The sequence below is a fragment of the Saccoglossus kowalevskii genome, chromosome 5, assembly GCF_978046115.1.
Source record: "Saccoglossus kowalevskii chromosome 5, keSacKowa6.1, whole genome shotgun sequence".
Lineage (NCBI taxonomy): Eukaryota > Metazoa > Hemichordata > Enteropneusta > Harrimaniidae > Saccoglossus > Saccoglossus kowalevskii.
This window is the reverse complement of record NC_140645.1, coordinates 32,232,997-32,377,175: the sequence shown is the minus strand read 5'-3', so window position 1 is coordinate 32,377,175 and position 144,179 is coordinate 32,232,997. Positions and strand designations below refer to the sequence as shown.

Below are 144,179 nucleotides of genomic sequence, written 5' to 3'. Positions count from 1 at the left end.
CAAAAGTTTAACATTGATAATATTTATTTAAAATTGATCAAATTCAACTGTTGAGGAACGGTGGCTTGACCAAAGGCGGTGAAATGTATTTTAAACCATATTTGCCCCAATTATATTATCAATGTTACTTTATTTTAATGGCCGATCTTTCGATATAGTGTATATATTTATGATATTTCACACTAGAAAATTACGTGTTCAGAACAACATATATTACGTTATTTGATATACAAGAATCTGCATTGTTGCAGATGATAAACACTTTTTCAGTACATACTTCCGGTGGAAACTCTTTTCAAAATGTGTGTCTCGTGAAATCACTTTTCAAGGAGTTGTTATAGTAAACATTTCATTAAAACTTGTCTTCGGTTGAAACATTTTTCTACGTGTCGTGATCATAAACACTTTACAAAATGTGTGTAAAGTAATACCACTTTTACAAGTGTTGTGATAGTAATCACTTGTCAATACATATACCCGTTGGAAACACTTTTCAAAATTTTTGTCTAGTAAAAGCACTTTTAAAAGTGTTGTGATAATAAGCACTGTTTTATACATGTGCCTGGTGGAAACATTTTTTTTAAATGTGTGTCTATTAAAAACACTTTTAAAAGTGTTGTGATAATGAGCACTTTTTATACATGTACCTGGTGGAAACACTTTTCAAAACGTGTTTTTAATGGAAGCACTTGCCATTGCTTACACTGGTGAACAGTGTAAAAAGCGCAGACAATTTGGTGACACGTTTAGTATAATAGAAAATAACGACAATAGACAGAGTAGGGGTCAAGACAGAATATACGTGATGTTGGCGTTTTTGCCAAAGCATTCGACACGGTATTATGGAGAGTAGGGCTATTCTATAAGCTATTACAAAGTTATTAAAATAACATTAATGACACGATTTACAAAATAATAAAAGAATATGTTTTCAAATATAAATTAATTAATTAATATAAATATTTATATAACCAAAGAATTTGCTATTATTAGAGGAGTAAAACAGGGTTTTATAATTAGCCCAACTCTTTTCAACATGTTTATTAATGATTTAAAAGATACTTTGTATAATACTAATATTGAATCACCACTCCTGAATAATAACACTATTAACTGTATTTTACACCTCTCACTTTCACTGCCCAGGCTGGTCTACAGACATCATTAAATAAACTAAATGAGTATTGCAATAAATGGAAATTGAGTGTGAACCTTTCAAAAACTCAAGTTGTTATCTTTGGTCCATCAACATTGAGAAAAAAAATATCAATTCAGTTTTGAAAATGGTGACATTCAAACAACAGTTATACAGTTTTGTTGATGCCATGTTAAAGCAGGTAATGTTGGTAAATCAATTTACAACATGAACAAAGTACTTTTAGGAACATAAAACTAAAAATGAAACTATTTAACATTCACATAAAACCAATGTTGCTGTATTGCTTAGAATTATGGGTCCTAGACATACAGGACATTCAGGACAATGCTAAATGGAATATATTCAATATTAAATTCTGCAAACAAATCTTACAAATAAGTAAAAAATCTTGTAACTTAGCCTCGGGCGCAGAGGTGGGTCATTATCCACTACTGCTCAGTGCAAAATTCCAAGCTATTAATTACTGGTTGCATATAAAGGATCTCCCAGATGATAATCTCACAAAACAGGCATACCTAGAACAAACGCAACACAATACTACATACAATACAAATGACTAAATGCAATACATACAATATTGAACGACAATTCACTAAACTTCATGAAACAAAAAAATCAAATTAATCAAACTTCCCTTGAAAATAGCAAACTGAGAACATATGGAAAATTAAAAACAGAATACATCTTTGAACCATATTTGAATGAACTTGACACTTATATAAAGAAAATGTTAACAAAATTTAGATTTAGTAACCATAACTTCGTAATAGAGGAAGGCAGATATTCAATTCCTAAGAAACTTATAAATAAAAGAATACGCAATAACTGTGACACAAATTCAATTTGAACATTTTCTATTGAATTGGTCAAAATATAACACACACAGGAAAAACTTCATCCAAAAAAAATGTTGATACCTCTTTCAATCAAAAATAAAAATCCCAATTCACATAGAGGCGCGCCAGGCCCCTCTTCAGCCCGCAAAAAAAAACTAAAAATGACAAATCTATTGACAAACCCAGCCCACCGGAGGCCACGCCAATAGGAGCGCAATCCCCCTTACCGAATTTTTATATTTTTACATATATTTTGTTATTACAACTCTTTTTTGCCGTACTTATCTTTTTACATGGAGGCAATAAAGTTATTATTATTAATAATAAATACTTTCTATTAATACTTGCACTTCAAAATATTATTCATGAGATGTGTCTACATCATAATCTCGTTAAAGTTAATTGCATATTGTGTACGCGATGCGCATGCTACTGGCCCTTTTTTCCGTATTCCACAACGCATGCGTCATCAATAACATATTTTCCGCTTCGTGCGAAATCTCGCGAGATTGTTAAATTGGCCGAGAAGCCGGTTGCTAGTCACTTCCTCCGTAAATTCGGCGTTTCATCGTCCAACTACAAAAAGAACATTCTTGTAAGGATGTGCAAGATTTGGAACTCGAGGAAAACCCTGATTTGTTACGCTCTGTTCAGACAACTAATAATTATTAATTATTATTAATTTATTAGCTGTCTGAGCGCTATGGTCCTAAAAACGACTTAACAAACTTAGTTGCAATTTCACCGATCCTTTAAAGTAACCTGGTTGAAATAACCTCTAGTGATTTCAGTAATGCTCCAGAATTCGGCTTGTTCGATGTTTTCAATTATTCTGTGTTAGCACTCTTCATTAGCAACGTTAGCATATGCCTCAGACTACTAATACTATTAATACTTTTATTGTAATATTATTCTGAGCATGTGGGGTTATGATTCGTGACTGGGTTATATCCAAAATAAATGAGAAATGCCAGGCTATGCAAACTAATCAATCACAAGAAACGAATACGTAAGTAATATCCAAGTAAAGTAGTTTATTACGTCAATACAGTACATCCACTGATATACCGGAAAATTTACCATAAAGTAATATGTAAGCAAACGTTAAAGTTAACACAACAACGAGGTAAAGACTGGCGCTAAAATAATTGCGCGTCCTATTTATAGGCTCGGTAAGATACCGAACTCTAGCCGGGAATGTCCCTCATTGATCGAAAGTTAACATTATAGGAATACGTAATAAAGTGGTGTTTTCTATCACGTTCGCACTTGTGTCAACAACATGTCTATATAAAGCAAAACATTTTACCCAAAACAGTATTTAAGAAAACTTCGATAATACAATAATAAGTGTTTTCGAATGATAACACGACAGAGCATATACTAACTGAAATTTGAAGTGGCTAATTTATATATTTATTATATTACAATATCATATAATTATATAACATGATGTAAGGAAATAATATCCACAAACTATAAAGCTAAATATATATGTAATGATAATGTATATTTTTGTTCATGCTTAATAAATTTAAGTATTACAATTGATATGTGGCTGACGCCAACTTGTGGCAAATACTAGTAACATATCATGCTAATCGCCACAGTTGCTATTGAGTGTCATGACCCAGTGCTAAAAGTGTTATTTAATGTGTCATCGATTCCACTACAACCGAAAAAATCTCAGGTAATAGAGGGACTGTGCTCAGGGCATACAAATCGTTCGAAGATTTCAAATTGTGTTGTCAAGGGACATCACAGAGAGCCCAGGAACTATACTACTATGGAACGCCGTCACTGTCTTATGTGTTTGTCATTAAGTATATGGCGACATTGCTGCACTATATAACGAGTTGCTTTTAATATATGATGACAAAACGTTTATATATGGTGTCGTTTGACCAATATATGGCGACATTGCTTCTATATATGATGGTGTGTTTTTAATATATGATGACAAAACGTTTATATATGGTGTCGTTTGACCAATATATGGCGACATTGCTTCTATATATATATGATGGTGTTTTTTTAATATATGATGACAAAACGTTTATATATGGTGTCGTTTGACCAATATATGACGACATTGCTTCTATATATGATGGTGTGTTTTTAATATATGGTTGCGCTCTTTTCTTATACAATGACGTTAGTTTTATATACAGTGCGCATGCTTCAACATATGTTCATGAGACGTCAATATACGAAGGTGAAACGTCAATATATGATGGTGTGCGCACTTCAATATATGAAGGATATCCCGGAATGCAGCGCCCCTGCTTCGCGCATGCGTGTGCTATTAACAGTGGACCATGATGGAGGGAGTACTAGAGAAACTTGGTTTGGAAAATTTATCTCAACGGTTTTCCGACGAAAGAATAGAACCTTCTACTGTATTAGCCATAACGGATGGTGAACTTGTTCGTCTAGGCATAACTACGATTGGGGATAGGATACGTATTCGAGAGATGTGCAAGCCGAATCATGAAAGTGGAAATGACAGTGCCGATACCGGTGAGTCAAGTACGCCGCACATGAGTTTGGCAAGACGTGTTTCACATGAAAGAAACATGTTGTTTAGGCTTGGTACCAGTAGCAGGACATCGAATTCAGGTCGTAGGACATCTCGAAAAAGAAATCATCCAGCTGAAACTACCTGTCCGAGAACATGGACGGCTAACTTGTTTTGCTTAGCGAATAGAAATACATGTACAACGACTGTTCCTTCACAAAGTGAACGAGCCGAACTTCATAAAGCAGGTCTTGGCGCCTAGAAAATTCAGTTTTTTGTCTGCTGTTCTTGTATTGTTTTTTACGTTCACTTGTATCATTATAAATAATTTGGAACTGAGATTGGTTCCTGTCTTTTGAGCCAGAATATTCCAACAGTGAAGTCTCACTACCAGCAGCTTCAAACTAATGAAATACTTATGACCAGAGCTGCTTGTATGCTAATTAACTCATTAACCTAACGGTACATGGCATATTGCTTCTTCGACACCTAGTACAGGCAATAGCATACAAATCAACACTCACTGTTTTTAAACAACTTAAACTTTATTTCATTCTGGGCTAATCGTTGTTGGTTAACACATAGAGAGTTCAAGTTTTCCTGCAGGGGATTCCCCCTTGTCTCTTTGTCATATACATGTACTTTACACACGGCACAGCCCAACTGCAAATTTGTTTATGACTTTCAACAACAAAATATGGATATTTATCACAGTAAACAATATCAAATAAAGATGCATAACAGCTATAATTTTGAAAATCCATCAAAACTCATTTCCGGAATTAACACAATATATATTTTACTATCATGCATTTTGTACAAAGCATCTGATCTTGTGTGAAATGATTTTCGCAAACTATGTAATTTTGGCTGTAAGATTTTGGTTTGTACCAATATTAGAAATTCAATTCTTATGCAGACTTTGTTTTTTTTTTACTTTAGACAAGGTAACATTAAAAAAAAAACATTCCCAAATCCAGATCACAATTATTTTTGCAACCGTAATAATTACAGACAGTATAATTCCAAAAGTTTTGCATGAATTGTGACTCTGATTACTTTTATATCCGTGCAGATGTGTGTCCGGACCTGTATCTTACACATGGCTAGACCGATTACGTTCAAACTTCACACATACATCATACATAATATTATGCATATGCACATCAATTTGTTTCACGATCTGATTCAAGATGGCCGAATGGCGTTCATTTTTGTGCTGAAAAATCATCAAAATCAAGAATTTATGGATGGATTTTGTTCAAACTTGGTACATATGTTGAACATTATGGGACCTCGATGCATGTCATTTTATTTTTGAATTTGGATTCAAAATGGCTGGCTGAATGCAGTTCTGGAGCCGTAATTCTGACATGATTTGACTGATTATGTTAAAATTTTATATATTTACTATACATCATGTTATAGATATATAGATGTATTCAAAATGGCAGACCAGTGGCTATTTTGTGTTAATTAATGCTGTTTATGTTTATGTTCCAACTATATTACTATAAACAAAACTATATATCTTAAGTTGATAACTGACGGGGACTGTGTCATGGCTTGTTAATTATGACCCCATATTAAAGTTGAGTGTAAATTAACCTAATGTTGTCACAAAGTACCGATGCCCAAAATGCTTTGTTTCTATTCTATGTTTAACCAGTAGTGGCCACTTGAACATAGCCAACATGCGCGTGACCATGAATATTTATTGAAATTATCATAACTATAAATTTTAATTTTTTTTAATTGAATAATAAGAGTACATTAATGTTGCTATGTAACCCGCAATTTAGCCATGTTTACCTACACTCTAACTTACTGGATGTCAGAATTGTTGATCACTAGTTTTTTTTTTCTGTATTAGTCTTTTGTGTTTACCCTGTCTGTGTGCATCTTTTCTACCGATGTCTCAAGAACCGCTGGTTTGATTTCAATGAAACTTGCTACATAGCTGCTCTGGGACAATGCACCTGATTAATTTTGGGTAAAAATCATGTGCATATTAATTTCCTTTTTTCCATAATAATTAGTAAATTTTTGACTTTGTCACTCATACATTGTATCTCAAGTACTAATCATCACATTTTAATGAAACTTGGTGCATAGATGCTCTGTGACATTACAAAGACGTTATTAGTTTCACATTAGAATCTGTGCATAGTAATTGCCTCATTTGCAGTCAATCTATATTGTTTGGGGTTTATATGTATATGTATTCATAATAATTATCTAATTTGCGTAATTACTTTCCACATATTTTTTTAAGAATTATTCATCACATTATAATGAAATGTTGTACATTTGTGCCTCTGAACAATACACAGACCTAATAAGTTTTGGCTTGAAATCTATGCACAATAATTGCTTAATTTGCATAATAATTACCCAATTTTTCGACCTACATCTCAAAATCAATTGTTGTATTTTAATAAGACTTGGTTTTCAATGACTTTACTCATTCATTACTCACTAGTTATGATTATTTTCAGTCTGATGAAGAAACTAAACCTCCATCCAACTCTGTGGATATAGCAGTAAATGTTACCTTTGACTAATGCGAAAAAAACAATATTTCAGACCCAGTAGAAATATTGAAATATTTTCAAAGTCAAATGGTGACTGGAAGGAAATTGGACATTGATGATTCAAGTGAAGTCTTAGAAGGCCAAACCAATTTCATAATGGTTGACAGATTTAAATTTTTAAGTACTGGAATGGATGAAATTGCCTTACTCAACGACCTGAGATTGACATTAGAAGTAGAATTCTATGGTGAGGTAGGTTCTGGTGACAACAGCATCTCATCTCAAGTGTATAAAAAGCCTTTGCTGAGTTGTATATAACTATATATAACTGAACTGGTTTATTGCTTCTTAAAATTCACTATTGTAACCTATAGCTAGAATGTTATCAGTTACTATATCTACAATTACAGGAAGCCCATGATTTTGGTGATCCAAGGAAAGAATTCTTTACAGAAGTATTGAGGGAAATAAATGATAAATATTTTGAAAATGATTTAAAGCTTCACCTTCCAGATGACTATGAGGTTGTTGGTATCATAATGGGTAAGTTCATTGGATTTACATTAACTTGTGAATGAAAATACATGGCATGATTCAGTTATACTAGCCATCTCTGAGTAGATGCATATTAAAAATTGTCTTACATTTTCCTCAAAAAATAGGTTGATGGTGTCAGAAATAAATTATTAAACTTCTATGGTTCTTTATATTGATACCAATTTTTATACATAATACTAATATACTTTTATACTAATTTTAATAAAATAATTACCATATATCATTCCTCATTTGTGCAATTGACCAATATTTTGCCTTTCTTTTTACAGGACTTAGTACATTGCAAAATGGTAGAATACCACAGTTCATGAAAGAAGAGGTTCGACAAGAACTTTTTGAAAGTACCATGCCATCACTTTGTATTAAAAAGTTCAGAATTGGGCATTGTTGTAAGAATGCAGATTTTAAATCTCAAATCACTAAAAACAACGTTTTAGCTTAAACTTTTTCATGGGTTACGCCCAGTTACAGCATTTTACCAGCGAACAACTTGCTTGTTTTGGAGTAGTTACAAGCCGTGATTATTATTACTCAGTTATGAAATGCAAGTTAAACTCAACTTAGTTTCATCGTAAGCGAATGTTGTAGATTGCACGCTGAGAACTGATATCCGATTCGACCTGAAACTGTGTCTTTTGACTTCAAAGGCCAAGCCATTTATCAACTAGTGACCTGACGACCAAAATAGGTCCACTGTGTTTGGTGTCTTCAGCAAAACAAGGTTGATAGTGTTTGATATGATGGGATATAGTTATTTTTATTATATTATTGACATATCACAATCAAGATATTTTACACAGTTGTTGCTATGGCAAGTGCAATTTTTCCAGGTTACAAATCTTGCTTACCAAGTATCAGTGCTGTTAATATAAAGAAGTCAAAAATAGCATTTTTTCACCTGAAATCACAAAGATATTCACTTAAAATAGAGAAGTGATCATATTGTCACAAAATGAACAAATCAAATAGAGGTCAACATACCGCTTGTCAAAGCATTTAAGCTGGTAGTTTAAAAAAAATAGCCATTTAAAAAAAATAGTTGATGGATACAGAATGACAGAATTAGTTACATGATTTATTTTTCCCACTCAAAGCGTGGTTTAATTCTGCTTTCTAAACATTTCATTCATGTATTCCTGTAATTGATTATTAATGACTGATTATGCAAACATGTGATACGCTTTGTCTCATCAACGTCAATGATGTCTGCCATTAATTTAGAGGTGATGGTGAATTTATTGAATTTCTTCTCAATTTTATTCAAGCAGTCTCTTTTGAACGGTCAATTTTGACTTCAACAATTTCAGAAAAAATCTAGGTTTTGTGCATTGTCATGTTTTTTTGCTTTCAACTTTTAAATGCAACACAAACAAAGTTCTCTCAATAAGCTAGCCAGTGTTAGCACGTTTGTTTAGTTTAATGCATTAACATCAGAAATAATAAATGTCTTTAACAGGTTGACAATAAAAGTCAAGTTTAGATCAGTTGAGATGGAATATCTACATACACCGGTAGTTACAGACAACCTGTCAGTTGTCAGAGTTGTACCTTCTACTCAGAAACGCTTTGTGGAGAACACTGGGTGTTCAGCAAATTGTACATATTTACATATTACATGTTGAATAACTTTTTTTCAGAAATGTCAGTTATTTTATTTTTTAAATTTTCCTTCTTAGATTTTATTGTAGCTTTGTAAGAAGCTGCCACAGTTTATGTATTTGTTTGTACCAAATGAAAATAGCATTTTGACCTTTCGGAAACTAAAGTTTCTCTTAAAGCCTGACTTCAGTCCTGAGGGATCAAACAGCCGCAAGTATGAAAATGAAGTTTATGCAGTCTTCATTGCATACCTGAGAGAAGTAGCAGGCAAGTAGATTGAATTTTTATAAATCTTTGCATACATGTTCCAGTATGTCAAATGATGATTGCATATTAAGAAATATAATATTCAGATTGTGTAAATCATATTAAAATAGACTGATAGCTTAGTTGTTTTACAAACAAATGCAGTTCCAGGTAACTGACGTGGGCCTGAACTTAATGGATTGGTTTGGCTTTTGCTTGCCAAAAACTGTTTCAATTGTTGAGCCGTTTTTTGACTCCCGTGTGCGAAGCACAAAAAGGGAGTCTTTGCAGTGAGTGTGTGTGTCTGTGTGTGTGTGTGTGTGTGTATGTGTATGTGTGGGGTGTGTGTGTGTGTGTGTCAGTTTTTGATGAAACTTGATGCATAGATGCTCTGGGCAAATGCGCAGATTTGATTAGGTTTTGGTAAAAATCCATGCATATTAATTACCTAATTTGCATGATAATTGGCTGATTTTTAGTTGTTCCATGACTGTTCCATTGATATCTAAAGAACCACTAATTGGATTTTGATGAAACTTGGCACACAGATGCTCCAAACTAATGCGCAGATTTGATTAGTTTTGGGTAAACATCTGCAATATTAATTACCTAATTTGCATAATGATTAATCAATTTTCGGCTTTTACACTGATATCTCAAGTACTAATCATCACATTTCAATAAAACTTGGTACATAGATGTCATAGGACACTGCACAAACCTGATAGTTTTTGGGGTAATATCAGTATATATTAATTAGCTAATTTGCATAATTAATTAATTTTCAGCTTTTGATATTTCAAGTAGTAATCATCACATTTCAATGACACTTGGTACATAGATGTCATAGGACACTGCACAGACCTGATAGTTTTTAGGGTAATATCAGTATATATTAATTAGCTAATTTGCATAATTAATTAATTTTCAGCTTTTCATATTTCAAGTAGTAATTATCACATTTCAATAAACTTGGTACATAGATGTCATAGGACACTGCACAGACCTGATAGTTTTCAGGGTAATATGAGTACATATTAATTACCTAATTTGTATAATTAATTAATTTTCAGCTTTTGATATTTCAAGTAGTAATCATCACATTTCAATAAAACTTGGTACATAGATGTCATAGGACACTGCACAGACCTGATAGTTTTCAGGGTAATATGAGTACATATTAATTACCTAATTTGTATAATTAATTAATTTTCATTTTTTGATATATCAAGTAGTAATCATCATATTTCAATGAGACTTGCTACATAGATCTTCTAGGATTATGCAGACACCTGATTAGTTTTAATTGGATATTAATTACCTAATTTGCATAATGTTCCGCTGATATATAAAGAACCACAAATTGGATTTTAATGAAACTTAAAGAGAACTATGCAGAAACCCAATTAGTTTTGGTAAATATTTATGCTTATTAATCACCTAATTAACATAATTAACACTGATATCTCAATTACTGATCATCACATTTGAATAAAATTTGGTACATAAATGCTCTAGGACAATAGACAGGCCTGATTAATTTTGATTAATATCAATTCTCTAATTAGCATAATAATTCATAATTTTTTTGTTCTGTTCTGTTCATATTAGTTACCTGATTTACATAATTAGTTTTCAGCTTTTCCATCAATATCTCATGTACAAGTTATTTTGAATTAATTTTTAATGTGTCTTCAATACTCTCAGCACACGGGAGTTCTTTCTAAGCTTTCTTTGATTTAATTTTGTGACAATACTCTAATTTTGATGATATTTTTGTGCTTTTATGTAAAAAAATACTATTTCTGACTCAATTGCTGTAGTATTTTATATGTAGGCATAAAAAAGGAACATTTCTGATTTTATTAGTCTCTGTTTGAACGAAGTCTGAAAAGGGGGACTTATAATTCAGTCTCCGTCCGTCCGTAGTCATATTTCAGAATCCTTTGGACCGATTTCGTTCGTTCTTAGCATGTGTCTAGTACTTTATGTGGGACATGCAGTGGTTTAGCGAACTGATTCGAAATGGCCGACTGGCAGCCATCTTTTTGAAAATGTTGTATTTTGGACATGCTTTGTCAGTTTTCATTCAAATTTGGTACATAGATTATACATGTTAGGATACATGTCCATGACAATTTCTTTTGCAATTGGATCAAAGATGGCCGACTGGTAGGCCTCTTGTTTTGTTTTTTAAATGTGGTATCTTGGACATGCTATGTCAGTTTTCATTCAAATTTGTTTCAAAATCGGATCAAGGATGGCCAATTGACAGCCATCTGACTTTTTGGCCTTACTACTATATTTCCAAGATTTATGTGCTATTTTTTTTCGTATTTGGCACATACATCATACATGTCACTTTGTTTAATAATCAGATCAAAGATGACCGAATAACGGCTGTTTTTATTTGAATCCATATTACTATATCTCTGTCACCCATGTATCATTTTCATTGATATTTAGCATGTCATAAATGGATACATGTATACATGCTCAAAAAACTGCATAATATAATTTTGTTTTCTTTTCTTGTGAAACTGTTTACAGTGGTTTTGACTCCCGTGAAGCACACAATGGAAGTCTTTGCGGTTAGTCTGTATGTATGTGTATGTGTGTGTGTGTGTCCGTCCGTTCCACTGATATCTCAAGAACTGTATGTTGGTTTTCAATGAAACTTGGTACATAGATGCTCTGGGCTAATGCGCAGATCTGAATAGGTTTTGGTTGAACCATACATATTAATTACCTGATTTGCCATTCTCCATCGCAGAGACTATGGGTCTTTTATCGCTAAGCTAGGAAGTCGCCAATGAATGTCCCACTAGTCTCTGCCACAAGCTAATTTAAATACTAATGACCGGACCTACTTTTTGCTTTGCCATGAGTGCATTTGCGTCTCTCCCTGGGGGTGCCCAAGCGACGTGACAGGGAGTAGATGTATTTGCTGTTGCTATGTGAGCGAAACTCATATAAAATGTATAAAATTTATTTTGAAATCACGCCCACTAGCATTTTATGTTTGAGAAAATTATCTAAACACCTTTTTACCTATCGATTTCGTAGTTTGTTATCTTTTTCCCAAAGTTGCCCAGTTGTCACGTCACATAGCAGTCGAACGAAAACTGGGCAGGTGCGAGGCGCCCGCGTCACCCAAGGCAACAACGCGAACGCACCTACGATTTGAACTGACGATTCACATCTGCGTCTCCTACCGCATGATCTACTTTTTGATTATTTTAACATTTTGAAAAAAATTAATCACTGAATGTAAAAATATTTGATGTATTTATTTAAAATAACACACATTTTTTTCAACAGAAGCTTAGGATATAAGAAACAAGTTTTAAAAAAAAACGCGAAATACCAACAATTTTGGTTTAGTTGCGGCTCTCTGTGGCTCCCTAGGTCACTAAGACTCTGCAAGGGAGAGTGCTGATTTGCATGATAATTAGCTAATTTTTTAACTGTTCTTTGACTGTTCCACTGATATCTAAAAGGCCATTCATTGGATTTTGATGAAACTTGGCACATAGATGCTCTGGACTAATGTGCAGATTCGATTAGTTTTTGGTAAAAATTCATGCATATAATTCTCCTAATTTGCATAATGATTAGTAAATTTTCGGCTCTTCCTCTGATGTCTCTGGTACTAATCATCAAATTTCAATGGAACTTAGAACAATGCACAGACAGATATGTGAAATATTAGTTACCTAATTTTGCATAATTAATCAATTTTCGGCTTTTGATATTTCAAGTACTATTACTTCATTTCTTTTCAATGAAACTTGGTACATAGATGATCTAGAACATCGCAGAGACCTGATTAATTTTGATAAAACTGCATATTAATCAACTAATTTGCATAATTAGTTAGTTTTCTGCTTTTACACTGATACTGCAAGTACTAATTGTCCCGTTTCAATGATTCTTGGTACATAGATATTCTAGGACAGATCATATTAACCTAATTTGCGTAATAATTCATATTTGTTGGTTATAATCACATTTCAATGAAACTTCATACATAGTTGGTTCGTGACAGTACTCATCTTAATTCAATGAATGATCTAATTAGTTTTAGGTTTATACACATCAATAATAATTACCTAATTTGCATAATCATTTACTTTTCAGCTTTCTGCTAATTCAGTCAGGATTACTCATCACATTATAATTAAATTTTGTACATGTGAGCAGTGTTCGAAATTAACGCCGGTCCGTCGGCCTCACGCCGACAGTGGGTGTAAAGGGCCTAGAGCTGTGAAAAACCATCAGTCCTTGTGACCGACCATAAATTTATATTTAAAAAAAAAAACGTTCCATTATTTAGTATGATTGTAAGACCAAATACATAATAAATATCGATAGTAATACCAGAATTGTTTCAAAATTGCGTTTTCTTGCACGTTTGTTCAACAAATGGCATCACTCATCGACCTGGGCATAGAGTCATAATTCAAGCTTGCCGAATGATCGCGAAATGCGCCGAACGTGGGAACTGTAACAAACGATCTGATTGGTTGTAGGCCGATCAAGCCTCAGATTCAAACCAATAAAATTCGCGCTTACATTTTATGTTCCGCCATCTTTGATTTGCATCAAACACGCTGAAAACTACACAAGAAAGGCGTGACAAACAGCAAGAATACGAAGGGTCTAGGCGTAAACCACGCACATTCCAAATGAGCTGGCAGGCGGAGTTCAAAGACTGGTTACTTTTTGATAACAACAACAAGGTGATGTATTGCAGGCCTTGTCGAGGATCGTGCAGCAGAATTGATCCTTATATAAGCTGAGGCTGACGCCAATGATTGTGAACACGATGGAAAATGCATGTCAGATTCAGAGTCGGCCAGTGATCATGACAGTGTTTTTTCTGAAAATTTTGATGAGTTTAGTGACGATGAAAGAAATGATGATGACCTCTTTGAGGCTGCAGATAATATATCTGATTAATTAGTAAATAAAGGTTTTGCAATTGCAAGCTTGTATTATCTGTTTAGTCTTTGTTAAATGTCAGGGCCTACAGTTAGCTAGAATGACCTACAGTTTCAATTTGACATAGGTCCTTCGGGCCTTTTATGATTTTCATCTAATTTCGAACACTGCATGTGAGTTCTGAAACTATATACAAACCTAAATCTATATTGATTATCTATTAACCCATTTCTGATATCTAAAAAACTCAGATTTAAATTGAAATCGTCAAGAGGTGCTCTGGAAATAATTAGACTAAAAACCATGGATGAAAATTTTGATAATGTGAATTACAATGTTTTCATGTCGTGCATCTCAAATAGCAGACAAATCTTAGTTGCCACACTTCTGGTTTGAAAAGCAAATTTTGAATTAATTTGTAATGTGTCTCCAATACCCTCAGCACACGGGAGTTCTTTCTAAGCTTCCTTTGATTGTGTTATGGCATATGTATAATGATTGTTACTATGTTTAAATAGTGGTATTCAATGTTTACTTTGTTGCAATGAATAAGTAACAATGGTTACTGTATTTAGATAGAGATGTTCTATGACTACTATTCAAAAAATATTGTGACATTTATTACAACGGTTACTGTGTTATGATGAATATGTAACAATAGTTACTATGTTTAGATAAAGATGTTTAATTGTGACATATATTACATTGGTTACTGTGTTATGATGAATATGTAACAATAGTTACTATGTTTAGATAAAGATGTTTAATTGTGACATATATTACACTGGTTACTGTGTTATGATGAATATGTAACAATAGTTACTATGTTTAGATAAAGATGTTTAATTGTGACATATATTACACTGGTTACTGTGTTATGATGAATATGTAACAATAATAACTATGTTTAGATAAAGATGTTTAATGATTCAGTTACTTTATGTATCTTTAACAAAACAATATTTCTTGAACTTAGTAATTAAAAAGGACTGCAATTACTTGGCTACAGTACCATGAATAAAAAATGCATTGAGAATTCCCACTCTGTATTTAGTATGTCTATCACTAGCACTGCAGTGATTCATAATTAATGGGCTGCTTGTGGGTATACCTCTTTGAGAAACAGCTCTGTACACGCCCAAATGGATATTTAACACTTTTGCATCAATATTGACTGATTGTCCATATTAAATCACATCTCAAAACAACTTTGGTGCTAATCCATCTCTTGGTGTACTGCTTGAATGAAATGCCCATCTCCAAGAAATAGCTATGGACACATTTGTAGTTTAAGGATTTTGAACAAAATGGCAGTAAATTCGTCAAATTTGATTGAAATAACAAAACTCACTGTATTATGTGTGAGTATTGTGTGCAAATTTTTCAACTGAATCTGACAATATTTATGTGATAAATCGGAATAGTCATGAATGAAATCAAAATGACTACCAGTCATCAGTTTTTGTTCAAATCTGAAAAAAAATTGACATGCACCTGTAACCCAATTTACATAATCAGTGTGAATGAAATTATTCAATCTCTGAGAAACTGCTTATAAATGTCAGAATTTAGCATATTTTAGGTCCAAAATGGCCGCCAGTTGATCATATTATATCAAACTGTAATGAAAATTGACGTGCATATGCATGTCCCAATACATCAAGTTTGAACGAGATCAGTCGAAGCATGTCAAAGAAATGGCCCCAGGCAGATGAAGTTCTAATTAATAGTTCTCGATTTCAGACTTTGTTCAGGGACTAACAATACAAATTATTGTAATCACTATTCCTGTAATTATTTTTAATGCATTTAATTATATGTCTATATCGTAGTTGACAAAAGACAGTGTACAAGGGAGCCTGTTTGATTTGCATATTTTCTATTTATGTTTTTGAGGAGGCACTGTCAATCACACAAGCTATTTTTGTTTACTGTACTAATAATCATGATTACGAGTAAAGACATTTCAGGAAGCACATATCAGAGAAACACTATAATAGTGTATTTATTGACTGTGTGGCACATCAACATGCATATGGTTATTAATTATGTCTCTTGCTTTTACATACAAATCAATCCCATAACAATCAGAAGTTGATGTCTGAGGTACATGTGTGGTCAACTCCTGTAAGCAATGCTCACTAAATTCATGTGATAGAGAGTCCACTACTGGTCTTGTATCACCTTCAGAGGCTCCATCAACCATTCCTTCAACACCATACTCCTCTATTAAACTACCAGATAGCTCAATCCCCATCGGGTTGTGTAACTGCCCTCCTATCCAGAGGCGTAGAGGTGAGGATCTTGTGGTCCGCATTCTGTGTTGTGACCGAGCATTTTTCCAGGTATTCAATTTCTCATTGATTCTTGGCTTGAAGATATAGTGAAGAGCAATTATATGAAATTTGCTCAAGGGATCTAGGAGACCTTGATCTTCCATAAAATAGAACAGTTGGTGATACAAACTCAATACGCCATCGAACACATCTCTTCAAAGTCTTTCAATACGCTGATTTTGGACACTTTTGCCAGTGATCATGCTTCCACGTTCTGGTCCTCTTTGTGCAATCATATAGTCTGGACTTTAATGCTGTATTTTTTGACAAGCATATGTTTTAACATATTCTCTCCACAATATGGGATACTCTGTTGTTAATTCTTTGACATTGATATCAAGGTGGTCATCGGAGATCTCGGTAAAATCCATCTTTGATAGTTTGAATTGACTCATCCTACGGTAAATTGTACTTTCAGATACACTTAAAAGTGAAGCTATTTCTTGAATAAGGAAACCCTCATCTAAGAGATTCTTTAGTACAGTTTTAGGGATGTCAAATTGTGGAGCTCCACAAGATTGCACTTTACGCGGTGCTTCACTTCCAAAGATACTGCACACAGATCGCAGAGACATCATGTTAGTACGATTACTCACAGCAAGAAATTCCATTTCATGTACAGAGAGCTTGGGAACTAGATTTGGCGTTATTTTCTCATTTTCAAATCTGCCGATCAAGTTGTTCAAATTCAGCCGGTTTAAAACATCTGCCATCGATTCCATGATGAACCTATCTTCTAAAAATTCAATATGGATGCCAATTAAACGAGCATGCGCAAATGTTATTATGGGAAAATTGAACGAAAATTCGTAGTTGTGGTACACATACAATAAAATATGCATCAGATAAACCATCATATATAGAAGCAATGTCACCATATATTGGTCAAACGACACCATATATAAACGTATTGTCATCATATATTGTAAACACACCATCATATATAGAAGCAATGTCACCATATATTGGTCAAACGACAACATATATAAACGTATTGTCATCATATATTGAAAACACACCATCATATATAGAAGGAATGTCACCATATATTGTCAAACGACACCATATATAAACGTAATGTCATCATATATTGAAAACACACCATCATATATAGAAGCAATGTCACCATATATTGGTCAAACGACACCATATATAAACGTTTTGTCATCATATATTGTAAACACACCATCATATATAGAAGCAATGTCACCATATATTGGTCAAACGACACCATATATAAACGTATTGTCATATATTGAAAACACACCATCATATATAGAAGCAATGTCGCCATATATTGGTCAAACGACACCATATATAAACGTGTTATCATCATATATTAAAAGCAAGTCGTTATATAGTGCAGCAATGTCGCCATATACTTAATGACAAACACATAAGACAGTGACGGCGTTCCATAGGCTCGGCCTATTTAGAATGTGTCAACAACTAATCATAAGACTGGTTACGAACCACATCGAGTTTGCGACTCGGTTAGCCTCGCCCAACTGGTTCGTAACCAGTCTTAGGATTGAAATTTAATATAATAAATATGAAATTCAAACTTACCCAACACAACAAGTGTTCCAACTTCTCCATCAGGATTGTTATCCAGACTGAAATAACAATCATATTCACCATCACTTCCATCTAAAGTGACCTCATATACAATCAAATCATATCTATTTGATGTTGACGTATCAAGACCATATCCTGGTGATGCATTGACAGTACCAGTTGGATATATATTGGCAACTATGGTTTCTTCATATACCCATGTAGCGTGGTCATTTGAATCGCCTAAGTTGTAAATAGTACAGTCGAGTGTGGCGTCCTCCCCAGGCATAGCATACACTGTACTACTTGGTCCTATCAATGTAGCTTCACCGTTAACTGTTGAGAAATTGGTCGTGATAAAATAAAGTATACAATTTTAACACTGAATGAAAATATAAAGTATATGTGTTATTTTAATTTTCCAAAAAACGTTGCACTTGAAAATGTAAGAAAGTCATCGTCAATGATATTTTTAGTTCCTGTCTGTATTTTGGTATATTTTCATTTGAGGGCACAAAGGGGAAATGAATAAACGCCAAGGAAATGCAACTAAAGCGAAAACAAATTGTCTTGTAGATGCTGACTTGTCACATGACAACATTATGTCTTGTCGTTGTGTTAAGCGATATTGTTTAAAGCGCGGTGGTCGTCGCGTAGCGCGTGTTCGAATTTCATGTAAATAAACAATGTATTTTACACGCGTTGTATACGACGCTATGAGTATATCGAACAGGACGCCGCACGACGACTGTCGCCCTTTAAATATATCGTATAAAGAGATAAAGAATTGAAAATAAAAACAAAATTGGTCAAATATTGGATGAATTTTGGGTTGGTGAGTGTTGTATTAAACATAATTTCAGATGCAACAAGGTACTTGAAAAGCTAATGCAAAATAATTCTGTTGATATGCGTAGATGCCATCGAATGATATTCCGAAGTTCCTTAATAGTGGTTACACCAGTGCGTAACGCTTACAACAACAAAATTTCGTTCAGCAATAACACCAACATGTATAAGTACTGGCAGCAAAATGCAGTCAGCAAATGTATCGACGACGAAACAAAATCATGAGCACTAATTGGTCGGTTGGGTTTAAATAATTAACATAGTGAAATTCGGGGTATAACAAGCATGCTTCTTCGTCGCATTTTACGTTAGTGATATAAACAACGATTTTGTAGATTATATACTGCGCGAGCATGTTATAATAGGGTTATAAATGGTACACTCGTGTACTTGGTAGCGGATATAATATCTCTCTGAATAAAATTAGCATATTCGCGCACCACAGCTATCTACCAACTCATGGTCGTCAACAAAACACATAACAATACTCGTCGATATAATGATTAACAGACGAAGGTTTGTAATGGTGAATGTAACCAATGTGTGACTGGATACAGTGTATGGGGTATCAATGTACCGGTATAGTTGTTATGGTGGCAGAATAATTGCATGGTACCAACTAGCCCCAAACGGGGTGAATAATGATGTTTTACTATTAAGTAAGTTTCCTGAAATTAGCGTTGTATTTGAAAAATAGAGCTATATACGTGCGTATACACTGTCATTTCGCAATCCAGTCACCAAATTTATTAACACATATTCATGGTCAATTTCCCACTGACGTCTGTCTTTGTATATACCGGTCCGGAAATACGCTACTAAAAGACGTCACGTTGCCACAAGAACTGAATACATAATGTTTCAGCAGTATTTGAACAGAGAATCAGTTCGAATCAGTGGCTTTGAAGTATGTTACAACTTATTACATAATTAATTGCTACTTCGTAAATAACTAACTTCGTAGACAACATAAATGAATCATTCTATATGGCCTTGTTCATAGGATACTGACATTAAGTGCATTTGCCAAGCACACATACTTACTGTATACCGTGTGCGCAGTATTTGACCAATCATGATCTAATACCACACTATGCTACACATTGTCAGGGAATCGGGATATTGAAAATAAATATGTGACATACCTGGTTGCAATAAATTGAACATAACGATAAAGTATGCATAGATATTATTCGATGACATGTTAACTGCATTCGTTGTCTGCAAATATAGTGTTATTCACTTGAATCTAATCAGATGGTACATTCGCGCTGGTATTTTGACTTCCTTGTCGTGACGTCATTTTCACCCATAATTCAGCGCAGTTATTGGACTTTGGTTTCAGACTACATTCTCATTATTCGTGTCTTCGTCTAGGGAGGTCGCTATCGCAAGAAGCGAAGCCCCGGCAAAGGCTTATTAATATTTTGGGGGAGAAATCGCAAGAGAATTTGTTCGCTGCTGGATGTCACGGTGCAGCCAACCACTCCGCAATGCTGGGAGGACACGATTTTTCAGTACATATACAACTTGGCAAACGACATGTATGTCTGTCGTTCAGTTCCTATTGATGGGTCTTATACTTGTTGCATTTGTTTATGTTTATGAAAATTAGTGAATCTGACACCTTAGGCTTAATACAAATAATTGTCAGCATGACAGAGACAATTTGCATGAATGTGTAGAAATAGGAAGTCATCGAGAACAAATATTTGTCTCTACCTGAATCCTAGTTTGTTGTCTCGCTGTTCTCGGCGATAATACAAAAATGACTACATCCTTGAGATTGTAAGATGGTGTAAAGTACGAACACAATGATTCACTTCAATTAATTGTACATTTAATAAAGCGTGCCTTGAAACTGACAATTGTAGTGACAATGGGTGTCAATTGCCATATTGGCGAGAATTAAATAACGTGAAATGGTTTATTCAGGTCAGAGATGTGTGAACTAGAATAATTTAAAAAATGAAATAGACAGGACTCTACAAGTTCCACTATCAAACTGAGAGAACCGAAATACTAGTACCTACAGTCTCACAAACTTTCTCAGTGTCTGTGAGTTTGCTGGCATATGATTGAACCATACAATAATTACTACAGAGAACAGCTCTAAATATCAATAAACCTGATCATTTTTCAAATTTACCAGTAATGTGAGTTCCAGTTAGTTGCACATATAATATTTTCAATGTTTTTAAAAATTATGGTTATATTCTTAGTTTTGCCATGGGCCAAAGTTTGTTGATTCGATACATTTCTTTTTGTACGCAAGAAAACACTGAAGGAGACGTCTTCAATTGCATTTAACGAGAAAAAAAAACGCGGAGATACTCTCGTCTTTACTCCCAACCATAGTACGTACGACAGTGCATATTTGTGATTACAACCAAAGTGTTTTACTTTTCTAATGTGATACTTTTAAATTACAATACGTGACGTATTCGCTGCGCATTTACGCCTGAACTTCGCCATAAAACTAAACAACACCAAATCGAAGTTAAAATAGAATATAATTTATATTTCAGTTGGACATTATACACTTGTTCAACAATTCTAAATTTTGACAGCTGAGCTACACGTAATCAATAAATTATACATTTAGTTGTTGATTTTACATGAAATGGTGTTTTCAACATTCCCAGTACTGCTTAATGACATGTTTGTATTTCAATATATAAAAAAAACATTGCCTTGTGTGCCAGTGGTAAAACTGCAATACGTTTTTGAAAAAAGTGTGTAAGATGTGACCCGAATCCATTGCATATCAGAATATGTTTATTGACCAGTATATATACCTTGCCATATATACCCATGGGCCTAACAATAAAAAGAAGGTATACATGATGTGTCACCCAAATAAGTTACTTTTTGCGGGAAAAATTCTCAAATATAGGGCAGATTTCAAAGAAATAATAATTTACACCTTTGTCCCAAAAAATCGTTTTTGTTCTTGTCTTTTCAAAAAGCGCTTTGTCGTTTTTTCGGCGTCTGAACCTCAGGTGCGGCGAATTGTCACGGTGTTTAGTACTCTCAGGGCATGTGCACTGGTATGTAATTTTTAATACTGTCTTATGCGTAATAAACTGGTAAATATGAACTTTCGCAATTAATAATAATAATTTGTATTACACCATAGTGAATAAAACAATGTTAACTTCATCTTAGGCACAAAAAATATGAAACACTTCAAACAAAAGTAAGAACACAAAACTAAATGAAAAGTCCTGCGTTAGGCAAGTGTGAGTTTCAGAAATGTGATAATATGTCTGAGTAAATGATTAAAGTAGTATTCATGATTGTAACAAATGTGTTTGTAATATCAGTACTATTAAAATCAGACAATTTATTAGATTTTTTCCCTATAAATATACAAGAGGTTAGAAAGTAAATTTCATCTTCTAGAAAGTTTTTAGCAGTCTATCTTCAATCTGAGTTTTCGTCTACCCTAATTGTGATCAAAGATAATATACAAATATAATTCAATGCCAAGACAGAAACAAACTGACGTTCTCTGCAAATTATGTGCTTTCCGGTGGTATTTGTCGCATAATGCCGAAGCTGCAACTTAGAATGCACGGTTTTTCGGCCAACAGAAACGAGTACGTGCTCTGAGAGGGATTTTTACCCGCAGTATCTTGCTATAAGTTCACAGCTGGTAATCATTGTCTTCATAATGTGTGAATTATCTCAGTGATCCTGAAATGTGCGAAGTGAGCCCTGGGAGTCATTTTAACACTTGATTAAATTATCGCCGTTCACACGTTAAGTAAATAAGACTCTAATTCGATCAACGTATGACGACATTGGGCACTTGTACATAACCAGAATGGTCGGAATCGAGTGGTGCTGAAGGTTATTTGGGTTGTTTATATATACCCGGGCATATACAGTTGTGCGGTTGAAGGTACATATCGATAAATCATATATTTACATATTTGAAGTTTTTTGGTTATTAGTTAACAAATGTGTGTATAGCCGTATCCATGCCGGTGGTATCCTGGATAACTAATTTTGACCTAAAAACGCGATTGATAGATTTGTGTCCACAGTTGGAAATATTCAACTGTCTGTGTAGAAAGTTGGTTCTTGAAGATCGTTAATATCTAAATGAGTGTTGTTCATGTTTGTATCAGCAGTCAGATTGCATTCAAATCTTTTTCTGTTCAGATAAGGAATAGATTTGTTTTTTACTTATTTGTTATTTGTTTTGATATGATGAGCTTAACATATATGCATTTCGATTTATTTTAAAATGGCGGTGGTCTTCGCGGCTCGTCCTGTTCGGCACGGGTGACGTATACAACGCATGTAAAATACATTGTTTATTTAAATGAATTTCGAACACGCGCTACGCGATGACCACTGCTACATTTTCAGGTAGATAATAGGGCGGTGTTTACATGCTCGCGCCCCTTAGTGGCCTCATTCATTACAATCAATGTCGTCCTTCTAATTAGTCATTTAATTATCATGAGTTTACTGTCATCAAAAGTCAGAGCCATAAGTTTCAAAATCCGTGTCCCTGTGTTGGGTCGTAACACTATTTATTCAAAATTATTTAAACTTGTTAAGCGTCTCCGTGTGGACAGCCATTGTCTGTATGCATAATATGCGCCTAACTGAATTGCAGAAGGTGTAAACGCCAATAAGAATATGAAAGGAAAAAAAACACAATGGGCCGACGCTCACACTTCACTCTCCACTGACTTAGTGGGGTCGTTTAACAAACGTGCGACCAATTTTAACCGAACCGTATGAACTTTATTTATAAGTTCATAGAAAATTCAATGGAGCTGTTCATATTTAATATTAAACTGTCTTGGTTTTGCCGGCGAGTGTGTTTTATTCAAATTTGACCGCGAGTAAATGGAAGGTAACCCTAAAAATGCTGTATTCAGGGAGCGGTTCAACCACCCGGAAGCGCAAAGCATTCTGGGTAAAACGGACATCACAGCGAGGAAGCCGAGTCGTTGTGGCGGCAGTTAATATACGTAGCGCTCCTACTTGAACGTATTTTTTTTCAGATCGACTTGAAATATCGAACTATATTTAACCGTAGTTACAAGTTCCGGGAGTTGTTTACAAGAAACAGTAGAGAAACATGATTATGAGGAACCTTATTCTGTGCTGTGTTGTTGTTCTGATCACCTGGTCGTCAGCAGGTAAGTTTTCAGGGTGTGTTGATATAATGGCTGACAGCCAAACGACAAAACTATATGACAAAAACACCGTTCTATAAATTAAACCAAAATATATAAAACCCTGCAACTGAAATGTTGATCTGTTTTACTATTTTAAAATTATTTAATCCCACTCGTGTTTTTATAATTGATTGGTTCTGCTAATTCTAGTATATTTTATTCAAACTTATCTACATCTACATGCAATAATACATTGTATTGTATTGACTATGTGTATGCTGTTTTTATTATTATTTTTTATTTCTTGATGAATTCTCCTCATTCAATGTTTCATTTTCTGAAAGATGCCTAAGTGTCGTAATTATTACTGTTTTTATGTAATCATGACTAATTTGTCAACAGTTGACGGTGCAGCTACTTCGATAGGACCAAGTAGTACAGTGTATGCTATGCCTGGGGAGGACGCTACACTCGACTGTACTATTTACAACTTAGGAGATTCAAATGACCACGCTACATGGGTATATGAAGAATCCTCAACCATAGTTGCCAATATATATCCAACTGGTACTGGCAATGCAGCACCAGGATATGGCGTGGATACGTCAACATCAGATAGATATGATTTGATTGTATATGACGTTACTTTAGATGGAAGTGATGGGGATTATGATTGTTATTTCAGTCAAGATAACAATCCTGATGGAGAAGTAGGTACACTTGTTGTGTTGGGTAAGTTTGAATTTCATATTCAGTTAACTAGCTGTCCCACAAGAGAAATAATTGGTTAGCCACAATGTAATCGTCATTGACTGGGCTTAAAAAGTAGACTTATAGACAGTCAAGCTAAAATAAATAATCAATGCATGCATCTAAATGTAGTTTTGAGTAATACAGCCATCCGCAAGTTAGTGAAATTATATTGGCCATAGTTGAGCTGTAGTAATGTTTATTTTTTTTAAATTATGGCTCATCAAAAAGTTGTAGTAATAGTACTATTTAGATTAATTGTTTTGTTTTTCTCACTAGACAGCGATTACAGCTATACTTATCGAGTTCCTATCTCCGCCAGAGGGCCCTGGTGAGTTGTCTCTCATCTCAGTGTCTCCTCGAGATTGGGCTGAATTGCAGAAACACGATCCTGTTATATCGCGACTGATCCATTGGAGGCGAATCGGAACACGCCGCTGGTATTATCAGCTTTGCGCGAGATGGATAAACTATGTTTTAGGGACAACGTTTTATACCGAACTAGATATGATAGTTGGGATTAGAAATGTTTTCAGTTGGTTTTGCCCTCCAGTCATCGTGAGATCGCCATGGCTGGAGCGCATGACCAAATGGGACACTTTGCATGTGGTCGTACTCTTGAAAGGTTGCGATCTCGGTTCTACTGGCCACATATGGAAAGCGATGTGCGGAATTATGTGCGAACTTGTAAACGTTGCACTCGGAGGAAAGACCCGACAGGCTTTAAGACCCGAGCTGATATGATACCTACTACGACCACACAACCATTAGAACTGGTTGCCATCGAGAGATCGCATAGGGGTGCAGCAGTAAGTGTTTATGACAATGAGCTTGCACCATCCTCTACTGAGGCGGGGGTAAGGTACTTTAAAGCCCCAGATCCGTTTAGGCGTGAGACTTTCTCCCAAGGTATTTCGGACACACCTTCACCAGCCAGTGCTGAAAATATCGATAGACATCGACATGATGTTGGTCGTTTGTCTGATACCGTTCACGAGGTTAATGCGCAAATAGAAAACGAAAGTGCCATGTACGATGCATCTGACGAGGATGAATCAGCAGTTAGTATTCCGGCACAGTCGGATAATGATCCAACGGAGATGACTTGCATGTCATCTGATGTTCAGTTACCACGGCAATCGAAGCGCGTACGTCATGCACCTAGGACTTGGAAGTTTTCTCCGTGTGAGTCGGCAAGCGTCTCTGACACGCATAGAAAAAGTACGGCGACGACTATTGGTGTCGCAACGTCTGGTGTCGACCCGATACGTAGTTCTAGGAGGGTAGCCATCCGCCGAATAGATGGGGATTTTCCTCCTGTGTTAAGGTAACCAAAGCAAAGGGAGTTTGGTACGTTTAGTGGGTGTGCATTGTGACACATTTACTAAAGCTTACTAAGGCGGCATTGCGTTGTGGTACCTGCGTCGTTTTGATATGGCCACGTCATGCGGTTATTGTTGACGTTTTCCCCGCATTTAGATACCGTCACCCAGTGTGTATCAGTGTATCAGCTAGAGGGTGTCGGTTTGATCAGCCGTCGTCTTGTTTGAGATTGCAGCGCGGTGTGCATTGTCGTCATAGTTTGCAGTATTACTATCACTTTGGCAGCGTATACTTGCAACATTAATTGGTTGATCTGCTTTACTGAACTGTCATGAACTAGTTTTCACAGTCTGTTGACTGTTGATATTGGATGCCAGTGGCGAGGCGTGCCTATATATTCAAACACCAGATGCGATATGAAATTTCACGGCCCGACACAGTGGGATCTCCACGGAACATTACGTTGTAGGCTTACGTTCCAGGGCAGCAGTGGATGAGCTATTTGTATATAGTGTTTTGGGACTTCTTTTTGTGAAGAGCTTAATTTCGACAGATTGGCGGAGCGTGTGTTCTTAGTCAGTAGTGGTAGTGGTTGATTTACTGGCAGGATTTGTAGCGACAAATCTGAAACCTACGTATAGGTTGTATTACCCTGCGCGGGCATGGTTTTCTTAGCAATCTGGAAGGCTATGTGGTGCGTCGCGATGTTGTTTGCGGAGCCACCAACAGGTGGGTTGTCCGTGGGCATATCGAGGGGTGGGACTCGCATGATTGCGACAGACACTGCCCTAGGGAGACATCAGCACTGTATTCCCTATATCCTCTAGTTCTGGCTAAGGCCAACAGGTACTTGTGAGGAGTTTGAATGAGTGTGCGTATTGTCTAGTGTGTGAACTCTGGAAAGCATCAAGTCGGCGTACGAAAAGCTAGGAAAGAACTGAGTTTAGGGTGTTGCAGCCCACGGACGAGTTTGTTATTCCCGTACCGTGAAGAAATCAAAGTGGCTGCCAAACTTGCGTTGCACCAACTTTGTTGACGTCCGGCGTTGGACTGTGTCTACGATGATCGAATTGATGTGACCCAGGGTCTGATCGATAAGCGGTGAGTGATCTTTTGCAACGTAGGGCTCAAGGAACTTGACATACATCAGATCGTGGAGCCAGTCCTGGCGTTTTTCAACCCTTGGGATATTTTATTATAATAGGGCGTGTCTACATCGCGCGTTAAAATTTGCATATAACATTAGCGCGTAACAAAGTTGTGATAAAAGAAAGAGTGGTATAAACAAGGATCAGTGATTACTTGAAATCGATACCAGGGAGGGGGGGGGGAAGAAAAGTTATATAACAATTTATTTTTTAATAATTTATTAAAATACATAAGTTTGTCCAACTCCCTGTGCACAGACTCGGCTTTCCTCTTGTATATAATTTCTGTGAAGCACATATTTTGTAATGTTCAGGAATTGCCGTTGTACTTAGACGTGTTGTTGCTATGGCGTTTCTATATTGAGTGAATTACTAGTTTAAATATTAAATCTGTTTACTTTAAATTTGTATTTTATTTATTTTTTAATTGACAAGTTAGTTGTTCGTTAACCCCAGGCGGTGTAAATGCCTGTACGCTTCTCACCACACCAAATTAGTTAGCTCGAGATTCGTATACGATTAGATTATTTTTTATGAAATCGGGAGATTCGCACTGGAGCCCAAATTCGGTTATCCACGTCCTCCGTTGTGCGTAAAAAGAAATATCTCGCGGTTGACTTGGTTCTAGAAATACCCCGAGTTTCATAGACATTTAGATAAGACGAAGAATCACTTGTTAAATCTCGTATCCAATCCAATCCAAGTAATATGGCAGAAAAATGTACAGTCTTCTGGCTAAATATATGTGCTTGTGACGTTTCATAATTAATGTTTTCTAGTAATAATTGCATCTAAATATAATATTTACAAGATGTGTCTACTTCGTAACATCATAAAAGTTATTAGAATATTGAATACGTAGTGCGCATGCCTTGGGTCGTTCGTATGTATTCCACAACGAATGCGTGACCTTGCTAAAGTGCAGTTGATATAAAGTGTCGTTTCCCCATGTTGTTCACATTCACAACTTTATGGATCTACATCTACAAACACTTCCACTTAGTGTGAGCATGGAGCTAAAATAATTAACCTCCATGATTGTTATGGCTTGTTATGTTCCCAGTGTGTTCACATAGTGATCTAACTCCAACTTGTTATGTTCAGAGTGTGTTCACATAGTGATCTAACTCCAACTTGTTATGTTCAGAGTGTGTTCACATAGTGATCTAACTCCAACTTGTTATGTTCAGAGTGTGTTTACATAGTGATCTAACTCCGGCTTGTTATGTTTCCAGTGTGTTCACATAGTGATCTAACTCCGACTTGTTATGTTCAGAGTGTGTTTACATAGTGATCTAACTCCGACTTGTTATGTTGCGAGTGTGTTTACATAGTGATTTAACTCCGACTTGTTATGTTCCGAGTGCGTTTACATACTGACCACTGACTTGTTATGTTCCGAGTGTGTTTACACAGTGATCTAACTGACTTGTTATGTTCTGAGTGTGTTTACATAGTGATCTAACTGACTTGTTATGTTCCGAGTGTGTTTACATAGTGATCTAACTGACTTGTTATGTTCAGAGTGTGTGCACATAGTGATCTAACTCCGACTTGTTATGTTCCGAGTGTGTTTACATGGTGATCTAACTGACTTGTTATGTTCCCAGTGTGTTTACATAGTGATCTAACTCCGAATGGTTGTTGTGGTTCTCTAACGTGTCCAGCTGTTCAAACATAACAGACAGTAGATGACTACCTGCGTAACATGCGGTGAATAAAGAAATGTAGAGAATAGCACTCTAGTGAAGCAAATTTTCAAGCTTAGTTTGATACTGGCTTTCTTACTATTTCACCAAAATATTAATGCAATTTATTACCGATAACTCATACGATACGTCTTTGCCAAGATATACATATTGCACCTTGAATGAAGCATGTATATGTTCAATAAGATTCAAGTGATATTTCGCTCCGTAGATTTGCTTGTCATATTGGGTTATAAAGCGCCCTCTATAGATCAGTTATGATATACAATTTGTTGACGTTGGGTAACTTTAGATGCAATATAGATACAGCTTCGCACACTGACAGATATTATACGTTAATACTAAAGCCATGTTTATTGCATACACTAGAAACATATTTTATAATTTCTGACTGCAATTTAGTATAAAACTGTGAACATTATAATTCAGTTTGGACATGGACAGAGTGCAAATAAATATTTAATCAAAAATAGACAGTGTTATTACTATCAAATACCGTGGTTTGAACATGATGGAGCAATATATTTTGTTTGTCGAAAATCGTTAAATCGTATGTCGATGCGCCACAACGTGTTTAATGTGTGTCCAATGTGACATATATAGCGAATGCTATTTATACATATTGTAATGCTTACAGTGCCAGGCATCATGAAAAGATGCCAGACATTATGAAATTTGTTTTCATGGATTTTTGATGAGTTTAATGTGAAATATAGGAAAAAAAGTATATTCGCTGGATTTTATTTTCACGAAATCGTCCCTTCAGCGAAATGATGATGTACTAGATCTACTAGTATATATTTTATTTATTTGTTTATCTCCATTATCTTCCTAGCCTATTATATCTGGTATTATTACCTTCATAACTATTATAGACAAATAAACTCCCAAGAACATCCACAGAAATTGACATGGCCTCAGATTACGTACGAGTCATCAGTTATAAATTTGATGCTATGGTGCCTGTCTAACGAAAATATTTATATTCATTTCTGTGTTAATATCATCTTGCATTTTAAGCTATATTGTTCCTGCTTAATGCTTGCAAATATCACCTTGAAGTACCATCTAAGAAAGTTATGTGTTTTAGTTACAGTTGAAATAACAAAATGATCAGGCAATCAATTCTGATTGCCTGATCATCAATTGATTTAGTCACAGCGACACACAAATTATATTTCAAATTCCGTTTATGCTAGAGCGATGGTTGTTGAACAAATGTGTCGGAGGTTCAACTCCGTTTGTTTTATAGATAGGCAACTTAGTTGTCGCAACAGTTTAAGATATTACTTAATAATTACTAAATGATACAACCAGTGTCAATTTTTTCAACGAGCTTTTCTTCATACAAATGTTATCACATAAATGACATGATGATCTATATAAACACAACAACTTCCTTAATGTGACCACTAATTCAGGAGTTAGGCTTGTTTGTTATGAAAGAAAATCTTTTCAGCTATATGTTAGCATCAAATACTGTGAAGTGAAAATAGTTACAGTAGAAGTAAGTACAATAAGTAAATGAAAGAAATGTACATGTATAAATGAATAAACAAGTGGCTAAACAAATAAATAAACGAACACAAGTCGAAATGCATATGTATAATATGGCTGGGAAACAGAAATAGCTATAGCGAAGCTAGTCGAGTCTGCTTCTCAGAGTTCGAAATACTTGATAATAAATGTTTTGTAAAATTGACTAGAACCAAACAAAAAAACAATGAATATAGATGTGTTAAATGTGCAGTAACACTCGTTTACTTGGGTACAATGGTCAAACAGTTCAGATCGCTCTATATAGGGGTGAACAACCTCCTTTGTATTCACATGCAAATGAATTGAAAATGACACTGCATGGAATTCAATAGTATCAGCGTTGTCAGTAAATCAGTAAAAATGCCATAGTATTACGCATTTTGTTAAAATTACAAATTCGACACTTGCAAATAAGATACATATAGTAATGTATATGAAGACAGTGTCAATTTATTCACTGGGAAAATATGACATACATTCAATTGTTGTTGTAATAAATTATTGATGATTTGTCAGTCAGAAAATAGTCTCAACATATCATCCCAGTTATATCTAATAAAACTTTTTGTAGCTGTCGTCGCCACGCATTTTAAGATTTCTACTATGTATATATTTGTTTTTATAATTTTTACATTCTTTCTATATTCCTTTGAAAAGTACACCGTTTTGCTTGTAACTATTAACTGAATAACTAAGTTGTCAAACATGCTGTTATTTTTAAAACGTTATAGATTGATTAAGGTAATTCACAGAAGTGCAGATGTATATATAACTTACTCTGAATAAATTGGTTATTAAATGTCACTACTCGAAAAAGAAATATATTAAAAGCATGAATACGCTAATTAATCAACTTATTTTAAAATATTGGATGGTCTGAGATGAGTTTGGCAAAAAATCATAATGATGCCAGTATTATATTCATCTCAAAGAAATATGAATGGTTTATATTCTGAAGCTATCGGATTGAAAAATAAACATTTGAATGTATTTCCGAGATATGCAATACTTAATTAGTACAGCAGTCAGTCTTCATCTCATTCTGGTGTTCTGAGTCAAAAACGAAAGTACAATAATATGAACACAATGCTATAGTTATTTTAGCAGTCGTGTATTTCAATTAGTTTCGTTAACTGTTCACATGAGTGAAATATTTATATATTATAATCATCGTTTCATTGCATACAAATATTACAACATGAACAGTCAACAGGAAATTTTCTTTGTGAATAAAGTAGGAAACAAATGTCATATTAATCGATGTAATCTGTGAAAAGGCATTAGGTTGCTCTGTATTTACCTTTGTCGTGTTTATTACCTCATATGTAGATTTTGTGTTTCTTGTTTCCGGTGAAAGGGAGGTATAATTACTGTCTTCAGCGTTCTGCAATTAAATATAATGTACTACAATGTCTAATCACCTTCATGATTCATTTGGTTTATTAGTCAGTTCAAAAGCATTTGTAGTTTTCTATAAACTAAACAAATACAATTATAAACGATTATATTTGAATAATGTGTTTACTCTGTTACTCTATGCGATTGTTAAGTCTTTAATATGTTCTCTTACCTCATCTGCTTTTAATGTAGGTCTTTCATATACATGCACTGCATATTTAGTCATTGTAGAAAGTGTTGTATAATTATCACCTGAATCCGATATAGACTTTAACTTTAAAACAAATTACAGAATATCAACATAAAACACATAATTTTTCAAACAAACAAAATTATTTTAAACAAATACATGGATACATGTTTTTACCGCTTATACGTAAATGAAGTTGCAGATAACAATACCAACCTATGTGTCAATATCCACGCTAAGTACCACACAGAAAATCATAGAAAACACAATTATTAACTCGTCATTATTTAACATAGAACATACCTGTTTAGAGAAACTTCGTTTAAGACGTATAAAAAATGCGACGATATTGCCAGTCACTGAGCAACAAAGTAGAACTGTAAATAATGCCGCCATACCGACACTCACGGTGCAGGAATTCTGATCAGTTGCTAGAAGAATATACAAATTATGATTTAAATACCCAAACACAGCACGTATGATTTCAATAAATAAAATATAACGTCACAGGTTGTGAATGGATATTCAATCTCTATACATGTTTTTATATTATATGTTTTAATATATATATATATATATGTATGATAAACTGGATATGGTCGGTGTGTTTGCATTTTTGTGAATAGATATTCAATCTCTATACATGTTCTTATAGTACATGTTGCTATAAATATACAGGAGCGTATAATTAACTGCCGCAAACCTGGCCCTGATCCCGCTGCCTGGACTTCGATATCCGCGTATGATTCTCCAAATTGACAGCGATAAGTTTTAACACCTTGTGCATCAAATACAGTTAACGTCGTGGTCTGTTCAACACCTTCCACTGGTTCAATATCATAGCCTTCATAAGAAGGATCTAATTGTGTGTAATTTGACCTATCTTGTAGAAACCGATCCCAAATCTCGTTATCGGGAGATGGTGGTACAGCATCTGTGCCACATTCTAACACGGCGTCAGACCCTGCTACGATTTTGAGGGGACTCTCTGTGATAGCGTTAACTTTGGGTTCGTCTACAAACAAACAGGATAAATAGTTTATGTAAAACCTAACATTTGATTGTTCAGGAAAGTGCCACAATATATGAAAGGAACATTAATTTGAATTAAATATATACATAGAGACGTAAGACTGATCAGCCACAAATCACACCATTCATTTGACGGGAAGTAGCTCAAATCAATATAGGTAGAATTTAAATGAAAGACATTGTAACCAAATGTCTCTGCAAGTATACTATATTAGTACGTACACGTCATACTTTAAACTTTGTCATTGTACACCATGCTATACATACGTATACATATATTATATAGTATATATTTGCATGGTTTGTAGACTATTTAGTCATATGGTCTACTGGATCCCATAGTGTTTGTAGCTGTACATATTGCCTCTGATGTCACTATAATGTGAACACATTGTATACTTACATGGTTTGTAGACTATTTGGGTATATGGTGTACTAGATCCCATAGTGTTTGTAGATGTACATGTAATCTGTTCTTGGTTATCATTTCCAGTATCTATAAGTTCCCATGTGTTCTCATATGTAGTACCAGTCTGTCCACCCTCAGCTTCCCATTCATATTGATATGAGTCTGGATTGGCTGCTGTGTCTACACATGCCACATTTATCACACCACCATCACTCCAAGAAATAATCTCAATTTCGGAGATTATTAGAGGGTTTAGAATATTGATGAATCAACCCAGAAAGTAATGGTTACTGGCATGTTTTTGCACTGGTTTTTTACTTTCGACAACGCAGCGATTATATTCTATCCGGAAAATAGCTGAATGAATTTTGACCTACGTAATTGACGTGTAATCTGTTCATAACATTATACATGCTAAGAATACTCACATAACACATTCATGTAAACACGTGCACTTGTTCTTGTTAATCGTTCATGTTGAAATGCTTGACATTTCAAAGCCTCTCCATTATCTGATGCATTGAATGTATAATTTAACACACTCATACTGTTATGTAGTTTGTCATTATTATCGCTGACTTGTGTTGTATATGTACTGTATTCTGTGATATCTTTACCACCTATTGTCCATGTTAACTCAGCTGCTGGGTTACCATCAGATGCTGTACAAGTGAATTGCGTTGTTTCTCCTGCTATTATATCTACTTTCTGGTCATCATAGTAGTCAACAATATCAACTGAATCAACATTATCTAATGAAAGAAAATAAATTAATATACAATTCTCTATTAATATTATAACACACCTCTCAAATAATAAAAAAATGACAGTCAGTATATCACAACTTAATAAGTAAAAATATTATAATTACATTAGTATTCATCTACAAATTATAAGAAATGTTATACTTACCCAGGACAACAAGTGTTCCAACAGGATTGATATCTAGACTGAAATAACAATGATAATCACCATCACTTCCATCTAAAGTGACGTCATATACAAGCAAATCATACCTATTCGATGATGAAGTATCCACACCATATCCGTCTGCTGCACTGGTATCCCCAGTAGGATATATATTGGCAACAACGTCCCCAGTGGTTGCATATACCCAGGAGGCGTGATCAGTTGAGTCGCCCAAGTTGTAAATAGTACAGTTGAGTGTAGCGTCCTCCCCAGGCATAGCATACACTGTACTACTTGGTCCTATCAATGTAGCTTCACCGCCAACTATAAATAATCGATCTATACAATAAGTTTTTATTCCTGGGCATTTAATTGTTATCTATTTAGCGTCATTCAATCTCCATACACATTTAAACAGTTCCTAATGCGTTTCTCATTGTCAATTAGCGGATTCTTCGAAAAATTAAAATTGTTTGGCAAATTTAAAAAGTCACTACCGAGAGCATGAACTTAAAGAAATCTACTTGTTTAATGAGAATAATAATGTTTTAATATGTTACTGTTATGTTCCGAGTGTTTACATAGTGTTCTACCTCCGACTTGCTATGTTCTGAGTGTGTTTACATAGTGATCTAACTCCGATTTGTTAAGCTTCGACTGTGTTTACATAGTGATCTAACTCCGACTTTTTTATATTCCGAGTGTGTTTACATGGTGATCTAACTCCAACTTGATATGTTCCGAGTCTGTTTACATAGTGATCTAACTCCGACTTGTTATGATCCGAGTGTAATGTGTTAACATAGTGTTCTAACTCCGACTTGCTATGTTCTCAGTGTGTTTACATAGTGATGTAACTCTGATTTGTTATTTTTCGACTGTGTTTACATAGTGATCTAACTCCGACTTTTTATGTTCCGAGTGTGTTTACATGGTGATCTAACTCCAACTTGATATGTTCCGAGTGTGTTTACATACTGATCAAACTCCAACTTGATATGTTCCGAGTGTGTTTACATAGTCATCTAACTCCGACTTGTTATGTTTCGTGTGTGTTTACATAGTCCGACATGTTATGTTCCGAGTGTGTTTACATAGTGATCTAATTCTGTCTTGTTATGTCTCGTGTGTGTTTACATAGAGATCTAACTCAGACTTGTTATGTTCCGTGTGTGGTTACATAGTGATCTAACTCAGACTTTTGTTATATTCCGAGTGTGTTTACATGGTGATCTAACTCCAACTTGATATGTTCCGAGTCTGTTTACATAGTGATCTAACTCCGACTTGTTATGATCCGAGTGTAATGTGTTAACATAGTGTTCTAACTCCGACTTGCTATGTTCTGAGTGTGTTTACATAGTGATGTAACTTCGATTTGTTATGCTTCGACTGTGTTTACATAGTGATCTAACTCCGACTTTTTATGTTCCGAGTGTGTTTACATGGTGATCTAACTCCAACTTGATATGTTCCGAGTGTGTTTACATACTGATCTAACTCCAACTTGATATGTTCCGAGTGTGTTTACATAGTGATCTAACTCCTACTTGTTATGTTTCGTGTGTGTTTACATAGTTCGACATGTTATGTTCCGAGTGTGTTTACATAGCGATCTAATTCTGTCTTGTTATGTCTCGTGTGTGTTTACATAGTGATCTAACTCAGACTTGTTATGTTCCGTGTGTGTTTACAAAGTGATCTAACTCCGACTTTTTTATATTCCGAGTGTGTTTACATGGTGATCTAACTCCAACTTGATATGTTCCGAGTCTGTTTACATAGTGATCTAACTCCGACTTGTTATGATCCGAGTGTAATGTGTTAACATTGTGTTCTAACTCCGACTTGCTATGTTCTGAGTGTGTTTACATAGTGATCTAACTTCGATTTGTTATGCTTCGACTGTGTTTACATAGTGATCTAACTCCGACTTTTTATGTTCCGAGTGTGTTTACATGGTGATCTAACTCCAACTTGATATGTTCCGAGTGTGTTTACATACTGATCTAACTCCAACTTGATATGTTCCGAGTGTGTTTACATAGTGATCTAACTCCGACTTGTTATGTTTCGTGTGTGTTTACATAGTCCGACATGTTATGTTCCGAGTGTGTTTACATAGTGATCTAATTCTGTCTTGTTATGTCTCGTGTGTGTTTACATAGTGATTTAACTCCGACTTGTTATGTTCCGTGTGTGTTTACATAGTGATCTAACTCCGACTTGTTATGTTCCGAGTGTGTTTACATACTGATCTAACTCCAACTTGATATGTTCCGAGTGTGTTTACATAGTGATCTAACTCCGACTTGTTATGTTTCGTGTGTGTTTACATAGTCCGACATGTTATGTTCCGAGTGTGTTTACATAGTGATCTAATTCTGTCTTGTTATGTCTCGTGTGTGTTTACATAGTGATTTAACTCCGACTTGTTATGTTCCGTGTGTGTTTACATAGTGATCTAACTCCGACTTGTTATGTTCCGAGTGTGTTTACATAGTAGTCTAACTCCGACTTGTTATGTGCCGTGAGTATTTACATAGTAATCTAACTCCTACTTGTTATGTTCTGAGCGTGTTTATATTGTGATCGACTTCCGAATCGTTGTTGGGGTCGTCAAACGTGTCCAGCTGTTCAAACATAACAAAGAGTAAACAACTACCTGCGTAACATGCGGTGAATAAAAAAAATATGAAGATTAGTGCTCTTGTTAAGCAAATTTTGAAATTAAGTTTGATACTGGCTTTCTTACTAATGTATTTGGACACCGAAATATTAGTGCAATTTATTGCCGATAAACTATACCATATGTCTATACCTAGATATACATATTGCATCTTTAATAAAGCCTATACATGTTTAGATTCAAGTGATATTTCACTCGTAGATTTGTTTGCCATATTGAATTATAAAGCGCCCTCTATAGGTCAGTTATCATATTCAATTTGTTGACGTTGGGTAACTTTAGATGCACTAGATACAATTCACACACTGACAGATATTACACCATAATACAAAAGCTATGTTTATTGCATACACTAGAAACATATTTTATAATTTTAAAATTTCTGGCTAAAATTTTGTATAAAGCTGTGAAAATTATAATTCTTTTTGGACATACACAGAATGTAAATCAATATTAAATCAAAAATAGACAGTGTTCTTACTATCAAATACCGTTGTCTGGACATGATGAGCAATTTATTTTGTTTATCCAAAATCGTTAAATCGTGTGACATAGCTAATTTTAAATTGAGGGGGGGGGGATTTTCTGAATATATAAACAAATTATCCAAATAATAGTGTAAATTACATAAAGAAATTATGTTTAAAAGTTGAAGAAATACGATAAATAAACAGGATACTTCCGTATTTGAAAGTGAAGCATCGCATTTCACAATCTACAGTAATAACCACCAACTGCAGCTTGTATTCAAAATACTGAGCATGATGCTCATTTTAGCACTAATCTTAGTACTCATCAAACAATCTTAATTGTTGTTGCAAAACCATGGCAACTTGTGAAACAATGAGGAAGGTATTTGATCATGTCGATGATTATCTTGTAAATGTATGTTATGAATAATTACGCGATAACATTCTACTGATTTACTCATACTCTTGAAATTTCTTGATCACATACAGAAAAAAAGGAGTTAAAAACCTTAAATAAATTGTTAACTCGTGTAAAGCGTTATGCATGTTTTAATTGCAGTAAAACACACTGCAAATATTTATTTTTTTCAATCACTTCAGATCTCATACGTTGACTATGGTAATTAGCGCCCCCAACGTTCGAATAGAGATATAATGTACTGTTACATTTGTTATCGGTATTTCACATTCGTAAATTTTGTGTGTGATCAGAAAATTCATTGTTAATAAACTATTAACAATAGTGTATTTATATGATATACTCCAAGTGTTAATATATGTTTTTACCTTCCTGGTGTGGTGTACTACATACTCTAAAACTTCCAGTTACTGAGCAATTAAGGAAGATTGCAAATTATGCACCAACATACATTTATTTTGCCCGGTTTCTGTAATAATATATAAAACATTATTTAAAGCTCAAATACGACGGTGTGTTCTATGCAATCATATTGCCTGCACTTCAATATCCGCGTATGATTATATAAGTTAACGAATAGTTGCTTAACGAAACTAATAGACGCGACAACTGTCAATTAACTGGATATTGGCATGTATTAGTGTGAATGTGGAAGTATGAAATGCAGATTTTATAGAATAAGTAGTGATAGATGTGTGTTAACCATGTTATATAATCTGAATTGTAAAACTATTGGTCTTTAAAACACGTATTTCAAATATATCAAATGTTAGGCCTATGGGTATGTTGTCTTGTGCGCCATTTTGTATTCCATGAGATGAAAGGTCACATAACAAAATGATGGCAACATTGTTTTTCATATCCTGCATTTGATAACAAACACTAATATCAATGCTGTATACTTATAGCGTGAATTACACATGATACCACCATTTACCTACATAACTAAAGCACTATTGCCCCAATAGCATTTTGTGCCCATCCACATAATATGTGTAAATGACGTGTGTTTATAATAATTGGCAATTCGCAGGTAACATGTAGTTTAATTTTAAATTTAATTAAGTTTTATGAATAAAAGTGTCATATTTCGATATGTGACACCACGGAGCTCGATATAAAAGTTATTAAATGACGTAATTTCATTTTTGAATTGAAAAAATTGAAAAAAAATTAAAAATACCCCAGAAATTATTAATCAAATCAATAATATGATTTCAGATATTTGATAATATTTTGTAATTAGATATTTGTATTGGCAAAATATATGTCTGCCTTGATAAATGATTGTATTACTTATTCCACTACATGAAAATACTTCTCCTAGAAGAAGTCATTGTACGCAGCATTGTTCATTATGTACCACTATACATAACATGATAATCTGTATAAATGCTACAACTTCCTTGACATCAGCTTCAATCCCTATAGGAGTTAAGTTTGTTTCTTATGAAAGAAAATATTTTCAGCTATATTCTAGCATCAAATTCTTCATTTGTTTTGTAAAATTGACTAGAACCAAACAAAAAAATCAATGTACATAGATGTGCAAAATGTGCAGTAACGCTGGTTTACTTGGGTACAAAGGTCAAACCGTTCAGACCACTCAGTGTTCAATATAGGGGTGAACAACCTCCTTTATATTCACATGCAAATGAATTGAAAATGCCACTACTGCATCGACATGTATAGTATCAGCGTTGTCGGTAAAATAATAAGACACGAGACAATAGTGCAATGTTTATTCAGTAAAAAGACTACTGTGTCAAACATTTTGTTCAAATTGCAAACACTTGTATTAAATAAATTATGCAAACAAGATACATATAGTACTGTATATGACGTCAGTGTCAATTTATTCACTAGGTATTACTACGACATACATTCAAAATGATTGTAATAAATTGTCAATAATTTGTAAGTGAGAAAATAGTCTCAATATATAATCACAGTTATATCTAATAAATCATTTCATAGCTGCAGTCACCACGCATTTAAGATCTCTACTATGTATATATTTGTTCCTGTAATTTTTATATTCTTTCTATATTCTATGAAAAGTACCCCGTTTGTAACTATTAAATGGATAACTAAGTTATCAAACTTGTTATAATTTCTAAAATCCAATAGATCAATTAAGGTAATTCAGAGAAGTGCAGATAAATATAATTTACACTGATTAAATTGGTCGTTCAATTTCATACTTGCAAAAGTAATGTATTAAAAAGCATTAATATTCTATTTTGTACTTATTTAACAATATTTTATTTGCTCATATGATTTTGTTAATAATTGGTCAAAACCAGAATGAGACCAGTATTATATTGAACTGGTACAATATTACAACGTAAATGTGCTTTTTTCTCTAAAGTTACTATCAAATTGAAAAGAAAATACTTCAATTTACTTCCGAGATATGCGATAATTTAATTGTCAGATACAATTGCAAAAGTGGCACATAAGAGTCGAATCCACAATAGTTATCACGTAATTTAAATATATTCGGATCAACTGTTTAAATTTCATCAGTCACCAATCTGTGGACGTCAACATTTGTATAGCAATCCGTCTTCATCTTGTATGTGTTTCTCTTTCAGATGTTCTGGGTGAAAACAAAAGAAAGTACAATGTTATGAGCACAATGCTTATTAGTTATTTTAGCAGTCGTGTATTTTAATTGGTCCTAATAATCGTTCGTAAGAGTAAAATGTTATGTATGTTATAATGATCGTTTCATTGCATATATATACTATAACATGAACAGCCACAGAATACATTGTCTTTGTGAATAAAGTAGAAAAAAATATCATATAAATCGATGTAATCTGTAAATAAAAAGGCATTAGGCTCTGTATTTACCTTTGTCGTGTTTATTACCTCATATGTAGATTGTGTGTTTCTTGTTTCTGGTGAAAGGGAAGTATAATTACTGTCTTCAACGCTCTACAATCAAATATAATGTATTACAATATCAAATCAGTGACACCATCATAATTCATTTGGGCTATTAGTCATTTATTTGTATTAAATACTTCAATAATGTTTTACTTTGTTACTGTATGCGATTAATAACTGTTCTCTTACCTCATCTGTTTTCAATGTAGGTATTTTATATACATGTACTGCATCGTTAGTCATTGCAGAAAGTGTTGTATAATTATCACCTGAATCCGACATAGACTTTAAAGCAAAATACAGAATATCAACATAAAACCCTTAATTTAAACAATCACAACCACTTAAACAAATACACTCATACGTATTTCTACCGTTTATACGTAAATGTTGTTGCTGGTAACTCTATCAAGTTTATCTGACAGGATTTTTTTTTATTATTTATTAATATTTTGATCTAATTGTAATAGGAAATCTAAATAATTCCATGTGAATGGGTTATTGTATTCAAATAAATTGTCAATATCCACGATATGCACCACATAGAAAACATAGTTATTTACTCGTCATTATTTAACATAGAGCAAACCTGTTCAAGAGCAAAACTTCGCTTAAAACGTCTATGTATAATAAATGCGACAATATTGCCAGTCACTGAGCAACAAAGAAGAACTGTAAGTAATGCCGCCACGCTGACACATATGATACAAGGATATTGGTCAGTTTCTGTAAAAAAAATACGATGTGAATTGATCGAATAGTACGTCATAGTTTTTTACCATAATGACGATTGTTATCGTCATCTACATTACATATGTCAGATGCTTATGCATATACAGATCGCCATATGTATGACAAATTGGATAATAACGGCGAGTTTGCATTTTTGCGTATTAAGTCAACAACAATGACTTCAATATCTACACATGTTCGAATATTACATGCTGCTACTAAAAAAAAAATAGATAATCTTTTAATATATCATTAACATATACAGAGAGGTAGAATTAACTGCCGCGAAGCTGACCTGATCCTGTTGCCTGGACTTCAATATCCGCGTATGATTCTCCAAGTTGACAGCGATAATTATGAACACACTGTGCATCAAATACAGTCAACGTTGTTTTCTGTTCATCACCTTCCACTGCATCAATGTCATATTTATCAGATGAATCTATTTGTATGTAATTTGACCCAATCTGTAGAAACCATTCCCAAGACTCGTTATCGGGAAATGGTGGTACAGCATCTGTGCCGCACTCTAACACGGCGTCAGAGCGTGCTTCGATTTTGAGGGGACTCTCTGTGATAACAATAACTGTGGGTTCGTCTACAAACAAACAGGATAAATAGTTTGTGGTAACACTAAATAATCAATTATCGGCAGAGTGTCACACTGTCTGAATGAAACAATAATCTGAATTTAATACATGCATAAGTAGGAAATGCCGTTCAACTGGTCATTCACATATAGAATGGTATACGCATTTTGTCACTGATAGTGAGCTTATTTAACGTTTATATAACAGCAGGACCTTGTGAACGGCCTTCCGTTCAAAAATTTACATCACAGAATCTAATTTAAATCTGATGTATTGTATTTTATTTTTACTATATGTTTTTATTATTTCGTAATTGTGTTTACTATTACTACGTACATGATATTTTTTATTACTCTCGCTATATACATGTTTACTACACATACATAACAATGTTTCAACAAGCCCACAACCTTTCTGGTTTAGTCAATCAATCGTAGACCCATACTACAGCGCACCTGGTGACGTCACTGATTAGAAACAGGTCACAGACAATTCAAATAAAATGACGGATTCTACCGATATTAACGATCGAGAGCCACACAATTTGTCTTGTTAAATGAAGCGAACATAATTTGTAATCATATTACGTCTTAAAGGGTTTCAGTTTAAATGATTATTTTGCAAGGTTACTCCGTCAGTGAAGATCAAATAGGACATCATAGATTTATACACACTGATCAGCTATAAATCACACCTTTCCAATGAACACATTTTATACTCACATGGTTTGTAAACTATTTGTGTATATAGTGTACTAGACCCCATAGTGTTTGTAGCTGTACATATTCCCTCTGATGTCACTATAATGTGAACACATTGCATACAGGCATGGTTTGTACACTATTTGTGTATATAGTGTTCTAGATCCCATAGTGTTTGTAGCTGTACATATTGCCTCTGATGTCACTATAATGTGAACACATTGTATACTCACATGGTTTGTATACTATTTGTGTATATAGTGTACTAGACCCCATAGTGTTTGTAGCTGTACATATTGCCTCCGATGTCACTATAATGTGAACACATTGCATACAGGCATGGTTTGTAAACTATTTGTGTATATAGTGTACTAAATCCCATAGTGTTTGTAGCTGTACATATTGCCTCTGATGTCACTATAAGGTGAACACATTGTATACTTATATGGTTTGTAAACTATTTGTGTATATAGTGTACTAGACCCCATAGTGTTTGTAGCTGTACATATTGCCTCCGATGTCACTATAATGTGAACACATTGCATACAGGCATGGTTTGTAAACTATTTGTGTATATAGTGTACTAAATCCCATAGTGTTTGTAGCTGTACATATTGCCTCTGATGTCACTATAAGGTGAACACATTGTATACTTATATGGTTTGTAAACTATTTGTGTATATAGTGTACTAAATCCCATAGTGTTTGTAGCTGTACATATTGCCTCTGATGTAACTATAATGTGAACACATTGCATACAGGCATGGTTTGTAAACTATTTGTGTATATAGTGTACTAAATCCCATAGTGTTTGTAGCTGTACATATTGCCTCTGATGTCACTATAATGTGAACACATTGTATACTCACATGGTTTGTATACTATTTGTGTATATAGTGTACTAAATCCCATAGTGTTTGTAGCTGTACATATTGCCTCTGATGTCACTATAATGTGAACACATTGTATACTCACATGGTTTGTATACTATTTGTGTATATAGTGTACTAGATCCCATAGTGTTTGTAGCTGTACATATTGCCTCTGATGTCACTATAATGTGAACACAGTGTATACTCACATGGTTTGTATACTATTTGTGTATATAGTGTACTAGATCCCATAGTGTTTGTATCTGTACGTATTGCCTCCGATGTCACTATAATGTGAACACATTGCATACAGACATGGTTTGTAAATTATTTGTGTATATAGTGTACTAGATCCCATAGTGTTTGTAGATGTACATATTGCCTCTGATGTCACTATAATGTGAACACATTGTATACTCACATGGTTTGTAAACTATTTGTGTATATAGTGTACTAGATCCCATAGTGTGTGTAGCTGTACATATTGCCTCTGATGTCACTATAATGTGAACACATTGTATACTCATATGGTTTGTAGACTATTTGTGTATATAGTGTACTAGATCCCATAGTGTTTGTAGCTTTACATATTGCCTCTGATGTCTCTATCATGTGAACACATTGTATACTCACATGGTTTGTAGACTATGTGTGTATTTAGTGTACTAGATCCCATAGTGTTTGTAGCTGTACATATTGCCTCTGATGTCTCTATGATGTGAACACATTGTATACTTACATGGTTTGTAGACTATTTTGGTATATTGTGTACTAGATCCCATAGTGTGTGTAGCTGTACATATTGCCTCTGATGTCTCTATGATGTGAACACATTGTATACTTACATGGTTTGTAGACTATTTAGATATATGGTGTACTAGATCCCATAGTGTTTGTAGCTGTACATATTGCCTCTGATGTCACTATAATGTGAACACATTGTATACTCACATGGTTTGTAGACTATTTGAGTATATAGTGTACTAGATCCCATAGTGTTTGTAGCTGTACATATTGCCTCTGATGTCACTATAATGTGAACACATTGTATACTCACATGGTTTGTAAACTATTTGTGTATATTGTGTACTAGATCCCATAGTGTTTGTAGCTGTACATATTGCCTCTGTTGTCACTATAATGTGAACACATTGTATACTCACATGGTTTGTAAACTATTTGTGTATATAGTGTACAAGATCCCATAGTGTTTGTAGCTGTACATATTGCCTCTGTTGTCACTATAATGTGAACACATTGTATACTCACATGGTTTGTAGACTGTTTGTGTATATAGTGTACTAGATCCCATAGTGTTTGTAGCTGTACATATTGCCTCTGATGTCACTATAATGTGAACACATTGTATACTCACATGTTTGTAGACTATTTGTGTATATAGTGTACTAGATCCCATAGTGTTTGTAGCTGTACATATTGCTTCTGATGTCACTATGATGTGAACATATTGTATACTTACATGGTTTGTAGACTATTTGGATATATGGTGTACTAGATCCCATAGTGTTTGTAGCTGTACGTATTGCCTCTGATGTCACTATCATGTGAACATATTGTATACTTACATGGTTTGTGGACTATTTGGATATATGGTTCACTAGATCCCATAGTGTTTGTAGCTGTACATGTAATCTCTTCTTGAGCATCATATCCAGTATCGTTAAGTTCCCATGTGTTCACATTTGTAGTACCAGTCTGTCCATTCTCAGCTTCCCATTCATAATGATCTGACTCTGGATTGGCTGTATCTACACATGCCACATTTATCACACCATCACTCCAGGAAATAACCTCAATTTCTGAGATTATTGGAATAACTGAGGAACATCATGAACAAACCATTAGAAAACACTTGATGATCATCACAGAATTACAATTTTTTTCTATTTTCATACTATGCTCCTAATTCACAAGAACATTGAATAAATCTCCTAACGCACCAATTTGGTGCCCGTTAAAATATATGTTCTATACAATTTCTATCAGTGTAAGGCATATTTAAAAAAAATCTCTTGAGAGGACTCTCTGTGATAGCGTTAACTGTGGGTTCGTCTACAAACAAACAGAATAAATAGTTTGTGGTAACACTAAATAATCAATTATCGGCAGAGTGTCACACGGTCTGAATGAAACATGAATCTAAATTTAATACATGCATAAGTAGGAAATGCCGTTCAACTGGTCATTCACATATAGAATGGTATACGCATTTTGTCACTGATAGTGAGCTTATTTAACGTTTATATAACAGCAGGACCTTGTGAACGGCCTTCCGTTCAAAAATTTACATCACAGAATCTAATTTAAATCTGATGTATTGTACTGCGTGAATTTATTTTTTTATTTCATTTTTACTATCTGTTTTTATTATTTCGTAATTGTGTTTACTATTATTACGTACGTGATATTTTGTATTACTCTCGCTATATACATGTTTACCTACACATACATAACAATGTTTCAACAGGCCCACCCCCTTTCTGGTTTAGTCAATCAATCGTAGACCCATACTATAGCGCACCTGGTGACGTCACTGGTTAGAAACAGGTCACAGACAACTCAAATATAATGACGGATTCTACCGATATTAACGATCGAGAGGCACACAATTTGTCTTGTTAAATGAAGCGATCATAATTTGTAATCATATTGCCTCTTAAAGTGTTTCAGTTTAAATGATTATTTTGCAAGGTTACTCCCTCAGTGACGATCAAATATGACACCATAGATGTATACACACTGATCAGCTATAAATCACACCTTTCCAATGAACACATTGTATACTCACATGGTTTGTAAACTATTTGTGTATATAGTGTACTAGATCGTATAGTATTTGTAGCTGTACATATTGCCTTTAATGTCACTATAGTGTGAACACATTGTATACTTACATGGTTTGTAGACTATTTGTGTATATAGTGTACTAGATCCCATAGTGTTTGTAGCTGTACATATTGCCTCTGATGTCACTATGATGTGAACACATTGTATACTCACATGGTTTGTAAACTATTTGTATATAGTGTACTAGATGCCATAGTGTTTGTAGCTGTACATATTGCCTCTGTTGTCACTATAATGTGAACACATTGTATACTCAAATGGTTTGTAAACTATTTGTGTATATAGTGTACTAGATCCCATAGTGTTTGTAGCTGTACATATTGTCTCTAATGTCACTATAATGTGAACACATTGTATACTCAAATGGTTTGTAAACTATTTGTGTATATAGTGTACTAGATCCCATAGTGTTTGTAGCTGTACATATTGCCTCTGATGTCACTATAATGTGAACACATTGTATACTCACATGGTTTGTAAACTATTTGTGTATATAGTGTACTAGACCCCATAGTGTTTGTAGCTGTACATATTGCCTTTAATGTCACTATAATGTGAACACATTGTATACTTACATGGTTTGTAGACTATTTGTGTATATAGTGTACTAGATCCCATAGTGTTTGTAGCTGTACATATTGCCTCTGATGTCACTATAATGTGAACACATTGTATACTCACATGGTTTGTAGACTATTTGTGTATATAGTGTACTAGATCCCATAGTGTTTGTAGCTGTACATATTGCCTCTGATGTCACTATAATGTGAACACATTGTATACTCACATGGTTTGTAAACAATTTGTGTATATAGTCTACTAGATCCCATAGTGTTTGTAGCTGTACATATTGCCTCTGATGTCACTATAATGTGAACACATTGTATACTCACATGGTTTGTAGACTATTTGTGTATATAGTGTACTAGATCCCATAGTGTTTGTAGCTGTACATATTGCCTCTGATGTCACTATAATGTGAACAAATTGTATACTCACATGGTTTGTAGACTATTTGTGTATATAGTGTACTAGATCCCATAGTGTTTGTAGCTGTACATATTGCCTCTGATGTCACTATAATGTGAACACATTGTATACTCACATGGTTTGTAGACTATTTGTGTATATAGTGTACTAGATCCCATAGTGTTTGTAGCTGTACATATTGCCTCTGATGTCACTATAATGTGAACACATTGTATACTCACATGGTTTGTAGACTATTTGTGTATACAGTGTACTAGATCCCATAGTGTTTGTAGCTGTACATATTGCCTCTGATGTCACTATAATGTGAACACATTGTAAACTCACATGGTTTGTAAACTATTTGTGTATATTGTGTACTAGATCCCATAGTGTTTGTAGCTGTACATATTGCCTGTTGTCACTATAATGTGAACACATTGTATACTCACATGGTTTGTAAACTATGTGTGTATATAGTGTACAAGATCCCATAGTGTTTGTAGCTGTACATATTGCCTCTGTTGTCACTATAATGTGAACACATTGTATACTCACATGGTTTGTAGACTGTTTGTGTATATAGTGTACTAGATCCCATAGTGTTTGTAGCTGTACATATTGCCTCTGATGTAACTATAATGTGAACACATTGTATACTCACATGGTTTGTAGACTATTTGTGTATATAGTGTACTAGATCCCATAGTGTTTGTAGCTGTACATATTGCCTCTGATGTCACTATAATGTGAACACATTGTATACTCACATGGTTTGTAAACTATTTGTGTATATAGTGTACTAGATCCCATAGTGTTTGTAGCTGTACATATTGCCTCTGATGTCACTATGATGTGAACATATTGTATACTTACATGGTTTGTAGACTATTTGGATATATGGTGTACTAGATCCCATAGTGTTTGTAGCTGTACGTATTGCCTCTGATGTCACTATCATGTGAACATATTGTATACTTACATGGTTTGTGGACTATTTGGATATATGGTTCACTAGATCCCATAGTGTTTGTAGCTGTACATGTAATCTCTTCTTGAGCATCATATCCAGTATCGTTAAGTTCCCATGTGTTCACATTTGTAGTACCAGTCTGTCCATTCTCAGCTTCCCATTCATAATGATCTGACTCTGGATTGGCTGTATCTACACATGCCACATTTATCACGCCATCACTCCAGGAAATAACCTCAATTTCTGAGATTATTGGAATAACTGAGGAACATCATGAACAAACCATTAGAAAACACTTGATGATCATCACATAATTACAATTTTTTTCTATTTTCATACTATGCTCCTAATTCACAAGAACATTGAATAAATCTCCTAATGCACTAATTTGGTGCCCGTTAAAATATATGTTCTATACAATTTCTATCAGTGTAAGGCATATTTAAAAAAAATCTCTTGAGATGACTCTCTGTGATAGCGTTAACTGTGGGTTCGTCTACAAACAAACAGAATAAATAGTTTGTGGTAACACTAAATAATCAATTATCGGGAGTGTCACACGGTCTGAATGAAACATGAATCTAAATTTAATACATGCATAAGTAGGAAATGCCGTTCAACTGGTCATTCACATATAGAATGGTATACGCATTTTGTCACTGATAGTGAGCTTATTTAACGTTTATATAACAGCAGGACCTTGTGAACGGCCTTCCGTTCAAAAATTTACATCACAGAATCGAAGAAAAATCTGATGTATTGTACTGCGTGAATGTATTTTTTTATTTCATTTTTACTATCTGTTTTTATTATTTCGTAATTGTGTTTACTATTATTACGTACGTGATATTTTGTATTACTCTCGCTATATACATGTTTACCTACACATACATAACAATGTTTCAACAAGCCCACCCCCTTTCTGGTTTAGTCAATCAATCGTAGACCCATATTATAGCGCACCTGGTGACGTCACTGGTTAGAAACAGGACACAGACAACTCAAATATAATGACGGATTCTACCGATATTAACGATCGAGAGCCACACAATTTGTCTTGTTAAATGAAGCGAGCATAATTTGTAATCATATTGCCTCTTAAAGTGTTTCAGTTTAAATGATTATTTTGCAAGGTTACTCCCTCAGTGACGATCAAATATGACACCATAGATTTATACACACTGATCAGCTAAAATCACACCTTTCCAATGAACACATTGTATACTCACATGCTTTGTAAACTACTTGTGTATATAGTGTACTAGATCGTATAGTATTTGTAGCTGTACATATTGCCTTTAATGTCACTATAATGTGAACACATTGTATACTTACATGGTTTGTAGACTATTTGTGTATATAGTGTACTAGATCCCATAGTGTTTGTAGCTGTACATATTGCCTCTGATGTCACTATGATGTGAACACATTGTATACTCACATGGTTTGTAAACTATTTGTATATAGTGTACTAGATGCCATAGTGTTTGTAGCTGTACATATTGCCTCTGTTGTCACTATAATGTGAACACATTGTATACTCACATGGTTTGTAGACTGTTTGTGTATATAGTGTACGAGATCCCATAGTGTTTGTAGCTGTACATATTGCCTCTGATGTAACTATAATGTGAACACATTGTATACTCACATGGTTTGTAGACTATTTGTGTATATAGTGTACTAGATCCCATAGTGTTTGTAGCTGTACATATTGCCTCTGATGTCACTATAATGTGAACACATTGTATACTCACATGTTTGTAGACTATTTGTGTATATAGTGTACTAGATCCCATAGTGTTTGTAGCTGTACATATTGCCTCTGATGTCACTATGATGTGAACATATTGTATACTTACATGGTTTGTAGACTATTTGGATATATGGTGTACTAGATCCCATAGTGTTTGTAGCTGTACGTATTGCCTCTGATGTCACTATCATGTGAACATATTGTATACTTACATGGTTTGTGGACTATTTGGATATATGGTTCACTAGATCCCATAGTGTTTGTAGCTGTACATGTAATCTCTTCTTGAGCATCATATCCAGTATCGTTAAGTTCCCATGTGTTCACATTTGTAGTACCAGTCTGTCCATTCTCAGCTTCCCATTCATAATGATCTGACTCTGGATTGGCTGTATCTACACATGCCACATTTATCACACCATCACTCCAGGAAATAACCTCAATTTCTGAGATTATTGGAATAACTGAGGAACATCATGAACAAACCATTAGAAAACACTTGATGATCATCACAGAATTACAATTTTTTTTCTATTTTCATACTATGCTCCTAATTCACAAGAACATTGAATAAATCTCCTAACGCACTAATTTGGTGCCCGTTAAAATATATGTTCTATACAATTTCTATCAGTGTAAGGCATATTTAAAAAAAATCTCTTGAGAGGACTCTCTGTGATAGCGTTAACTGTGGGTTCGTCTACAAACAAACAGAATAAATAGTTTGTGGTAACACTAAATAATCAATTATCGGGAGTGTCACACGGTCTGAATGAAACATGAATCTAAATTTAATACATGCATAAGTAGGAAATGCCGTTCAACTGGTCATTCACATATAGAATGGTATACGCATTTTGTCACTGATAGTGAGCTTATTTAACGTTTATATAACAGCAGGACCTTGTGAACGGCCTTCCGTTCAAAAATTTACATCAGAGAATCTAATAAAAATCTGATGTATTGTACTGCGTGAATTTATTTTTTTATTTCATTTTTACTATCTGTTTTTATTATTTCGTAATTGTGTTTACTAGTATTACGTACGTGATATTTTGTATTACTCTCGCTATATACATGTTTACCTACACATACATAACAATGTTTCAACAGGCCCACCCCCTTTCTGGTTTAGTCAATCAATCGTAGACCCATACTATAGCGCACCTGGTGATGTCACTGGCTAGAAACAGGTCACAGACAACTCAAATATAATGACGGATTCTACCGATATTAACGATCGAGAGCCACACAATTTGTCTTGTTAAATGAAGCGAACATAATTTGTAATCATATTGCCTCTTAAAGTGTTTCAGTTTAAATGATTATTTTGCAAGGTTACTCCCTCAGTGACGATCAAATGTGACACCATAGATTTATACACACTGATCAGCTATAAATCACACCTTTCCAATGAACACATTGTATACTCACATGGTTTGTAAACTATTTGTGTATATAGTGTACTAGATCGTATAGTATTTGTAGCTGTACATATTGCCTTTAATGTCACTATAATGTGAACACATTGTATACTTACATGGTTTGTAGACTATTTGTGTATATAGTGTACTAGATCCCATAGTGTTTGTAGCTGTACATATTGCCTCTGATGTCACTATAATGTGAACACATTGTATACTCACATGGTTTGTAAACTATTTGTGTATATAGTGTACTAGATCCCATAGTGTTTGTAGCTGTACATATTGCCTTTAATGTCACTATAATGTGAACACATTGTATACTTACATGGTTTGTAGACTATTTGTGTATATAGTGTACTAGATCCCATAGTGTTTGTAGCTGTACATATTGCCTCTGATGTCACTATAATGTGAACACATTGTATACTCACATGGTTTGTAGACTATTTGTGTATATAGTGTACTAGATCCCATAGTGTTTGTAGCTGTACATATTGCCTCTGATGTCACTATAATGTGAACACATTGAATACTCACATGGTTTGTAAACAATTTGTGTATATAGTGTACTAGATCCCATAGTGTTTGTAGCTGTACATATTGCCTCTGATGTCACTATAATGTGAACACATTGTATACTCACATGGTTTGTAAACTATTTGTGTATATTGTGTACTAGATTCCATAGTGTTTGTAGCTGTACATATTGCCTCTGTTGTCACTATAATGTGAACACATTGTATACTCACATGGTTTGTAAACTATTTGTGTATATAGTGTACAAGATCCCATAGTGTTTGTAGCTGTACATATTGCCTCTGATGTCACTATAATGTGAACACATTGTATACTCACATGGTTTGTAAACTATTTGTGTATATTGTGTACTAGATCCCATAGTGTTTGTAGCTGTACATATTGCCTCTGTTGTCACTATAATGTGAACACATTGTATACTCACATGGTTTGTAAACTATGTGTGTATATAGTGTACAAGATCCCATAATGTTTGTAGCTGTACATATTGCCTCTGTTGTCACTATAATGTGAACACATTGTATACTCACATGGTTTGTAGACTGTTTGTGTATATAGTGTACTAGATCCCATAGTGTTTGTAGCTGTACATATTGCCTCTGATGTAACTATAATGTGAACACATTGTATACTCACATGGTTTGTAGACTATTTGTGTATATAGTGTACTAGATCCCATAGTGTTTGTAGCTGTACATATTGCCTCTGATGTCACTATGATGTGAACATATTGTATACTTACATGGTTTGTAGACTATTTGGATATATGGTGTACTAGATCCCATAGTGTTTGTAGCTGTACGTATTGCCTCTGATGTCACTATCATGTGAACATATTGTATACTTACATGGTTTGTGGACTATTTGGATATATGGTGTACTAGATCCCATAGTGTTTGTAGCTGTACGTATTGCCTCTGATGTTACTATCATGTGAACATATTGTATACTTACATGGTTTGTGGACTATTTGGATATATGGTTCACTAGATCCCATAGTGTTTGTAGCTGTACGTATTGCCTCTGATGTTACTATCATGTGAACATATTGTATACTTACATGGTTTGTGGACTATTTGGATATATGGTGTACTAGATCCCATAGTGTTTGTAGCTGTACGTATTGCCTCTGATGTTACTATCATGTGAACATATTGTATACTTACATGGTTTGTGGACTATTTGGATATATGGTGTACTAGATCCCATAGTGTTTGTAGCTGTACGTATTGCCTCTGATGTTACTATCATGTGAACATATTGTATACTTACATGGTTTGTGGACTATTTGGATATATGATTCACTAGATCCCATAGTGTTTGTAGCTGTACATGTAATCTCTTCTTGAGCATCATATCCAGTATCGTTAAGTTCCCATGTGTTCACATTTGTAGTACCAGTCTGTCCATTCTCAGCTTCCCATTCATAATGATCTGACTCTGGATTGGCTGTATCTACACATGCCACATTTATCACACCATCACTCCAGGAAATAACCTCAATTTCTGAGATTATTGGAATAACTGAGGAACATCATGAACAAACCATTAGAAAACACTTGATGATCATCACAGAATTACAATTTTTTTCTATTTTCATACTATGCTCCTAATTCACAAGAACATTGAATAAATCTCCTAACGCACTAATTTGGTGCCCGTTAAAATATATGTTCTATACAATTTCTATCAGTGTAAGTCATATTTAAAAAAAATCTCTTGAGAGGACTCTCTGTGATAGCGTTAACTGTGGGTTCGTCTACAAACAAACAGAATAAATAGTTTGTGGTAACACTAAATAATCAATTATCGGGAGTGTCACACGGTCTGAATGAAACATGAATCTAAATTTAATACATGCATAAGTAGGAAATGCCGTTCAACTGGTCATTCACATATAGAATGGTATACGCATTTTGTCACTGATAGTGAGCTTATTTAACGTTTATATAACAGCAGGACCTTGTGAACGGCCTTCCGTTCAAAAATTTACATCACAGAATCTAATAAAAATCTGATGTATTGTACTGCGTGAATTTATTTTTTTATTTCATTTTTACTATCTGTTTTTATTATTTCGTAATTGTGTTTACTATTATTACGTACGTGATATTTTGTATTACTCTCGCTATATACATGTTTACCTACACATACATAACAATGTTTCAACAGGCCCACCCCCTTTCTGGTTTAGTCAATCAATCGTAGACCCATACTATAGCGCACCTGGTGACGTCACTGGTTAGAAACAGGTCACAGACAACTCAAATATAATGACGGATTCTACCGATATTAACGATCGAGAGCCACACAATTTGTCTTGTTAAATGAAGCGAGCATAATTTGTATGTTTCAGTTTAAATGATTATTTTGCAAGGTTACTCCCTCAGTGACGATCAAATATGACACCATAGATTTATACACACTGATCAGCTATAAATCACATCTTTCCAATGAACACATTGTATACTCACATGGTTTGTAAACTATTTGTGTATATAGTGTACTAGATCGTATAGTATTTGTAGCTGAACCTATTGCCTTTAATGTCACTATAACGTGAACACATTGTATACTTACATGGTTTGTAGACTATTTGTGTATATAGTGTACTAGATCCCATAGTGTTTGTAGCTGTACATATTGCCTCTGATGTTACTATGATGTGAACACATTGTATACTCACATGGTTTGTAAACTATTTGTATATAGTGTACTAGATGCCATAGTGTTTGTAGCTGTACATATTGCCTCTGTTGTCACTATAATGTGAACACATTGTATACTCACATGGTTTGTAGACTGTTTGTGTATATAGTGTACGAGATCCCATAGTGTTTGTAGCTGTACATATTGCCTCTGATGTAACTATAATGTGAACACATTGTATACTCACATGGTTTGTAGATTATTTGTGTATATAGTGCACTAGATCCCATAGTGTTTGTAGCTGTACATATTGCCTCTGATGTCACTATAATGTGAACACATTGAATACTCACATGGTTTGTAAACAATTTGTGTATATAGTGTACTAGATCCCATAGTGTTTGTAGCTGTACATATTGCCTCTGATGTCACTATAATGTGAACACATTGTATACTCACATGTTTGTAGACTATTTGTGTATATAGTGTACTAGATCCCATAGTGTTTGTAGCTGTACATATTGCCTCTGATGTCACTATAATGTGAACACATTGTATACTCACATGTTTGTAGACTATTTGTGTATATAGTGTACTAGATCCCATAGTGTTTGTAGCTGTACATATTGCCTCTGATGTCACTATAATGTGAACACATTGTATACTCACATGTTTGTAGACTATTTGTGTATATAGTGTACTAGATCCCATATTGTTTGTAGCTGTACATATTGCCTCTGATGTCACTATGATGTGAACATATTGTATACTTACATGGTTTGTAGACTATTTGGATATATGGTGTACTAGATCCCATAGTGTTTGTAGCTGTACGTATTGCCTCTGATGTCACTATCATGTGAACATATTGTATACTTACATGGTTTGTGGAGTATTTGGATATATGGTGTACTAGATCCCATAGTGTTTGTAGCTGTACGTATTGCCTCTGATGTCACTATCATGTGAACATATTGTATACTTACATGGTTTGTGGACTATTTGGATATATGGTGTACTAGATCCCATAGTGTTTGTAGCTGTACGTATTGCCTCTGATGTCACTATCATGTGAACATATTGTATACTTACATGGTTTGTAGACTATTTGGATATATGGTGTACTAGATCCCATAGTGTTTGTAGCTGTACGTATTGCCTCTGATGTCACTATCATGTGAACATATTGTATACTTACATGGTTTGTGGACTATTTGGATATATGTTTCACTAGATCCCATAGTGTTTGTAGCTGTACATGTAATCTCTTCTTGAGCATCATATCCAGTATCGTTAAGTTCCCATGTGTTCACATTTGTAGTACCAGTCTGTCCATTCTCAGCTTCCCATTCATAATGATCTGACTCTGGATTGGCTGTATCTACACATGCCACATTTATCACACCATCACTCCAGGAAATAACCTCAATTTCTGAGATTATTGGAATAACTGAGGAACATCATGAACAAACCATTAGAAAACACTTGATGATCATCACAGAATTACAATTTTTTTCTATTTTCATACTATGCTCCTAATTCACAAGAACATTGAATAAATCTCCTAACGCACTAATTTGGTGCCCGTTAAAATATATGTTCTATACAATTTCTATCAGTGTAAGGCATATTTAAAAAAAATCTCTTGAGAGGACTCTCTGTGATAGCGTTAACTGTGGGTTCGTCTACAAACAAACAGAATAAATAGTTTGTGGTAACACTAAATAATCAATTATCGGGAGTGTCACACGGTCTGAATGAAACATGAATCTAAATTTAATACATGCATAAGTAGGAAATGCCGTTCAACTGGTCATTCACATATAGAATGGTATACGCATTTTGTCACTGATAGTGAGCTTATTTAACGTTTATATAACAGCAGGACCTTGTGAACGGCCTTCCGTTCAAAAATTTACATCACAGAATCGAATAAAAATCTGATGTATTGTACTGCGTGAATTTATTTTTTTATTTCATTTTTACTATCTGTTTTTATTATTTCGTAATTGTGTTTACTAGTATTACGTACGTGATATTTTGTATTACTCTCGCTATATACATGTTTACCTACACATACATAACAATGTTTCAACACGCCCACCCCCTTTCTGGTTTAGTCAATCAATCGTAGACCCATACTATAGCGCACCTGGTGATGTCACTGGTTAGAAACAGGTCACAGACAACTCAAATATAATGACGGATTCTACCGATATTAACGATCGAGAGCCACACAATTTGTCTTGTTAAATGAAGCGAACATAATTTGTAATCATATTGCCTCTTAAAGTGTTTCAGTTTAAATGATTATTTTGCAAGGTTACTCCCTCAGTGACGATCAAATGTGACACCATAGATTTATACACACTGATCAGCTATAAATCACACCTTTCCAATGAACACATTGTATACTCACATGGTTTGTAAACTATTTGTGTATATAGTGTACTAGATCGTATAGTATTTGCCTTTAATGTCACTATAATGTGAACACATTGTATACTTACATGGTTTGTAGACTATTTGTGTATATAGTGTACTAGACCCCATAGTGTTTGTAGCTGTACATATTCCCTCTGATGTCACTATAATGTGAACACATTGCATACAGGCATGGTTTGTACACTATTTGTGTATATAGTGTTCTAGATCCCATTGTTTTTGTAGCTGTACATATTGCCTCTGATGTCACTATAATGTGAACACATTGCATACAGGCATGGTTTGTAAACTATTTGTGTATATAGTGTACAAGATCCCATAGTGTTTGTAGCTGTACATATTGCCTCTGATGTCACTATAATGTGAACACATTGTATACTTACATGGTTTGTGGACTATTTGGATATATGGTGTACTAGATCTCATAGTGTTTGTAGCTGTACACATTGCCTCTGATGTCACTATAATGTGAACATATTGTATACTCACATGGTTTGTATACTATTTGTGTATATAGTGTACTAGACCCCATAGTGTTTGTAGCTGTACATATTCCCTCTGATGTCACTATACTGTGAACACATTGCATACAGGCATGGTTTGTAAACTATTTGTGTATATAGTGTACAAGATCCCATAGTGTTTGTAGCTGTACATATTGCCTCTGATGTCACTATAATGTGAACACATTGTATACTCACATGGTTTGTATACTATTTGTGTATATAGTGTACTAGACCCCATAGTGTTTGTAGCTGTACATATTGCCTCCGATGTCACTATAATGTGAACACATTGCATACAGGCATGGTTTGTAAACTATTTGTGTATATAGTGTACTAAATCCCATAGTGTTTGTAGCTGTACATATTGCCTCTGATGTCACTATAATGTGAACACATTGTATACTTATATGGTTTGTAAAATATTTGTGAATATAGTGTACTAAATCCCATAGTGTTTGTAGCTGTACATATTGCCTCTGATGTAACTATAATGTGAACACATTGCATACAGGCAAGGTTTGTAAACTATTTGTGTATATAGTGTAATAAATCCCATAGTGTTTGTAGCTGTACATATTGCCTCTGATGTCACTATAATGTGAACATATTGTATACTCACATGGTTTGTATACTATTTGTGTATATAGTGTACTACACCCCATAGTGTTTGTAGCTGTACATATTCCCTCTGATGTCACTATACTGTGAACACATTGCATACAGGCATGGTTTGTAAACTATTTGTGTATATAGTGTACAAGATCCCATAGTGTTTGTAGCTGTACATATTGCCTCTGATGTCACTATAATGTGAACACATTGTATACTCACATGGTTTGTATACTATTTGTGTATATAGTGTACTAGACCCCATAGTGTTTGTAGCTGTACATATTGCCTCCGATGTCACTATAATGTGAACACATTGCATACAGGCATGGTTTGTAAACTATTTGTGTATATAGTGTACTAAATCCCATAGTGTTTGTAGCTGTACATATTGCCTCTGATGTCACTATAATGTGAACACATTGTATACTTATATGGTTTGTAAAATATTTGTGAATATAGTGTACTAAATCCCATAGTGTTTGTAGCTGTACATATTGCCTCTGATGTAACTATAATGTGAACACATTGCATACAGGCAAGGTTTGTAAACTATTTGTGTATATAGTGTAATAAATCCCATAGTGTTTGTAGCTGTACATATTGCCTCTGATGTCACTATAATGTGAACACATTGTATACTCACATGGTTTGTATACTATTTGTGTATATAGTGTACTAAATCCCATAGTGTTTGTAGCTGTACATATTGCCTCTGATGTCACTATAATGTGAACACATTGTATACTCACATGGTTTGTATACTATTTGTGTATATAGTGTACTAGATCCCATAGTGTTTGTAGCTGTACATATTGCCTCTGATGTCACTATAATGTGAACACAGTGTATACTCACATGGTTTGTATACTATTTGTGTATATAGTGTACTAGATCCCATAGTGTTTGTAGCTGTACGTATTGCCTCCGATGTCACTATAATGTGAACACATTGCATACAGACATGGTTTGTAAATTATTTGTGTATATAGTGTACTAGATCCCATAGTGTTTGTAGATGTACATATTGCCTCTGATGTCACTATAATGTGAACACATTGTATACTCACATGGTTTGTAAACTATTTGTGTATATAGTGTACTAGATCCCATAGTGTTTGTAGCTGTACATATTGCCTCTGATGTCACTATAATGTGAACACATTGTATACTCATATGGTTTGTAGACTATTTGTGTATATAGTGTACTAGATCCCATAGTGTTTGTAGCTTTACATATTGCCTCTGATGTCTCTATCATGTGAACACATTGTATACTCACATGGTTTGTAGACAATGTGTGTATTTAGTGTACTAGATCCCATAGTATTTGTAGCTGTACATATTGCCTCTGATGTCTCTATGATGTGAACACATTGTATACTTACATGGTTTGTAGACTATTTTGGTATATTGTGTACTAGATCCCATAGTGTGTGTAGCTGTACATATTGCCTCTGATGTCTCTATGATGTGAACACATTGTATACTTACATGGTTTGTAGACTATTTAGATATATGGTGTACTAGATCCCATAGTGTTTGTAGCTGTACATATTGCCTCTGATGTCACTATAGTGTGAACACATTGTATACTCACATGGTTTGTAAACAATTTGTGTATATAGTGTACTAGATCCCATAGTGTTTGTAGCTGTACATATTGCCTCTGATGTCACTATAATGTGAACACATTGTATACTCACATGGTTTGTAGACTATTTGAGTATATAGTGTACTAGATCCCATAGTGTTTGTAGCTGTACATATTGCCTCTGATGTCACTATAATGTGAACACATTGTATACTCACATGGTTTGTATACTATTTGTGTATATAGTGTACTAAATCCCATAGTGTTTGTAGCTGTACATATTGCCTCTGATGTCACTATAATGTGAACACATTGTATACTCACATGGTTTGTATACTATTTGTGTATATAGTGTACTAGATCCCATAGTGTTTGTAGCTGTACATATTGCCTCTGATGTCACTATAATGTGAACACAGTGTATACTCACATGGTTTGTATACTATTTGTGTATATAGTGTACTAGATCCCATAGTGTTTGTAGCTGTACGTATTGCCTCCGATGTCACTATAATGTGAACACATTGCATACAGACATGGTTTGTAAATTATTTGTGTATATAGTGTACTAGATCCCATAGTGTTTGTAGATGTACATATTGCCTCTGATGTCACTATAATGTGAACACATTGTATACTCACATGGTTTGTAAACTATTTGTGTATATAGTGTACTAGATCCCATAGTGTTTGTAGCTGTACATATTGCCTCTGATGTCACTATAATGTGAACACATTGTATACTCATATGGTTTGTAGACTATTTGTGTATATAGTGTACTAGATCCCATAGTGTTTGTAGCTTTACATATTGCCTCTGATGTCTCTATCATGTGAACACATTGTATACTCACATGGTTTGTAGACAATGTGTGTATTTAGTGTACTAGATCCCATAGTATTTGTAGCTGTACATATTGCCTCTGATGTCTCTATGATGTGAACACATTGTATACTTACATGGTTTGTAGACTATTTTGGTATATTGTGTACTAGATCCCATAGTGTGTGTAGCTGTACATATTGCCTCTGATGTCTCTATGATGTGAACACATTGTATACTTACATGGTTTGTAGACTATTTAGATATATGGTGTACTAGATCCCATAGTGTTTGTAGCTGTACATATTGCCTCTGATGTCACTATAGTGTGAACACATTGTATACTCACATGGTTTGTAAACAATTTGTGTATATAGTGTACTAGATCCCATAGTGTTTGTAGCTGTACATATTGCCTCTGATGTCACTATAATGTGAACACATTGTATACTCACATGGTTTGTAGACTATTTGAGTATATAGTGTACTAGATCCCATAGTGTTTGTAGCTGTACATATTGCCTCTGATGTCACTATAATGTGAACACATTGTATACTCACATGGTTTGTAGACTATTTGTGTATATAGTGTACTAGATCCCATAGTGTTTGTAGCTGTACACATTGCCTCTGATGTCACTATAATGTGAACACATTGTATACTCACATGGTTTGTAGACTATTTGTGTATATAGTGTACTAGATCCCATAGTGTTTGTAGCTGTAAATATTGCCTCTGATGTCACTATAATGTGAACACATTGTATACTCACATGGTTTGTAAACTATTTGTGTATATTGTGTACTAGATCCCATAGTGTTTGTAGCTGTACATATTGCCTCTGTTGTCACTATAATGTGAACACATTGTATACTCACATGGTTTGTAAACTATTTGTGTATATAGTGTACAAGATCCCATAGTGTTTGTAGCTGTACGTATTGCCTCTGTTGTCACTGTAATGTGAACACATTGTATACTCACATGGTTTGTAGACTGTTTGTGTATATAGTGTACTAGATCCCATAGTGTTTGTAGCTGTACATATTGCCTCTGATGTAACTGTAATGTGAACACATTGTATACTCACATGGTTTGTAGACTATTTGTGTATATAGTGTACTAGATCCCATAGTGTTTGTAGCTGTACATATTGCCTCTGATGTCACTATAATGTGAACACATTGTATACTCACATGTTTGTAGACTATTTGTGTATATAGTGTACTAGATCCCATAGTGTTTGTAGCTGTACATATTGCCTCTGATGTCACTATGATGTGAACATATTGTATACTTACATGGTTTGTAGACTATTTGGATATATGGTGTACTAGATCCCATAGTGTTTGTAGCTGTACGTATTGCCTCTGATGTCACTATCATGTGAACATATTGTATACTTACATGGTTTGTGGACTATTTGGATATATGGTTCACTAGATCCCATAGTGTTTGTAGCTGTACATGTAATCTCTTCTTGAGCATCATATCCAGTATCGTTAAGTTCCCATGTGTTCACATTTGTAGTACCAGTCTGTCCATTCTCAGCTTCCCATTCATAATGATCTGACTCTGGATTGGCTGTATCTACACATGCTACATTTATCACACCATCACTCCAGGAAATAACCTCAATTTCTGAGATTATTGGAATAACTGAGGAACATCATGAACAAACCATTAGAAAACACTTGATGATCATCACAGAATTACAATTTTTTTCTATTTTCATACTATGCTCCAAATTCACAAGAACATTGAATAAATCTCCTAACGCACTAATTTGGTGCCCGTTAAAATATATGTTCTATACAATTTCTATCAGTGTAAGGCATATTTAAAAAAAATCTCTTGAGAGGACTCTCTGTGATAGCGTTAACTGTGGGTTCGTCTACAAACAAACAGAATAAATAGTTTGTGGTAACACTAAATAATCAATTATCGGGAGTGTCACACGGTCTGAATGAAACATGAATCTAAATTTAATACATGCATAAGTAGGAAATGCCGTTCAACTGGTCATTCACATATAGAATGGTATACGCATTTTGTCACTGATAGTGAGCTTATTTAACGTTTATATAACAGCAGGACCTTGTGAACGGCCTTCCGTTCAAAAATTTACATCACAGAATCGAATAAAAATCTGATGTATTGTACTGCGTGAATTTATTTTTTTATTTCATTTTTACTATCTGTTTTTATTATTTCGTAATTGTGTTTACTATTATTACGGACGTGATATTTTGTATAACTCTCGCTATATACATGTTTACCTACACATACATAACAATGTTTCAACAGGCCCACCCCCTTTCTGGTTTAGTCAATCAATCGTAGACCCATACTATAGCGCACCTGGTGACGTCACTGGTTAGAAACAGGTCACAGACAACTCAAATATAATGACGGATTCTACCGATATTAACGATCGAGAGCCACACAATTTGTCTTGTTAAATGAAGCGATCATAATTTGTAATCATATTGCCTCTTAAAGTGTTTCAGTTTAAATGATTATTTTGCAAGGTTACTCCCTCAGTGACGATCAAATATGACACCATAGATTTATACACACTGATCAGCTATAAATCACACCTTTCCAATGAACACATTGTATACTCACATGGTTTGTAAACTATTTGTGTATATAGTGTACTAGATCGTATAGTATTTGTAGCTGTACATATTGCCTTTAATGTCACTATAATGTGAACACATTGTATACTTACATGGTTTGTAGACTATTTGTGTATATAGTGTACTAGATCCCATAGTGTTTGTAGCTGTACATATTGCCTCTGATGTCACTATGATGTGAACACATTGTATACTCACATGGTTTGTAAACTATTTGTATATAGTGTACTAGATGCCATAGTGTTTGTAGCTGTACATATTGCCTCTGTTGTCACTATAATGTGAACACATTGTATACTCAAATGGTTTGTAAACTATTTGTGTATATAGTGTACTAGATCCCATAGTGTTTGTAGCTGTACATATTGCCTCTGTTGTCACTATAATGTGAACACATTGTATACTCACATGGTTTGTAGACTGTTTGTGTATATAGTGTACTAGATCCCATAGTGTTTGTAGCTGTACATATTGCCTCTGATGTAACTATAATGTGAACACATTGTATACTCACATGGTTTGTAGACTATTTGTGTATATAGTGTACTAGATCCCATAGTGTTTGTAGCTGTACATATTGCCTCTGATGTCACTATAATGTGAACACATTGTATACTCACATGTTTGTAGACTATTTGTTTATATAGTGTACTAGATCCCATAGTGTTTGTAGCTGTACATATTGCCTCTGATGTCACTATGATGTGAACATATTGTATACTTACATGGTTTGTAGACTATTTGGATATATGGTGTACTAGATCCCATAGTGTTTGTAGCTGTACGTATTGCCTCTGATGTCACTATCATGTGAACATATTGTATACTTACATGGTTTGTGGACTATTTGGATATATGGTTCACTAGATCCCATAGTGTTTGTAGCTGTACATGTAATCTCTTCTTGAGCATCATATCCAGTATCGTTAAGTTCCCATGTGTTCACATTTGTAGTACCAGTCTGTCCAATCTTAGCTTCCCATTCATAATGATCTGACTCTGGATTGGCTGTATCTACACATGCCACATTTATCACACCATCACTCCAGGAAATAACCTCAATTTCTGAGATTATTGGAATAACTGAGGAACATCATGAACAAACCATTAGAAAACACTTGATGATCATCACAGAATTACAATTTTTTTCTATTTTCATACTATGCTCCTAATTCACAAGAACATTGAATAAATCTCCTAACGCACTAATTTGGTGCCCGTTAAAATATATGTTCTATACAATTTCTATCAGTGTAAGGCATATTTAAAAAAATCTCTTGAGAGGACTCTCTGTGATAGCGTTAACTGTGGGTTCGTCTACAAACAAACAGAATAAATAGTTTGTGGTAACACTAAATAATCAATTATCGGGAGTGTCACACGGTCTGAATGAAACATGAATCTAAATTTAATACATGCATAAGTAGGAAATGCCGTTCAACTGGTCATTCACATATAGAATGGTATACGCATTTTGTCACTGATAGTGAGCTTATTTAACGTTTATATAACAGCAGGACCTTGTGAACGGCCTTCCGTTCAAAAATTTACATCACAGAATCTAATAAAAATCTGATGTATTGTACTGCGTGAATTTATTTTTTTATTTCATTTTTACTATCTGTTTTTATTATTTCGTAATTGTGTTTACTATTATTACGTACGTGATATTTTGTATTACTCTCGCTATATACATGTTTACCTACACATACATAACAATGTTTCAACAGGCCCACCCCCTTTCTGGTTTAGTCAATCAATCGTAGACCCATACTATAGCGCACCTGGTGACGTCACTGGTTAGAAACAGGTCACAGACAACTCAAATATAATGACGGATTCTACCGATATTAACGATCGAGAGCCACACAATTTGTCTTGTTAAATGAAGCGATCATAATTTGTAATCATATTGCCTCTTAAAGTGTTTCAGTTTAAATGATTATTTTGCAAGGTTACTCCCTCAGTGACGATCAAATATGACACCATAGATTTATACACACTGATCAGCTATAAATCACACCTTTCCAATGAACACATTGTATACTCACATGGTTTGTAAACTATTTGTGTATATAGTGTACTAGATCGTATAGTATTTGTAGCTGTACATATTGCCTTTAATGTCACTATAATGTGAACACATTGTATACTTACATGGTTTGTAGACTATTTGTGTATATAGTGTACTAGATCCCATAGTGTTTGTAGCTGTACATATTGCCTCTGTTGTCACTATGATGTGAACACATTGTATACTCACATGGTTTGTAAACTATTTGTATATAGTGTACTAGATGCCATAGTGTTTGTAGCTGTACATATTGCCTCTGTTGTCACTATAATGTGAACACATTGTATACTCAAATGGTTTGTAAACTATTTGTGTATATAGTGTACTAGATCCCATAGTGTTTGTAGCTGTACATATTGTCTCTAATGTCACTATAATGTGAACACATTGTATACTCAAATGGTTTGTAAACTATTTGTGTATATAGTGTACTAGATCCCATAGTGTTTGTAGCTGTACATATTGCCTCTGATGTCACTATAATGTGAACACATTGTATACTCACATGGTTTGTAAACTATTTGTGTATATAGTGTACTAGATCCCATAGTGTTTGTAGCTGTACATATTGCCTTTAATGTCACTATAATGTGAACACATTGTATACTTACATGGTTTGTAGACTATTTGTGTATATAGTGTACTAGATCCCCTAGTGTTTGTAGCTGTACATATTGCCTCTGATGTCACTATAATGTGAACACATTGTATACTCACATGGTTTGTAGACTATTTGTGTATATAGTGTACTAGATCCCATAGTGTTTGTAGCTGTACATATTGCCTCTGATGTCACTATAATGTGAACACATTGTATACTCACATGGTTTGTAGACTGTTTGTGTATATAGTGTACTAGATCCCATAGTGTTTGTAGCTGTACATATTGCCTCTGATGTAACTATAATGTGAACACATTGTATACTCACATGGTTTGTAGACTATTTGTGTATATAGTGTACTAGATCCCATAGTGTTTGTAGCTGTACATATTGCCTCTGATGTCACTATAATGTGAACACATTGTATACTCACATGGTTTGTAGACTATTTGTGTATATAGTGTACTAGATCCCATAGTGTTTGTAGCTGTACATATTGCCTCTGATGTCACTATAATGTGAACACATTGTATACTCACATGGTTTGTAGACTATTTGTGTATATAGTGTACTAGATCCCATAGTGTTTGTAGCTGTACATATTGCCTCTGATGTCACTATAATGTGAACACATTGTATACTCACATGGTTTGTAGACTATTTGTGTATATAGTGTACTAGATCCCTTAGTGTTTGTAGCTGTACATATTGCCTCTGTTGTCACTATGATGTGAACACATTGTATACTCACATGGTTTGTAAACTATTTGTATATAGTGTACTAGATGCCATAGTGTTTGTAGCTGTACATATTGCCTCTGTTGTCACTATAATGTGAACACATTGTATACTCAAATGGTTTGTAAACTATTTGTGTATATAGTGTACTAGATCCCATAGTGTTTGTAGCTGTACATATTGTCTCTAATGTCACTATAATGTGAACACATTGTATACTCAAATGGTTTGTAAACTATTTGTGTATATAGTGTACTAGATCCCATAGTGTTTGTAGCTGTACATATTGCCTCTGATGTCACTATAATGTGAACACATTGTATACTCACATGGTTTGTAAACTATTTGTGTATATAGTGTACTAGATCCCATAGTGTTTGTAGCTGTACATATTGCCTCTGATGTCACTATAATGTGAACACATTGTATACTCACATGGTTTGTAAACAATTTGTGTATATAGTGTACTAGATCCCATAGTGTTTGTAGCTGTACATATTGCCTCTGATGTCACTATAATGTGAACACATTGTATACTCACATGGTTTGTAGACTATTTGTGTATATAGTGTACTAGATCCCATAGTGTTTGTAGCTGTACATATTGCCTCTGATGTCACTATAATGTGAACACATTGTATACTCACATGGTTTGTAGACTATTTGTGTATATAGTGTACTAGATCCCATAGTGTTTGTAGCTGTACATATTGCCTCTGATGTCACTATAATGTGAACACATTGTATACTCACATGGTTTGTAGACTATTTGTGTATATAGTGTACTAGATCCCTTAGTGTTTGTAGCTGTACATATTGCCTCTGATGTCACTATAATGTGAACACATTGTATACTCACATGGTTTGTAGACTATTTGTGTACAGAGTGTACTAGATCCCATAGTGTTTGTAGCTGTACATATTGCCTCTGATGTCACTATAATGTGAACACATTGTATACTCACATGGTTTGTAGACTATTTGTGTATATAGTGTACTAGATCCCTTAGTGTTTGTAGCTGTACATATTGCCTCTGATGTCACTATAATGTGAACACATTGTATACTCACATGGTTTGTAGACTATTTGTGTATAGAGTGTACTAGATCCCATAGTGTTTGTAGCTGTACATATTGCCTCTGATGTCACTATAATGTGAACACATTGTATACTCACATGGTTTGTAAACTATTTGTGTATATAGTGTACTAGATCCCATAGTGTTTGTAGCAGTACATATTGCCTCTGATGTCACTATAATGTGAACACATTGTATACTCACATGGTTTGTAGACTATTTGTGTATATAGTGTACTAGATCCCATAATGCTTGTAGCTTTACATATTGCCTCTGATGTCTCTATGATGTGAACACATTGTACACTCACATGGTTTGTAGACTATGTGTGTATTTAGTTTACTAGATCCCATAGTGTTTGTAGCTGTACATATTGCCTCTGATGTCTCTATGATGTGAACACATTGTATACTTACATGGTTTGTAGACTATTTTGGTATATTGTGTACTAGATCCCATAGTGTGTGTAGCTGTACATATTGCCTCTGATGTCTCTATGATGTGAACACATTGTATACTTACATGGTTTGTAGACTATTTAGATATATGGTGTACTAGATCCCATAGTGTTTGTAGCTGTACATATTGCCTCTGATGTCACTATAGTGTGAACACGTTGTATACTCACATGGTTTGTAAACAATTTGTGTATATAGTGTACTAGATCCCATAGTGTTTGTAGCTGTACATATTGCCTCTGATGTCACTATAGTGTGAACACATTGTATACTCACATGGTTTGTAAACAATTTGTGTATATAGTGTACTAGATCCCATAGTGTTTGTAGCTGTACATATTGCCTCTGATGTCACTATAATGTGAACACATTGTATACTCACATGGTTTGTAGACTATTTGAGTATATATTGTACTAGATCCCATAGTGTTTGTAGCTGTACATATTGCCTCTGATGTCACTATAATGTGAACACATAGTATACTCACATGGTTTGTAGACTATTTGTGTATATAGTGTACTAGATCCCATAGTGTTTGTAGCTGTACATATTGCCTCTGATGTCACTATAATGTGAACACATTGTATACTCACATGGTTTGTAGACTATTTGTGTATATAGTGTACTAGATCCCAGAGTGTTTGTAGCTGTACATATTGCCTCTGATGTCACTATAATGTGAACACATTGTATACTCACATGGTTTGTAAACTATTTGTGTATATTGTGTACTAGATCCCATAGTGTTTGTAGCTGTACGTATTGCCTCTGTTGTCACTATAATGTGAACACATTGTATACTCACATGGTTTGTAAACTATTTGTGTATATAGTGTACAAGATCCCATAGTGTTTGTAGCTGTACATATTGCCTCTGTTGTCACTATAATGTGAACACATTGTATACTCACATGGTTTGTAGACTGTTTGTGTATATAGTGTACTAGATCCCATAGTGTTTGTAGCTGTACATATTGCCTCTGATGTAACTATAATGTGAACACATTGTATACTCACATGGTTTGTAGACTATTTGTGTATATAGTGTACTAGATCGTATAGTATTTGTAGCTATACATATTGCCTTTAATGTCACTATAATGTGAACACATTGTATACTTACATGGTTTGTAGACTATTTGTGTATATAGTGTACTAGAACCCATAGTGTTTGTAGCTGTACATATTGCCTCTGATGTCACTATGATGTGAACACATTGTATACTCACATGGTTTGTAAACTATTTGTATATAGTGTACTAGATGCCATAGTGTTTGTAGCTGTACATATTGCTTCTGATGTCACTATAATGTGAACACATTGTATACTCAAATGGTTTGTAAACTATTTGTGTATATAGTGTACTAGATCCCATAGTGTTTGTAGCTGTACATATTGTCTCTAATTTCACTATAATATAGTATAATGTCATGTAATAAATGAATGTCATGTTATAGTATAATGCCATGAGATGAATGAATGTCATGTTATAGTATAATGTCATGTAATAAATGAATGTCATGTTATAGTATAATGCCATGTGATGAATGAATGTCATGTTATAGTATAATGTCATGTGATAAATGAATGTCATGTTATAGTATAATGTCATGTGATGAATGAATGTCATGTTATATTATAATGCCATGTGATGAATGAATGACATGTTATAGTATAATGTCATGTGATAAATGAATGTCATGTTATAGTATAATGCCATGTGATGAATGAATGACATGTTATAGTATAATGCCATGTGATGAATGAATGTCATGTTGTAGTATAATGCCATGTGATGAATGAATGTCATGTTATAGTATAATGCCATGTGATGACTGAATGTCATGTTATAGTATAATGTCATGTGATGACTGAATGACATGTTATATTATAATGCCATGTGATGACTGAATGCCATGTTATAGTATAATGTCATGTGACGAATGAATGTCATGTTATATTATAATGCCATGTGACGAATCAATGCCATGTCATAGTATAATGCCATGTGACGAATGAATATCATGTTATAGTATAATGATATGTGACGAATGAATGTCATGTTATAGTATAATGATATGGGACGAATGAATGTCATGTTATAGTATAATGCCATGTAATGAATGAATGTCATGTTATAGTATAATGCCATGCGATGAATCAATGCCATGTCATAGTATAATGCCATGTGATGAATGAATGTCATGTTATAGTATAATGCCATGTGATGAATCAATGCCATGTCATAGTATAATGCCATGTGATGAATGAATGTCATGTTATAGTATAATACCATGTGATGAATGAATGACATGTTATAGTATAATACCATGTAATGAATCAATGACATGTTATAGTATAATGCCATGTGATGAATCAATGCCATGCCATAGTATAATGTCATGTGACGAATGAATATTATGTTATAGTATAATGATATGTGATGAGTGAATGTCATTTTATAGTATAATGCCATGTAATGAATGAATGTTATGTTATAGTATAATGCCATGTGATGAATCAATGCCATGTCATAGTATAATGCCATGTGATGAATCAATGCCATGTCATAGTATAATGCCATGTGACGAATGAATATCATGTTATAGTATAATGATATGTGACGAATGAATGTCATTTTATAGTATAATGCCATGTAATGAATGAATGTCATGTTATAGTATAATGCCATGTGATGAATCAATGCCATGTCATAGTATAATGCCATGTGATGAATCAATGACATGTCATAGTATAATGCCATGTGACGAATGAATATCATGTTATAGTATAATGATATGTGACGAATGAATGTCATGTTATAGTATAATGCCATGTAATGAATGAATGATATGTTATAGTATAATGCCATGCGATGAATCAATGCCATGTCATAGTATAATGCCATGTGATGAATGAATGTCATGTTATAGTATAATGCCATGTGATGAATCAATGCCATGTCATAGTATAATGCCATGTGATGAATGAATGTCATGTTATAGTATAATACCATGTGATGAATGAATGACATGCTATAGTATAATGTCATGTGCAGAATGAATGTCATGTTATAGTATAATGCCATGTAATAAATAAATGAATGTCATGTCATAGTATAATGCCATGTGATGAATGAATGTCTTGTTGTATCATAATGCCATGTGATGAATGAATGTCATGTTATAGTATAATGTCATGTGATGAATGAATGTCATGTTATATTATAATGCCATGTGATGAATGAATGTCATGTTATAGTATAATGTCATGTGATGAATGAATGTCATGTTCTAGTATAATGTCATGTAATAAATGAATGTCATGTTATAGTATAATGCCATGTGATGAATGAATGTCATGTTATAATATAGTGTCATGTAATAAATGAATGTCATGTTATAGTATAATGCCATGTGATGAATGAATGTCATGTTATAGTATAATGCCATGTGATGAATGAATGTCATGTTATAGTATAATGTCATGCAATAAATGAATGTCATGTTATAGTATAATGCCATGTGATGAATGAATGTCATGTTATAGTATAATGCCATGTGATGAATGAATGTCATGTTATAGTATAATTTCATGTGATAAATGAATGTCATGTTGTAGTATAATGCCATGTGATGAATGAATGACATGTTATAGTATAATGTCATGTGCAGAATTAATGTCATGTTATAGTATAATGCCATGTAATAAATAAATGAATGAATGAATGAATGACATGTTATAGTATAATGTCATGTGATGAATGAATGTCATGTTATAGTATAATACCATGTAATGAATGAATGTCTTCTTATATTATAATGTCATGTAAAAAATGAATGTCATGTTACATTATATTATAATGCCATGTGATGGATGAATGTCATGTTATAGTATAATGCCATGTGATGACTGAATGTCATGTTATAGTATAATGTCATGTGATGAATGAATGTCATGTTATATTATAATGCCATGTGATGAATGAATGTCATGTTATAGTATAATGCCATGTGATGAATGAATGTCATGTCATAGTATAATGCCATGTGATGAATGAATGTCTTGTTGTAGCATAATGCCATGTAATAAATGAATGTCATGTTATAGTATAATGCCATGTGATGAATGAATGACATGTTATATTATAATGCCATGTGATGAATGAATGTCATGTTATAGTATAATGTCATGTGATGAATGAATGTCATGTTATATTATAATGCCATGTGATGAATGAATGTCATTTTATAGTATAATGCCATGTAATGAATGAATGACATGTTATAGTATAATGCCATGTGATGAATCAATGCCATGTCATAGTATAATGCCATGTGATGAATCAATGCCATGTCATAGTATAATGCCATGTGATGAATGAATGTCATGTTATAGTGTAATACCATGTGATGAATGAATGACATGTTATAGTATAATACCATGTAATGAATCAATGACATGTTATAGTATAATGTCATGTGATGAATCAATGCCATGCCATAGTATAATGCCATGTGACGAATGAATATTATGTTATAGTATAATGATATGTGATGAGTGAATGTCATTTTATAGTATAATGCCATGTAATGAATGAATGACATGTTATAGTATAATGCCATGTGATGAATCAATGCCATGTCATAGTATAATGCCATGTGATGAATCAATGCCATGTCATAGTATAATGCCATGTGACGAATGAATATCATGTTATAGTATAATGATATGTGACGAATGAATGTCATGTTATAGTATAATGCCATGTAATGAATGAATGATATGTTATAGTATAATGCCATGCGATGAATCAATGCCATGTCATAGTATAATGCCATGTGATGAATGAATGTCATGTTATAGTATAATGCCATGTGATGAATCAATGCCATGTCATAGTATAATGCCATGTGATGAATGAATGTCATGTTATAGTATAATACCATGTGATGAATGAATGACATGTTATAGTATAATGTCATGTGCAGAATGAATGTCATGTTATAGTATAATGCCATGTAATAAATAAATGAATGTCATGTCATAGTATAATGCCAAGTGGTGAATGAATGTCTTGTTGTAGCATAATGCCATGTAATAAATGAATGTCATGTTATAGTATAATGTCATGTGATGAATGAATGTCATGTTCTATTATAATGCCATGTGATGAATGAATGTCATGTTATAGTATAATGTCATGTGATGAATGAATGTCATGTTATATTATAATGCCATGTGATGAATGAATGTCATGTTATAGTATATCATGTGATGAATGAATGTCATGTTATATTATAATGCCATGTGATGAATGAATGTCATGTTATAGTATAATGTCATGTGATGAATGAATGTCATGTTTTAGCATAATGCCATGTGATGAATGAATGACATGTTGTAGTATAATGCCATGTGATGACTGAATGACATGTTATAGTATAATGTCATGTGATGAATGAATGGCATGTTATATTATAATGCCATATGATGACTGAATGTCATGTTATATTATAATGCCATGTGACGAATCAATGCCATGTCATAGTATAATGCCATGTGACGAATGAATATCATGTTACAGTATATTGATATGGGACGAATGAATGTCATGTTATAGTATAATGCCATGTAATGAATGAATGACATGTTATAGTATAATGCCATGTGATGAATCAATGCCATGTCATAGTATAATGCCATGTGATGAATGAATCTAATGTTATAGTATAATGCCATGTGATGAATCAATGCCATGTCATAGTATAATGCCATGTGATGAATGAATGTCATGTTATAGTATAATACCATGTGATGAATGAGTGACATGTTATAGTATAATACCATGTAATGAATCAATGACATGTTATAGTATAATGTCATGTGATGAATCAATGCCATGCCTTAGTATAATGCCATGTGACGAATGAATATTATGTTATAGTATAATGATATGTGATGAGTGAATGTCATTTTATAGTATAATGCCATGTAATGAATGAATGACATGTTATAGTATAATGCCAAGTGATGAATCAATGCCATGTCATAGTATAATGCCATGTGATGAATCAATGCCATGTCATAGTATAATGCCATGTGACGAATGAATATCATGTTATAGTATAATGATATGTGACGAATGAATGTCATGTTATAGTATAATGCCATGTAATGAATGAATGATATGTTATAGTATAATGCCATGCGATGAATCAATGCCATGTCATAGTATAATGCCATGTGATGAATGAATGTCATGTTATAGTATAATGCCATGTGATGAATAAATGAATGTCATGTCATAGTATAATGCCAAGTGGTGAATGAATGTCTTGTTGCAGCATAATGCCATGTAATAAATGAATGTCATGTTATAGTATAATGTCATGTGATGAATGAATGTCATGTTATATTATAATGCCATGTGATGAATGAATGTCATGTTATAGTATAATGCCATGTGATGAATGAATGACATGTTATATTATAATGCCATGTGATGAATGAATGTCATGTTATAGTATAATGATATGTGACGAATGAATGTCATGTTATAGTATAATGCCATGTAATGAATGAATGATATGTTATAGTATAATGCCATGCGATGAATCAATGCCATGTCATAGTATAATGCCATGTGATGAATGAATGTCATGTTATAGTATAATGCCATGTGATGAATAAATGAATGTCATGTCATAGTATAATGCCAAGTGGTGAATGAATGTCTTGTTGCAGCATAATGCCATGTAATAAATGAATGTCATGTCATAGTATAATGCCAAGTGGTGAATGAATGTCTTGTTGTAGCATAATGCCATGTGATGAATGAATGTCATGTTATAGTATAATGTCATGTGATGAATGAATGTCATGTTTTAGCATAATGCCATGTGATGAATGAATGACATGTTATAGTACAATGCCATGTGATGAATAAATGTCATGTTGTAGTATAATGCCATGTGATGAATGAATGTCATGTTATAGTATAATGCCATGTGATGACTGAATGTCATGTTATAGTATAATGTCATGTGATGAATGAATGACATGTTATATTATAATGCCATGTGATGACTGAATGTCATGTTATAGTATAATGTCATGTGATGAATGAATGTCATGTTAAATTATAATGCCATGTGATGACTGAATGTCATGTTATAGTATAATGCCATGTGACGAATGAATATCATGTTATAGTATAATGATATGTGACGAATGAATGTCATGTTATATTGTAATGCCATGTGACGAATCAATGCCATGTCATAGTATAATGCCATGTGACGAATGAATGAATGAATGAATGTCATGTTATAGTATAATGTCATGTGATGAATGAATGTCATGTTATATTATAATGTCATGTGATGAATGAATGTCATGTTATAGTATAATGTCATGTGATGAATGAATGTCATGTTTTAGCATAATGCCATGTGATGAATGAATGACATGTTATAGTATAATGCCATGTGATGAATGAATGTCATGTTATAGTATAATGCCATGTGATGAATGAATGACATGTTATATTATAATGCCATGTGATGAATGAATGTCATGTTATAGTATAATGTCATGTGATGAATCAATGTCATGTTATATTATAATGCCATGTGATGAATGAATGTTATGTTATAGTATAATGTCATGTGATGAATGAATATCATGTTATAGTATAATGATATGTGACGAATGATTGTCATGTTATAGTATAATGCCATGTAAAGAATGAATGTCATGTTATAGTATAATGTCATGTGATGAATCAATGTCATGTTGTATTATAATGCCATGTGATGAATGAATGTCATGTTATAGTATAATGTCATGTGATGAATCAATGTCATGTTATATTATAATGCCATGTGATGAATAAATGAATGTCATGTCATAGTATAATGCCAAGTGGTGAATGAATGTCTTGTTGTAGCATAATGCCATGTGATGAATGAATGTCATGTTATAGTATAATGTCATGTGATGAATGAATGTCATGTTTTAGCATAATGCCATGTGATGAATGAATGACATGTTATAGTATAATGCCATGTGATGAATAAATGTCATGTTGTAGTATAATGCCATGTGATGAATGAATGTCATGTTATAGTATAATGCCATGTGATGACTGAATGTCATGTTATAGTATAATGTCATGTGATGAATGAATGACATGTTATATTATAATGCCATGTGATGACTGAATGTCATGTTATAGTATAATGTCATGTGATGAATGAATGTCATGTTAAATTATAATGCCATGTGATGACTGAATGTCATGTTATAGTATAATGCCATGTGACGAATGAATATCATGTTATAGTATAATGATATGTGACGAATGAATGTCATGTTATATTGTAATGCCATGTGACGAATCAATGCCATGTCATAGTATAATGCCATGTGACGAATGAATGAATGAATGAATGTCATGTTATAGTATAATGTCATGTGATGAATGAATGTCATGTTATATTATGTCATGTGATGAATGAATGTCATGTTATAGTATAATGTCATGTGATGAATGAATGTCATGTTATATTATAATGCCATGTGATGAATGAATGTCATGTTATATTATAATGTCATGTGATGAATGAATGTCATGTTATAGTATAATGTCATGTGATGAATGAATGTCATGTTATATTATAATGCCATGTGATGAATGAATGTCATGTTATAGTATAATGTCATGTGATGAATGAATGTCATGTTTTAGCATAATGCCATGTGATGAATGAATGACATGTTATAGTATAATGCCATGTGATGAATGAATGTCATGTTATAGTATAATGCCATGTGATGAATGAACGACATGTTATATTATAATGCCATGTGATGAATGAATGTCATGTTATAGTATAATGTCATGTGATGAATCAATGTCATGTTATATTATAATGCCATGTGATGAATGAATGTTATGTTATATTATAATGCCATGTGTTGAATGAATATCATGTTATAGTATAATGATATGTGACGAATGAATGTCATGTTATAGTATAATGCCATGTAAAGAATGAATGTCATGTTATAGTATAATGTCATGTGATGAATCAATGTCATGTTGTATTATAATGCCATGTGATGAATGAATGTCATGTTATAGTATAATGTCATGTGATGAATTGTCATGTTATATTATAATGCCATGTGATGAATAAATGAATGTCATGTCATAGTATAATGCCAAGTGGTGAATGAATGTCTTGTTGTAGCATAATGCCATGTGATGAATGAATGTCATGTTATAGTATAATGTCATGTGATGAATGAATGAATGAATGAATGTCATGTTATAGTATAATGTCATGTGATGAATGAATGTCATGTTATATTATAATGTCATGTGATGAATGAATGTCATGTTATAGTATAATGTCATGTGATGAATGAATGTCATGTTATATTATAATGCCATGTGATGAATGAATGTCATGTTATAGTATAATGTCATGTGATGAATGAATGTCATGTTTTAGCATAATGCCATGTGATGAATGAATGACATGTTATAGTATAATGCCATGTGATGAATGAATGTCATGTTGTAGTATAATGCCATGTGGTGAATGAATGTCATGTTATAGTATAATGCCATGTGATGACTGAATGTCATGTTATAGTATAATGTCATGTGATGAATGAATGACATGTTATATTATAATGCCATGTGATGACTGAATGTCATGTTATAGTATAATGTCATGTGATGAATGAATGTCATGTTATATTATAATGCCATATGATGACTGAATGTCATGTTATAGTATCATGCCATGTGATGAATGAATATCATGTTATAGTATAATGATATGTGACGAATGAATGTCATGTTATATTATAATGCCATGTGACGAATCAATGCCATGTCATAGTATAATGCCGTGTGACGAATGAATATTATGTTATATTATAATGCCATGTGACGAATCAATGCCATGTCATAGTATAATGCCATGTGAAGAATGAATATCATGTTATAGTATGATATGTGACGAATGAATGTCATGTTATAGTACAATGCCATGTAATGAATGAATGTCATGTTATAGTATAATGCCATGTGATGACTGAATGTCATGTTATAGTATAATGTCATGTGATGAATGAATGTCATGTTAAATTATAATGCCATGTGATGACTGAATGTCATGTTATAGTATAATGCCATGTGACGAATGAATATCATGTTATAGTATAATGATATGTGACGAATGAATGTCATGTTATATTGTAATGCCATGTGACGAATCAATGCCATGTCATAGTATAATACCATGTGACGAATGAATGAATGAATGAATGTCATGTTATAGTATAATGTCATGTGATGAATGAATGTCATGTTATATTATAATGTCATGTGATGAATGAATGTCATGTTATAGTATAATGTCATGTGATGAATGAATGTCATGTTATATTATAATGCCATGTGATGAATGAATGTCATGTTATAGTATAATGTCATGTGATGAATGAATGTCATGTTTTAGCATAATGCCATGTGATGAATGAATGACATGTTATAGTATAATGCCATGTGATGAATGAATGTCATGTTGTAGTATAATGCCATGTGGTGAATGAATGTCATGTTATAGTATAATGCCATGTGATGACTGAATGTCATGTTATAGTATAATGTCATGTGATGAATGAATGACATGTTATATTATAATGCCATGTGATGACTGAATGTCATGTTATAGTATAATGTCATGTGATGAATGAATGTCATGTTATATTATAATGCCATATGATGACTGAATGTCATGTTATAGTATCATGCCATGTGACGAATGAATATCATGTTATAGTATAATGATATGTGACGAATGAATGTCATGTTATATTATAATGCCATGTGACGAATCAATGCCATGTCATAGTATAATGCCGTGTGACGAATGAATATTATGTTATATTATAATGCCATGTGACGAATCAATGCCATGTCATAGTATAATGCCATGTGAAGAATGAATATCATGTTATAGTATGATATGTGACGAATGAATGTCATGTTATAGTACAATGCCATGTAATGAATGAATGACATGTTTATAGTATAATGCCATGTGATGAATCAATGCCATGTCATAGTATAATGCCATGTGATGAATCAATGCCATGTCATAGTATAATGCCATTGACGAATGAATATCATGTTACAGTATATTGATATGGGACGAATGAATGTCATGTTAGAGTATAATGCCATGTAATGAATAAATGACATGTTATAGTACAATGTCATGTGATGAATGAATGTCATGTTATAGTATAATGATATGTGACGAATGAATGTCATGTTATATTATAATGCCATGTGACGAATCAATGCCATGTCATAGTATAATGCCATGTGACGAATGAATGTCATGTTATAGTATAATGTCATGTGATGAATGAATGTCATGTTATATTATAATGCCATGTGATGAATGAATGTCATGTTATAGTATAATGTCATGTGATGAATCAATGTCATGTTATATTATAATGCCATGTGATGAATAAATGAATGTCATGTCATAGTATAATGCCAAGTGATGAATGAATGTCTTGTTGTAGCATAATGCCATGTGATGAATGAATGTCATGTTATAGTATGTCATGTGATGAATGAATGTCATGTTTTACCATAATGCCATGTGATGAATGAATGACATGTTATAGTATAATGCCATGTGATGAATAAATGTCATGTTGTAGTATAATGCCATGTGATGAATGAATGTCATGTTATAGTATAATGCCATGTGATGACTGAATGTCATGTTATAGTATTATGTCATGTGATGAATGAATGACATGTTATATTATAATGCCATGTGATGACTGAATGTCATGTTATAGTATAATGTCATGTGATGAATGAATGTCATGTTATATTATAATGCCATGTGATGACTGAATGCCATGTTATAGTATAATGCCATGTGACGAATGAATATCATGTTATAGTATAATGATATGTGACGAATGAATGTCATGTTATATTATAATGCCATGTGACGAATCAATGCCATGTCGTAGTATAATGCCATGTGACGAATGAATATTATGTTATATTATAATGCCATGTGACGAATCAATGCCATGTCATAGTATAATGCCATGTGACGAATGAATATCATGATATAGTATAATGATATGTGACGAATGAATGTCATGTTATAGTATAATGCCATGTAATGAACGAATGACATGTTATAGTATAATGCCATGTGATGAATCAATGCCATGTCATAGTATAATGCCATGTGATGAATCAATGCCATGTCATAGTATAATGCCATGTGACGAATGAATATCATGTTACAGTATAATGATATGGGACGAATGAATGTCATGTTATAGTATAATGCCATGCGATGAATCAATGCCATGTCATAGTATAATGCCATGTGATGAATGAATCTCATGTTATAGTATAATGCCATGTGATGAATCAATGTCATGTCATAGTATAATGCCATGTGATGAATGAATGTCATGTTATAGTATAATACCATGTGATGAATGAATGAATGTCATGTCATAGTATAATGCCAAGTGGTGAATGAATGTCTTGTTGTAGCATAATGCCATGTAATAAATGAATGTCATGTTATAGTATAATGTCATGTGATGAATGAATGTCATGTTATATTATAATGCCATGTGATGAATGAATGTCATGTTATAGTATAATGCCATGTGATGAATGAATGACATGTTATATTATAATGCCATGTGATGAATGAATGTCATGTTATAGTATAATGTCATGTGATGAATCAATGTCATGTTATATTATAATGCCATGTGATGAATGAATGTCATGTTATAGTATAATGTCATGTGATGAATGAATATCATGTTATAGTATAATGATATGTGACGAATGAATGTCATGTTATAGTATAATGCCATGTAAAGAATGAATGTCATGTTATAGTATAATGTCATGTGATGAATCAATGTCATGTTATATTATAATGCGATGTGATGAATGAATGTCATGTTATAGTATAATGTCATGTGATGAATCAATGTCATGTTATATTATAATGCCATGTGATGAATAAATGAATGTCATGTCATAGTATAATGCCAAGTGGTGAATGAATGTCTTGTTGTAGCATAATGCCATGTGATGAATGAATGTCATGTTATAGTATAATGTCATGTGATGAATCAATGTCATGTTATATTATAATGCCATGTGATGAATAAATGACATGTTATAGTATAATGCCATGTGATGAATAAATGTCATGTTGTAGTATAATGCCATGTGATGAATGAATGTCATGTTATAGTATAATGCCATGTGATGACTGAATGTCATGTTATAGTATAATGTCATGTGATGAATGACATGTTATATTATAATGCCATGTGATGACTGAATGTCATGTTATAGTATAATGTCATGTGATGAATGAATGTCATGTTATATTATAATGCCATGTGATGACTGAATGTCATGTTATAGTATAATGCCATGTGACGAATGAATATCATGTTATAGTATAATGATATGTGACGAATGAATGTCATGTTATATTATAATGCCATGTGACGAATCAATGCCATGTCATAGTATAATGCCATGTGATGAATCAATGCCATATCATAGTATAATGCCATGTGACGAATGAATATCATGTTATAGTATAATGATATGTGACGAATGAATGTCATGTTATAGTATAATGCCATGTGATGAATCAATGCCATGTCATAGTATAATGCCATGTGACGAATCAATGCCATGTCATAGTATAATGCCATGTGACGAATGAATATCATGTTACAGTATAATGATATGGGACGAATGAATGTCATGTTATAGTATAATGCCATGTAATGAATGAATGACATGTTATAGTATAATGCCATGTGATGAATGAATCTCATGTAATAGTATAATGCCATGTGATGAATCAATGTCATGTCATAGTATAATGCCATGTGATGAATGAATGTCATGTTATAGTATAATACCATGTGATGAATGAATGACATGTTATAGTATAATATCATGTAATGAATCAATGACATGTTATAGTATAATACCATGTGATGAATGAATGACATGTTATAATATAATACCATGTAATGAATTAATGACATGTTATAGTATAATGCCATGTGATGAATCAATGCCATGCCATAGTATAATGCCATGTGACGAATGAATATTATGTTATAGTATAATGATATGTGATGAGTGAATGTCATTTTATAGTATAATGCCATGTAATGAATGAATGACATGTTATAGTATAATGCCATGTGATGAATCAATGCCATGTCATAGTATAATGCCATGTGATGAATCAATGCCATGTCATAGTATAATGCCATGTGACGAATGAATATTATGTTATAGTATAATGCCATGTGACGAATGAATATCATGTTATAGTATAATGATATGTGACGAATGAATGTCATGTTATAGTATAATGTCATGTAATGAATGAATGATATGTTATAGTATAATGCCATGCGATGAATCAATGCCATGTCATAGTATAATGCCATGTGATGAATGAATGTCATGTTATAGTATAATGCCATGTGATGAATCAATGCCATGTCATAGTATAATGCCATGTGATGAATGAATGTCATGTTATAGTATAATACCATGTGATGAATGAATGACATGTTATAGTATAATACCATGTAATGAATCAATGACATGTTATAGTATAATGCCATGTGATGAATCAATGCCATGCCATAGTATAGTATAATGCCATGTGACGAATGAATATTATGTTATAGTATAATGATATGTGATGAGTGAATGTCGTTTTATAGTACAATTTCTTGTGATGAATCAATGTCATGTTGTAGTATAATGTCATGTGTTGAATGTATGTTATAGTAGTACTATGGAATCCATATATCTTTCGTTTATCAACTTTAAGATGAAGTGAAATGTGTACCTGAGTTACTTGTTTTGTGTTTGGATGGTTATTTCTTGTTTTGCCACTTATTTTTGTTTGTGTTTTTGGACTTGTAAATGCGTCTTTTGCTCAATGGTTTGTGGTTGTATATGTTATTTGCCCGTTAAAATGCTATTCGGTGAAAGTATGCCAAAAAACGTGGCGAATTTCGTCTTGAAATTATATTTTGAAATTATTATATTATACACAGCTCAAAAAAGAAAATGTTTAAATAAAGTGTTATACTCACAGTCCATTGTGATTTCTACAGTCTCTTGAACACTGCCCTCAGTGTTATTGGCAGCACATTGATAAATACCTCGGTGTGAACTGCTCATATTCACTAATTCCAATATACTACCATGTGATAAATATTCACCACTCGGTAACATGTCTCCTTGTCTGGACCAGACAATGCTTGGTTTAGGACTTCCAATCGCTGTACACCTCAATTCATATGTCTTATTTTCATGAGCAAAGAAATCGTCAGTGATGAAATCGATCTCTGGGGAAGCTAAATAAAAAAATATTGATTATATTTTTTCATTTATTGTAACAGTAATCAACGTGCAATGATAGCAAACATTTTTCCATAAATTATTCAGAATTCCAGAAGGGCCATATATTATCAATGTCAACAGAACTCTATATGATTGGTGCGATGTTGAGAAGATTAACATAGGATGGGGTAGTACAACTTTACAGGGCGGGATTTAAGTCAGAGTCTCTATGTTATGCCAAAGTGAATGTGTCAAAAATGGAAAAAGGTGTCCGAAAATAATCCTGGAAATTTGTACGATTTTAATACTTGACATAAAAAATGTTCCTTTTTTGAAGTACTATAATTAATGATGTTTTCCACTTTTGAAGGTTATAATTGTTTATTGGCGTACCGGTGTTCACGCACGCCCTGAATTAGCGTTTGTTGTTTTTCCCATAACCCTGCTCGAACGCTCACACGCCCAAGGCTAGTAATAAAGGGCCAAGGCTGGTGCTTAATCACGAGACTACTTACTGTGTTGAAGTGCATAGTTACATGTTTTATGCAGATTCATGTCCGATGAAAACAATGTTCAAATATGGGCAATATTATGTCAAATAATGTTTAATAACGTACTTATTCATATATATGATAACAATAATCTAACTATTTCAACAATATAAGAATTAATATGAACCTGTAATTATCAATACTGTTGATACTCCAAGTTGATGTATGCATTAAATTGTAATATTTTGAGAACTAAAAACGGATTTTTAGAACACATCATCCATTTCATGATACATTAGTATCGGTCCCGATAGATGCTCTGGACCGAAACTCAGCACGTGTCGAGATTTTCTGCCGGAACGCTCGGCACGAGCCGAAATCACGCCCTCTGTGGTAAATTAAAGAGAACATATGCTGATTCATACTTATGAAATGACGATGAAGAGAAATGCAGATATATATGGGCGGATGCTGTAGTAATGAATGAATGAAATTAATGCAAATCGTCATCAGCAACGCATATTTATGTGCTGCTGCAACCGGTATATTCTTGAAATTGACGTGAACTAAATAATTGTTTTTAGAATCTTCTTTGCCGTTCATGTTTACGATGACTCGTAATAAATACCTTAGCAACAAATGGATATAATTTCAGTATAGCAATTATTATTATTATTATTGTATAGTATCGTTTTCCATGTCTGGGCCAAATAACAGATCGACGAATGAGGGCGTGATTTTGACACGAGCCGAGCCGGTTCTAAGTGGGTCTCGACTAAAGTGAACGCAGTTGCTGTAATCTCTCAGCAAAAACAAAGAATTAAAAATGTCGGCACGTAACGTGAACGTAGTAAATGTTATAGTAAATAAAAACATAAGCAGCGCCAATGCATATGAGAGGTGTTAATTGCTTCATCCAGTGAATAATTTGGTAATTGAAAACTAATAATTATTATTGAAAACAACATACTTAGTTAATGATAAATCTTACTCACCCGTGTCATACATTTAATCAAAATATAAATAATTTACAAATAATATTTAATATTCACATTTTGGGTAACGATCATATGACAATTTTGTTTAATTTCTCTGAATGTACCAAACACTATGCAACTATACTACTTACTTTTTACAGTTAACCAGACTGCCTGCTTTTGATCTGTTCCTACGATCCAGCATTCGAATTTACCTTCATCTTCCATTTTGGCATTGTCAATTTCAAGAGTGTACCTGGTACTAGTTTTTATGAGACGATATCTAGCAGGACTATTGGGTACATCAGGGTCACTTCCATCAAAAGCAAGGGCATCGCCAAATGCAATAACATCAGAACGAGGACCATTTGGTGTGTCAGTAAGTTTGGTCCATGAAATAAAGTGATTGTCAGAAACACCACTTATTACACACTCTAAGTCAACATCATTTCCATTGGAAATTGTGATATTATTGTCAAATGGTTCCACTCGCTGTCCAATCACTGTAAATAAGATATTATTTTGTATCAAATTAACATACGTAGGTAGGTAGTGAATTGAATGGCTTAAACCGTACTATTTCTGCTGGGGTTTGCCCAATACTAAGAGAGTCGTTATTCTTTTCCAAAATATTTTTAATATGTACAAACACAAATGGTCAAGTGACAGATGGTACATTCTAATTGATCTTACAGTATATGAGACACGTTTCACATTATGTACCATTTACGGGCACAGCGAACAGGATGATCAATCCTGGCTGTTTTTCCTAAACATCAAACATGTTATGAATTTCGACAATGAAGTTATTTGTTCGCTTGGCACAAATGGGCGTCTGCATAACCATGATACAAAATCACAAGCGGAAATTGGATTTATGATTTGACAGACATTTAGCCTATGCTTCATGACAAGAAGCATGGACTCACTTAGAGTAGGCGTCGTCTGAAGGTGACATAAAGTAGATAGGACTATTTCCTAGTCACCCTAGAGTTTTTGGATATCGTTGAATCCAGTATCAGTGCCAGATATAGGACCGCCCATTCTTTAATCTCACACTCGTGTAAACTGTATGATTCAACCCCGGGGTGAAAATTACAATTCGACGAATAGTTCGCAAATATACGCCCGACATTACTACAGGTCAGCAGTGTACACAGTTCAGCATTTCCAATCAATCTCAAAACAATTGGCAACAAAATATTCAAATATATGCACAGTTGTAAAATGAAACGGAAACTGCAAATAGCCATAGGTTTGTGACGATGAACAGTTGGGGTTGGGGCTACTACTGACTACGGTGGAGTGTGATATAGTACTCATACATATGCCTAATGACAAACGTCCGAGCACTGACGCGTTCACCCGGACTAAGACTTATCGTTGGTTTGTTCATTGTTCGATGGTGATTGGTCGTCTCAGCAACATTTCCTGGATAGCGGTTTGAAATTGTAATTGCACTCGTATTCAATTTAGGTTGTTGTGTTGCTGTGGCTTTTGGTTTGTGTGTGATAAAAACTGTAGATTGATCTCTTAACTTGACAGGTTTGCGCTGTTACATGTCAACTTATTGTAATTCATTAATGCAAACATCATGGAGCTTAGATACGAAAATGTATTCAATAGCTTCGAAATGTGTATTGACTGTTCTTGTTCATTCTTTAACTGACTGAACAATTCGACAAGATATTCAGTCGTTGCGATGCAATTTTTCACTTATAGTTCTATTGAAGTATGCATAACCAATACTTTATTATTAAAATAAAAATCAAACAAATTAGATATCGACTTATGGTGGCGGCTGATTTCCTATGATTGTTTGTTGTCTACACTCAATGAGAGTAGTGTTTCCTTTACTTGGTTCAGATTCAGCGCGACGAGACGAATCCCTTCATTACATAAACCCACAACCGCAATGTCTAGCTAATCACATCAACTTATTATATATATAAATGTATTACTTGGAAACTAGAATTATTATTATTATTGCTGTTGTTGTTTATCAGTACTGTTATGAGCGTCGTCTCACGCGATTAATACTCTAGTCGTTGTTTTCTTTTTTGCCACAAATGACACTTAGACTGACTTGGACACGGATATTTTGTCTGTGTTCTGTCATTGTGTTTAGGTCCTCGGGTCACAACTCTCTTTCCTATCCGCTTTTTCCTAAGCCATTTTTTTTACCAGTGTAGTTTTGATTATTTCACAGTCCAAATAAGATATTACTGGTTGTAAGTTAAACTAGACGCTTAAACTACAGAGCAATAAGATGAGAGAACCCCACACCCTGCTCGTGGCTTTCGTTGCGTATGGAAGTTATTTTCACGAGTGATGCGGTGTATCCTGCGGCCGTACTTTCACGAGCGAAGCGAGTGAAAATACAGCAGAATACACCGCATCTCGAGTGAAAATAACTTCCGTACGCAACGAAAGCCACGGGCAGGGTGTGGGGTTCTGTTATTATTACATATGTTCCATATTTGATTATTTCATATTAAAGAAAGAACGTACAACAAACCGGGATGGATTTTAGGTCGGGAAACCCCATTGCCCATTAATATGTTCCAAGATAGTGACACGGCATAGCAACACGTGCCAGTGAAGAACGCGTGTCACTACAACAATTTATTAACTCATAACAACCGGTTAAATGTTACAACAACAACAACAACAACAACAAAAATTACAGATAAAAATTAATCAAATTACAATGGCTAATAGTTTAAAGACAACCAACACTGTCTGTGTGAAAAGAAAATAATCAGACGTCTAATCTGATTCACTGTCTGAATAAATAACTCGTGGACGTTTAGTTGGGACCACGACGGAACCAGAACTTGAACTAGACGACTATGATACACAGTTTATGTTAAAGTTAAATGTTCCTCCACAGATCTGTGCATTGGCAAACATGCCGTTCAGCTGCGGTACTACACCGTGACTGACAGGATGACTTTCGTCGTCAGCGGTTGTCGCTGAGCTGCACGCCACAACTGCGTTTGCGATGTTGCTTGCTGGTCGTGGATTGAAAGAGTCTTGGTTTCCGGATAAAATGTTACTCATTTGACGTTGGTGCTCTTTATTCGGAACTGAGTATCGGTTTAGACTGCTGACATTTTTGTGTCCACTTAGTTGTGCTGCCGTGTTTGGTGGTACACCGGCGTCAAGGAGCCGTTGAACACAGGTTTTACGTGCGCTGTGGTTACTCAGTTTGCCAGTTAAGTCTGCTGCTTTCGACATTGACTTCATGATCGTAGTCAGCTTATTTATGCCCATAGGTTGATTTCGGAACCATATTCCCTTAGCAATGGTTCATGGGACATACTCAATTCCAAGGTAGAATGGCGCTGAACTGCAGTTCATTCTGTCTGGTCGATGAGCTGCGTATGCTTTGTAGGCTCGAACCGGGCAAATGTCCGGGGTTTTCGGTGTAGCATACGCCTTCGGTACAAAGCTCCTAGTATTACCAGGCTCTCCGTGACGAGTTTTGGTGAGTCTCTCATTATACACTAGAAACTCACCATTTTCATCACTCTGTAATACTACATCACCCCATTCCATCTGACGTGTTCGTTGTTTCCACGCAAACCGAAAAGCTTCGTGTTGTTATACCACACGGTGTTGATGATGGCTGTTGTGGAGTCTACACCAAGTTGCCCAGCTTTCAGTAACGCCTCTTCTTGATTTTTCGTAATTGGTTGTGATTTGTTGGGCAAATTACCAAATCCAGAAGCCTTCAAATGTTTCTTTTAGCGGCCAATGTGCGGCGACTTGAAGCAAACGCATCGTCACGAATGATGCTTACCCCGTAATCATTGTCACGCAAATACCGGTCGATTTTTGATACAATGATATGGAGTCCGGCTCATATTCGTCGCCATTTTTCTTACGAATACCTAGATAAAATTGCGACAGCAGAGCATCTAGCTGGGATGGTGGTATATCTTTTAGGTCACGCTTTTCTTGTGTCATAGACTTCTTCCAATCGTTAAACATGTTAGGGAGTTAGCCTTATGTAAGATATGGCGCCCTCAGCGTCCATACTGATAACCCGCTTGTTTATACACTTAATGTATGCAGCCTCTTTCTGACCTCTCGGTGTAGAATATAAACATGGCGTCTTAGATATGCTGTCAGTGTTCAGTCACTCGTCTTGTCATTAATTATCTTCAATGAACAGAACCCATAACATGGTGTCAGAAGTGGTGAAGTTTTGGCGAAAATAGTGTGGATCACAGTAGAAAAGCCTGGATTACAACACAGCTACCAAAACGAAGACTATTGAGCAAAGAAAAATACAAGACTGGCAAGTTTGACTCCGTACATGTGTTTGAGCACAGATCGCCGCTATTAATGTTGTGAACAGTTTGACAATATCACCGATTGAATAACTGACTCAGATGTGTGCAGCACAACACTTCAAAACCGTGAGTAACATAGCGTAAAATTTGTTGTCAGAGTTGACCCCAGTGATTGATCATGGCAACGAACAATTCCATTCCCGCTCCAGAACCAATGAACTGTAATGGAAATATAGCAATAAATTGGCAGACATATCGTGAATCATATGAAGATTACAAAACAGCCACTGAGCTTGATAAGAAAGATAAACCCATCCAAGTTGCTACTCTTAAGATGTTAATGGGTACAGAGTGTAAGAAAATACTGAAAAGATTGCAACTCACAGATGATAAAATGAAAGAGCCTCAGACAATCTTATATAAGTTAGAAGCACACTTCGTACCAAAACGCAACGTTCTGTATGAAAGATATGTTTTTCACAACGCAGAACAACAACCCAATGAAACCATAGACCAATTAGTAATCCGACTACGTCAGTTAGCTGAACCATGCAAATTTGGCACATTCGAAGATGAGATGGTTAGAGATAGATTGGTCCTTGGCTGTAAAGATTCCATAGCAAGAGCAAGATTATTCAGAGAGCAAGCAAGTGACTTACACAAAGTCATAGAATCGCTTAGAATAAGTGAAGTTTCACGGCAACAGCTAAGTCAAATGGGAAATGATGTCACAGTAAACCCAGTCAACTATGTAAAGAAAGAAGGTAAACATACAGAAAGCAATCAACATAAATATACTGAGCAACGCAAAGAAAGACCCAAGTATAAGCAAACGAAAGATAAGTCCTCCCAGTGTAGATATTGTGGTAGCAACCATGAACGTGACAAGAACAAATGTCCAGCCTATGGTAAGACTTGCAGGAATTGTGGTAAGCAAAATCACTTTCAATCTGTATGCAAACAGAAGCGTCAAGTACAACAGAATCTACACCAGCTGCAGGATGAAGTATCAGATTCTGATGATTTCATATTTAAGATAGATACTATTGGTGCAGTTCAATATGGAAATAGAAAGAAATTCTATATACCAATAACATTTCGAGATACGACTGGTGAAACAAGAATAAATTGTCAATTAGACACTGGTGCAACCTGTAATGTGATGACATATAATGACCTGTGTGACATAAAACAGCATGGTAAACCAGCATTAGAGAAAACAACAGCAAGGTTGAAGCTCTATGACGATAGCATAGTAAATGCTATTGGTGAATGTAACCTAATCTGCAAAGTTAAAGATAAAGAGTACACACTGAACTTCAAAGTTATAGCAGGAAAACAGAAACCACTACTATCTGGTGATACATGTACAAATATGGGACTGATTACTCTTAATGTTGTGAATAGTATTTCACAGGAAGCAACTCCTACATGCACATCTAAAGATAACGTCATCAAACAATACAATGATGTGTTTGAAGGTCTTGGGTGCCTGCCTGGTGAATACAAAATTGAAATAGACTCAACTATTAAGCCAGTACAACATGTACCAAGACGCGTTCCCATTCCACTGAAAGCAAAATTGAAAGCCAAAATAAATGAAATGGAAAGGAAAGGCATAATAAAGAAAGTTACTAAATCCACAGACTGGATAAGCAGTATTGTAGCTGTTCTGAAACCAAACAAGTTGAGAGTATGTCTCGATCCCAGAGATTTAAATCGAGCAATTAAACGTCCCAAGTATCAGATGCCAACGCTAGACGAAATTCTACCTAAGTTATCCGATGCCAAAGTATTCTCGATTCTAGATGCCAAAGATGGTTTCCATCAGGTCAAACTGGATGAACAAAGCTCCTACCTGACAACGTTCTGGACACCTTTTGGCAGGTACAGATATGTACGGATGCCGTTTGGTATTTCATCAGCTTCGGAAGAATTCCAACGCCGCCTTCACGACGCATTGGATGATATTCCTGGTATTGAAGTCATTGCAGATGACATACTTGTGTTTGGATGTGGAGACACTCCTCAACAATACATGGAAGACCATGACAAAAAGCTAAGAAGTCTACTGCAGAGAGCGAGAGAGGTTAACTTGAAATTAAACAAAAAAAAGCTAAGATTATCGCTCAAAGAAGTACCATTTATGGGAGAGCTGATTACCACTGATGGACTCAGACCAGATCCTCAGAAAATACAGGCGATACAGAATATGCCCAGACCAGATGGCAAAAAAGCAGTACAACGTTTACTTGGTTGCGTTAACTACTTAGCTAGATATTTACCCAAACTAGCAGAAATCAGCGAACCGTTAAGACGACTGAAAGAAGACAAAGCTGTATTTGTATGGGAATCGCAGCAAGAAGAATCGTTCAGTCAAATAAAGCATCTTATCACCCATGCACCAATTCTGAAATACTACGATGTAAATGACGAGGTAACCATACAATGCGATGCTTCGGAAAAAGGATTAGGTGCCACACTTCTTCAAAACGGACAACCTGTGACATTTGCGTCAAGATCGTTGTCTCCCACTGAGCAAAACTATGCCCAAATAGAGAAGGAATGTTTAGCAATCGTTTTCGCATGTGAACGATTTAATCAATACATACATGGACGAGAAGAAATCACCATAGATTCAGATCACAAACCGCTTGTACCTATCTTCAATAAACTGATACACCGAGCACCGAAACGCTTACAGCGCATGATGCTACGTCTTCAAAAGTACAACATCAAAGTACAATATAAACCAGGCAACCAGATGCACATTGCTGATATGCTCAGCAGAGCATACTTAACAGAGAAGAGTACTAGCTCCAACATGCCAGAATATCAGTTATTTCAGCTAAAAATAGAAGACAAGTTGTTTCAAGAAATAGAGTCCATTAACCAAGCTCAATACCAACGCATTAGTGATCCTACTCATCAGCAAATTCAAAAGCTAACACAAACAGATACAATTCTACAATCCTTAATGACAACAGTATTAGCTGGATGGCCAGACAACAGAGATGATGTTCCAATATGTGCAAGAGACTATTGGACATACAGAGAAGAAATCACAGTACACAATGGTGTTCTATACAAAGGAAATCAAATCATAATTCCAAAACAATTGAGACCACAAATGCTCAATAGAATTCATTCAAGTCACTTAGGTGCTGAAGCATGTATACGACGAGCACGCGACGTACTATTTTGGCCCGGAATGACAGCGGAAATAAAGGACAAAATCACACAATGTAGTCCTTGCAACGAATACCTCAGTAAACAACAAAAAGAACCTTTGATGTCATACGAGATTCCATCACGACCATGGAAAATGGTTGGACAAGATTTGTTTACATACAACAAAACTGACTACCTAATTACTGTTGATTACTATAGTGATTACTGGGAACTTGACAAATTAGATACAGATACAACTTCATCAACTATAGTTAACTGTACTAAATCACACTTTGCCAGACATGGCATTCCAGAGAATGTAATTTCAGACAACGGACCGCAATTCATATCCAATGAGTATGAAACCTTCGCACGTGAATGGGAATTCGAACATATAACCTGCTCACCATACCACAGTCAAAGCAACGGGAAAGTCGAGTCAGCTGTCAAGATATCAAAAAAGATCATCAAGAAAACAAACAAAGACAAGAAAGACTTACAGCTAGCAATTTTAGATTGGCGAAATACACCCAGCACTGATGGCAGCAGCCCACTACAGAAATTAATGTCACGTAGAGCCCGCACACTATTACCAACTCCAGAAGTATTACTTCAACCACAAGTTGTCCAAGGTGTAGCAGAAAACATCAAACTTAGAAAACAGAAGTCCAAATTTCATTATGACAAAAGTGCTAAAGAACTACCAGAGCTAAATATAGGTCAACAAGTTAGATTGCAACCTACAAACCCCAGAGAACCATGGAGAAAAGCCTCATGTGTCAACAAAGTGGGTCCACGTTCATATATACTGCAAACAGAGGATGGAAGGATGTATAGACGGAATCGTAAATTCATACGTGAAACTGCAGAACTATCTAGTCAACCACCGACTAATCGACCGTCTCAACTAGCAAGTCAGCCTGAATGCACTGCGTTACCAACTCAACAGTCAACACCAGCAGTGAGTAATGATAAGCCGGATCATACATCTACACAACCAATTCCAGAGATTCCAGTGACAGAGACCTCACTGAGTCAAACAACAAGATCAACTCGAACCAGAAGCAACATTAAACCGTCCGCCAAATACAGAGACTTTATAATGACATGAACACTAAGTTTAGTATTTAGATTAGTGATTTAGTTATATACATAGTACTAGCGTAGTATAATGATCGGACAATTATGCTGATATAACATTCGATATTTGATTCGATATTTGATTCGTTGTTTTATACGTATATGTTACTTGACACTGTTCGATATTTGATTCGATATTTGATTCGTTGTTTCATACATACATGTATATGTTACTTGACCCTGTTCGATATTTCATTCGTTATCTGATTCGTTCAAGATCTTTTCATATGAGAAATGACTTTTATCATCCTGATGCAGCATCAACATCCAGTGTGAACATTGAACTTTAATCTTGATAAAAGAAGGGAGATGTTAGGGAGTTAGCCTTATGTAAGATATGGCGCCCTCAGCGTCCATACTGATAACCCGCTTGTTTATACACTTAATGTATGCAGCCTCTTTCTGACCTCTCGGTGTAGAATATAAACATGGCGTCTTAGATATGCTGTCAGTGTTCAGTCACTCGTCTTGTCATTAATTATCTTCAATGAACAGAACCCATAACAAAACACAGCGACTTCACGCTTTGTTTTCATCGCCGTATTCTTGTTTTTCTGCTCGCTGACAAACGCCGCAACGTCACCGGCAGAAACCTCCCGGTACCTCGATGTTGATGGTTCCGGCTCCATAGCAAATGCCGATTTTACTGCGGGTTGATCTTCTGAGAGCCTTTCAGGATAATAAAACTCGGTTTCCAGGTGGTCAACATACATAAAGTTCTCCCAATCGTAGTATTTCATGTGATATGCCAACAAAAAATAGCAGACGGATAAAAATAGCAGACGAAAATTTGTTTAGAAAATAAAAGTAGTTCGGTCGCCAATGCAAATACCATGCTCATTTGCATATCGACCGTGAAAATACCGAAAACATTATTGCATGGGTGATATGCAAATTAGTTTTAGTAAAAATAAGTGACTGCTTAAAATTACCATTACTGTTGTTCAAATTTTATTTCACTCGGCAAGTATATTCATGTACCCTAAGGGGAAAATATCGTACTTCTAAATGTTGCTTATTTCTGCTATGTTTCGAAAAACGGTACTCCTGAAGGAACTAATTTGTTTGCTCTCAGACCTCATTTGCATATGGAGTGTGGAAATACCGATTTTGATTTCAGGGACGAATCAAAATAAACTGCAGTACATATGTAATAATAATCAGAGAAAGGGTGAATTGAAGAGATCAGACAAGGCATACAGAAGTATTGAGATCATTAGGAGACAAACATTCGAGGAGAAAAGAAGACACAAGTCAACAATACTACAGAAACTACATATCTAGTGTCTTTTGTTTTAAACAATAGCCCGTTACTGGGAAAAACTGTTTGTTTGTTGAAAAATGTATTGGTTATATAACTAACTGAACTAATACTGAATTAGTATTTAAGAACCCGGCTTTGTATGCATGTTTGAAGCAGCGTGGGCAGAAATTGCCACAAAGTTAAGATATCACATGTCAATGACCTATAGCTTCATAACACCACTCACAATTATTTAATGTCAGATTTTTATAAAAACATTAAGATATCATTTTACTAATTTGAGCGTAGTGACTGGATTTTAAAATTTATGCAAGTAAAAGAATAAATTCTATTTTAATTTGACACGTTCATGTGGACATTCTTTTATCAGTGAAACTTATTCCGAATGAGTAACTGTTGCTTAAGGTAGAGATGCAGGTTCGTGGGCACTTGGGAGTGAATTTTTTGTTGCTTTTTATTATCCAAACAGTCTAGGCTATAGACTGTTAAAATTTTGTTGAATTGTGAATAGTGGAACATACTAAAAAAAACGATTTTTAAAATATAGATAACAGGTGCAAAAATTCTCTTTTTTTGAATACTTAGCAAGATTTAGCAAGGCTGTACATAAATAATAAAAAAAAACATGGTGAAAAAAATGGTGAGCATTATCAAACTTCTTACTGAGTGAATTGTTATGCAAATTATCAATTAGCTTCTTTTTAGTGTACATCCCAGATCCCAAAATAGCTCCTAGACGCTTTGACCTTTTGTTTTGAAATTTTCACAAATGATTGACAATGTGTTTATCTTCAAAACGCCGTCGGGGCATTGTTTTTGGTTGAACAGTGTTACAACAATCGTACAGACAACTAGCCCGGGCGGTAATTTATGCATAAACTTGAAGTAGTAAAATTTGAGCTGCTGCCCTGCAAAATTGACAACTGGTAGACAGTTTTCAAGACGGCACTTTCTTCATAGTAAACAGATGTACCCACAAACCAATTATGACAGAAAACAGAAGCATGGTCTAGAAGCTAATTTTTTTTAAATCACTTTTAACCAAAAAAGCACATTTTTGTACATATTTCAAACTACAGTTTTCATAAAAAGAAAATACTAACAAAATTTTAAAATTCATACAATAAGCGTTCCGAAAATATATAGTTTTGTGGACAAGGGAGGTCATCTTGGTTTTCTAATTAACTAATTAAAATACCTGTCAGGTAAACTGCATCTCTACCTTAATACAGGATGTTAAACCTGATTAGCCATCACAATAAATTACTTTTAAGGTAGCGGAATAGATTTTTGGGCACTTTTCACATTTTTTTTTGAAAATCACAAGCATAGCTCCATAAGGCATGCCACATACATTAGTGTATTTATTTTATTGAAAAAATAATATCTTGTACAAGTAAACTGGTTTTTTTCTTGTGTGCAAACAAATACCCAAGTTTTTTGTTTATCCAGTGTACACCCCATGAGTGCTTCTCATTAATATTCATGGTTAACAAACATAACTGAACTGGGGCTAAGCTATTTACAAACAACTGATAAGATATATGTTTGTAGTTTACACACAGCTGATAAGATATGTGCACTGCTTCGTTTCAAGAGGAGGAAGCTGTACAGCAAAAACAACAACAACAAACACTTTCGAAACACAACAAATTTTGTATAAACAAAATAGTACATGAGTGTATCACATGTTACCGGATTTTGCCATAAATTCGCCCGGGCCGTTTAACGGGAGTTTGGTATTTTTTAAGATTTTATTTTAAATATTTTGGGAAGATAAATTTATGTTCTAAATGTTATTTTTAAATCTGTTGTCAAAATAAAAGTACAATGTCACAGTTGGGGATTTTTTATTTTTTTTTATTTCTGTTCGATACATTATATGCTTTTTAGGATCAGATCATTCAACGAGATCCGAATTTTTAATTTGATGGCTGGTTTGAATTTATCCACTTTTACAGTGATCAATATAAGCGTTTGGAAATAGCATAATTATATTGCGTGAGTGAAAGAAGCCAGTGAAACAGCGTGTTCTATTTATTTCTAACGTGCGTGGTCGGCGTCTTTGATTGCGATTGTTTTGTATTTTTGTCTTCGAAATGTATCACTGGCTGCGTTATTTTGGGGGTCACGTCTCGCAACTGAAAGTCCAAGCTGACTTTGTTTTGGCTGTAAAACTAAAAGCCCCCAACGTCGGATTCGTCAGCGTCATTTACAAATACTTGAAGGGCATCTGTGATATCTTCACCTTCAAACTGTCTTCGTCCAAAAAGTCAAATTCGTCATCTTCTTCTCCAGAGTTAGCTTCCCCAGCTAACACCTCTTGAAGTTTGCTGTTCAGTAATTTACTTTCATTGACTCCACCGTCATTCACAGCAGTTTTCGTTTCCTCAACGGCGGTACTCACAATGGTAAAGGATGTTTCCCAAGATAGTACGACCATGGTACGACGTATTCAATGCGGAAGTGTAAATTATAAACAGACCAGAAAATTCCGGTTAAAGCAACAAAAAGACGACAAAAAGACACTTTGAAGCCCCGTCATAGCCATAACAAGAAACCACGTGGGGTTGTTTAATGTCTGTCAATATTTTAGAACACTGCATTTTCATTGGTCGAATTACGTTGAAAGAGTCGTCATTTGAAACAAATATTACAGTCTGTTGACAGTGATTGATCACTGTTATCATCATGAGAAAAAAACAATATCCGCAATGTACTTGCTGTTGGGGAGCCACACTACGGTAGCTTCCTTTGCCGAGATTGCCAGAATCTTCACGATAAAGTGGCAAGTTTAAAACTTGATGCAGCACAATTATTTGCGAACATAATGGACTTGAATTTAGCTGATGGTGGTTGTTACTATTTTAAACCAAAATCAAACCAAAGTCCGACGTACCTGCAAAAAGAGTGCATGTAAATGTGCTGTAAGACGAACACTTTGGTGAGGAGGGGCAGCGTTTCCTTCGAATTTGTCTGAAAATCGCTTTAGGCTTATTCAGGTAAAATGAAAACTAAACTTGCACGAACACTACAAAAGGTCCCTCCCGAAAATAACAAGTCCAACAAAAACGGTCTCGTCGGATGATGATTTACAATATTTTCGTGTTGACAATTTACTCTGCATTTCTTCCAATTCCACACATAAAAAACTTACCCCGCAGCCGTCATTCCATTTTCTTATTCTACCGTATTCTGCGCAAGTTTGCTCGCGGGAGCCTGATAATTATTGTCGGAAAGTGTTCTTGTGTCTCTAAAGGACTTTGAAACTTGTGGAATACTCAAGAAAATAAGTTTGCAAATAAAACGGCCCAAACATAAATACGCTATGTTGACAAACACTTCAACTTCCCAGTGTAGTATTTGTGTTGTTTGCTACCTGCAAACAGAACCACCCGCTTTGCATAATCCCAGCTGTAATGAATGACGTCACCGTTCGTTATCAGCACAGAATGTGTCAAAACTCCATAGCGTGAAAGAAAACGGTAAAAATACAGTTTTTTCACAGACATAAATGTCGAATCATGATTTTTTCTGAAAACAACCTTCAAGGTAATTTATTTACTACCAACCTATATAATTGTTGCTGCTAAAACGGGAGTTAACCTTGATTGAAGTTTAAAATCATAAAAGTGCCGATTTCTCGGTGTTCGATTTCTGGCAATTGCCGTTGACCTAATTTCAAGTAATAAATGTAATAACCATTCAACTAAACACACATAGTCTACACTCCATTTAAACATCATTTACATCACAATAGCAATGTGATCAGTTCAAATGTCTGCAAGTAGAACATGCATGAATGGTTTCAAATTCCTGTATGTTCCTGTTTACAAACGTTCCACACTTTGACCATTGTATGACACTTAGTGCATGCGAGTCGCCGTGCAGAAACGGTCCTGTAATTTTATGGGTCTTTTCTGTGATAACCTTTCTTCATTCGGCATGAAAAACTATAACGTATTATTTGGAATAACAGTGGCATTAAATACCCGCAAATCGACTAAGACGGCCACATTATCACGTGCTTTGGGCAGTTGAGTCAATCAAAACTACCCCCTCTCAATGCCTATGGCTATTTACAACTACTTCACAAGTAACAACAGCTTTTTACACTTGCATCTTTTGAAGTAAATTTCATTCGCTCATATAAATTGTCCACAGGGAGGTATGACAATAAATGAAACTGCTAAACCGGAAACTGTCCGGAGTATGGTGACGCAGTCTAGATAGCACCACATACTTCGGAAATAATTGACGGAATTGTACGAAATAAACTCCTTGTTACAGTAGATAATATGTTCCATTAATAGAACGGAAATGTGGTATGTAACAATAGTGTCATTTCATTTATATTGCTTATATCAATAAATTGATAAAAAAACGGAGGCTAACATATAAGGTTGATGCAAAAACAAAAACCCTAATATTCGGAAAGCCAGACTACTACTACTACTACTGTTTCATACAAGTCAGTGTCAATTGTTGATAATATAACATTCCGACAGTGTTTACAATTAATACAGCTACTCTGTGTAGTAAACGAGTGTTCATCTACAGAAACAATAAACAGTGTTATAAATGCTATAAATAAATGTGACAAACACATATACATATATAACAATACAAATACCTTCAACAGTAAGCAGTGCCATTACAAGAAGTAATACTGCCATTTTCGCAGATTTCCGAGACAGACTTTGAGACGCTGACAGTTTTGACAATTGTTGAACACCCTGGTAGCACAAACACGTTAGGGGAACACTTTTACAATGACGTCATTGTTGCATTGTATTGGTCACACATGTTGATTCAGAACTAGGTCTGGATGTCAAGGTTCATTTTTGTACGTGACGTGGTTACTAAGTTCCTAGGTTATACATAGCGTTACATGTTATACCCAACAAATAATAGCATTTTCAAATTAAGATAGACACTAACGATTCTGTTGTCGATCAGGAAAGATTTACAACAAGAGTAAACAAACGGACACACACTATTCAACACAGTCTTGTTAAATTAGTCAACGAGTCAGTTTGACACAATAAAATACAGTTCAAATAATTTAACGGTATAAGAAATGAATAATAATGATAAAATAAAATTGTCTGAAATAAGAAGTAGTTTGCTTTCTTCTATCATCTACCATTGCCGTTTTACGTAACTAAGTTGTAAATACACCCATATGGCATGGTTGTCACAAATCACACAATGAGCGGTGATGACGACCTGCATACAGGTCAGGTCAATTCTTGTATTTTCTAAACCTCCAATAAATATATATTCATGCAGATAAATTAACATGAAACTTGTGCACAAGAAATTATCACTAATGAATCACATTAATGTATATAAACAGAAATCGATTGTCAATTTATGTGATGGAGGCGAATTCTCTGGTTATACTACTGGTTATTGTGACGGCATATTATTTAGGCAGTGGAGTGAGAGCACCTTCTGTACTGCAGCTGGTGCCTTAGCGAGTGTGGCTATGCCAATGACTGTCATTATTCTCACAATGGTGACATTACAGAGAGTATTGGTCGTTTCCATTTACGATTTATCATCTGTCCCAGTTCTCTGTGGTGGTAATCTTCATTCTAGCCCAGAACACGAGTCCAGTCGTGGCAACAAATTAGCATCATATTAGTTCCACCTCAGATACAATATTATAAAAAAAATGTATTTATTTTAATATGGTCTTACCATGCAATAAGTACAACTGCTTTCTTTCTCGTTTTTCAAATATCATTTTTTTGCGGCACAATAACAGTAGTGTAGTGGCAACGACTGAACCTGAATACCGTCTACATACAATTAATTGTCTTTCTGTTTTGATTCAGTCTGGTGTTGTAACATTTGACTAATATAAGTGGAAGAAAAGACTTTAACCGATATGTAACATTGGAATGCAAAATAAACCAGTAATAGTTATACGCAAGTATGAGCAATAGACGACTTTCCCGGAAGTTGAAGTTATGGCGTTTCGCATGCGCGCGCATGTCGTTTTTGGGTGTACGTAAACGTGCATGCGTAATATTGTGTTCTGGGTGCACCAATCGATGTCACGAAAATAAAATTCCATTCTATCGATTACAAGCAAACTGAAATGTTTGTATTTTCAGCTATGACAAAGCTGGAGTATTTTTTCACTGCAGCCTCGCTACTTCCGGGAAAGTCGTCTATCAGATAAAACAGTAGCTTTATTGACAATTGCCAATGGTGGCGCTGTATAGTTGCAAAAGTGGCTCGGAATGATAGACATCTAGTATAAGACGAAGAATCGCTTGTTAAATATGGTATCCAATCCAATCCAATCCAATTAATATGACAGCAACATGTACAGTCTTCTGGCTAAATATATGTTCTTGCGACGTTTCATAATTAATGTTTTCTAGCAATAATTGCATCTAAAAATAATATTCACGCGATGTGTCTACTTCGTAACATCATTAAAGTTATTAGAATATTGAGTATTTAGTGCGCATGCCTCAGGTCGTTCGTATGTATTCCATGCTAAAATAATTTACCTCTATGGTGTGAGTATCCTTAAAGTTCACCCTTTCACTACCATCTAAATTGTCTCTTTCCTCAAAACAAAGGCACAATCTTCCCCCTCCTTAAGAACAATTAATTCTTATTAAATAATGCATATCTTTTTCAGTGAACTTCACCAATCCTTAGCCACCCCATAATCCCGCCAGAAGGCAAATATCACTAGATGAGTGACGCGATAACAAACAAATATACATGCTTATCTATATAGCGTAATTTGCAACTTGTACCGGTATTGTTCCGAGTATGTTTACATAGTGATCTAACTCCAGCTTGTTATGTTCAGAATTTGTGTTCACATGTGATCTAACTGACTTGTTATGTTCCGAGTTTGTTTACAGAGTGATCTAACTGACTTGTTATGTTCCGAGTGTGTTTACATAGTAATCTAACTTCGACTTGTTATGTTACGAGTGTGTTTACATAGTCATCTAACTCCGACTTGTTATGTTCCGAGTGTGTTTACATAGTCATCTTACTCTGACTTATGTTCCGAGTGTGTGTACATACTGATCTATCTCCGACTTGTTATGTTCCGAGTGTGATTACATAGTGATCTAACTCCGATTTGTTATATTACGAGTGTGTTTACATAGTGATCTAACTCTTACTTGTTATATTACAAGTGTGTTTACATAGTAATCTAACTCTTACTTGTTATATTACAAGTGTGTTTACATAGTAATCTAACTCCGACTTGTTATGTTCCGAGTGTGTTTATATAGTAATCTAACTCCAACTTATTATGTTCCGAGTGTGTTTAAATAGTGATCTAACTCCGACTTGTTATGTTCCGAGTGTGTTTACATACTGATCACTGACTTTTTATGTTACGAGTGTGTTTACATAGTGATCTAACTCCGACTTGTTATGTTCCAATTGTGTTTACATAGTGATCTAACTGACTTGTCATGTTCCGAGTGTGTTTACATAGTGATCTAACTCCGGCTTGTTATGTTCAGAGTGTGTTTACGTAGTGATCTAACTCCGACTTGTCATGTTCCGAGTGCGTTTACATAGTGATCTAACTCCGACTTGTTATGTTCAGAGTGTGTTTACATAGTGATCTAACTCCGGCTTGTTATGTTCCGAGTGTGTTTACGTACTGATCACTGACTTGTTATGTTCCGCGTGTGTTTACATAGTGATCTAACTACGACTTGTTATGTTCCAATTGTGTTTACATAGTGATCTAACTGACTTGTCATGTTCCGAGTGTGTTTACCTAGTGATCTAACTGACTTGTTATGTTCCGAGTGTGTTTACATAGTGATCTAACTGACTTGTTATGTTCCGAGTGTGTTTACATAGTGATCTAACTGACTTGTTATGTTCAGAGTGTGTTTACATAGTGATCTAACTCCGACTTGTTATGTTCCGAGTGTGTTTACATAGTGATCTAACTCCGAATGGTTGTTGCGGTCGTCAAACGTGTCCAGCTGTTCAAACATAACAGACAGTAGACGACTACCTGCCTAACATGCGGTGAATAAAAAAATGTGGACAATAGCACTCTAGTGAAGCAAATTTTCAAGCTTAGTTTGATACTGGCTTTCTTACCAAGGTATTCGGATATTTCACCAATTTATTACCGATAAATCATAAGATACGTCCAAGATATACATGTTGTACCTTCACTGAAGCATGTACATGTTCAATAAGATTCAAGTGATATTTCACTCTGTAGATTTGCTTGTCATATTGGGTTATAAAGCGCCCTCTATAGGTCAGTTATGATATGCAATTTGTTGACGTTGGATAACATCAGATGCACTATAGATACAACTTCTCACACTGACAGATATTTTACGTTAATACTAAAGCTATGTTTATTGCATACACTAGAAACATATTTTATACTTTCTGACTGAAATTTTGTATAAAACTGAAAATTATAATTCAGTTTGAACATGGACAGAGTGCAAATAAATATTAAATCAAAAATAAACAGTGTTATTACTATCAAATACCGTGGTTTGGACATGATGGGGCAATATATTTTGTTTGTCGAAAATCGTTAAATCGTCTGTCGTTGCGCCACAGCGTGTTTAATGTTGGTTCAATGTAACATATATAACGAATGCTATTTATACATATTGTAATGCTCACTGTGCCAGACACCATGAAAATACAACACACCGAATATTTTATTTCATAAGAGACATGCCGTTCTTAGTATCTTAGCTAACCTACAAGATCAGCGCCATGCTGTCAAACAGTTCGGTCGATGTGGTACTATACCGGGTCAACTAGCCGATATCACTGAATGTACGGTTCGTGTCCGGAATTGTATTCATATGCAAATATTCACAATACTGTTTTGCTTTACCCTCCTTATACAAACAAAATCGTAGGTTTCGCTACGTTTTAATCTAGTTATTCATTTGTAGTCTTCTTCACGCAGTTTGCTCGCACAAGAATACAAATTGTTTAAATGATATATTATCCAGTATTTATTATATTAGCTGTAATTTGTCGCAGAACATGTATAGTATACCACCATATCCTATACAAAGTTAGCCCAATTTGTTCTAAACTTTTTGTATTTCGGCATTTCTATGATGTATCCTTAGGAGGGAAAGATGTATAATAATAATGTTATTACGACAATGCCGAAACGTATGCACTCAAGCATTGCCGTGAAGCTGACCTGATCCCGTTGCCTGGACTTAAATATCCGCGTACGATTCTCCAAATTGACAGCGATAAGTTTTAACACCTTGTGAATCAAATATAGTCAACGTTGTTGTCTGTTCATCACCTTCCACTGGATCACTATCATATTCATCAGAAGAATCTAGTTCTACGTAACTTTAGCCGTTCTATGGAAACCATTAAGTGGTGGTAAAGCACCAGTACCGCACTCTAACACGGCGTCGAACCCTGCTTCGATTTTAATAATATTCACTGTGATAGCAATAACTGTGGCTTCATATGTGAACAAACAGGAGAATTAGTTTGTGTACGGGGAATCGATGATTTTGACCGCCCTGTTGTATCTGTATCACACTGAATAAAAATGTACACTTGTCCATCTTGTCTCTAACTACACACAAAGAATGTTTGGGAGCAGCTTTTGTGGCCATATTGCAATTTGAATAGTTTATATTTTGTAATTTTAGGACTTTTGCTTATTCACACTGACAAACTCAAGTGCATATGTTAACCACTATGATGCATTTCAGTACTGTTATGATCATTCAATCATATACTAGGACTGTTACACTGGAGGTGAAAGTTTATGGTACTTTCTTAGATTTCAGTTGGTTATCTTATCACACACTTTCAACAGTGTATAATTGTTTCATGTTACTGGTTATTGGTTTTAAATGTGGATTCATGGGTAAACTCTCTTGCTGCATTTTCATCAACTTTAACAACTGCATCATCACTGTAGCAAACTATACTTATTGAATCTTATCCATCTGTGAGGATGAACAGTTTCGTTCACTCAAGCAGTGTAGTTTGCCTAAGAGTCTAAATATTTATTATACCTCGTCGCGGTTATATACCAATTTTATTTATGAAGTAATAGTGTAAACGTAGTTGAATAAATCGATATTAATTTAAATAGTCTAAAAGAAGAACATCAACTCAATTACTTTCAACATATTACTTTTTAACTCAATATCAATGAGTGATCCCTAAAAAACTGACTCTTTATACATATAATGTGTTGGATGCAGAATGTAAAACATGAAATTATATAATTTTATTTATTTTTCATTCAAGTAACCTCAATATTTTTTAAAAGAATATGTCGTATCCACTGTCAATTGTTACATTGCTAAATAAGCCGAAAGGGATTGAAAATTGCGTCTTGGAATTTCTTTCTGTTGTGTTATACTTTACTTACCAAGTACAGTAAGTGTTCCTACTTCCGCATCTTCATTCCCATCTTAACTAAAATAACAATCATACTGGCCATCGTTGTCTTCTAAATATATATTATATATAACCAAGTCATATCTGTATGGCGCTGTGTACACAACACCATAATTGGCTGGATCACCTACGGTAATAATAGAATCCTGGTCTGTGATTTCAGCTATTGGACCGGTCTCGCCAACTTTAACCAAGTCCAATTTTGTGAAACTGACTGTCTATTTATATACAGTAGTGCATATTCTATACCAGTTGGTCCAATCAGAACTAGTCCTGACAATGAACAATTTATTTCATTTTTTTTCGTTATAGCATTGTTTTTACATATGTTTTGTTGTAAAATTCGGTCATCATATATAATTTGTTATTTCATTGTTTATTTTTAATGTGAGATTCGTTCACTATATCTGACCAAACTGTTTAACGCTAATCAACAAATAATTTTTATGTTTTGCTTTAAAACCTTATCAAAATATTACATCAGCCTTTGCGCTCTGCTTTCAAACGTTTGCCTTGCCTTGCCTTGCCTTCTTTGTCATGAATGACTTTTTCAACGCTCTGTGACAAAACCAATGTATCTGTTTACAATCGACGTGGTACTGTACTATACCAGTTCAACACGCCGAGTACACTGAATGGAAATACTGTATTTACCGGTCACTGTTTGCATAGTGGTTGTTGTAATGATCGATAGACGTAGATTTTAAATCCTACCGGAGTTGAATACCAAAAAGGTCGACTCCTACGCTGAGTGAGTGTTCCACAGACTCAATACCTAGGCTATATCCACTGGCCGAGATACATTCACTAACACATGCATAAAGGTCAACTCACTGATGTCACTGAAGTAAGGTTTGTGTTTGCATTAAAGTTCGTGTCCTCCGTTGCATTCAAATGCAAATATTCACAATACTACGCTACTGTGCTGCATTCTATAAACAAAGTCTATCCGTCTGTGCCCACTATCACGAAATAAGCTTAAAATTTGACAATGCCATTTTTTTGTGATCTGGGTAGTTTGATTTTATAGCATAAAAACTTATTGTAACATTTGAATGAATAGTTTAACAAGTCAGCATACATCTTGTAATAGTAGTCATTCAGATGTTTCTTGAGAAAAAATATAGTGAAAATTGATCACAATCATGCTTTAGATATAGCAGACGATATTTTTGTGAAATTGTTGTAATTAAGGTAAGTAATTTTATTATTTTTTTCGATTTTTTGAATCTATATCAAATTTAATTTAAATAATAATGTAAGTTACAGAATGAAGAAATATGATAAAAAACATGATATCTGTCAGGATCTATCGAATTGGTAGTACTGTTTGCGATTCCACTTAGAAGTGTGACCTTCAGTTGCACTTCGGTATTTGAAAGTAACGCATCTCTGTTTACAATCTTTACCATTAATCCTAGTACTTATCAAACAATCTTATAATTATCTTGAAAATGTATGTTACGCGATAACATTCTACTGACTTACTCACACTCCTGAAATTTGTCGATCACATACAGAAAAAAAGGAGTTTAAATTGTAGGCCACGAACATGAGTCTCTACCTCAAATAACTTGTTAACACGTGTAAAGTTATGCATGTTTTAATATACGTTTCATTGCAGTAAAACACACTGCAAATATTTTATCTGTCAACCAGTTATGATGTTATATGTAGACTATGGTAAATAGCGTCCTCAGTGTAATCGGTATATTATATTCGTAAATTGTGATCTGAAAATTTATTTTAAACTATTAACAATATTGTGTTATATATATATTATCTTACCTTGTCTTCCTGGTGTGATGTATATACACATTAAGTAATTTCTTGAATATATCCACAGGTGATCATGCTGAAATATCACATTATTTAGTAGTGCATACTGAAATATTGATATATATTAGTTGACAGAAAATTAGCGATACATATCCACGCTTTGTGCCTAGTATACACACTTTAAAAAATCAACCAATTTAATGATCATTATTTTGTTATTGCAAAACATGTATGTTTAGGAAAACCTTGCATATGACAAATCGATAGATAATATATACTCCAATACCCACAGTTACTGAGCAATTAAGAAAGATTAAATTATGCAGCCACACCAACGTTGGTGATAAATTTATTTTGCCCTGTTTTTTAATAATATATAAACCATTATTTAAAGCTCAAATACGACGGGTTCTATCACAATAAATCAAATATAACGCCAAACTCAAAGTGTTCAATGAAATTATTTTGCCTGCACTTTAATATCCGCGTATGATTCTATAAGTTAAACGATAGCTTCTTACCTACAACTAGTAGATGCGACAACTGTCAATTAACTGGATATTGCCATGTATTAGTGTGAATGTGGAAGTATGAAATACAGATTTTATTGAATAAGTAATGTTAATCATGTTATATAATCTGAATTGTAAAACTGTATATGCCTGCTTTTCAGATTGTATCACTTATTCCACTACATGAAAATACTGCTTTTAGGGGAAGTCATTGTACGCAGTATTGTCTATTTTGTACCACTGTACAACATTAAATAACACCGTAGTCTACTTCAACTACATCATATTTATTCGTTACAGTGTATCAATTATTTGAATCAATTATTCATGAATTATATGATGATCTGTATAAACACGACAACTTTCTTAATGTGGCGTCAGCTTCAATCCCTAATTCAAGGCGCGCACACCCCAATGAGTTAAGGTTGTTTCTTATGAAAGAAAATATTTTCAGCATCAAATACTTTATTTGTTTTGTGCAATTGACTAGAACCAAACAAAAAACAAAGTACATAGGTGTGCTAAATGTGCAGTAACGCTGCAGTTCAGCAGTTCAGATCACTCAGTGTTCGATATAGGGGTGAACGACCTCCTCTGTATTCGCATGCAAATGAATTGAAAATGACACTACATCACTGCATCGACATGTATAGTATAAGGGTAGTCGGTAAAATATTCATTAGAAACGTGACACTAGTGCAATATGTTAATTAAGTAAAAAAGACCTTAGCGTCACAATTTTTTTTTACAATTACAAATCGGACACTTTTATTAAATTATGCAGATAAGATACATAAACTAATATATAAGACGTCATTGTCAATTTATTCAATAGGTAAATACTACGGTTACATTCAAAATGATCGTACGTAAATTATGTAATAAATTATCGATGATTTGCCAGTCAGAAAATAGTCTCAACACAGTTATATCTAATAATATAGCTGCACTCGCCTCGCATTTTAAGATCTCTACTATGTATATATTTGTTCCTATAATTTTTATATTCTTTCTATATTCCTATGAAAAGTACCCGTGTTGCTTGTAACTATTAAATGGATAATTAAGTTATCAAACATGTTATAATTTCTAAAAGCCAATAGATTAATTAAGGTAACTCGAAGAAGTACAGATAAATATAATTTACTCTGAGTAAATTGCTCGTTAAATTTCAAAACTTGCAAAAGATATATATTTTTGAAAAATCATTATTACGCTATTTAGTACTTATTTAATAATATTTTATTTGTTTATATGATTTGGATAATAATTGACCAAAACTCAGAATGACATCAGTATTATATTGAACTGGGAGCAATATCACAACGTGAATGTTTTTGTTTTTTTCTAAAGGTACTAACAAATTGAAAAGAAAATACTTCAATTTACTTCCGAGATTTGCAAATGTGACACATAAGAGGCAAATCCACAATAGTAATTTAAATATGTTCGGATCAACTGTTTAAATTTTATCAGTCACTAATCTGTGGACGTCAACATTTGTATAGCAATCTGTCTTCACCTTGTATGTGGTAATCGTTCAGATGTTCTGAGTGAAAACAAAAGAAAGTACAATGTTATGAGCACAATGCTTATTAGTTATTTTAGCAGTCGTGTATTTTAATTGGTTCTAATAATCGTCCGTAAGTGTACAATGTTATGTATGTTATAATTAATCATCGTTTCATTACATATGATATTTATACTATAACATGAACAGCCACAGAATATTTTTTGTGAATAAAGTAGAAAACAAATATCATATAAATCGATGTAATCTGTAAAAAGGCATTAGGTTGCTCAGTATTTACCTTTGTCGTGTTTATTACCTCATACGTAGATTGTGTTTCTTGTTTCTGGTGAAAGGGAAGTATAATTACTGTTTTCAACGTTCTACAATCAAATATAATGTACTACAATATCTAATCACCTTCATAATTCATTTGGTCTATTAGTCAGTTCAAAAGCATTTGAAGTTTTCTATAAACTAAACAAATAAAATTATAAACTATTATATTTGAATAATGTGTTTACTTTGTTACTTCATGCGATTGTTAATTTGTAATATGTTCTCTTACCTCATCTGCTTTTAATGTAGGTCTTTCATATACATGCACTGCATCTTTAGACATTGTAGAAAGTGTTGTATAATTATCACCTGAATCCGACATAGACTTTAAAACAAAATACAGAATATCAACATAAAACACATAATTTCTCAAAAAAAAAATTAAACAAATACATGAATATATGTTGGTGTGTTTGACAATATCCACGCAAAGTACCACACAGAAAATCATAGAAAACACAATTATTTACTCGTCATTATTTAACATAGAACATACCTGTTTAGAAAAACTTCGCTTAACACGTCTATGTATAATAAATGCAATGATATTCCCAGTCACTGAGCAACAAAGTAGAACTGCAAATAATGCCGCCATACCTACACTCACGGTGCAGGAATTCTGATCAGTTGCTAGAATAATATACAAATTATGATTTAAAACCCAAACACAGCACGTATGATGTGAATAAACCAAATATTACGTCACAGGTTGTGAATAGATATTCAATCTTTATACATGTTTTTATATTATATGTTGTAATATAGATAGATAAATATGTATTATAAATTCGATATGGTCGGTGTGTTTGCATTTTTGTGAATAGATATTCAATCTCTATACATATCCTTATAGTACATGTTGCTATATATATATATACAGGAGCGTATAATTAACTGCCGCGAACCTGGCCCTGATCCCGTTGCCTGGACTTCAATATTCGCGTATGACTCTCCAAGTTGACATCGATAAGTTTGGACACCTTGTGCATCAAATATATTTAACGTTGTTGTCCGTTCATCACCTTCCACTGGATCAATATCATAGCCTCCATCAGAAGAATCTAACTGTGTGTAATTTGCTCCAATCTGTAGAAACCATTCCCAACACTCGTTATCGGTAAATGGTGGTACTGCATCTGTGCCACACTCTAACACGGCGTCAGACCCTGCTTCTATTTTGAGGGGACTCTCTGTGATAGCATTTACTGTGGGTTCGTCTACAAACAAACAGGATAAATAGTGTATGTAAAACCTAACATTCGATTGTTCAGGAAAGAGCCATAATGTCTGAAATGAACATTAATTTGAATTAAATATATGCATGGAAACGTAAGACTGATCAGCCACAAATCACATTATTCATTTGACGGGAAGTAGCTCAAATCACTAATTGTTTGGATTACTTGTCAACTAGAATACAGCACCTTACGCATTTTGTTATTAACGGTAATTATAGACATCAACACCATGGCAGTTGTGAACGGCATTTCTTTGTCACATTTACGTCACAGATCTACTTCTATCGCTGAAAGGTAGAATTTAAATGAAAAACATTGTAACCAAATGTCTCTGCAAGTATACTATATTAGTACGTACACGTCATACTTTAAACTTTGTCATTGTACACCATGCTATGCATACGTATACATGTATTATATAGTGTATATTTGCATGGTTTGTAGACTATTTAGTCATATGGTCTACTGGATCCCATAGTGTTTGTAGCTGTACATACTGCCTCTGATGTCACTATAATGTGAACACATTGTGTACTTACAAGGTTTGTATATAGTTTGGCTATGCGTTGTACTTCCTTGACTATTTGTAGCTGTACATGTAATATCTTCTAGGTTATCATTTCCAGTATCGATAAGTTCCCATGTGTTCTCATATGCAGTTTCAGTCTGTCCACCCTCAGCTTCCCATTTATACTGATATGACTCTGGATTGGCTGTATCTACACATGCCACATTTATCACACCACCGTCACTCCAAGAAATAATCTCAATTTCAGAGATTATTGGAGGATCTAGAATATTGATGAATCAACCCAGAAGGTAATCGTTACTGGCATGTTTTTGCACTGGTTTTCTACTTTCGACAACGCAGCGATTATATTCTATCCGGAAAATACGGAATGAACTTTGACATACGTAATTGACGTGTAATCTGTTCATAACATTATACATGCTAAGAATACTCACATAACACATTCACGTAAACACGTGCATTTGTTCTTGTTAATCGATCATGTTGAAATGCTTGGCATTTCAAAGCCTCTCCATTATCTGATGCATTGAATGTATAATTCAACACACTCATACTGTTATGTAGTTTGTCATTATTATCGCTGACTTGTGTTGTATATGTACTGTATTCTGTGATATTGGTGTCTCCTATTGTCCATGTTAACTCAGCTGCTGGGTTACCATCAGATGCTGTACAAGTGAATTGCGTTGTTTCTCCTGCTATTATATCTACTTTCTGGTCATCATAGTAGTCAACAATATCAACTGAATCAACATTATCTAATGAAAGAAAATAAATTAATATACAATTCTCTATTAATATTATAACACACCTCTCAAATAATAAAAAATGACAGTCAGTATATCACAACATAATAAGTAAAAATATTATAAATACATTAGTATTCATCTACAAATTATAAGAAATGTTATACTTACCCAACACAACAAGTTTTCCAACTTCTCCATCAAGATTGTTATCCAGACTGAAATAACAATCATATTCACCATCACTTCCATCTAAAGTGACGTCATATACAATCAAATCATATCTATTTGATGTTGACGTTTCAAGACCATATCCTGGTGATGCATTGCTACCACCAGTTGGATATATATTGGCAATTGCGGTCTCGGATCCTTCATATACCCATGTAGCGTGATCAGTTGAGTCGCCCAAGTTGTAAATAGTACAGTCGAGTGTAGCGTCCTCCCCAGGCATCGCATACACCGTACTACTTGGTCCTATCAATGTAGCTTCACCGTTAACTATAAATAATCGATATATTCAATAATTTCCGGGCATTTAATGTTTATCTATCTGGGTTTTATAAATAAATTGCTATGATAACCACGTAGAATTTACATATTTACCAGCTCATAACAGCCAAGGGACATTCAGCCAGTTAAATAGAATGCTAATGGAACAGTGACGTATGTATGACTGAAGCAATTGTACTGAATTCTGTTGACATGAAATCTCGTGTCGGGTTTATTTAATTGAGTAAGACCAATGCCTGAATGTTTCGCTAATATAACTGCCAGCAACACAACATGTCATTAGATTAAACTTGTATACAGCAATTATCACAGATTAATAGCTAATGTAATTACAATAGGACTGTGTCCAAAACAGGTCGCATTTTATGTTGAACTGACACTGTTGACATAGTGATACGTAACAAAATAGCATTGTATACTGTACCTCCAAGTCTCCGGGTAAACAGAACAATGAGTAACATTGTAATGCTTCTCAAATACATATTCACTTGTTTTTCTCCTGTTCACATTCACTTCGTAGTTATTCAATGTCCGATAAAACGTGTGTATATAAACTACTACTTCCGTGTGTGACACCAGGAACATGACTGTATAAAATGTGCATATTCATCAAAGTTGAAAGGTTATATAATGAGGTTAAACTTCCAGGAAGACTCAGAGGTTTGTCTGATAAAATGTTTGACTAAATGTCTGACTGAAATGCATTTTTTATATACTGAAGGATGTTGAAATATTCTATTGATGGTCTAGAATCAACGGGTTCTACGTACTGGCTTCCCAAACTTAACTTTACAGATTATATTTGAGAATTTATGTTTTTCAATTAGATTATTTAGGATGTCATATTCGATTCCCGCCGTTGGTGGCAGTATATCAACAATGCCATCAAATCAGTAATTTGGGTTAACCATGTTATTATTATGAAAAATGTATTTTTATATTCATGTAGTCATTGTTCTCGCCAAAAACGTTTCAGTAAACTTGATTTCTTATCATGTAACTGTGTATATTTGTTATTATACCAACAATATTGAATGGTGAGTTACTATGATTTGATGACGTTACATATCACGTGGCGACTGCAATCAATCGAAATAAATTGTTCAGAGATCATTAAAAAGACTTTAGTGAAAATTTCATTGAAGAGTTACAAACTGGTTGGATTAATAGGGAACAGATATACAGGATTGAACACTTATATATCTATAATTAAGCCCATGATTTGACACCATGCTCTTATCTGTTGTACTAGTATTCAAGCAGTTTTGTTCTATTTATAACCCAAAATATTTTAGACAGGCTGTTTTTCAGCACATATGTGACGTATGTCGAGAAATTAAACTTTTATATACACAATTTGCTACAGAAGAATTACAGTTAATTCCCTTGACTGGATATTCGAAATTGTGAATAAACTTTAATTATGCCTGTTTTGATCATTTTTTAAGATCAAAGTTTGTAACATGTTTGAATACTCTCCTTTTCTTTCTGTCCTTTAGGCGTGTTTTCGTTGCTAAATGCACTGTGATGATCTGATCTGCGGAATTGATGAAAATAAAAATGCTCACTCCAGAAACTAAGCAGAACAGTTTCAGAAAATGTTGATGCATTGACATTTCTGATGGCTGATTCTTCGGTTCCATTTAAATTAATTTTAAAACTTGAGTTTCATTACATATGTCTGATTTTATTATCTAATAATAAATCAGGATGACAAATTAAAATCCTTACAGCAACCATTGTATATTCACTACATCGTGTTTATCAAGTACGAGATTAAACAAAAAATAAATAAATACAATCAAAACATTGAAGTTGTATTTGTTACATGTATAATTCACAAAATATATACAGCAATAATTATATATATACATGTGTAGTTCCTGGTTCTCGCGAACTTTATTATTTCTGCAGTCATCAAAGTGCATAATAATAACATAATAACAAGTTTTGTATGTAAAAAGCGATAATTCAGGATCACTTTCATAAAGTCACCATGACGTTTGTTTGGATGTAGATAATTTTGACGAGGGTATCATATTGCATCACGATGGGGCCCTGGAACTTATGATGACATCCTTGACATAATATCAATTCTACCGAATGATAGAAATGTTAGGCAAATGTTGAAAGAAGAGCGTTCGCCTGTTTCTGTGTACCTAGTATGGCGCTTACTGACAGGTACGTATGAAATCAAAGAATTAAGGAAATTGAATACAACGCGAAACCTTCTTTAGGAGGTTCAACCTGAATTCAATATTATGTAGATTTTCTATTTTTTGGATTGCTGTATATTCGTGATATATATAGTGGATATAACCTGACAACATTTCGATATTTGTGTGTTTATAGAGAGAATATCTGTGTAATCTTGCAAGGTGACATGGTAAGTGACCGACTGACCAATCACATTTATAATAGCTTTGTAATATTATACAGTATTATACCTCGGATTTTGACACTTAGATAGCGAGGGTAGCCTGGAAAAAATTAGCAATAATTCCTTATTATAAGTACAAAATAAGTATAGTGATATAAGTAAATAAGTAAAAACAAATACAGATCTCACATTTTAAGATATGCGAAAACAATGCATCATTTAAGGTAGCGAGACTATTATTTGTGTTGAAAATTACGATTTTCACATTTATTTATTAATTGATGAAATGCACTACATGTATAAACTTCCATGTGATAAAGTCAACATAACATAGAATGTCATGTAAGTTGGTTAAAATGTAGATTTTCTGAAGGGAAGCAAGGCAGCCTCAGTAGTGTTTTCCAAACACAGGTTTTATCTGTGTGCCTATAAGTTTCAAAGATACACTCAAGACAAAGCAATGTTAGGATGTGTTATCAGGAGCTATCTGACACACAATGAGTGTTTCCAAACATTTGAGTGGTTTGTCTCCGCCCCTGTTTGTTTCACAGATTACTCATTTGCATATGAATGTGTCAGACACAAGGTCACACAGCAACTGAAAAAAAATCATTGATTTTGGTGTTTTCATATGCCGAATTTATCCAACCATAGCTATCCCATTCCTTTATTTTTTTGTTTCCAATACCCTTACACATTTGGATGTCCTTACACATGTTAACACAGACCTTGACGGGAAAACAAATTGATTGTGCCGATAAACAAGCTTGAAAATCGTTGCTGTTACTTCATGGACGTTTTCTAGGAGTTTATGTTTTTCAAAATACAAGGTCTTTAACAAAAAATAACGTATACTTATTGTCGTCGGATTAACACTAAATTTTCACAGCTTAAAGGTGACAGTGAGAGGAACTTGAATGTGTCCAGACAAACTATTTCATCGATTATTTACCAACGAGTTGTGGTTTGAGTTGGGGGCAATGCGACTAAAACAGTAATTGAAATTCAGCACACTATTTTTTTAAAACGTGTTGCTTGAATGATACTGACCAGACACATTCAATTTACCAGACTCTTGAACAACTAGGAAAAGTGAAAAAATACTCCTTATTGCCAGCATAAATGCGTAATTATTTTTTTTTACAGAAAAAGTATTTTTTCACCTTCGATTGAGTAACGTGTCGTAGAATGCAGATACAGGCATGCAAAATACACTTGTGAATAGCTTGAAGTCTGGTGATTCTAAAAATATATATTTCCCTGGGTCTATTTGTAGTCATTTGGTCACAATTAGAAGATGAAAACAAGTATGCAAATAATAGTCCCGCTACCTTAAATACTAAATATAATACAAAAATTCCATAATTTTATAAGCTATAATATCCATCCGTTTATCGCTCTTGGTGTAGAATGTTTTATAGTTGATACGTCTATGGCTTTAAATTGACTAGGAGTATATTGAATGATTAGAAGATTGACCCTGCCATAATGTGTCTGCTTTCCGATGACAGTTATGTTGAATGTAGTTTTTTCCTGGTTTTGTCTATGTAGTGAATCGGTAAATCATTTTCTATACGCTTTATTTATGATTTATTTCAACATCTTGATCAAACTTTACGTCCTGCAAAAATTATAATATATAGAATTTTATTTTGTAATGATTAACAGTAATGTTATGTAAAATATCAGCAAGAATGTAGACGTCATATTTACATACATACTGAATATAAAATTCGGGCGATGAAATGTGAAAATCGAATACACGAATACATTTTATAACATTAAATTATTTAAACAAATAAAAAAATTTTTTTTCCGTGAAAGTATTTTATTTATTTCAAGTTGAGCAAATTATGTAATCACTTCATATCGATACATAGAAAAGTAATGCTCGAAATATTCACTTTTCTTTCCCATGTGAACTTTACATAATTAGACTCAAATTCATATTTAATGGTTAAAATGTTTGTATTTTTTATGTTGAGAAAGAAAAGTAAATACAATAGTTTGCTTGTTACTTACTTGATGTATATACGGAAGGCGATATTTAAAACATTATAATGTAATTCATCATTATGTAAACAATACAATACACATGAAGTGACGGCACATCACTGGCAGCTGCAATGCAATAATCAATTACAACGTTTATGGCAGTTTTTGTAATAACGCATGCAATATATGTTATATAGTCACTGTGAAAAATTACATAATAAAACTTGCAAGATATATACAAAGAAAAATAACACAAATTTAAAAAAAAAAGCTAAACATATTGTGTTTAAAAAAGACTAGAAGCTGTGTATATTATTTTATGCTACTCATTGAGTTTCTGCATTTTATATACGCAAACAGTTGAATGTCATAGTGCTTATAGTTTGAAAAAATCGAACAGTAAATAAAAAAAAACATACAGGTATTTTTTTCCTTCGCTATTCGTAGCTGTAAATTGACATTTTCTATAAGGTCATTGTAAGTATCTCTAAATTTCCATGTGTTATCATCTTCAGTGTCCCCAGTCTGATTTCTATCGGCTTCCCATTCATATCTATGTGAGTCTGGATTGGCCGTATCCACACATTTAACTGTCACTGAATGATCATCCCAATTCACAACCTCGATTACGTGAATTACGGGTGGATCTGAAAAAAAAATATTGATTTAGTAACCATAATATCTGCTCCCATACGCAATACGGTACTTGCATACAGTCTCTTGTTTTATTGTTTTATTTCGAGGTCGCCATTTGTAAAATCTCATAATAATCTGTTTTTGAAGAAAAAAACACTAACAAATAAACAAGAGACTGTATACAAGTCCAGCAATATGTTTAATATGGTAACCAGTCGGAGAATATGAAATAATATGAAACTATATTACTTTCCATTTTAACTAAATTGTATAATGAAAGTAATAACGTCGAACATTCTGAAAGCTAATTTAATCGAACGATTCGGTCAAGTACTGTTCCGACTGATGAAGGGTTCAACATAGAACCCGAAACAGCACCATCACACTAGTGAATAATCCAATTACGGATAAATTTGAGTGCTGTATCGACATAGGCTTTCTTCGTACTCAGTTTTGTATTCCATTATTGTTTCCATGTTTACTTCTATCAGGATCACACCTGAAAAATATTTTAACACGGAATTTTACATCTGTTACGTATTTAGTTAGCTAATGCAATACTGCCCTCAGTCGTTGAAATGTTCGTCAATCCACCACCCCCATCAATAATGTTGGAATGCTTGGCATTTCAAAGCTTCTCCATTATCTGTTGCATTGAATGTATAATTTAACACACTCATAATGTTATGTAGTAAGTCATTATTATCGCTGACTTGTGTTGTATATATACTGTATTCTGTGATATCTTTACCACCTATTGTCCATGTTAACTCAGTTTCTGGGTTACCATCGATTATGGAACATGTGTATTTTGTTGCCTCACCGGCTTTTATGTCTACTATCTCGTCATCATAGTGGTCAACGATGAAAACTGAATCAATCTCCTCTAGTGATAAGAAAACATAATCATAACATAAACATAACTTGTGAAAATAAAACCCATAAAAAATACCCGAGAAGTCTTTTCAGCGAAAATTAATTTCAGCTAAAATAAAGTATTTTACAGTATACAACGCGTGTGAAATACATGTTTTGATTACATGAATTCGACCACGCGCTGTGCTACGACCACCGCCTTTTAAAGGGTATTCAACAATTGAGTTTTAAATAATCTAAACAAAAGTTTAACATTGATAATATTTATTTAAAATTGATCAAATTCAATACGTGATTTTTCGTTCAACTGCGAGATCTCGCGAGATACATGAAAGACACGCGTCGAATGTCTGACGCAAAAAACGAACGATTTGATTTGGAACTCAAATTTCTTTATTTCGTAGCTCACATAGACCGGCCGATCTTCGACAGAAGAATACTGCATTCGAATACCCTCACTTAAGCGAATTTGTCTATTATCAAATGTGTACATCAGATTATTAAACATGGAAATGCCCCCCAAAATATTTTCGCGTTTGACGAATCATACGCGATGTTTGACGCCACTACGACGCTATGACCTTTGTTTGTCCAGTTTTTACGTTCGATTTCACGCATAACGCGTGATTCTCGCAGTGAACGGAAAATGGTCTATTGTTGAGTGACGGTGGCTGGACCAAAGGCGGTCAAATTTATTTTAAACCATATTTGCCCCAATTATAATATCAATGTTACTTTATTTTAATGGCCGATCTTTCGATATAGTGTATATATTTATGATATTTCACACTAGAAAATTACGTGTTCAGAACAACATATACTACGTTATTTGATATACAAGAATCTGCATTGTTGCAGATGATAAACACTTTTTGACTAATTTCTCAACAGTTGACGGTGCAGCTACTTCGATAGAACCAAGTAGTACAGTATATGCTATGCCTGGGGAGGACGCTACACTCGACTGTACTATTTACAACTTAGGCGAATCAACTGACCACGTTACATGGGTATATGAAGAAACCTCAACCATAGTTGCCAATATATATCCAATTGGTACTGGCAATGCATCACCAGGATATGGTGTGGATACGTCAACATCGAATAGATATGATTTGATTGTGTATGACGTCACTTTAGATGGAAGTGATGGTAAATATGATTGTTATTTCAGTCTGGATAAAAATTCTGGTGGAGAAGTTGGAAAACTTGTTGTGTTGGGTAAGTTTGAATTTCATATTCAGTTAACTAGCTAGGCAAATATCACATCAGCAGGTCAATAGTTGGTGAATAGGGCCAATAGTATAGTCAACGTATGATGAAATTACTATTACAAAAAAGGGGGCAGATCCAAAATTTTATTCCATCCTGTTAGTTTCTATGTCATAAGTAAAATAAACCATAAAAACAAAATTATATATTTTTTTATTATTTTGGGGGGATTGATACAAATTTATATCTGTCCCACAAGAGAAATAATTGGTTAGCCGCAATGTAATCGTCATTGACTGGGCTTAAAAAGTAGACTTATAGACAGTCATGCTAAAATAAATAACCAATGCATGCATCTAAATGTAGTTTTGAGTAATACAGCCATCCACAAGTTAGTGAAATTATATTGGCCATAGTTGAGCTGTAGTAATGTTTATTTTTTTTAATTATGGCTCATCAAAAAGTTGTAGTAATAGTACTATTTAGATTAATTGTTTTGTTTTTCTCACTAGACAGCGATTACAGCTATACTTATCGAGTTCCTATCTCCGCCAGAGGGCCCTGGTGAGTTGTCTCTCATGTCAGTGTCTCCTCGAGATTGGGCTGAATTGCAGAAACACGATCCTGTTATATCGCGACTGATCCATTGGAAGCGAATCGGAACACGCCGCTGGTATTATCAGCTTTGCGCGAGATGGATAAACTATGTTTTAGGGACAACGTTTTATACCGAACTAGATATGATAGTTTGGATTAGAAATGTTTTCAGTTGGTTTTGCCCTCCAGTTATCGTAAGATCGCCATGGCTGGAGCGCATGACCAAATGGGACACTTTGCATGTGATCGTACTCTTGAAAGGTTGCCATCTCGGTTCTACTGGCCACATAATTTATGGAAAGCGATGTGCGGAATTATGGGCGAACTTGTAAACGTTGCACCCGGAGGAAAGACCCGACAGGCTTTAAGACCCGAGCTGATATGATACCTACTACGACCACACAACCATTAGAACTGGTTGCCATCGAGAGATCGCATAGGGTTGCAGCAGTAAGTGCTTATGACAATGAGCTTGCACCGTCCTCTACTGAGGCGGGGGTAAGGTACGTTAAAGCCCCAGATCCGTTTAGTCGTGAGAATTTCTCGCAAGGTATTTCGAACACACCTTTACCAGCCAGTGCTGGAAATATCGATAGACATCGGCATGATGTTGATCGTTTGACTGATACCGTTCACGAGGTTAATGCGCAAATAGAAAACGAAAGTGCCATGTACGATGCATCTGACGAGGATGAATCAGCAGTTAGTATTCCGGCACGGTCGGATAATGATCCAACGGAGATGACTTGCACGTCATCTGATGTTCAGTTACCACGGCGATCGAAGCGCGTACGTCATGCACCTAGGACTTGGAAGTTTTCTCCGTGTGAGGCGGCAAGCGTCTCTGACACGCATAGAAAAAGTACGGCGACGACTATTGGTGTCGCAACGTCTGGTGTCGACCCGATACGTAGTTCTAGGAGGGTAGCCATCCGCCGAATAGATGGGGATTTTCCTCCTGTGTTAAGGTAACCAAAGCAAAGGGAGTTTGGTACGTTTAGTGGGTGTGCATTGTGACACATTTACTAAAGCTTACTAAGGCGGCATTGCGTTGTGGTACCTGCGTCGTTTTGCCATGGCCACGTCATGCGGTTATTGTTGACGTTTTCTCCGCATTTAGATACCGTCACCTAGTGTGTATCAGTGTATCAGCTAGAGGGTGTCGGTTTGATCAGCCGTCGTCTTGTTTGAGATTGCAGCGCGGTGTGCATTGTCGTCATAGTTTGCAGTATTACCATCACTTTGGCAGCGTATACTTGCAACATTAATTGGTTGATCTGCTTTACTGAACTGTCATGTATTAGTTTTCACAGTCTGTTGACTGTTGGTATTGGATGCCAGTGGCGAGGCGTGCCTATATATTCAAACTCCAGATGCGATATGGAATTTCACGACCCGACACAGCGGGATCTCCATGGAACATTACGTTGTAGGCTTACGTTCCAGGGCAGCAGTCGAAGAGTTATTTGTATATAGTGTTTTGGGACTTCTTTTTGTGAAGAGCTTAATTTCGACAGATTGGCGGAGCGTGTGTTCTTAGTCAGTAGTGTTTGTGGTTGGTTTACTCGCAGGATTTGTAGCGACAAATCTGAAACCTACGTATAGGTTGTATTACCCTGCGCGGGCATGGTTTTCTTAGCAATCTGGAAGGCTAAGTTGTGCGTCGCGATGTTGTTTGCGGAGCCACCAACAGGTGGGTTGTCCGTGGGCATATCAAGGGGTGGGACTCGCACGATTGCGACAGACACTGCCCTAGGGAGACATCAGCACTGTATTCCCTATATGCTCTAGTTCTGGCTAAGGCCGACAGGTACTTGTGATGAGTTTGAATGAGTGTGCGTATTGTCTAATGTGTGAACTCTGGAAAGCATCAAGTCGGCGTACGAAAAGCTAGGAAAGAACTGAGTTTAGGGTGATGCAGCCCACGGACGAGTTTGTTATTCCCGTACCGTGAAAAAATCAAAGTGACTGTCAAACTTGCGTTGCACCAACTTTGTTGACGTCCGGCGTTGGACTGTGTCTACGATGATCGAATTGATGTGACCCAGCGTCTGATCGATAAGCGGTGAGTGATCTTTTGCAACGTAGGGCTCAAGGAACTTGACATACATCAGATCGTGTAGCCAGTCCTGGCATTTTTCAACCCTTGGGATATTTTATTATAATAGGGCGTGTCTACATCGCGCGTTAAAATTTGCATATAACATTAGCGCGTAACAAAGTTGTGATAAAGAAAAGAGTAGTATAACAAGGATCAGTGATTACTTGAAATCGATACTAGGAAGGGGGGTAAAAGAAAAGTTATATAACAATTTATTTTTTAATAATTTATTAAAATACATAAGTTTGTCCAACTCCCTGTGCACAGACTCGGCTTTCCTCTTGTTTATAATTTCTGTGAAGCACATATTTCGTAATGTTCAGAAATTGCCGTTGTACTTAGACATGTTGTTGCTATGGCGTTTCTATATTGAGTGAATTACTAGTTTAAATATTAAATCTGTTTACTTTACATTTGTATTTTATTTATTTTTTATTTGACAAGTTAGTTGTTCGTTAACCCCAGGCGGTATAAATGCCTGTACGCTTTTCACCACACCAAATTAGTTAGCACGAGATTCGTATACGATTAGATTATTTTTTATGAAATCGGGAGATTCGCACCAGAGCCCAAATTCGGTTATCCACGCCCTCCATTGTGCGTAAAACGAAATATCTCGCGGTTGACTTGGTACTAGAAATACCCCGAGTTTCATAGACATTTAGATAAGACGAAGAATCACTTGTTAAATCTCGTATCCAATCCAATCCAAGTAATATGACAGAAAAATGTACAGTCTTCTGGCTAAATATATGTGCTTGTGACGTTTCATAATTAATGTTTTCTAGTAATAATTGCATCTAAATATAATATTTACAAGATGTGTCTACTTCGTAGCATCATAAAAGTTATTAGAATATTGAATACGTAGTGCGCATGCCTAAGTTGGGTCGTTCGTATGTATTCCACAACGAATGCGTGACCTTGCTAAGGTGTAGTTGATATAAAGTACCATTTTCCCATGTTGTTGACATTGACAAATTTATGGATCTACATCTACAAACACTTTCATTTAGTGTGAGCATGGAGTTAAATAATCTACCTCCATGGTGTGAGTATCCTTAAAATTCACCCTTTCACTACCATCTTCATTGTCTCTTTCCTCAAAACAAAGGCACAATCTTCCCCTCTCCTTAAGAACAATTACTCTTTATTAAATAATCCATATCTACTTCAGTGAACTTCAACAATCCTTAACCACCACATAATCCCGCCAAAAGGCAAATATCGCTAGATGAGTGACGAGATAATAAACAAATATACATGCTTATCTATATAGCGTAATTTGCAACACGTACCGGTATTGTTCCGAGTGTGTTTACATGGTGACCTAACACCGACTTGTTATGTTCCGAGTGTGTTTACATAGTGATCTAACTCCGACTTGTTATGTTCTGAGTGTGTTTACATAGTGATCTAACACCGACTTGTTATGTTCCGAGTGTGTTTACATAGTGATCTAACTCCGACTTGTTATGTTCTAGTGTGTTTACATAGTGATCTAACTCCGACTTGTTATGTTCCGAGTGTGTTTACATAGTGATCTAACTCCGACTTGTTATGTTCCGAGTGTGCTTACATAGTGATCTAACTCCGACTTGTTATGTTCTAGTGTGTTTACATAGTGATCTAACTCCGACTTGTTATGTTCCGAATGTGTTTACATAGTGATCTAACTCCGACTTGTTATGTACCGAGTGTGTTTACATAGTGATCTAACTCCGACTTGTTATGTTCCCAGTGTGTTTACATAGTGATCTAACTCCGACTTGTTATGTTCAGAGTGTGTTTACATAATGATCTAACTCCGACTTGTTATGTTCCCAGTGTGTTTACATAGTGATCTAACTCCGACTTGTTATGTTCAGAGTGTGTTCACATGGTGATCTAACTCCGACTTGTTATGTTCAGAGTGTGTTTATATAGTGATCTAACTCCGACTTGTTATGTTCCCAGTGTGTTCACATAATGATCTAACTCCGACTTGTTATGTTCCCAGTGTGTTTACATAGTGATCTAACTCCGACTTGTTATGTTCAGAGTGTGTTCACATGGTGATCTAACTCCGACTTGTTATGTTCAGAGTGTGTTTATATAGTGATCTAACTCCGACTTGTTATGTTCCCAGTGTGTTCACATAGTGATCTAACTCCGACTTGTTATGTTCAGAGTATGTTTACATAATGATCTAACTCCGTCTTGTTATGTTCCCAGTGTGTTCACATAGTGATCTAACTCCAACTTATTATGTTCCCAGTGTGTTTACATACTGATCACTGACTTGTTATGTTCTAATTGTGTTTACATAGTGATCTAACTGACTTGTCATGTTCCGAGTGTGCTTACATAGTGATGTAACTGACTTGTTATGTTCCGAGTGTGTTTACATAGTGATCTAACTGACTTGTTATGTTCCGAGTGTGTTTACATAGTGATCTAACTGACTTGTTATGTTCTGAGTGTGTTTACATAGTGATCTAACTGACTTGTTATGTTCCGAGTGTGTTTACATAGTGATCTAACTGACTTGTTATTTTCTGAGTGTGTTTACATAGTGATCTAACCCCGACTTGTTATGTTCCTCCCAGTATGTTTACATAGTGATCTAACTCCGAATGGCTGATGTGGTTCTCTAACGTGTCAAGCTGTTCAAACATAACAGACAGTAGAGGACTACCTGCGTAACATGCGGTGAATAAAAAAATGTAGAGAATAGCACTCTAGTGAAGCAAATTTTCAAGTTAAGTTTGATACTGGCTTTCTTACTAAGGCATTCGGATATTTCACCAAAATATTAATGCAATTTATTACCGATAAATCATACGATACGTCTTTGCCAAGATATACATATTGCACCTTGAATGAAGCATGTATATGTTCAATAAGATTCAAGTGATATTTCACTCCGTAGATTTGCTTGTCATATTGGGTTATAAAGCGCCCTCTATAGGTCAGTTATGATATACAATTTGTTGACGTTGGGTAACTATAGATGCACTATAGATACAGCTTCGCACACTGACAGATATTATACGTTAATACTAAAGCCATGTTTATTGCATACACTAGAAACATATTTATAATTTTATAATTTCTGACTGCAATTTTGTATAAAACTGTGAAAATTATAATCCAGTTTGGACATGGACAGAGTGCAAATAAATAATAAATCAAAAATAAACAGTGTTATTACTATCAAATACCGTGGTTTGAATATGATGGAGCAATATATTTTGTTTGTCGAAAATCGTTAAATCGTATGTCGTTGCGCCACAACGTGTTTAATGTGTGTTCAATGTGACATATATAGCGAATGCTATTTATACATATTGTAATGCTTACAGTGCCAGACATCATGAAAAGACAACACAACAAATATTTTATTTCATGAGAGACATGCCGTTCTTAGTATCTTAGCTAACCTACAAGATCAGCGCCATGCTGTCAAACAGTTCGGTCGATGTGGTACTATACCGGGTCAACTCGCCCATGTCACTGAATGTACGGTGTGTTTACATCAGAGTTTGTGTCTTCAATTGCATTAATATGCAAATATTCACAATACTGTGTTGCTGTACCCACCTTATACAAACAAAATCATTTGTATTTTTGTAAAGTTATTCATTTGTAGTCTTCTTCACGAACTTTCCTCGCCCATGAACACAAATTGTTTAAGTGATACATTATCCAGTATTTGTTATATTAGCTGTAATTTGTCTCAGAATATATATAGTATACTATTGTCTCATTATGTACAAAGACTTAACATATTAAGATATTTACTTAATTTTTTATTACAATGAAAAATAATGTTAATTTTAAAATAAGTCGGAGGGCGTTTCTTTCTTCTTCTTCTGGTGAAAAAACATTATTACTGTCAAAAAGGTGTAGTAGATATTTACAATATCCACAATATTTACTGTTTTCAAAGTTGACATTAATTTTAGTCGCTGTGTTAAAATACGATGTATTACTCAATTAAAACATGTTGATATTCTACAAGACGTTTTAGACCGGCAGTTTGTTTAATCACCGACCATGCTTTTTAGGCATTTTTTTTGAAATTTGTTTTCACGGATTTTTGATGAGTTTAATGTGAAATATAGGAAAAAAAAGTATATTCGCTGGATTTTATTTTCACGAAATTGTCCCTTCAGCGAAAATAAATTCCAAGCGAAAATAAAGTATTCTACATTAAATAGTATGATATAACTATAAAAGTAAAAAAAATATATTGTATCTTGACATGTAAGATGGAATATACAGCATTGATCAACATTAGTTAATAGTTCATTTTATAGTCAAAGTCAATAAAATTAAAATGATAGATAATATTGAACGATTTAGAATATTTACTTATGCTGTATGTGGGGTTGGTATTTCATATTTTTATAATACTAAGCTAAGGGTCTTTCAAAGCCATCAAAGTTTGCAAATCTTTAAATGTTATGAAATTTGTTTCTAGATTATGTAATCAAATCATATGATATTTTAAGAGAATTTGTTATGATATTAGCTTAATGTTAGATGCTACACTATACTGTTATGTCTTGTTTCTTGGTTGAGCTTCAATTATAGTGATATTTGTGGTAGAACTCGCATACACTGGTTCGCTTTACATCCTTACCGGGGATAGTGTTGCATAATTATCGTGACAGCCTGACAAGAAGCCTATCTCAGTACATATGAAACTTGTACAAATGTGACATTATTATATGTTAACGTAACGCGTGTTACAGTTACAGCGTGGCGTAATTTTGTTGTGTTTTACGGGATATTGTCATTCTACTATATCAGGGAATGCGAATTCCAAATATGTGACGATTACACGCAAACGTCGATACTCCCGCTGTACTGTCTTTATGTAATAACCTCATATTGCTATATTCTTCCTTGTTTAAATTTATTCTTCAAACGTCTGTATAATACAAATCCACTTATTTTAAGAGTCACTGAGCATACTAAAAGTGGTGAATTCTGTGGTCATACTGAAATTCTTGCTGACAATATGGTGTGTATAGATTAACGGAATTTGATGTTGGAATGAATATTACCAATTATTATTTAGAAATGACATAACATTTAATTATGTCATTATTAAGTAGAAAACTTACGTTTTCGACTAAACATTGGACCAAATGTATGATTCATTTAGATATCAAGTTTTATTGGGTAAACGAGAACGTGTGATATATTATCAGCATTATAATATAACACTGTCTACTCTCATTAGGTCTCACCTGTTGTTGTCCAGGCTTCAATATCTGCGTACGATTCTCTAAATTGTCAGCAATAAGTTTGTACACCTTGTGCACCTTGCTATCCCACAAGGTCAGTGTCTAGCGGTAACTGTTGCTCAACTTACAGTTTCCCAACATAATTTTAAATTTGCTGCAGTAAAATACTGGAATTCACTTCCAGACTTCCTCAAAAACATCAACAACAGAAACAAATTTAAATATGAAATAAAACATTATTTGCTTTGTTAAATTTCTCGACTACCACCCACTTCTCTGCATTTTTTTTTCTTTTCTTTTGCATATAAATTTGCTGTACCAGAAGTTCATTTATATTATTATTACGCATAATATTTTTGTCATTTTATATCTACATCATATAGATTACTTTTTACTCTTCGTTATGTGAACAGTAATTTCCCTTTCATTTGCTAGTACATTGTCATTTTCTACTTGACAGTCTGGGCCATGGACTGGACTAGTCCATAAGGACTATTTTCATGGTCCACACCAGAATTACTACTATTGTATTTTGTTTATAAGTTCTGTAATAATGGTCATTCTGGTGAAATACATAAAATAAGTAAATAAATAAATAAAAAAATAGGCTTTGTTAGAAGAATCCATTTCTGCGTAATTTTCCGTCGTTATCATGGAATGGTGATAGAGCACCAGTGCCGCAATCTAAAACAGCGTCGGACCCTGCTTCGATTTTAATAGGAGTCGCTGTGGTAGCAATAAATGTGGCTTCATCTGTGAACAAATTAATTTATGTAAAACTCAACAATAGATATTTTGCGAAAGCGCCACAATATCGGAAGGGAACATTATTTTAAATTGAGTATATATATATATATATATAAGGAAGAAATGCCGTTCGTACATACTAGCTCAAAGAAATAATTATTTGGTTATTTGTTAACTAGAATACAGTACATCACGCATTATAATAATTACAGACAACAATACTACTATAACTGTTGTGAACGGAATCCCTTACACCAATTTACTTCACAGAACTACTTCGTTGTTAGAGGATACAAATTACATGTATACATTTCCCTTGATATCACTATAATGTGAACACATTGTATACTTACATGGTTTGTAGACTATTTGTGTATATGGTGTACTAGATCCCATAGTGTTTGTAGCTGTACATATTGCCTCTGATGTCACTATAATGTGAACATATTGTATACTTACATGGTTTGTGGACTATTTGTGTATATGGTGTACGAGATGCCATAGTGTTTGTAGCTGTACATATTGCCTCTGATATAACTATAATGTGAACACATTCTATACCCACATGGTTTGTAGACTATGTGTGTATATAGTGTACTAGATCCCATATTGTTTGTAGATGTACATATTGCCTCTGATATCACTATAATGTTAACATAATGAATACTTACATGGTTTGTAGACTATTTGTGTATATAGTGTACTAGATACCATAGTGTTTGTAGCTGTACATATTGCCTTTGATATCACTATAATGTGAACATATTGTATACTTACATTGTTTGTAGACTATTTGTGTAAATGGTGTACTAGAACCCATAGTATTTGTAGCTGTATATATTGCCTCTGATGTCACTATAATGTGAACATATTGTATACTTACATGGTTTGTAGACTATGTGTGTATATGATGTACTAGATCCCATAGTGTTTGTAGCTGTACATATTGCCTCTGATGTCACTATAATGTGAACATATTGTATACTTACATGGTTTGTAGACTATTTGTGTATATGGTGTACTAGATCCCATAGTATTTGTAGCTGTATATATTGCCTCTGATGTCACTATAATGTGAACATATTGTATACTTACATGGTTTGTAGACTATGTGTGTATATGGTGTACTAGATCCCATAGTATTTGTAGCTGTACATATTGCCTCTGATGTCACTATAGTGTGAACACATTGTTTACTTACATGGTTTGTAGAATATTTCTGTACTTGGTGTACTAGATCCCATAGTGTTTGTAGCTGTACATATTGCCTCTGATGTCACTATAATGTGAACACATTGTATACTAACATGGTTTGTAGACTATTTGTGTATATGGTGTACTAGATCCCATAGTATTTGTAGCTGTATACATTGCCTCTGATGTCACTATAATGTGAACACATTGTATACTTACATGGTTTGTACAATATTTGTGTATATGGTGTACTAGATCCCATATTGTGTGTAGATGTACATATTGCCTCTGATGTCACTATAATGTGATCATATTGTATACTTACATGGTTTGTAGACTATTTGGCTATTTTTTGTACTAGATCCCATAGTGTTTGTAGCTGTATATATTGCCTCTGATGTCACTATAATGTGAACATATTGTATAATTACATGGTTTGTAGACTATTTGGATATTTTTTGTACTAAATCCCATAGTGTTTGTAGCTGTACATATTGCCTCTGATATCACTATAATGTGAACACATTGTTTACCTACATGGTTTGTAGACTATTTGGGTAGATGGTGTACTAGATCCCATAGTGATTGTAGCTGAACATATTGCCTCTGATGTGACTATAATGTGAACATATTGTATACTTACATGGTTTGTAGACTATTTGTGTATATGGTGTACTAGATCCCATAGTATTTGTAGCTGTACATATTGCCTCTGACGTCACTATAATGTGAACATATTGTATACTTACATGGTTTGTAGACTATTTGTGTATATGGTGTACTAGATCCCATAGTATTTGTAGCTGTATATATTGCCTCTGATGTCACTATAATATGAACACATTGTATACTTACATGGTTTGTAGACTATGTGTGTATATGGTGTACTAGATCCCATAGTATTTGTAGCTGTACATATTGCCTCTGATGTCACTATAATGTGAACACATTGTTTCCTTACATGGTTTGTAGACTATTTGTGTATATGGTGTACTAGATCCCATGGTGTTTGTAGCTGGACATATTGTCTCTGATGTCACTATAATGTGAACACATTGTATACTTACATGGTTTGTAGACTATTTGTGTATATGGTGTACTAGATCCCATAGTATTTGTAGCTGTATACATTGCCTCTGATGTTACTATAATGTGAACACATTGTATACTTACATGGTTTGTAGACCATTTGTGTATATGGTGTACTAGATCCCATAGTATATGTAGCTGTACATATTGCCTCTGATGTCACTATAATGTGAACACATTGTTTACTTACATGGTTTGTAGACTATTTCTGTACTTGGTGTACTAGATCCCATAGTGTTTGTAGCTGTACACTTTGCCTCTGATGTCACTATAATGTGAACACATTGTATACTTACATGGTTTGTAGACTATTTGGGTATATGGTGTACTAGATCCCATATTGTTTGTAGATGTACATATTGCCTCTGATGTCACTATAATGTGATCATATTGTATACTTACATGGTTTGTAGACTATTTGGCTATTTTTTGTACTAGATCCCATAGTGTTTGTAGCTGTATATATTGCCTCTGATGTCACTATAATGTGAACATATTGTATAATTACATGGTTTGTAGACTATTTGTGTCTATAGTGTACTAGACCCTATAGTGTTTGTAGCTGTACATATTGCCTCTGATATCACTATAATGTGAACACATTGTATACTTTCGTGGTTTGTAGACTATTTGGATATTTTTTGTACTAAATCCCATAGTGTTTGTAGCTGTACATATTGCCTCTGATATCACTATAATGTGAACACATTGTTTACCTACATGGTTTGTAGACTATTTGGGTAGATAGTGTACTAGATCCCATAGTGTTTGTAGCTGTACATATTGCCTCTGATGTCACTATAATGTGAACATATTGTATACTTACATGGTTTGTAGACTATGTGTGTATATGATGTACTAGATCCCATAGTGTTTGTAGCTGTACATATTGCCTCTGATATCACTATAATGTGAACATATTGTATACATACATGGTTTGTAGACTATTTGTGTATATGGTGTACTATCCCATAGTATTTGTAGCTGTACATATTGCCTCTGTCACTATAATGTGAACATATTGTATACTTACATGGTTTGTAGACTATTTGTGTATATGGTGTACTAGATCCCATAGTATTTGTAGCTGTATATATTGCCTCTGATGTCACTATAATGTGAACATATTTTATACTTACATGGTTTGTAGACTATGTGTGTATATGGTGTACTAGATCCCATAGTGTTTGTAGCTGTACATATTGCCTCTGATGTCACTATAATGTGAACACATTGTTTACTTACATGGTTTGTAGACTATTTGTTTATATGGTGTACTAGATCCCATGGTGTTTGTAGCTGTACATATTGTCTCTGATGTCACTATAATGTGAACACATTGTATACTTACATGGTTTGTAGACTATTTCTGTACTTGGTGAACTAGATCCCATAGTGTTTGTAGATGTACATATTGCCTCTGATATCACTATAATGTGAAGACATTGTATACTTACATGGTTTGTAGACTATTTGTGTATATGGTGTACTAGATCCCATAGTATTTGTAGCTGTATACATTGCCTCTGATGTCACTATAATGTGAACACATTGTATACTTACATGGTTTGTAGACTATTTGTGTATATGTGTACTAGATCCCATATTGTTTGTAGATGTACATATTGCCTCTGATGTCACTATAATGTGAACATATTGTATACTTACATGGTTTGTAGACTATTTGTGTATATGGTGTACTAGATCCCATAGTATTTGTAGCTGTATATATTGCCTCTGATGTCACTATAATGTGAACATATTGTATACTTACATGGTTTGTAGAATATGTGTGTATATGGTGTACTAGACCCCATAGTATTTGTAGCTGTACATATTGCCTCTGATGTCACTATAATGTGAACACATTGTTTACTTACACGGTTTGTAGAATATTTCTGTACTTGGTGTACTAGATCCCATAGTGTTTGTAGCTGTACATATTGCCTCTGATGTCACTATAATGTGAACATATTGTATAATTACATGGTTTGTAGACTATATGTGTCTATAGTGTACTAGACCCTATAGTGTTTGTAGCTGTACATATTGCCTCTGATATCACTATAATGTGAACACATTGTATACTTCCGTGGTTTGTAGACTATTTGGATATTTTTTGTACTAAATCCCATAGTGTTTGTAGCTGTACATATTGCCTCTCATATCACTATAATGTGAACACATTGTTTACCTACATGGTTTGTAGACTATTTGGGTAGATGTTGTACTAGATCCCATAGTGTTTTTAGCTGTACATATTGCCTCTGATGTCACTATAATGTGAACATATTGTATACTTACATGGTTTGTAGACTATGTGTGTATATGATGTACTAGATCCCATAGTGTTTGTAGCTGTACATATTGCCTCTGATGTCACTATAATGTGAACATATTGTATACTTACATGGTTTGTAGACTATTTGTGTATATGGTGTACTAGATCCCATAGTATATGTAGCTGTATATATTGCCTCTGATATCACTATAATAAGAACACATTGTTTACCTACATGGTTTGTAGACTATTTGGGTAGATGGTGTACTAGATCCCATAGTGTTTTTAGCTGTACATATTGCCTCTGATGTCACTATAATGTGAACATATTGTATACTTACATGGTTTGTAGACTATGTGTGTATATGATGTACTAGATCCCATAGTGTTTGTAGCTGTACATATTGCCTCTGATGTCACTATAATGTGAACATATTGTATACATACATGGTTTGTAGACTATTTGTGTATATGGTGTACTAGATCCCATAGTATTTGTAGCTGTACATATTGCCTCTGATGTCACTATAATGTGAACATATTGTATACTTACATGGTTTGTAGACTATTTGTGTATATGGTGTACTAGATCCCATAGTATTTGTAGCTGTATATATTGCCTCTGATGTCACTATAATGTGAACATATTGTATACTTACATGGTTTGTAGACTATTTGGATATTTTTTGTACTAAATCCCATAGTGTTTGTAGCTGTACATATTGCCTCTGATATCACTATAATGTGAACATATTGTATACTTACATGGTTTGTAGACTATGTGTGTATATGGTGTACTAGATCCCATAGTATTTGTAGCTGTACATATTGCCTCTGATGTCACTATAATGTGAACACATTGTTTACTTACATGGTTTGTAGAATATTTCTGTACTTGGTGTACTAGATCCCATAGTGTTTGTAGCTGTACATTTTGCCTCTGATGTCACTATAATGTGAACATATTGTATACTTACATGGTTTGTAGACTATGTGTGTATATGATGTACTAGATCCCATAGTGTTTGTAGCTGTACATATTGCCTCTGATATCACTATAATGTGAACATATTGTATACATACATGGTTTGTAGACTATTTGTGTATATGGTGTACTAGATCCCATAGTATTTGTAGCTGTACATATTGCCTCTGATGTCACTATAATGTGAACATATTGTATACTTACATGGTTTGTAGACTATTTGTGTATATGGTGTACTAGATCCCATAGTATTTGTAGCTGTATATATTGACTCTGATGTCACTATAATGTGAACATATTGTATACTTACATGGTTTGTAGACTATGTGTGTATATGGTGTACTAGATCCCATAGTAATTGTTGCTGTACATATTGCCTCTGATGTCACTATAATGTGAACACATTGTTTACTTACATGGTTTGTAGACTATTTGTGTATATGGTGTACTAGATCCCATGGTGTTTGTAGCTGTACATATTGTCTCTGATGTCACTATAATGTGAACACATTGTATACTTACATGGTTTGTAGACTCATTCTGTACTTGGTGTACGAGATCCCATAGTGTTTGTAGCTGTACATATTGCCTCTGATGTCACTATAATGTGAAGACATTGTATACTTACATGGTTTGTAGACTATTTGTGTATATGGTGTACTAGATCCCATAGTATTTGTAACTGTATACATTGCCTCTGATGTCACTATAATGTGAACACATTGTATACTTACATGGTTTGTAGACTATTTGTGTATATGGTGTACTAGATCCCATATTGTTTGTAGATGTACATATTGCCTCTGATGTCACTATAATGTCATCATATTGTATACTTACATGGTTTGTAGATTATTTGGCTATTTTTTGTACTAGATCCCATAGTGTTTGTAGCAGTATATATTGCCTCTGATGTCACTATAATGTGAACATATTGTATACTTACATGGTTTGTAGACTATTTGTGTCTATAGTGTACTAGACACTATAGTGTTTGTAGCTGTAAATATTGCCTCTGATATCACTATAATGTGAACACATTGTATACTTCCGTGGTTTGTAGACTATTTGGATATTTTTGTACTAAATCCCATAGTGTTTGTAGCTGTACATATTGCCTCTGATATCACTATAATGTGAACACATTGTTTACCTACATGGTTTGTAGACTATTTGGGTAGATGGTGTACTAGATCCCATAGTGTTTTTAGCTGTACATATTGCCTCTGATGTCACTATAATGTGAACATATTGTATACTTACATGGTTTGTAGACTATGTGTGTATATGATGTACTAGATCCCATAGTGTTTGTAGCTGTACATATTGCCTCTGCTATCACTATAATGTGAACATATTGTATACATACATGGTTTGTAGACTATTTGTGTATATGGTGTACTAGATCCCATAGTATTTGTAGCTGTACATATTGCCTCTGATGTCACTATAATGTGAACATATTGTATACTTACATGGTTTGTAGACTATTTGTGTATATGGTGTACTAGATCCCATAGTATTTGTAGCTGTATATATTGCCTCTGATGTCACTATAATGTGAACATATTGTATACTTACATGGTTTGTAGACTATTTGGATATTTTTTGTACTAAATCCCATAGTGTTTGTAGCTGTACATATTGCCTCTGATATCTCTATAATGTGAACATATTGTATACTTACATGGTTTGTAGACTATGTGTGTATATGGTGTACTAGATCCCATAGTATTTGTAGCTGTACATATTGCCTCTGATGTCACTATAATGTGAACACATTGTTTACTTACATGGTTTGTAGAATATTTCTGTACTTGGTGTACTAGATCCCATAGTGTTTGTAGCTGTACATATTGCCTCTGATGTCACTATAATGTGAACATATTGTATACTTACATGGTTTGTAGACTATGTGTGTATATGATGTACTAGATCCCATAGTGTTTGTAGCTGTACATATTGCCTCTGATATCACTATAATGTGAACATATTGTATACATACATGGTTTGTAGACTATTTGTGTATATGGTGTACTAGATCCCATAGTATTTGTAGCTGTACATATTGCCTCTGATGTCACTATAATGTGAACATATTGTATACTTACATGGTTTGTAGACTATTTGTGTATATGGTGTACTAGATCCCATAGTATTTGTAGCTGTATATATTGACTCTGATGTCACTATAATGTGAACATATTGTATACTTACATGGTTTGTAGACTATGTGTGTATATGGTGTACTAGATCCCATAGTAATTGTTGCTGTACATATTGCCTCTGATGTCACTATAATGTGAACATATTGTATACTTACATGGTTTGTAGACTATTTGTGTATATGGTGTACTAGATCCCATGGTGTTTGTAGCTGTACATATTGTCTCTGATGTCACTATAATGTGAACACATTGTATACTTACATGGTTTGTAGACTATGTGTGTATATGGTGTACTAGATCCCATAGTATTTGTAGCTGTATACATTGCCTCTGATGTCACTATAATGTGAACACATTGTATACTTACATGGTTTGTAGACTATTTGTGTATATGGTGTACTAGATCCCATATTGTTTGTAGATGTACATATTGCCTCTGATGTCACTATAATGTGATCATATTGTATACTTACATGGTTTGTAGACTATTTGGCTATTTTTTGTACTAGATCCCATAGTGTTTGTAGCTGTATATATTGCCTCTGATGTCACTATAATGTGAACATATTGTATACTTACATGGTTTGTAGACTATTTGTGTCTATAGTGTACTAGACACTATAGTGTTTGTAGCTGTACATATTGCCTCTGATATCACTATAATGTGAACACATTGTATACTTCCGTGGTTTGTAGACTATTTGGATATTTTTGTACTAAATCCCATAGTGTTTGTAGCTGTACATATTGCCTCTGATATCACTATAATGTGAACATATTGTATACATACATGGTTTGTAGACTATGTGTGTATATGGTGTACTAGATCCCATAGTATTTGTAGCTGTACATATTGCCTCTGATGTCACTATAATGTGAACACATTGTTTACTTACATGGTTTGTAGAATATTTCTGTACTTGGTGTACTAGATCCCATAGTGTTTGTAGCTGTACATATTGCCTCTGATGTCACTATAATGTGAACATATTGTATACTTACATGGTTTGTAGAGTATGTGTGTATATGATGTACTAGATCCCATAGTGTTTGTAGCTGTACATATTGACTCTGATGTCACTATAATGTGAACATATTGTATATTTACATGGTTTGTAGACTATTTGTGTATATGGTGTACTAGATCCCATAGTATTTGTAGCTGTATATATTGACTCTGATGTCACTATAATGTGAACATATTGTATACTTACATGGTTTGTAGACTATGTGTGTATATGGTGTACTAGATCCCATAGTAATTGTTGCTGTACATATTGCCTCTGATGTCACTATAATGTGAACACATTGTTTACTTACATGGTTTGTAGACTATTTGTGTATATGGTGTACTAGATCCCATGGTGTTTGTAGCTGTACATATTGTCTCTGATGTCACTATAATGTGAACACATTGTATACTTACATGGTTTGTAGACTCATTCTGTACTTGGTGTACGAGATCCCATAGTGTTTGTAGCTGTACATATTGCCTCTGATGTCACTATAATGTGAAGACATTGTATACTTACATGGTTTGTAGACTATTTGTGTATATGGTGTACTAGATCCCATAGTATTTGTAGCTGTATACATTGCCTCTGATGTCACTATAATGTGAACACATTGTATACTTACATGGTTTGTAGACTTTTTGTGTATATGGTGTACTAGATCCCATATTGTTTGTAGATGTACATATTGCCTCTGATGTCACTATAATGTGATCATATTGTATACTTACATGGTTTGTAGACTATTTGGCTATTTTTTGTACTAGATCCCATAGTGTTTGTAGCTGTATATATTGCCTCTGATGTCACTATAATGTGAACATATTGTATACTTACATGGTTTGTAGACTATTTGTGTCTATATTGTACTAGACACTATAGTGTTTGTAGCTGTACATATTGCCTCTGATATCACTATAATGTGAACACATTGTATACTTCCGTGGTTTGTAGACTATTTGGATATTTTTGTACTAAATCCCATAGTGTTTGTAGCTGTACATATTGCCTCTGATATCACTATAATGTGAACACATTGTTTACCTACATGGTTTGTAGACTATTTGGGTAGATGGTGTACTAGATCCCATAGTGTTTGTAGCTGTGCATATTGCCTCTGATGTCACTATAATGTGAACACTTTGTTTACCTACATGGTTTGTAAACTATTTGGGTATATTGTGTACTAAATCCCATAGTGTTTGTAGCTGTATATATTGCCTCTGATGTCAATATAACGTGAACACATTGTTTACCTCCATGGTTTGAAGACTATTTGTGTATATTGTGTACTAGATCACATATTGTTTGTAGATGTACATATTGCCCCTGATGTCACTATAATGTGATCATATTGTATACTTACATGGTTTGTAGACTATTTGGCTATTTTTTGTACTAGTTCCCATAGTGTTTGTAGCTGTATATATTGCCTCTGATGTCACTATAATGTGAACACCTTGTTTACCTACATGGTTTGTAGACTATTTGTGTATATGGTGTACTAGATCCCATATTGTTTGTAGATGTACATATTGCCTCTGATGTCACTATAATGTGAACATATTGTATACTTACATGGTTTGTAGACTATTTGTGTATATGATGTACTAGATCCCATAGTGTTTGTAGCTGTATATATTGCCTCTGATGTCACTATAATGTGAACATATTGTATACTTACATGGTTTGTAGACTATGTGTGTATATGGTGTACTAGATCCCATAGTATTTGTAGCTGTATATATTGCCTCTGATGTCACTATAATGTGAACATATTGTATACTTACATGGTTTGTAGACTATGTGTGTATATGGTGTACTAGATCCCATAGTATTTGTAGCTGTATATATTGCCTCTGATGTCACTATAATGTGAACATATTGTATACTTACATGGTTTGTAGACTATGTGTGTATATGGTGTACTAGATCCCATAGTGTTTGTAGCTGTACATATTGCCTCTGATGTCACTATAATGTGAACATATTGTATAATTACATGGTTTGTATACTATTTGTGTCTATAGTGTACTAGACCTTATAGTGTTTGTAGCTGTACATATTGCCTCTGATATCACTATAATGTGAACACATTGTATACTTCCGTGGTTTGTAGACTATTTGGATATTTTTTGTACTAAATCCCATAGTGTTTGTAGCTGCACATATTGCCTCTGATATCACTATCATGTGAACACATTGTTTACCTACATGGTTTGTAGACTATTTGGGTAGATGGTGTACTGGATCCCATAGTGTTTGTAGCTATACATATTGCCTCTGATGTCACTATAATGTGAACATATTGTATACTTACATGGTTTATAGACTATGTGTGTATATGGTGTACTAGATCCCATAGTGTTTGTAGCTGTACATATTGCCTCTGATATCACTATAATGTGAACACATTGTATACTCACATGGTTTGTAGACTATTTGTGTATATGGTGTACTAGATCCCATAGTGTTTGTAGCTGTACATATTGCCTCTGATGTCACTATAATGTGAACATATTGTATACTTCCGTGGTTTGTAGACTATTTGGATATTTTTGTACTAAATCCCATAGTGTTTGTAGCTGTACATATTGCCTCTGATATCACTATAATGTGAACACATTGTTTACCTACATGGTTTGTAGACTATTTGGGTAGATGGTGTACTAGATCCCATAGTGTTTTTAGCTGTACATATTGCCTCTGATGTCACTATAATGTGAACATATTGTATACTTACATGGTTTGTAGACTATGTGTGTATATGATGTACTAGATCCCATAGTGTTTGTAGCTGTACATATTGCCTCTGCTATCACTATAATGTGAACATATTGTATACATACATGGTTTGTAGACTATTTGTGTATATGGTGTACTAGATCCCATAGTATTTGTAGCTGTACATATTGCCTCTGATGTCACTATAATGTGAACATATTGTATACTTACATGGTTTGTAGACTATTTGTGTATATGGTGTACTAGATCCCATAGTATTTGTAGCTGTATATATTGCCTCTGATGTCACTATAATGTGAACATATTGTATACTTACATGGTTTGTAGACTATTTGGATATTTTTTGTACTAAATCCCATAGTGTTTGTAGCTGTACATATTGCCTCTGATATCTCTATAATGTGAACATATTGTATACTTACATGGTTTGTAGACTATGTGTGTATATGGTGTACTAGATCCCATAGTATTTGTAGCTGTACATATTGCCTCTGATGTCACTATAATGTGAACACATTGTTTACTTACATGGTTTGTAGAATATTTCTGTACTTGGTGTACTAGATCCCATAGTGTTTGTAGCTGTACATATTGCCTCTGATGTCACTATAATGTGAACATATTGTATACTTACATGGTTTGTAGACTATGTGTGTATATGATGTACTAGATCCCATAGTGTTTGTAGCTGTACATATTGCCTCTGATATCACTATAATGTGAACATATTGTATACATACATGGTTTGTAGACTATTTGTGTATATGGTGTACTAGATCCCATAGTATTTGTAGCTGTACATATTGCCTCTGATGTCACTATAATGTGAACATATTGTATACTTACATGGTTTGTAGACTATTTGTGTATATGGTGTACTAGATCCCATAGTATTTGTAGCTGTATATATTGACTCTGATGTCACTATAATGTGAACATATTGTATACTTACATGGTTTGTAGACTATGTGTGTATATGGTGTACTAGATCCCATAGTAATTGTTGCTGTACATATTGCCTCTGATGTCACTATAATGTGAACATATTGTATACTTACATGGTTTGTAGACTATTTGTGTATATGGTGTACTAGATCCCATGGTGTTTGTAGCTGTACATATTGTCTCTGATGTCACTATAATGTGAACACATTGTATACTTACATGGTTTGTAGACTATGTGTGTATATGTTGTACTAGATCCCATAGTATTTGTAGCTGTATACATTGCCTCTGATGTCACTATAATGTGAACACATTGTATACTTACATGGTTTGTAGACTATTTGTGTATATGGTGTACTAGATCCCATATTGTTTGTAGATGTACATATTGCCTCTGATGTCACTATAATGTGATCATATTGTATACTTACATGGTTTGTAGACTATTTGGCTATTTTTTGTACTAGATCCCATAGTGTTTGTAGCTGTATATATTGCCTCTGATGTCACTATAATGTGAACATATTGTATACTTACATGGTTTGTAGACTATTTGTGTCTATAGTGTACTAGACACTATAGTGTTTGTAGCTGTACATATTGCCTCTGATATCACTATAATGTGAACACATTGTATACTTCCGTGGTTTGTAGACTATTTGGATATTTTTGTACTAAATCCCATAGTGTTTGTAGCTGTACATATTGCCTCTGATATCACTATAATGTGAACATATTGTATACATACATGGTTTGTAGACTATGTGTGTATATGGTGTACTAGATCCCATAGTATTTGTAGCTGTACATATTGCCTCTGATGTCACTATAATGTGAACACATTGTTTACTTACATGGTTTGTAGAATATTTCTGTACTTGGTGTACTAGATCCCATAGTGTTTGTAGCTGTACATATTGCCTCTGATGTCACTATAATGTGAACATATTGTATACTTACATGGTTTGTAGAGTATGTGTGTATATGATGTACTAGATCCCATAGTGTTTGTAGCTGTACATATTGCCTCTGATATCACTATAATGTGAACATATTGTATACATACATGGTTTGTAGACTATTTGTGTATATGGTGTACTAGATCCCATAGTATTTGTAGCTGTACATATTGCCTCTGATGTCACTATAATGTGAACATATTGTATATTTACATGGTTTGTAGACTATTTGTGTATATGGTGTACTAGATCCCATAGTATTTGTAGCTGTATATATTGACTCTGATGTCACTATAATGTGAACATATTGTATACTTACATGGTTTGTAGACTATGTGTGTATATGGTGTACTAGATCCCATAGTAATTGTTGCTGTACATATTGCCTCTGATGTCACTATAATGTGAACACATTGTTTACTTACATGGTTTGTAGACTATTTGTGTATATGGTGTACTAGATCCCATGGTGTTTGTAGCTGTACATATTGTCTCTGATGTCACTATAATGTGAACACATTGTATACTTACATGGTTTGTAGACTCATTCTGTACTTGGTGTACGAGATCCCATAGTGTTTGTAGCTGTACATATTGCCTCTGATGTCACTATAATGTGAAGACATTGTATACTTACATGGTTTGTAGACTATTTGTGTATATGGTGTACTAGATCCCATAGTATTTGTAGCTGTATACATTGCCTCTGATGTCACTATAATGTGAACACATTGTATACTTACATGGTTTGTAGACTTTTTGTGTATATGGTGTACTAGATCCCATATTGTTTGTAGATGTACATATTGCCTCTGATGTCACTATAATGTGATCATATTGTATACTTACATGGTTTGTAGACTATTTGGCTATTTTTTGTACTAGATCCCATAGTGTTTGTAGCTGTATATATTGCCTCTGATGTCACTATAATGTGAACATATTGTATACTTACATGGTTTGTAGACTATTTGTGTCTATATTGTACTAGACACTATAGTGTTTGTAGCTGTACATATTGCCTCTGATATCACTATAATGTGAACACATTGTATACTTCCGTGGTTTGTAGACTATTTGGATATTTTTGTACTAAATCCCATAGTGTTTGTAGCTGTACATATTGCCTCTGATATCACTATAATGTGAACACATTGTTTACCTACATGGTTTGTAGACTATTTGGGTAGATGGTGTACTAGATCCCATAGTGTTTGTAGCTGTGCATATTGCCTCTGATGTCACTATAATGTGAACACTTTGTTTACCTACATGGTTTGTAAACTATTTGGGTATATTGTGTACTAAATCCCATAGTGTTTGTAGCTGTATATATTGCCTCTGATGTCAATATAACGTGAACACATTGTTTACCTCCATGGTTTGAAGACTATTTGTGTATATTGTGTACTAGATCACATATTGTTTGTAGATGTACATATTGCCCCTGATGTCACTATAATGTGATCATATTGTATACTTACATGGTTTGTAGACTATTTGGCTATTTTTTGTACTAGTTCCCATAGTGTTTGTAGCTGTATATATTGCCTCTGATGTCACTATAATGTGAACACCTTGTTTACCTACATGGTTTGTAGACTATTTGTGTATATGGTGTACTAGATCCCATATTGTTTGTAGATGTACATATTGCCTCTGATGTCACTATAATGTGAACATATTGTATACTTACATGGTTTGTAGACTATTTGTGTATATGATGTACTAGATCCCATAGTGTTTGTAGCTGTATATATTGCCTCT

At 34.3% G+C, this 144,179-nt stretch overlaps 4 protein-coding genes across 5 annotated transcripts; 1 reads left to right on the top strand and 3 right to left on the bottom strand.

Annotated features, from left to right (window-relative positions):
* Window positions 1–7,092: 7,092 nt before the first annotated feature.
* On the top strand, window positions 7,093–8,047 carry LOC146746067 (uncharacterized; the record flags this gene model as incomplete). Its single annotated transcript, XM_085498935.1, has 3 exons — window positions 7,093–7,299; window positions 7,458–7,590; window positions 7,875–8,047. Coding segments are annotated over 3 exons (513 nt in total), but the record flags the coding sequence as incomplete, so codon positions are not given.
* Window positions 8,048–39,990: 31,943 nt separating this feature from the next.
* LOC144342132 (uncharacterized) lies at window positions 39,991–49,580 on the bottom strand. 2 transcript variants are annotated; one of them, XM_085499330.1, is made up of 7 exons: window positions 48,874–49,580; window positions 45,641–45,892; window positions 42,187–42,489; window positions 41,749–41,885; window positions 41,349–41,444; window positions 41,124–41,207; window positions 39,991–40,866 (listed from the first exon to the last, which is right to left on the bottom strand). In XM_085499330.1, exons 1-7 carry the CDS (start codon window positions 48,914–48,916, stop codon window positions 40,858–40,860), a joined length of 924 nt encoding a protein of 307 aa, XP_085355456.1. In that variant the 5' UTR covers window positions 48,917–49,580; the 3' UTR covers window positions 39,991–40,857. The 2 variants fall into 2 exon arrangements, with proteins under 2 accessions (XP_085355456.1, XP_085355457.1); XM_085499331.1 differs by having other exon boundaries at window positions 41,142–41,207.
* Window positions 49,263–100,388, bottom strand: LOC144362106 (uncharacterized). The gene is made up of 9 exons (XM_085498934.1): window positions 100,277–100,388; window positions 85,920–86,270; window positions 84,050–84,313; window positions 64,685–64,936; window positions 62,679–62,870; window positions 56,492–56,683; window positions 53,917–54,108; window positions 50,893–51,084; window positions 49,263–49,360 (listed from the first exon to the last, which is right to left on the bottom strand). Exons 1-9 carry the CDS (start codon window positions 100,317–100,319, stop codon window positions 49,263–49,265), a joined length of 1,776 nt encoding a protein of 591 aa, XP_085355060.1. The 5' UTR covers window positions 100,320–100,388.
* An 8,752-nt stretch (window positions 100,389–109,140) lies between these two features.
* On the bottom strand, window positions 109,141–113,819 carry LOC146746066 (uncharacterized). The gene is made up of 9 exons (XM_085498933.1): window positions 113,677–113,819; window positions 112,911–113,240; window positions 112,428–112,751; window positions 112,001–112,252; window positions 111,129–111,440; window positions 110,720–110,853; window positions 110,453–110,548; window positions 110,186–110,230; window positions 109,141–109,923 (listed from the first exon to the last, which is right to left on the bottom strand). Exons 1-9 carry the CDS (start codon window positions 113,732–113,734, stop codon window positions 109,915–109,917), a joined length of 1,560 nt encoding a protein of 519 aa, XP_085355059.1. The 5' UTR covers window positions 113,735–113,819; the 3' UTR covers window positions 109,141–109,914.
* Window positions 113,820–144,179: the final 30,360 nt, after the last annotated feature.

Coding starts and splice junctions, on each gene's coding strand:
- LOC144342132 (XM_085499330.1), bottom strand. CDS start 48,916: ATGGGATCTAGTGAACCATATATCCAAATAGTCCACAAACCAT. Junction 45,893..48,873: donor CCAAATAGTCCACAAACCAT/GTAAGTATACAA, acceptor GATGTTCCTCAG/TTATTCCAATAATCTCAGAA. Junction 41,886..42,186: donor AGTCCAGGCAACAGGATCAG/GTCAGCTTCGCG, acceptor TTTTTTTTACAG/AAACTGACCAATATCCTTGT.
- LOC144362106 (XM_085498934.1), bottom strand. CDS start 100,319: ATGGCAGTATTACTTCTTGTAATGGCACTGCTTACTGTTGAAG. Junction 64,937..84,049: donor TGTAGAAATCACAATGGACT/GTGAGTATAACA, acceptor GATGTTCCTCAG/TTATTCCAATAATCTCAGAA. Junction 49,361..50,892: donor TGCTCAAGAAGAGATTACAT/GTACAGCTACAA, acceptor GTTTGTTTGTAG/ACGAACCCACAGTTAACGCT.
- LOC146746066 (XM_085498933.1), bottom strand. CDS start 113,734: ATGTATTTGAGAAGCATTACAATGTTACTCATTGTTCTGTTTACCCGG. Junction 112,752..112,910: donor TGGAAAACTTGTTGTGTTGG/GTAAGTATAACA, acceptor TTCTTTCATTAG/ATAATGTTGATTCAGTTGAT. Junction 110,231..110,452: donor CTACATTAAAAGCAGATGAG/GTAAGAGAACAT, acceptor CCCTTTCACCAG/AAACAAGAAACACAATCTAC.